At 34.7% G+C, this 126,751-nt stretch overlaps 6 protein-coding genes and 1 long non-coding RNA gene across 8 annotated transcripts; 2 read left to right on the forward strand and 5 right to left on the reverse strand.

The window, feature by feature from the left end:
* Nucleotides 1-14,564: 14,564 nt before the first annotated feature.
* LOC120775924 (exosome complex component RRP45) lies at nt 14,565-16,323 on the forward strand. The gene is made up of 5 exons (XM_040106329.1): nt 14,565-14,742; nt 14,827-15,199; nt 15,256-15,840; nt 15,916-16,143; nt 16,199-16,323. The coding sequence occupies exons 1-5, from the start codon at nt 14,677-14,679 to the stop codon at nt 16,240-16,242; spliced, it is 1,296 nt and encodes a 431-aa protein (XP_039962263.1). The 5' UTR covers nt 14,565-14,676; the 3' UTR covers nt 16,243-16,323.
* Nucleotides 16,324-16,429: 106 nt separating this feature from the next.
* LOC120775734 (histone deacetylase complex subunit SAP30 homolog) lies at nt 16,430-17,695 on the reverse strand. The gene is made up of 2 exons (XM_040106052.1): nt 16,937-17,695; nt 16,430-16,842 (listed from the first exon to the last, which is right to left on the reverse strand). Exons 1-2 carry the CDS (start codon nt 17,333-17,335, stop codon nt 16,714-16,716), a joined length of 528 nt encoding a protein of 175 aa, XP_039961986.1. The 5' UTR covers nt 17,336-17,695; the 3' UTR covers nt 16,430-16,713.
* Nucleotides 17,696-18,095: 400 nt separating this feature from the next.
* Nucleotides 18,096-53,499, forward strand: LOC120774373 (plastin-3). Of its 2 annotated transcripts, none has more exons than XM_040103969.1 (5): nt 18,096-18,708; nt 51,059-52,169; nt 52,273-52,551; nt 52,625-52,878; nt 52,944-53,499. In XM_040103969.1, the coding sequence occupies exons 1-5, from the start codon at nt 18,634-18,636 to the stop codon at nt 53,214-53,216; spliced, it is 1,992 nt and encodes a 663-aa protein (XP_039959903.1). In that variant the 5' UTR covers nt 18,096-18,633; the 3' UTR covers nt 53,217-53,499. The 2 variants fall into 2 exon arrangements, with proteins under 2 accessions (XP_039959903.1, XP_039959902.1); XM_040103968.1 differs by lacking the exon at nt 18,096-18,708 and adding an exon at nt 45,065-45,478.
* A 1,545-nt stretch (nt 53,500-55,044) lies between these two features.
* Nucleotides 55,045-56,350, reverse strand: LOC120773827. The gene has a single exon (XM_040102940.1). The coding sequence runs from the start codon at nt 56,348-56,350 to the stop codon at nt 55,145-55,147; it is 1,206 nt and encodes a 401-aa protein (XP_039958874.1). The 3' UTR covers nt 55,045-55,144.
* A 540-nt stretch (nt 56,351-56,890) lies between these two features.
* Nucleotides 56,891-58,338, reverse strand: LOC120773883. Its single transcript, XM_040103053.1, has 4 exons — nt 58,050-58,338; nt 57,850-57,978; nt 57,675-57,788; nt 56,891-57,607 (listed from the first exon to the last, which is right to left on the reverse strand). The coding sequence occupies exons 1-4, from the start codon at nt 58,251-58,253 to the stop codon at nt 57,419-57,421; spliced, it is 636 nt and encodes a 211-aa protein (XP_039958987.1). The 5' UTR covers nt 58,254-58,338; the 3' UTR covers nt 56,891-57,418.
* A 3,125-nt stretch (nt 58,339-61,463) lies between these two features.
* LOC120773882 lies at nt 61,464-110,631 on the reverse strand. Its single transcript, XM_040103052.1, has 4 exons — nt 110,355-110,631; nt 63,293-64,646; nt 61,904-62,095; nt 61,464-61,822 (listed from the first exon to the last, which is right to left on the reverse strand). Exons 1-4 carry the CDS (start codon nt 110,427-110,429, stop codon nt 61,647-61,649), a joined length of 1,797 nt encoding a protein of 598 aa, XP_039958986.1. The 5' UTR covers nt 110,430-110,631; the 3' UTR covers nt 61,464-61,646.
* A 41-nt stretch (nt 110,632-110,672) lies between these two features.
* Nucleotides 110,673-119,425, reverse strand: LOC120773884. The gene is made up of 2 exons (XR_005705197.1): nt 119,288-119,425; nt 110,673-111,220 (listed from the first exon to the last, which is right to left on the reverse strand). It is a non-coding gene; the product is annotated as an uncharacterized LOC120773884 (long non-coding RNA).
* Nucleotides 119,426-126,751: the final 7,326 nt, after the last annotated feature.

The raw sequence follows: 126,751 nt of genomic DNA on the forward strand, positions 1-126,751 counted from the left end.
TTTCATATGCCCACCAATAGGTGGCGCCACCAGAAACAGTTTTATTTAAAAAGTTCTGTTTCTTTTGCGACAGACCTTGTATATATATTATGCATGTATATGGTATATAGTTCACATATAAAATGGCAATTTTACAATTTCCCATTTATATTTATTTACACGAAAATTTTTAATGTCCGCCTTTCTTGTCTCTTCACTAAGTGGTTATTTTTACCCACTAAGCAAACCAACACACACACATAGTTCATTAATACGGTAGAAAAATATTTTTCGTATTATTTTCTGAACGAGAAATTCTTGCTTTCGCTGAATAATCGAGAATAAATTTCTTTTCAAATCACACTGCATAAAATAGTATTAAGTAATAAATATAATAATATATGGCGCTTACAGCTTTACTAAATGTTTGGCCGAGCTCTTCTTTAATTCAAATAAATATTAACCAAATTATTAAGAAAAAAACTCTATATACTCAAGTATTTACTAAATTGACAAATAAGTATATACCATTTAAATCTTACTACATACTTGTATATATACTAGAAAATAGAGACTTCATAATATTCATATACATAAAAAATTATATATACATTTTAAACAATATATATATACGCAAATTTTTGATATTTAAAATTAGATCTTTTTTTTGAAAAATACTTTTATGTACAGAACATGTGTTTCATATACTTGCTGAAGCCATTTCATTTTTAGAAATACTTTATTGTTTACGTTTCGATTTTTATACTATTTATAAATATTATAAGTAAATATTTTTTTCATTCAATAACAATTATGTCAAAATTTGGCAGGTGACTTCTTATCAATATACGATTTAGTTAAACTTAATGGCTCACTAAGTATAGTTGCACAGAGTAGCATAGCTAGTTAATAAGTAAACGGCATTGTAGGATAGGAATTATTTGCTTGATAAATAATAAAGGTTCTCTGTTCAGGTACCAATTGACATCTTCACTTCAGCATTTCATTGCACAGTTTTCTATTTTCTTTCCCAAAAACACAGTTCTTAGGATAATATTTTTCTAATTTTAAAATTTTCTCCTTCTGTATTTAGAGTCCACAAATGGCGAGCAATCAGATCTCTCGGTTAAATCTAAGTGATTTCCAGTTCAAACTATGAAAAATATAGTATGCCGGGCGTATACGTAATATTTTTTTACTCTGATTTCAAAAAAAAAAACCAAAAAAAGTTAACTTCAAATGAAAAAGTTTTGCATACAAGCACTTGATTCCGTTCATTCAGTATATATGGTAGTTATATATGCATATCACAAAAACTGAGAGACTTCTTCTTCTTTATTGGCGTAGAAATGGATTACGCCGCTTATAGCCGCCTTTTCACTATTTGGCGCCAATTAAAGATTCTAAGTCTAGCCGGGTCCTTCTCCACTTGATCTTTCCTACGGAATTTCCTCATCTTCTGCTTCCCCCGGCAGATACTGTGTCGAATACTCTCAGAGCTCCAGTATTTCCATCCATTCCGATGACATGACCTAGCTAGCGAAGCCACTATCTCTTAATTTGCTGAACTATGTCAATGGCGTCGTATAACTCAAACAGCTCATTGTTCCACCGAATGCGATATTCGCCGCGGACAATGCGCAAAGGACCGTAAGTCTTTCGGAGAACCTTTCTCTCAAAAACTTGTAACGTCGCCTTAGCAGTAGGTTGGGAGCCAAGTCGGTATCGAACGGATCGGAGAAGTTCTTACCGATCCTGACGAAGCTTTACACAGCCGTATTAGTTTTGCGGAGATACCAAATTCAGACATCACTGCATAAAGGCAGCACCTCTTCGTGCTGTCAATAGCAGCTTTGAAATCGACGAAGAGGTGGTGTGTGTCGATTCTCTTTTCACGGGTCTTTTTCAATATTTGGCGCATGGTGAATATCTGGTCAATTGTTGATTTTCCAGGTTTAAAGCCACGCTGAAAAGGTCCAATCAGTTGATCCATGTTGGGATTTAGTCTTTCAGTTAATACGCTGGGTAGTACCTTATACGCGCTCTTGAGGAGGCTTATCCCACGGTAGTTGGCGCAGATTGTGGTGTCTCCCGTTTTGTGGATTGGGCACTAGATTAGTTCGCGTATATACAGACGAACGAATGGACAGACAGACAAACATGGCTAAATCTTCTTAGCTCGTCACGCTGATCATTTATATACATATAAATCTACTTTAAAGCCTGTATTTTTCTATTATTTCTCAAGTTGGCCTCTTCAGTAAAGTAATTGGTTTTCAGGGCATGTCATTCCCAAACTTCATCTACTATCTATATTTCCTTCTCGAACATTAGGAATGAAATTGAAATTGTTTATTTGTTATGAAAATATACAAATCGGAATTTTATTTTTACAAATTACATCAACCTTATGTGATTGTCGATCATTTTGGCACTGTTGCAGCATGCAGCGGAAATTATCGTTGACGTCTGGACAGGTGTTTTGTGTAATATGCCATGCACTAAGAGGCACTGAATGCTGGTGAAAAATTTAGTTTTAATATTTCCTCAAAGGAAAAAAATATTAAGATTAGACCTGATTAGTCTTTGTCTAAAAATTTCGTTATGAATTGGAAATAATGTATCCTTAAAAAAAGAAGCCTTGATGGAAATTCTGTCAAGTTTTTTTCTGAATAATTTCGTATTAGACGCGACCACTGAAGGTCTAAAGAACTATCCTAATCATAAGAAAATGAACTTTTAAGGCTTGAAATCGACTTTGCAGAGTACCCCTTGAATGCTAATTCTTTTTTGTATTTCTTTAGGAATTACCTTAATCTAAGGTAAACAGAAATGTGAAGATTGTCAAAATATTTTTAGAAGTAAAGCGAAAGAAAATGTCAAACACCGTTTAGCTAACTATAAAACTATATCTCGATTTGTTGTTAAGAATTTCTAATATATCAAATATTATATGCCAAAACAGAATTTTAAGAAGAAGATTTAATGCAATAGAGGGTTCTAATATTTCTACACAAACATTCTCGTCTACTTACCCCTAAGATCCATCGATGTATTGGTGAATAAATACTAAAGGATCTGAAAAGGCCCTAAAAAAATCATATTTATACCCTGAACAGGGTATATTAAGTTTGTCACGTTGTTTGTAACACCAAGAAAGAAGCTTCGGAGACCCTATAAAGTATATATATAAATGATCAGTATGTCTGTCTGTCTGTATATATTCGAACTAGTCCCTCAGTTTTTAAGATATCCTTTTGAAATTTTCTCTTCAAGAAGCTACTCATTTGTCGGAACTATAACATATGGATGCCATATAAACTCAACGATCGGAATCAAGTTCTTGTATGGAACACTTTCACATTTGACAATGTATCTTCACCAAATTTGGTAAAGATTATTTTCTAAGGCAACAATGTAATCTCCGAAAAAATTGGTCAGATCGGTTAACTATAGCATATAGCTTCCATACAAACTGAACACATAGTTACTAAAATAAATGCACCTGTGAAGGGTATATTAGCTTCGGTGCAGCCAAAGTTAACGTTTTTTCTTGTTTTTGCCTTAAAACGCTAACCCCTCCCTTAAAAATGAAGCCGGCCACAATGTTACGATCAAGGGTAAAACACTGTAAAGCTATGATTGACGCCTTTTTCGTGTCTTTTGTTTTACCGCCAACATTTTGCCACTTTTAAATTTTTTTCTACCGTAGGACAATATCTCCTAGTAGAGATTTTGGGTTTCATCAAAGTTAAAGGTCGGAATCACTGCGGCAGAGGATAGCATTTTTTAGCATCATCGAAGTTCGAGTGTTAGGTTAGATCGCACGTGGACTATTATATGCAATCCTTTGTGAGGCCATAGAAAACAAGAACTCCTGTGTTCGAACGTATAAATTAGCAAGAAGCTTGGTAGGCAATAGAAATTTGCATTGGCGTTGAAGTTCCATTATGGAGCCAAAGTGAGTGAGGATTTCCGAGTGTTCAGAAACATGACTTTTTAGGCACACAGACTTTCGCCAACATTCGAAGCCATACACCTTCCGACAATGTCTACGGGCAATATGTGCACGATGACGTTAAGTGCCATGATTGGAGTGCACCTTAGTGCACAACAAATGCTGATGAGCGCCGCCCGCTGAACGGTCTCGAGTTTCTTTGCAAGTGTATACTTTTCTAGAGACCTCCACCACATAAACACTCCATGGGACATAATTTACTATGGTGTCGTAGAGCCAAAGAACAACTTTCGGTGAGAGATCCCAGCTTTTGCCAATGGCTCCTCTACAGCAGTACAAGGCAATCGATGCCCTTTTTTGCTCTCTCTTCGAGATTGGGCTTCCATGAGAGCTTCTTATCCAGATTGAGCCTTAGATATTTCACTGTATCCGATGGTTGCAGACGGATGTCTCCCATTGCAGCAGAATAAAACCATCTCGGTTTTATTTGGGTTGATGGCGAGACCGTTTACGATTGCCCAATTTGTTATGACGCTGAGATACCTCTCCGTCAATTCGTAAACGATTCGCGTGTTACTCGAAAATTTTTAATTTTTTGCTTCAAAATTGTTATTGCCTACACTAAAAGTATTCCGTTTTTACTAAAAAAAATCGAAATAATATATTTTTTTTTAATATTTTACTAAATAAAATATAACCTCCTTGTCAACTTTATTCATTTAAATCTTCCAAATTGCTATTATCGACATCGAAGACATTAAATCGATAATAATTTAATAAAATTTCCCATTTAATTCATGTCACCGCTTTGGTTTTTATGAAACCTCAGCAGGCAGGAAGACAAACAAAGGAAAGCTTGTTTTTGTGCGAAACTAATTTGATCAACTTTTCACCTTTCAACAAATGAAATCTCGACAAAATGACTAATAACGCACATACATAACGGTTAACACATATGACGTTATTTGCTTTACTCGCCTGTCTTTTAAATATTTTCACACTGCAAGGAAAGACACACACACATGCATATGAAATATATAAAATGAATAAATGTAGATTAAAGCTTGCTAGAATGTGTGCAAGCTTGCATGTGGCTGTGTGCTTTTGAAGACAGTTTCAGTGGAAAAAGTTTTTTCTAAAGCCACACATCAGTTTTGAAAATGATTTTGCCACAAAACAAGTCGGAGATGAAAGGTCAAAGCAGATGAATTTCTCTCAGATTCATTTAACATACATACATATAAATTCTTACATGATATGTTCGTGTGTGTGGCTTTGTGTGCATTTGTGGCACTGACTTCGACAGTAACTTCAAACAAAAGGGTTATGTGTGCAAACTGAGCCCGCCCTCAAGGCAAATGCACAAATTTTATTTACCTACAAAATTCGAGCGAACGCCTACACAAATAAAGCAGACAACAACAACAATAACACGCATACAAAATTTCCACAATAATATTCACATAATTTTCTTGTTCGGAATTCATTTCGAATTTTTCGAAAGCAACGCAAGTCGAAATTTAATGAAACAGCAAAAATAAAAAATTTAAAATAAATAAAAGGCGTTATACAAATGTATGTATGTATGTGTGTGTGTATGTGCGTTGCTTTGAAAAAATAGCCAAGCTGCCAAGCTGCCAAAATACAAAATGTTTAACATAGAAAAACTATTTTTGGAAATGTTGTATGTATGTGCATATGTATGTAGGCAAGTAGCTGTTTTTGTGAATATTTATTTTCAAAAATAAAATGAAATGCTCTCGTTTAGACTTTCGGTTGGTTGCCTTTACAGTTAGTTGGCCATTGCTTTTAGCCAGCGTCCGTCGTTGCTGCAGGCGGTGATTTTTCATGGCGCTTTACCGCTCCTTGCTTACAGTGGCATTCACTTAGCTGTGTGCGTGTGTGTACTTGCACATATTGCATGTATGTGTGGTTACGTAGGTGTTCTGTTTTGCATGTGTTGGTGTATGCGTGACTATGACCCGCAGGCGTTGTGTGAATTTTTAGTCATTTGCAAGTGTTCGTCAACACAAAGGAAAATCTACTCACACACATGCACTTACCATAAGCGTAAGTGTATTTAGTGCGGGCGTAGTTAGTAGCTGGAATTTGAATACATTTATCTATTTGTATAAATATGTAAATGCACAGCTATTCACACAAACATATATATGTATGTATGTATGTATATGTGCTCAGTGCCCTCATCTGGCATCTGTTCATTTTATATCAAGTCGGAAAATAGCCATACTTCGAGTGGAAAATGTATACAAAAATTCATAAACAATATAAGTCGAACATGCAGCACGTATGTATGTAATTATATGCATATGTATACACACATACATATATATATATATGTGTACTTATTTATGGTAATGTTAGAACATGCATTCGAGTCCATATACTACACATTAAATAGCCACTGCCAGCTACATAAATACATATAAAAAATATTACTTTCCAATAAAAACGTTTTTAAAAGTACATTTTTAGTTACATACATATATATATATATACAAATATGTGTACCATATACAGGGTTAAAACTAATGCATTAAACTATTAAATTAACATTAAAATTAATTTTTTTTTTTGAAATACTGAAAATCTGAATTTAATATATTTTACAAATTTCTAATCTCGAAAATTAGATTAAAACATGTAAGGAAGGGCTAAGTTCGGGTATAACCGAACATTTTATACTCTTGCAACACGCAAAAATCAAAGTCCGAGAAATTCCGCTTTTATCTACTTTTGCCTATACCACATGCTATTAACATTCCACATACAAAAAAAATCTTCTCTGAGTTTAATTAAGGGTTTCACATGGGTTTCCTCGTATAAAAACCAGCCTTTTTCAACAATTTTCTCATGAAAAAGCTGAAATATTTTATCAATATTTTTTATTGTTACAAACGTACATTATTAACAAAGAAATTCTGAAAATGTTGGAAAAAAATATTTTAAACTCGGGCAGTGCGACGCCATTTCCGTTGAACGCTCAAAAAAAGATGCGTCCGCGTTGGCAGGATAACTCCTTACAAGACAATATAAAGTGAAAAAATACGTGTTTTAGTTAAAACCTTAACTTAGAACTTGAACGAAGGAAAAACAAACTAAAAATTGGATTTTTGGCAAACATTTTTACAAAAAAAATTGAAATTTCGCGACATTTTTTTCAAATAGTTGTAATCGAAAAAACAATACTTTGTCCAAGTCTTTAAGCGTTATATTCTAAAGACCTGTATAAAATTTCATGAAGGTCGGTGGACTAGTTCTCGAGAAATCTAGCCAACCGACTTCAAAACACAGTTTCAAGTTTAAAGACGGCGCACTTAGCCTAACTAGTCTCGAGCGCACAAGTTCTCAAGGCTGTAACTCCGAAACTATTACTCGGATCAACTTGAAAATTTAGGACAATATTCAAGAGGTGTTGTAGAATTTAATAAGATAATTGCGAATTTTTGAAACCCTTAAACCCTTGTAATGACGGATGTCCGAAAATCTTGATATTAGTTATGTGGGGTTAGGTCAAGCTTTTGTCCAATTTTTTCCATTTTAAGGGGGTATTCTGGTCTAGAAGCATGCATTTCAGGTAATTTTTAAAGTGTCGTAAAAAAAAGACAATTAATATTTTTATCATCCATTTTTTTATTAGTTATTTGTTAATTTAAGAAGAGTACAGAAAAAATTAAAAACTAAAAACTAAAAAAGTAAAAAATTTCAAAAATTATGAGCTGACGAAGTGGGGGGTCTCTAAAAATTTCCACGTGACCATACACATGATTTCAACCCTCCTACTTATCTGAAACCAAAAAAAATGATTATTAATCTAGAATAATTTCGCAATGGCCGGAACTATGGAAAAGTGGGAAAAAATTATATTTCGAATTTTTTAAAAATAATAAAAATAAAAATTTGGGGATGGGGCTACTTCCAACCATAGACAAACCTATAAAGAAGACTCTATAAAAACTTCAAGTAAATCGGTCCAGTAGAACCTGAGAAGTCGTGGGTATCGTTCCGAAAAAGTCAGTTTTGAGAAAAACGCGTTTAAAGTTTAGGAGACAATTCTAGTGAACCACGTCACAAAATCGACTGTATCTCCGAAAATAAGTCGAATTTTGAAAAATCCTTCCAAGGTCATATTTTTGAAAGTTTAAACTTTCAAGATATGCCAAAAAAAATCGATTTTTTGAAAATCCTAGACAAGAATACCCCCTTAAGCATAAAGATACACTGTTATGAGGAAAACACGATCTCTCAGTTCAATTGAGGTAACTCACATGTTGGACGATATATGGGGTATAAAGTCACCCCGAAGTTCGAAGATCTTTATATTAAGTATATCGGAGCTCAGTGAAGTGTTGACCCAATTCAACTCATTTTCGACAATCAAATGGAATTTAAAATTGTGTTATATGGAAAACAGGCGTGGTTGTTGTCCAATTTCGCCCTCATTCCCACTGTAACATAAGAATATCAGAAGAATGTCTGACACCGAATTTGGTTTAAATTGGTCTAGCAGTTTCTGAGAAATGAGATTTACGTAAAAGTGGGCGGTGCCACGCGCATAGCCCGATCTTGATACCGGCTCGGCAATCTTCTTAAACCATCTCGGTGCCAAAATTTAATGTCTCTGGCGTGTTAAGTTAATGATTCATCGCACATTTAATAGTTTTTAGCAGTACCGTTATGTAGGAAGTGTGCGGGATTATTATCCAATTTCATCCATTTTCACACTGTCGGTAAGAGTTCACATAAGAAATGTCTTAAGCTAAATTGGCTATTGTAGCTTTAGTGGTGTAGGAGATATGTACATTAAACCTATTAGGGGTCGTGGACACGCCAACTTTTTAATATGTTATTTAAGTGCTTAGCTAAGCGTTTAATAGCGCTTTGTGGGCGTGGCAGTAGTATGATTACGCTCATCTACGAACTTTTTTGCCAAGGAAAATGTACATCAACTTTCATCAAGATATCTAAATTTTTACTCTTGCACAGACGGACGGACTGACAGACAAACCGTCACCTGGCACTTCATGTTCAGTTAATTTTGTGATCTTCACACACTTTGTCTTATTTGCATTAGATTATTTTAACTATAGTGGTTCAGTTAGAATTATGTAAATTCTTCCTTTTTAACAAGTCAATTGAAAGCTCTGCGGCCTACCTTAGTAGAACACATTATTTTGCAAAGTTCGTTTTTTTATTCAACATAGTTTTCTTAAAGCGTAATACATACACTGATTAAAGCGGTCCTCCAACATTTCTATACCATTTCTGTAGTGTCATTTGTAATTTTTCTTGAAAATAAGCCACAGTTTCGGCGATCACCTCTTCATTCGAGTAAAATTTCTTCTCAGCGAGCATTCTATTGACATCTGAGAACAGTAATAGTCGCTGGGGTTAAGATCTGGGTAAATCATGAGTCTTTTGCCATCGTTTTCACTGACTTGTGGCGCAGTGAATTGTCTTCGTGAAACAGCACTTTCTTTTTCTTCTATCCCGCCCCTTTTTTTTTGGTGATTTTGCCCTTCAGACGGTCCAATTACGCTCTGTATTAGTCACTGCTGATCGTCCTTCCTTTTTCAAGGTAGTCAATAGTAATTATTCCATGGAAATCCCAAAATACAGACGCCATAACTTTGCCAGCCAAATGTTTTGTGTCCACGCTTTGGACCGTGTTCATTGTGTGCAGTCCCCTCAGACGGCTGTCGATTGAATTTTGAAGTGAAATTATGGAGCTCGATGCAAAAACTCGGATTTATCATGCTTGAACATTTGCAAACACTGCTCCAAATCAACAACTGGGCGTTGTTTTTGGTCAAAAGTGAGCGCGCGCTTTCCACAGAACCTTCTCATACCCAAATATTCGTGAATGATATAATGTACACGTTCAGTTGATATCTTTAAAGTGTCTGCTATATCAAACAACTTCACTTTACGGTTTTTCACCAAAACTGCTTTTGGTGTTTTTGATGTTTTCGTCGGTAACAGCTTTTTTTGGGCGTCCGCTGCATTCACCGTCTTCGGTGATCATTTCACCACGTCCCAACTTAGCATACCAATTCTTGATGGTTAATTTTCCAGGAGCGATGTCCGGTAACTTGTTATCGATCCAAGTTTTTGCTTCAACTGTATTTTCTCCCTTCATAAAGCAATATTTTATCAACACGCGAAATTCCTTTTTATCCAGTTTTTTCACAATACAAAAGTTGCTTCACTCAAATTCATACACGTACCATTTGAAGGTTAGGGTAACTAAAAATCATATGCATTTAATTCTAGTGCCGCCATATACATAGGTTTCAGGCCGGAGACTTTTCAATTGACCTATTATTCCAGCTTATGCTTGTAAAAAAATTTCATATTTGTTAGTCCACTTTTTCAATTAAAAAATATTATATGAATATGTATATCTGTTATTAATTTTAATCCAAAATTTATTCATTAGAAAACCGCAACCCTGTATATACATATAATTATATTGTATATTGACATGTCGATATGTAAATATGTATGAGTTCAGTATCCTGAGATCCATGACATGCATTGCAATGTGAATGAAATGAAAGAAATTTTGAGAATAACCGCAAAAATATGTACTTCAATCTACCGTTAGACACACATAAGTACATATATATGTATGTCTATGCGTACGTACAAGCATATGCATATTCATTTATACAGACATACATATATACATACTTGTATATATAACTAGATGCACATAGCCACATAATACCACGAAACAAATACCTATTTATTTAAAAATTGACTTAAATTGTATAAAATGTTACGTATATACATACATATGATACTCTTTTGTGCATTCTTTCATATTTTCATTTCATTTAAATTTTTCTAAAATAATTTTTATTATTCTTGGCAACCACTTTTTGCCTCTGTGCGTCGGTATATTGTTAATAGCCCCACCTACACACTCGTTCTTAATTGCTAGAAATTTTAAAAATAAATAAATTGCATTTAAATTGTGAATCTACTGGGTGCAGACAGCCAAAGATGCCCAAGAGTGTTGCAATGACATACAAAGCTGGCTTTTATTTAGGGATTTCACAGCTCGTATTTCTAAAATCGTTATATTGTTAGGTTAGCTTAGGTTAGGTTAATCTGGTAGGCCAATAAGCCGCGCATAGACCAGTTTAGTCCTTTGCGATAACTGATGGAGTTCACTTGCTATGTCCAAGAGGATGCCTGCGCTTGACGCGAATTTCAGCAGACTCTGTGGTCTCACTAACGACACCTCCTCCAATGTATCATATTGTGGAGTCCCCAGATGCTTACAGCGTAGTCTTGTCAATGCGGGACAAGTTTACAAGAGATGCTCCATTGCTTCCCTGGTGCCCTGCTCTAAACATTTCCTGCAGTCCTCTCGATCCATCAGCCCTATACTGCGGGCATGTGTCACCACCAGACAGTGAACAGTTATTATTCCCATCATGTTTCTACGGTCTTTCTACCGAGTGCCAATAGAAATTTTGTATACTTCCGATCCACCGTTTTGCACATGACTTTTGCAATTTTGCACCCATTTGTGGCCTAACATCCAGTAGAAGTGAAGTTGCTTTTCCCTCTGGATTTGCCTGCAGGTGCATTAGAGGCCAGCTCCGCGGCTTTCGCAATAGCAAAGACCTTAGCTTGAAATATACTGCAGTGGTCCGGCAACTTGAAAGGTTGCCTTACGCCTAACTCGGGACAGTATATTCCCACCTCCATCACCCATTTTCGAGCCATCCGTATAGCTGCTTAGAGTGTTGCGCGTAGCTAACATATCTTTACGCCAGCCATCTTTTTCATGTTTACTTTGAACCTTCTTTCCCAGTTGAGCAGTAGGGTCATGTAGTCGTATATGTATATGTAAATTCTCGTGCTGCCAGTAGTTGTTATCCTGCGCAGTTTCAGCAAAGAGGTCTATAGGCGACAGCTTTAGTACCAATTCAACCGCCGCTTTAGTTGTTAACATACCCAAACATGACCTTATTCTTTAACCAACAGCGTAAAGTAGCTTGGAGTGTTTTTACTCCCGTCCTTCACACATCAACTTAGCGGAGCTAACCATTAAGGGCACAGTCCCTCCACAGTGCTTGGTTTGGTAAACACCTTGATAACTCAATACCTAAGCCAAATCGAACCTAAGTTAGAACTTTTTAGATCCATTTTTGGTCCTCTTGTCATGTGCAAAACCTTCTCTCCCCAGCTGGAGAATTGGATGACGATTTAACTGAGCGAGCGAGACAATGATCCGTTATACTTTGAGGTCGAACCTCCAAACTTCGGGCAGTAAAATTGAGAGCTATACAAACTTTTCTCTCCCTAATTTAATAATAATATAATTTTCATTATTTTCGAAATTCTCATATCCATAAAATATAAATTAAATCACCTCTCATGCAATGAACACTAATTTCTTCGCCTGCAAGAGCGTAACGCTATCTTCTGAGGTACTATCTTCACTCCTCACTTACTAGAAAGTACAGTTATATCCCTCATAACAGTTGATGACGTCAAATCTCCGACTACCAGCTGCTTAAAAAAGTTCGGAATAGCTTTTTGGTAGAACTCTACGTTCCGCACATGTGATCCAAATACAAAGCTTTCAAAGTCATTTGCAAGGCATCGATGAGATTCTACAGATCTTTCACAAATTCTACTACTGCATACAGAGAAAGTATGCATCTGGAGATGTCCTGAAAATTAATATTACAATACTTTAAATAGAAGTGTCTCCTACAATACATTGCGAACAACAGAAGAGGTGCCCCAACAACAGAACTTAATAACATTCACAGATAGGCCCGTGAATGATGTTCTGGTTGTCATATCATAACCAATAGCTAATAGAAACTCCTGCAATCCTTCCGTAATTACGGTCTGGATACGGTGGTAAACACATACCAAACAAACGTGTCTCATCTATATCTTCCCACGGCCAAACCTTAAAAAAAATCATTTCCCAGAAGTACCAAGAACAGATAATCTGGGACCTTATATTTTTATCCCTTGGGGAATGAGGATTTTTTAATATCGTCAAGTAGTAGAGTGCTCTATGACCGAGGCTACTAGTTAACTAGATGTTTATATCGCCAGGTGCTATTATGGTGTTGTGCATCTTCCAGAAGCCATGTTGAAAGTATGAGAAGTGTTAAGCGATATAACTCCGCAGGTTAGCCGGTTTCTCAATTTGCAGTAATGAGTGCACTCTTCCAATTTACCAATTACCGGGTATTTCAAGTGTAGACAACTTTGGATTGAGTACCTTTATTTCTTCCTGTCAATGCATTAATTACGCCAGGCGCGCTGAATTTGGAGGCTTCTACAGTCCGTAAGACTTCTTGAATCCCTTTGGTGCGAAAGTAAAACTTATTCTTGTTTAACAGAATACATATTACTTAGCCGTGTCCCCCGAAGTCGGCTAAAATAACTCGCGAGCCAATTCATTGTCTCGGATGGGGTTGGATAAGGTTATTCAGAGCTCCTCACAACCAATAAAAGCTTGTAAGCTTGGTAAGTGATGTATCTATCGTATTTCGAATTCAGATCAACCAAGCTTACATCGTTGTTGTTGTAGCGGTTATCTAGACTCTATTTGGGTGGTACGGCGAAAGTTAATTGTCATCGAAGTCACCTAACAGGAGGTCCAGGAAACGAGCTGTTTTGTTATCGATGTTGGAATATTAAGAGAATTGAGAGAGAGGAGAGTCATGCAAGAACTCATTACATGCAGTATATAGGTTTCGTATGTCGAGGTCGATTCTGGATAAGTAGGAATTCGCCCTGCTACAGTATCCCGAACAAAATTGGACGAGCCATTCTCTAGTTTCGGTAGCCAACTCGAACTCTTTTGTTTTTGTGGGTGGTCGAACTCCAATTAACTTGTGAAGGTATAGTTAGTGAAGGTATTAATAGCCAAAGTAGTCTAGGAATGTTCATTTGATGCTCCTGCAATGATTATTTCTACGAATGGGCTGTTATTTTACGAAATGCAGTTTTCTATTTATTATTATTTTTCCACTTGTTTCGAAGCCAGTACTATCAGCTGCTGCAGTCGTTTTGGGGGATAGACATCTGCCAACTGTATGGATTATTATAATGGGTAGTGCAGGGAAAATGTCTCTCAGTAAATGCTGTGAACCGGATTCAGTTAGCTTTCTTAAAATTAGCAAAGGTACGGTTGTCCACAGAAACAATGATGGGGGGTTTCTCAATTAGAATATATGTATATGGAAAGTTATAAAAACCATTAAAAAAGACTATTTATCAAACCATCAGTTGCAGTGTATGTACATATATGTATGTCAAGCTGCCATGAATATTTAAAAAAGAAAAGCTGATTGTCAACAATTAAACAAAAAAATCTCAAAGCTTAAATGTTTATAAGTCTTCGAGATAACAATTTATCCCCTGCGAATTCCCAATCATCGATAATGATATAATCTCTATCAAGTACAGCATTTCAAATTAATTTCCTACAAGTAATGTGTTTCGAGTCTCGAACATCGATTCTCGTTGATGTTTTCTTTCATTTTACTGTCATTCCGAATTGTTTTCGTTTGATTTTCTTTTCATTTCGTTCGTAAATACCACCAACCTTAACCTCACAGTTCGCACCATAAACAGAAAAGTGCAGAAAACGCAAGCACCGACAAAATATTGGTCGTTAAAATATAATTTTAATTTTCTATTAAATAAAATCGGAATTTTAAGAACGTAAAATGAGGGAGACGCCACTTTCTACCATTGAGCGTAATTTTATTACGCAGGCGGTCAAACAAAATTTGGTGAGTGGCCGAATGAAAGCGGCAAACACGCGGTACAATGAAATCTGTTTTCTCCTGTTTAATTTTCCTTATTATGCTTTGTAGCGCCTAGATGGTCGCAAAAATGATGAATTTCGTAAGGTAACAATCAATTTCGGTGCAGATTGGGGCAGTGCACTCGTTGCGCTCGGCGAAACCAAGGTGCTGGCGCAAGTATCTTGTGAGCTGGGTGTCCCAAAATCCACACGCCCCAACGAGGGCATAATTTATATAAATGTCGAATTGGGGCAGATGGCGGCGCCGCATTTCGAGTCCGGACGTAACTCCGAGTTAAATGTGCAAATTAGTCGCACTTTAGAGCGTACATTCAAAGATTCACGTTGTGTAGATTTAGAATCGCTTTGCGTTACCTCAGAGGAACGCGTGTGGCTGCTGCGTATAGACTTGAATGTTTTAAATCATGAAGGCAATTTAATTGGTATGTACATTTTTATCTCCAAATAGTACAAAATTTTAATAAATTATTTCTTTTAGATTGCTGTTCAATAGCAGCACTAAGCGCGCTATTACACTTCAAACGGCCGGACGTTAGCATTATTGATAATGATGTGCATATACACTCCGCAGCTGAAAAGGAACCAATACCTATGGTGTTGCATCACTACCCAGTTTGTGTCAGCTATTGTCTGTTCGATGATGGACATTTGGCTGTGGCCGATCCCAGCGCATCGGAGGAACGTACCGCAGATTCTGCGCTAGTGTTTGGTTTGAATTCATTCCGTGAATTGTGTTGTTTGAATTTAGGTGGCACAACTCTTACAAGTTCCACACTCTTGTTGCAATGTGCCACACGTGCAGCGCGACGTGCCAAGTTTGTAGTTGACTATGTGAAGGAAACGCTAGAGTTGGATAAAAATGCAAGAGAAGATAATAAAAACACCGGTTTCACAGAGTGTGTGCGTCTCAATCAGATTACAGCTTTGGCGGAAAATCGTTTGTCGTTGCGTCTACGTAACTTCAAAATGCAAGAAACAAGCGAGTTAAAGGAAGACAATGAAATGGAAACAAGTGGAAATGAAGATGAGAGTGAGGAAGAAGACTCAGATGGCCAAAAGAACGGTGACCAATAAACAACTTTTTGTGTGTTTAAATTTAATATGTAAAAATGCTAATGGTAAATTCAATATTCCACAGTCGTTGCCATTGATTCCAAATCGGCTCTGTTAGAATCCAATCAGGCTAACATCAAATGGGTACCGGATGATGATGACGCTGAGAGTAATGTTGAAAGCATGTGCTCGGAGAACGTCGCCGAGGAGGGCGATGAAAGCGAACGCAGCCTCTCACAACAAGTGGAAAAACAAATGCGTAAATTTTCCAAAAAGGAGTCAAAACGTCAATTAAGCAGGAAACATTTACAACGTAAGTTTTATATAAATTATATGATCAATTTTATATTACATTATTTCCACTGTAGATGATGCCAGCGATTCGGAGGAAGAAGCAAAAGTAATTTTGTGAAGAAATGGAATTTTTCATACATCTCTTTTTAGCATATTATGAACTGATTTTAATAAATATGCCTAGGCATGCAAAACAGAACACCAGCTTTATTAATTTCAGATGTTCAGTATGAAACCGACAAATTATCGCACCGCAACCTTCACCCCTCAACACATATGTACGTTTTCTACTATTTAAATATTGCAAAAATCGAACAATGACTTTATTCAACAGAGTTGTGTAGTTGGCTATTTTACATTTCTATAAACATACCTATACATAATATAACTGCACATTATTTTTTTCTTTTTCAATTAAAGTCAACATGAACACGATTACACCATATAAGCAATATTCACTTAGCTCTAAATACATATACATAAGGAAGCTTAAGAAGCTGGGGGCTTTTTGCTTCAGACATTAGCGCACTCAAAATGTTATAGAGTAATAGCAACCAACCAATAAGCTAAAGACTTATCAGCGCTTCAATCAGGTTGTATCATTGCCAATGCCATTCTTTTGATCCAGCTTATTTGAATTCGATTTAACCATGTACACGAAATATGTGATGGTTTCCTTCTCTTTGATCGGTATCGTTTTGAAATGCTTCATGATGGTCTGAAAATTAAAAAAATATATATATTTATAAAACTATAACTTTGAAATGCCGAAAACAAGTAAACTAACACATATACAACAGTTGTATACTTACGTCTGCTAACTGTTGTCGCTTCATACCAGGTCTCGTCTGCACTTTATAGTGACGTTTGTATCGTCGCAATGTATTCACTTGCAGTTGATAAAGGTCCGGCATAACAACATCTGGTGTTTCATTGTCGGTTTCATTGCTATCCTCCTCAGATTCCTTACGTCGGCGTTTACTGCGTGCAGATTGTATTTGCGATTTGTGATATTCACAGATGTAAATGCGTTCCGCGGTGGGATCATTACGCAGTTTTAGACGTTTTTGTTGCACAGTTTTTTGTATACGTTTACTATATCTGGCATTACCAGCGGGATTACGGCAACGTTCGTCATCATCGATAAGACAACATGTACTGTGGCCATCACGAGAGTCCTCGTCTGCCGAACTGAACCCACCGTTATTCATGTTAACAGCTACTTAACAATAATAAACTAATTGTCTTTAAAGTTGAAATTTTCTTTAAGAGTTTTGATATTTATTGATTGTTATTGAATTTTCAAGCTTTTACACAATGTAATTTTCATATAAATCAATTCCACAATTACGTAGTAGCAAAACTTTCACACTTCACTCCTCCGATACGCATCAAACGCGTTCAATGTTTTCTTCATGAAAGTCACGTAGGCTTTTTTATATATATTTATTTTTTTCTGAACTATTGTTAACTATTCGTTTTTGCTTAGCTCAGTTTGCTCACAGTTGAATCTGGACAAACAAACATTTTTTTTGTAGAATTAACTTTACACAGAGGCATCACGAATGTAAAAGAACGATAATTACAATTGGAAACAATAAACTAAAGAAAGAGGAGACAAAGCGTATATCAAAAATTTAGTGTTGAGAAACGCAAAATTTTTACAAACGTCAACATACAGTCGGTTTGTACGAAATGTTCACACCCTTTTAAGAAGCAAATTCCTAGTAAAAGATGCAGTGTTGATATATATACAAATTAAAACTTTTATAGAATTGTAAGATTATTTTTAGAATTTTACTAATTATATTATAATGTTAATCATTAAACCGTACATTTTGAAAAAAATACTACTATTTTTAAATAGACAAGTAAACACTGAATTGAAGCCTCGAATCAACCCTGTATACTCAAAGTCTTGCTCAAAACGAAACTGAAAACTAAACGCCGATTACACTTTGCATTCTTTCGCAAGTGTTGAAGCAGAGTAGTCAATTTCATTTTAGTTCGCAAAATCGAATTGGAAAGGAACGCTAGAGAATTATAAAATACTTGTCCCGCCCGCCCTATAGCATAATTAAGAAAAAAGAAATAACTACATTTACACGTTGCATATGTTTTATTTGTGTTCTTTGGGTGAATTTAAAGTGATTGGGAATGTGCATTGCTGCATTGTGTTTCAGCAGTAACTAAAAGTTGAGGAAAATCGCAACGAAAGCACAAATATAATATATTAAATCTGAAATAAGTGGAAGAAATCGCGAATTACAAAGCCAGAATCCGAAAGTCGCGAGTGTTGTCCGTGTAGTTGTAAAGTGGCTGAAGGAACACACACATACACCAAAAAGCGGAAGAAAACGCCGCTGTTGCTGTTATTGTCGCAGTTGTCGCTGTCGTCGGCGAAGAAGTAGGAAAAAGTAAAAAAGCAGTTTAGCTCGTTGGTGCAAAGAATTCCACATTAAAATTGGTTCGCGAAAAAATTCATAAACAAATAACAAAAACACCAAAAATGTCGGTTTTAAATAAATTCACAAAAACCTTGTCGGCGGATGAAAAGGCAGAAATTTTGGAGAAATTTACAGAAGTAAGTAAACAATACAAAAAACATTGCTGCACCCCCCACACAGAATAGAATAGTTGATTGGTTATGTGTTTGTGGAATGCTAGCAGAATGTGAGGCGGTCGACGCTGACGTTGTCTGTACAGCGAAGTCGACGCGTCAGTGGCAGTCGCTACATTATTAATTGCACAAGTGCTGTTTTTTTACTGATTGTATGAGCAGAATAAAGTTACAAAATTATGTTTTAAAAAAATTGACGCCAAATTGGCATATCTCAAGTTGACGCACTTGATGAGTCATACTGCAGTCGCGTTGTAGGTAGTGGTTAAAAAGACGACTGATGCGCAAACTGAGGGCGAGGTCACCTAATGAGTGATGGGACGTAACGCCGCTGAACTGTGGAGCGTAGGTACAACGTGTACACAGGACAGAATACAAAGTCCTTCTGCCGGCATTACAATCAGACTGATTTAAAGGAGTGTCTTTATAGAAATAAAGTAATGTAATTTTAGACAGAAAAGAATTATAGTATATTCAAAGCTCAAAAGTGGATTATTAATAGTGCAATTTTGCACCCCCATGATGGAACTAGATTCACAACAAGGGTGGCTTCGATAAATGAATTCTTGCTAGCTTCTAAGTGTCCGACGTACATACATATATAAGCTCTTTCGACCGAGCTTGGGGAAATATTATTTTTAAAGCAAATCAGACTAAACGTCGGATTGTCGAGCTTTTTGTTTTATATAAATATACTGGTATTATTTTGAAGTGCAAATTGTGTGTGCAACAATGGAACACAAACGCAAAATTGTGGCATTAAAACCTCCGGTGCTCTTCTGTTACACGTTGCCGGCAACGCCTTTTGCTGTATTCGAGAACCCCACATAGTGTGGCTCTTCCTCCGCAAATTGATGTTTCTTAAGCTGTGTTGACTATCGAATGCGATGGATAACGTTGCTATGCATAACATTCATGCAATGCATTAACATATGTAAGTGTGCATGTCATATTATATGCCTATGGAACTGCTGCAATCGGATCGCATGTGAGTTGTCAAGTTCAATGGCGTAGCTACATAGAAGATACATTTATATGTATACAGATGCTTTATGTATAAGGAACCTACTTATGCACATAACTACATAGGTATATGCTATCAATACCAAAACGAAATCAATTTAAAGTTATGTACTCGTAATATTTGAAACAATACACTTGAAATTGTTCAAATGTGATTTGTGGCAAGTTGTACAGTAATATTCAAATCAGCATATTCAATCAACTTCCATACAAAAAAAAACAAAAATTACACATTTGCAATGATTTCCATTACTGACTGCATTTTCCATATTTACTGTACAGCTGCAAATTTTATTGCATCGCCAACGACGAACCTATAAAGGCGCGGGAGCAGTGTTGAAGGCACCGATTGTCATTCATTTGTTTATATATGTACATATGTACATATAGTATGTATGACCGTATGTACAATATCAAACTCAATAATAGTGCACACTTGGCTTGCTCTTGGGTGCTACGAGGGGGTGCTTTAGCTGACAAAGTGCTTGAGAGCTCGCGTTGTTCGTTCTCGGCGTTGCGGAGCAGTGAAAGCAATGTATGCATCCAAGTGCACCACTTCAAAGTGTTTTTATCCGGCTGCGTCACATTCAAATGTATTGAATGTTATTAAAGAATATATCAATGCACTTTTCTTATGGCGGCGCTTATGCCTTGAATAATAAATTTGCTTCCAGCAGGCATTTTTTTGAAACTCAGCGTATTGTTACATACTTCTTTACTTAATGCCTGTATTCACTTGCATTCCAACAGCAAGCGTACTATAAATGCCTCATGATCCGATTAATTGACTTGAGTCGCCAAGTATTTGCCAGTGCCTCCTATCAAGTCGCCTGTTTGGACTCAATACTTGTTTCGTTCGTTTTTTTTCTTAATTCCTTTGTTCACTTTATTGTGTGTTTATGCCTGCCATTAAAACGCATACGCGCAAAGTAATAAACTGTTAAGCAACCAGTCAAGGTCTTTCCCAAGTAATTTACAACAATCGCATTTCTTTATGATAAATTCCACGGAGTGTGGATACTGTACAAAGTATTGTTAAACTTGTAAAAGACATGTTTATAAACATACATACATACATAAAAGTACACATGTACTTATGGTTAAATTTTCAAATTCGAACAGAATGCAAACAATGTGCCTACATTCATGCTCACATACAAAGTTACATGTACAAAAGTTGTTTGGGACAGGGGAACAATGTCAGCTGCACCCATCCAAGCAGCAATCACGTTTTATAAGTATGCACCATCTTAAGCACAAATGTTTGTTCATATACATATGTGTGCGTAACTGTTATCTAGCAGCTGTGTGCGATATCTGAATATCAGTTGCACTTTTATCGCCATTTGCAGCATGTGATATGTTATCCGCCCGTACGCCCTACCGGCAGCCTCGTGTCAATCAGATGGCCAACAGTCCATTTCACACCATACGCTAAACCTTTGCGCTTATATTTTCCTATCGCTGTTTTGTAAAACTAACTATTTTCACTGAGATCGCTGTCATTACTCAGCTAAAACACTTCAGCTGTCAGTTTTACGGCTTCAAACAATTGTTTTATGTGGATATGCAAATAACCGTCGAGAATCGCTTATCACCTTTTGACGTTTATCTGCCGCTACGCGAACAAAACTATTATTTAATGTATGCCCTGTAGGATCACTATTTCATTAGCGTTTCTGATACATTTGTTTGAACCTTAATTTAAATTATTTAAATATTTGTATGTATGTGTATCAAAAAAAGAATCATATTATATAAATTTTTTTTTAAACTAGTTATTGTTATCAAAAAAGTAAAAAGAATTTTTCGTAGTGTCTATTTGGCAACGTGTTGCTCCCTGGGTTTCTTTTTTACTTTGTGTATTTTGTGCATAAATAGAATAATGTCGTTAAAATCATGTGCTTGATATGGGTCAGCCCAAAACACCTGACTGACTGCTTTGATTAGCCGTAAGAAAAGTACGTCTGCACTTATAAGTAGATTAGATAAATACTATGCAATATGGGATTTATAATAGTCGAGTTCAAAGTTCAGAATTACAAATTTTAATTAGTTTTACCAACAATATTCAGATATTCCGAATGAGTATTAAAGGATTTTACTACATTTTAAATTAATTAACAGCAATATCACGACTTAACCGATTAATACTTGAGTTACTGCAGATCCTTAATCTATACCGTTATTGCGTTGGCTATTTACAGCTATTAGACCTTTTGATGTTTTATCTGTCTCGGCTCATTTTTGGAGCGTCATTCACTAGATTGTTGGGCAGTTTTCAACGTCATATTCATAAATCCAAGTCTCGTCATCAGTACGTGGAGCCGTTGTTGTAGCGACAGAATTATGCCGAGTTGACAGTCCTTGGCCGGATAAAAATCCAGGTCCGTAGACCAGATTGTCGTGGAAACAGTCAGTGAAATCCTCAGGTATGTTGTCAGACATCTCTTTTGCGGCCTCTATTCGACGTCGTTTTTGCAAAAGATTCAGATCTTTTGGTTCCCTTTTAGAATTGACACGCTCCATACCCAAAACATTAACCAAAATGTGCTGAGTCGATCCATAAGAGATGTTAAGATTTTATAGTAAGACTTACCGATATAAACCGGGTTAGAGCTTTTCAAGGAATGCTTCCAATGTTATCAATGAACCACTACAACAACAACGGCAGTCGGAATAACCCTCCTTATCTAAGTTTTATCTTTTATTATTTTATTTATAGATTTTACTGACTTTTTTCACTGAAATGATGATAATTTTTCTTTAGGTTTTGCGAAAAAAAACCCTTTTATGCTAAAGAAAGTTACTCAACGTACTATATTTACATATGAATATGTTTGTATATTTTGAGTCATGCAACTTCCATTGACGATTATTATATGCGTGCAGATTGAAGTTACTGCGGTGTTGGGCCGCTGAATAATCAATACTTCCATATATTTTTAGTGTAATTCTGCGAAAATATTCATTATTGCTCCAACTGCACAAACGTCCGACCGCAAGTAAATCGCATTTATAGACACCAAAATTGTTGACGTTGACTTTCGTGAAGAAATTATGATGTGACACCACAAAACGCGGAAGATTTTCCTGATATGCGCATATACATACATACATACACCAATGGCAAGCGATTTGCAAAGTCTGCTCAAAGTTAAAAACTAGTACTTCGTTCGGCACTACGACTTGTATTGCGTGAATGTGCTGAATTTTGCTGGCATTATTTGGCATAAATGACTTCATGCGTGCAGCGTTGCGATGAGTTTGATGAACTCCAGCAAGCGGACGCGACAGTTTTTCGAACGTCTACAAAATGCTAACTAACCAAATATTCATAAAAGTAAAAATAATAATAAATAATTATTATCGCTGTGCTGGCATAGCTAAGCTCAGGTTGCCTTAATAGTTTCCTTTAGTTTGGCGCTGGTGACATTTTGTCTATCTGCCGCGTCGCCGCTTTGCTACTCATATAGACGCTTGTCAATATGCCATTGTAAGTGTGGGTGTGTGTAAACAATTTTATTGTTGTGACGGTGACGGCTTTACTACATACGTGCTTACTTATGTATTTGAATATATAATAATTTTATATATTGTACTTATGTATATTTAAAAGTAGTTAGATTTATTGCATTTTTTCCTCTAAACCGCAGCTACTGTGTGTTGTTCGCGGTATCTTTTTATTATTATTTATTTTTTTTTTATTTTTGCGTGACACGCGGTTAACCGCAAAAGAGAGCAACACTCTTATGAGCGTCGGTGGGAGGTTGCTTCAATTGTGCAAATTGTTGGAAAATATCATTTTTATTTACTTGTATATGTATGTGTCCATGTTGCAAGCGAGCGTTTTAAGTGCGTAATGTTCGAATGTGTTGCTCGCGGAATTCAGGCCACTTAATGCGCGCTCGAGTAAAAGTGATTGGAGAAACTCGACAAGACAAAAAGTATTAGTTGACAACTATAAATCGTTGTTAATGTGTGCACTCACACACAGACACATGAGCAAGTTAAAATGGCTTTCCGGAAACTATGACTCACTAAAAGCCGAAATGTAACCACTCGCACTGTTTATACATATGTACATACATATAACGGAGTATATTTTTATAAATGGTAGAAAGTAAAATTGATTCATAAAATTATCTGTTTTATATAACCTCACATGAAATTTTGAGAAATAAAAAATGTGACCATGGTAAGCCCACTTCACTTCCAATAGCTTTAATGCCCATAACTCAGAAACTACTGAAGCTTTAACAACATAAGCTTCATGACTCAAAATATTTATATAAAAATAGTTCGTTGAGTAACTTTCGTAAGGAATGGAGTTTCCGCAATGCTTTCGGTTTTGGGAAAATAATATTACAGTAGAGGCCCGCTAATCCGGATCAATTAAAACCGGCCCCTATCCGGAATATAAGGAAATCCGGATTACCAAAGACATATTAGAACTATGTATTATGAAAAAATATTTATAAATTTCCGTTTGTTTATTATAATAAATAATACACATGTTCCAAAAAAAACAAAAAAACTTAAACCAATAAAGCATAAAAGCGAATGTAGTGAATAATAAACATGTGATCCGGATTAGAGAATACGGATAGAGAATGTCGGTCCGGATTACAAGGGACATAATAGAAATTTTGAGTTTTTTAACCCTCTCCGGATTACAGTGGAATCCGGATTAGGCCATGTCCGGATTAGCGGGCCTCTATCGTCATTATCATTTCTTTTCGACCTTGCTTTATATAGCGTGAAAATTAGTGAAATTGCTTAATAAAAAGTGCGATAAGTCTCGAACGGTAAAAGTGTAAAGATTGTGTGGAATCTTAACACTTGAATAGAGTAACAAATTGGTGTGTGGACCTAGCACCGCCACTTTTAGGTGCAATATCATACCTCAGCAATCACTCGACAACTTTGTTATAGTACTTAAGGGGGTATTCTGGTGTAGAAGCATGAATTTCAGGTAATTTTTAAAGTGTCTTAAAAATAAGGTAATTAATATTTTTACTATCCATTTTTTTTATTAGTTATTTGTTAATTTTGGAAGAGTACAGAAAAAATTAAAAACTAAAAAAAGTAAAAAATTTCAAAAATTATGAGCTGACGAAGTGGGGGGTCTCTAAAAATTTCCACGTGACCATACCCATGATTTCAACACTCCTAGTTATCTGAAACCAAAAAAAAAAGATTATTAATCTAGAATAATGTCGCAATGGCCGGAACTACGGAAAAGGGGTAAACAATTTTTTTCACAAAATGGCGACTGCCTGAAAAAAAGTTTTTTTGGATCACTTTTTCTAACTATTTCGAATTTTTTAAAAATAATAAAAATAAAAATTTAGAGATGGGGCTAGTTCCAACTATAGACAAGCCTAAAGAAGACTATAAAAATTTCAAGTAAATCGGTCCAGTAGAACCTGAGAAATCGTGGGTATCGTTCCGAAAAAGTCAGTTTTGAGAAAAACGCGTTTATAGTTTCGCGTAATGTCTTTTGTTCGATTAGTTCCGGCCGAACCAGTTTGGTTGCCGGGTCAGAAAAATGCCTATATCTCCGAAAATAATTTGAATTTTGAAAAATCCTCTTGTACACATATTCTTGAATAGTTAAGCTTTGAAAATAAAAAAAAAAATCCATTTTTTTTAATTTCTAGACCAGAATACCCCCTTAACATTCCTCTAACATTATTATTTGGCAATTCGAAAGTGATCGCAATCGGACTTCACCCACGCCTACTTTCTATATACATATAACACCACTTTAGATTAAATGAGATAACTTCGTTTTGAATTGATAATTGATCGAAATATGGCTCTGTTTTTTTTTATGTGCCAACTATACATTAAAATTATCGAAATCGGACTAGAGATTTTTAAATCCCCTTAAAAACGAGTTAAATTGGTTCAATGTTCTCCTAGTTTCCAAATATCTTTGATGTCCGAACCATTGTTTAAATATACAAAGTATACATATATCGGCGACTATCATAATTTGTATAATACTATCACTGCAAGTCCCATATTACTTAGTATAATAATTTTCGACTTTCCGCTTGATTTTATACCATCTGATCAAATTGGTCCCGCACAGATGATGATGGATTTTAAAAGTAATCTTTATTGTAGGCAATACATTTGCCTTCGTCCCGTCACCTGTAATAATGCGTTTGATGTGTAGTATATCCTCAGCTACGTTTTCAAGCATCTCTTTTCTGACATCTACTCCATATCATTCTTTTTAGTAAAATATTCAGATCTTTTGGTACGAGAGACTAGCATTGACACGCTTCATACCCAAAAAATTAATAAAAATGTGTTGAATCTATCGATAGGAGATGCTGAGGTCCTGTGTTATCTATCTGATGCCAACACGATAATTTTCAAGCTCTGTTTGTTTAACGTTTTTCATGTAATCGGCTTGAGCCTATATCGATAGTTTTCGATGACTTCACGACCTTTACGGAATGATTTATACCAGTCAAATACTTATGTTCGTTATAAAGTAGACTCCCTAAGCATTTCTGTGACTGATGATTGTTAAGGCTTAGTAAAAATGGCGCGTTATACGATAGAACAACGTGTTCTTCTCACTGTTTTGTATGGACTTTGTGCTGGAGGCATAATTGGACCTTACTTTTATGCAGAGTCTTCTCTTCGTTACTGGCGTAGACACCGCCTACGTGATTTTAGCCGAGTTAAGCCCTTAAATCGTTATGTTTAGTGGGTTTGCCATTTTTGTCATCAAAAGGGGCGTCTCTCATCCGAGGGGGTTTGTACTTTTTCATGGGGGGCGGTTTTTACATTTCGGGTCCCAAACCCAGCGCACAACCCTCTGGAGGCGGTGTTTCGCCTTTAAACGGATGTTCTTTGCCTACCCAGAGGATACTTGGTCTAGGACCGAAAGTCGTAAGCTACTTGAGCCATATTTAAAAGAATCGTTTCTGCCCACTCCCAACTGAATGGCAATCAAAGAACTTTCCTCACTTACGTGAATTTCTACACATGACTCCATCCTCTAGAAAATTTCGATAACCGAGTGCGCATGCGTATGGAAATCCGCGGAGGCCATTTGCCCGATGAGTTAGTCCAAAAATAACCCTATCATATCTGCTTTATGATTCAATAAAAAAGTTTCAATCGAAAGATTAAAAACTGAGAATGACCCTCATCGCTGAATAAAATTTGGCTCGAAAACGTCGTATCTTCTTGGAAGTTTTCAAGAGCCTATATAGAGGGAATGGGAAGGGATGTCGCTTAGGAAAGTCGAGCAACTTCAGTTCTTACACAAGCTGTATTTTATACGATTTCAAATTAAGTTCTCGACGTAAAATGCGCCAAGTCGTTCCATACGTTCGTTCGAGTTGCTGCGAACGGCGCCGAATCGACTCTCCACCCTCTCCGTGTATACTCTCAGCCACGATTGCTATATTTTCTTCACTGCGTTCTGGACGTGGTTTATTTGGTCAAATATTTTCCAATAATAAATGCTGGGTCTCAAGATGAGACATGAGTACGCTCGGCAGGCCGATTATGTTGACCATAAGTTGAGCGAAGCGCATGAAACACATTTTTTACGGAAAGTGAATTTTCGTAATAAAGTTAACCAATTTGTAAACGTTGTGCAGACGTAAGTAAGTCTTTCCATGATGGAATGCCAAACAATACTGAACAAAAACAACATGCAAGCTTGACACGACTCACGCGTGATCTGCCGAAAAAAAGCTATTAAAAAAGTACCTCTACTTAGATCACCCGTATTTGATAAATGTATGTTTTTTCATCTTTTTGATCTCCAACGATTTGTAGGCCCAACTGATTACGAAAGTTTAGCATTTGAAAGTTTCCGTGATTGACACAAATGACATGTTGAAAGACTTAAGCAAAACATATTGCAGATTATTTTTTCTTAGCGTGCAAAAATTGCCTTGCGAAGGATATGCAAATGCAAAACTATTTACTTCCTTCTTCAACTAATTTATGTCACTCGCTTTTTCCTGTCACGCCAACATAATTTTGCATTGTCGCTGTGTCATACTCCCTGGCTGCCATTGTGCCCATGTCGTCATGTTTGACCCCATTGTGTACTAGTCGTTGTTTAGCAAATTGCTCAACGCTGTAAACACAAAATACAAAACATTTTCGTTTAGTGCTCTTTTCACACTTTTTCCGCTGCCGCTATGCGCGCAGTCGCGTTTCGCTTGTCGCGTGCTGGATTCTTAACGTGCTTTGCCACCACACACATACATATGTACATGTGTACGGATGTGTTTACGTACATTTGTATGCCTAACAGTGCAGTTCTCTAGCTTTCGGTTGCTGCCTCATTCAAGCGCGACCATTTGGCTTTCAGCGCAATTACCGAACAACGCAACGCAACGCAACGCAACACAATATGCCACATTATTGGCCCGCAAACGGTCGCACGAAGAGGTGATAATGAGTACAAAAACAAAAACAAGTGAGTGAATAAAAACGGCAAACGCTTTATTCACGCCTAGTTCAACTTGTGGGAGCCCTTTGCTCGGGGACCTTCGCAACACGTGTAAATATGTACATATGCATGTATGTGTGTGTGTGTGTGTGTTTGCGCGATGGTGTGACCAGCGCTTGTTAACATTTCATCCCAGTTGTTATTTACTTGTTTTTTTGTTTTTGTTGCTTACTGCCACATTCAGTTGAAGAATTTGTTACCTACTGTCAATTGGATTTTTGTGTCACTGGAATTGGCACTAACATAAAGTTGTATGTTTGTTTTTGTTGTCTCTGTTGTCTCCGCTGAACTTGTGTAATCACCCGCCGCGCGTCAAATGCAAATTGTTTGTGACCGCACTGCTGTGTCGTTACGCCTGCGCGCTGGGAACGTGATGCGCCTGTCAACTGCGTGCGCGCAAGTTCAGCGAGGAGTGGCGTTTTAATTCGCTTGCCAGTAGATTTAATGTTTGTTAGTTTGTGTGCGTGTATGTGTGCGCTGGGAATTGCAAACGTCGCAATGCAAACTAGTTGGCTGCCAAAGCACGCCTGCTTCCCACCTACCTACCTAGTATTTCAGACTACTTTGTTGTTTGCATGTATGTATGTGTGTGTGTGTACGTGCCTTACTCAACAGCTTTGTAGCTGACTTATGTGATATTCACTTGCGGCGTCGCATTTTAAAATTTGCTCCATTTTCCCATTTGTCATTTGTCATTTCGACTTTCGGTTTCATTTCGAAGTTGTTTGTAAACATTCAAGTTTATTTCGAATTCACTTTTTTCTGTCAATTTGCCCTAGTTTTATGAGCTTTTTACATATTCCTGGTATTGTATTCGGCACATATCGCTCGAATTACGTTAGAAGTTCTCGCTCGGTGTTGTAAGCCATTGAGTAACCTGCCGTGTTTCAAGGTTAATTGTTTCACGCAACTTCTAACGTATTCAGAATCGTATTTAATTACGTTTGCTTATTCATGCATGTGTTTCAATTTGCCCCAGTAATTTCGATTGCCATAATTTCAATAAAAATTTATGATTCTTTTTTGTTGTTGTGTTTGTAATTAAATTTTGCTTTATCTTATCAGAAATGAGTTTTGGTTTCAAATCTTTCAATTATGCAGCACTACAACGCTGTGGTTTTGTGTGCTTTACACATCAACGGCTTTGGAGCTCCTATTGTATTGTACCCGCCGTTGCCAGTTGTTATTGTAACGGTCTAGATAGCCGCTAGGATGGTAAGGTTAAGATAAGTTGTCAACGAGGTCATCCAACGGTAGGCCCAGGAAACGTGCTGTTTCGAAGGGGTTGGACCATAGGTAGAGTGTGTCAAATGTGTAGAGTTAGCTGAGCATGCAAAGAGGTAGTTAATGTCATGCGGGAGCTCGTTACACGCTGGACATACATATGTATAATATGTCAGGGTCGATTCTGGAGAAGTAGGAGTTTAACCTGCTACAGTACCCAGAACGAACCTGCGCAAGGGGCACTCGCAATTCTCGCGGCAACCCGAACCATTCGTCTTCAATGGGTGGTGGTTTGACTCCGAGTACGCCATGCACTGAGAGGGAGTCGGTGAAGGCGTTTATGGCTCTACTGTGAATGGCGTTCAGTGTATGCCTAAAGTTTGTTGCGTCCGAAGTCTAGTCGGCGTTGAGAAACGACCTCTTGCTGCTCCTAGGAGACGATTCCGATGCAAGCACGTGACTGCAGGGATGATTTTTATGAAAGCACCCTACCAGAAACTGCTTGGAGAGGAGTTCATAATGTTCCTTAACGGGAGCAGGCGGACCTTACTGTGCAGTTGTTCAATGGGTGACATCAAGAGGCATCCCTTTGTAGTCCGGAGTGCAGTGTTTTGACATGTCTGCAGCTTCCACGTCTACGTTTCACTGCCTCCAGGCGATCATAGTATTGGTGCGGCGTAATTAAGGACTGTAGTCAAGGACCTTGTATGTTGCCAACAAAGTTTCTTTCTCTTTTCTCCATGTGCTGCCTGCTAGCGATTTGAGGATTCCGGCTGTAATTTGGTATTAAGCATTGTGTGGGATACCTTACGTAGTCATGTGAGGAGCACAGGCTGTCGAATGTTACACCTAAAGTCTTGGGGCTATTGATAGTCGAAATTTTAACGTCATCGACTGCAATATTAAGGTTAAGTCTGTACTCATTCGTTCAGTTAATGAATATGCGAGGAAGCGATAAAGGTATGAGAGATAACGAGTTAAAACGGTGCGGTTCCACCGAAGTTATAAGATTCTTCACATATACAAAAAATGCAAAGACGTTCCGATAAATAGTAAAAAACCGATAATTTGTCAGTACTTTCCTAGTATAGTTTTCAAGAACCTTTTAGCTCGGTACACTTGACCTAGCATGGAGGTCTGCAAAGTAGCGGCTACTACTTAAATTTTTCTCGGTCGAGTGCCTTTTTGAGTAAGTTGACTAATAATAATATAACTTTTTAAAATTGGCGTCAAATTGTGCCTTAAATAGATAGGGTCTTGTGAACTTTTGCCCCTTTTCAGGGAAGCCAATGTAGATCACACTTTGTGAGTCCCAAATGGCAGTCTCCGCTTTCCAAAGAGCATGTTTACCCGATGAAGTCCACAGTTTCGATTGTTCCTTGATTTCTTGTCTCTACCAGTTGGTCCATGTTTTGCCAACAGTTACGAAATCCGCTAACGGTTCACGCGGTTCAAACTTTTTCTTGTTATTAAAAACGATTTTTGATTCTTTTACCGAAACGAAGTCTTAAGTGAAAGTTAAACCGAAATCGTCAATAATCGTTGAGAAGCTTAAAGTTTTATTTTTCAAGAATCCTAAAGCTTGGCTTTATATAACAAGAAAGCGAAGACTACAAATATTCTCAATATGAACTTTATAGAAAATAATTATTTTAAAAATAAACTCTCAAAACGAGCAGCTAAATTTGAGGTTATGTATTTATACACCACTTTTTTAAATTAAAGTAAATTACTTTTGTCAGCGAATTCACCTTCCGCCGAAATCAAAACCAAACAAAAACAAATTGCATGACTTGGCGACAATCGAAAACGGTTTGACCTGATTTTTGTCTTCTTGTGCCAAAGCGCTTTCCAGCACTCACTCATTAATGTTATAGCAAAGGCTCTTAAGCCGTTCACATTTACGAACGCATTAACCAAAGAATTCCAGTCGTAATTCGGAATTCGTTCGACATGTAAAGTGGGCTGAATCATTAACAATAAACTCGAAAGGCACACAAAGCAAAAACAAAATCAAAAACACAAAAAAATATAAATTAAAAAAGCACCGAGGTGGCAAATATCTTCAACGTATTGTAAACAAATTAGTGTTTTTCTTGCGCGCACACACCCGAACGTACACGCGAGGTGATACGACAGCAAATATGGGCAAAGAAAAATGCGAAACTCGTTGGCAGCGCGGCAAAGACCGACCGAGTCGGACTCAAGACAAAAGCTTACACACAAAACAGAATAGCGGCAAATTCTTAACGAAAGAAGTTAGCATGCATATAGTTAACGCAGCGCCAAAGCAGTTAGAAGTGGAATGTATGAGTAGCTGGAGCATATGTACATGTGTATATGGGGAAAGTGATGTCACGCCTGTTGGCAAGCCCCGACTGGAGCAGCGCCGTTCTTTCTTGCTTTCTTTCTTATTTCTGTCACTGATTGCACAAATCAGCGAAACCTAAACAAAAACGTTGGGTTAATAAATCAAGGTAAACCGAGACACGACGCTGGTTACCAACAACAGTGCTAAGGTAAAACCGAGGTGATTGCATTGCAAGCCAAGCAAAAACGACAAAGACGAAGACAAAGGCGGCAGTAATGAAGTTGGTAAGTCATTGCGACGTGCGCGCAAGTCATGCAGCAACGTTGCGAAAAAGCATGAAGTTACAGAAAAATTAAACAAAAATTTATTATAAAAGAAAAAAATTAAAATCAAATTAAATAATGTATTAATTTAATTAAAAAGGCCTAAAGTAATGCAAAAACATAAATTGAAATTAGGAAAATGAAAAAACTTAAAGAAATAAAATATAAAAAAATAATATATACTATATGTATGTACATATATATGTATGTTTGTATATAATATATAAAAAAATCATATGTTTCATATTATTTAAATTATTATTATTTAATGGTAAGACTTTAAAGTATTACTATAAAAAAATTAAAATAAATTGAAAAATAATGGAAAACAAAATTAAATAAAATGAAAAAATTAAAATCAAAAAAGTAGGTAAAAACAAAAATGAAATTTAAAAAACATTAAATTACTATTAAAAAATTATATAAAATGCATTAAAAAGCATAAGTTTCTTATTATTTCAATTTAAAATAGTAATAAAAAAATTCAAATAAAATAAACAAATAAATTAAAATCGCAAAATAAATTTATTTTTATAAAAAGGCTTAAAGTAGTTATAAAAATAAATTGAAAACAAACGATAAAACTGAAATAAATATAAAAATTAAATAAATATTAAAAAGTATAAATGTGTACACATATAATATTATAAAAAATATATATTAAATAAAAAGGCTATAAGCAAATAAAAAACAATAAACTAAAATCAAATAATGAATTAATTTAAATAAGAAGGCCAACAAAAAAAACTGAAATAAAAAAATTACATTTAATTAAAATAATAAAAATATTGTAAATAATATGCAATAATAGTAAATAGTATTTAATAAATAAAAAAGTCATTAAAAAAAATTAATTAATTAATTTGAATAAAAAAGGATAAAGTAATATAAAAAACTAAATTGAAAGCAAAACGATAAAACTGAAATAAAAGAATATATAAAAAATTAAAAAAATAAAACTATATAAATAAAATGCAATAAAAAAGCAGAAAATATCTACAAAAAATTAATTAACAAAAAAAATTATAATAAAATAATACAAAAAAATTATAATAAATAATATTAAAATATTATTAAAATAAATAATATCAAATAAATCTATTAAATTAATTAAAAATTAATATTATATCAAATTAATTTAAAAACCAAAAAAATGTGTAATAAAAAATTATAATAAATGAAATAAAAGTTATTATCAGCCACACTTTTCGCAAACCCAGGAATTTTACATACAACAAGTTTAAAAATAAATGACGATAAAGGTTCATGAGTTTATCTTGTGAACGCTCAGGGGTTTACATACATACCTACATAAGTATGTTTATATATTGCTTTCTTTTATCTGTATTATAATATATTTTATGTTTTCCTTATTTTTTGTGCTTTTTCTCAATTCCCTGATAACAATGTATGACGCAGCATGAAAGCGCGATTTTTTTTCTTGCGCCTGCGCGACATTTATCACTTGCAATTAGTGAGTGTCAGCGTAATATTTCTTTTGCACATTTGCTGTGATTAGCAGTGAGTACCATATCGGCAAGAATATGCCTATATACACTAATACATACATACACAAATGCGGAACGGTAGTAAATGTTTAGTAGGAGCAAAGTGCACATAAATTATATAAAACACAAGTTTTCTCTGTTTATGAATAGCTCCGTCGTCTGACTATGCGGAATTGCTACTGCACAGTGGGTGAAACTTAAGATCTGGTATAACAAACGATTTGAAAAGCCTTAAAACAGTCATATTATTACCAAATTGAAAGCGGAAGGTTAAGAACTGACTTTAGAAGGAGCTCAAAAAGTAGGGTTCATTATTGACAGTAGAAGCAAATGAGAGTTTCCTTGTCCGTCAGTCTACTCTTGTATAGTTGGACACTTCACGTAAGCTTATTGCTAGATTTTCTGGTCCAATGGCTTCAGTAAGGCTTCTTTTAATCTGGGGTAAGTCTTTGTAGGCCCAGAATTCTCAGTAAATCATTTCCTACTATTTCTCTTTCTCGACTAGACGACACAAAAGCCTGACAACGTAGCAGAGGACATTCATCAAATACATCACCACAGGTGAAGAGACGTGGTTTGAGAATATAATGTCGAAATAAGCCAACAATACAGACAATAGCATTACAAAAATGAGGCGAAACGGAAAAAACCAAAATTCCCTAAAGCCCAACCCAGCCGAGGTCTATAACAACTGTTCGAGCAATCTGAAACCAAAATGAAAATTTTTTTAATCTAGAATAATGTCTGATTGTACGGTAAAGTTGGAAAATATTTATTCACGAAATAGTGTCTGAGCCTTGGGGTTATGGATGAGAAAACATGGGTACCGTTTTCAAAAAGACAGTTTCGAGAAAAACGCGTTGAAAGTTTCAGTCTCGAGCGATCTCCGAAAATAATTTTGAAAAATCTTATTTTTCAGACTTGAATACCCCCCCAACTCTACAGCTTTTGCGATATTTATGTACGTAAACATGATTGATTATCAGGTTGAATTAACTGGTTTTGATATTAGTCATCGTAGTAGATTTGTGATGAGATCACGACGTTTATTTGATATACATACATACATATGGTTACCTAAAATGCAAAATAATGTAACATCACTTTTCATAAGTTTACAGGCAAAGGAAAACGTTATAATGGAAACAACTCATATTGACAAAATTTGAGTTTTGGTTATGAAGTGGTTATATATTGGTTATTATACACACATATTGAAAAAAAATTGAGTTTTGGTTATGAAGTGGTTATATGTTGGTTATTATATCGGACAACGATTTTTGATTTTTTTTTTGATGATACATTGTTTTGCATTTTAGGTGACGATATGTAAGTATAATGGTTACTTTCGTATGGAGTTATGGAATAAATAATGTTTGAAATTGTTTAAGTTCGATTCCCAAAGTTGAGAATAGTCACCATGCTTATCTAACCTAACTATAATTGAAAGGAAATTTTAGAATTTTCTACTAGAAAATCTGTTTTATATTCAAACCTAAAAACAATATCAAAAATACCAAAAAAATACAACAAGAAAAACCTTTTAACCCGAAAAATTTATTAAAAATAATTAGCATTAAAACTTAATTATAGTTTAAAATTATAAACTCGGACGGGGTTGGAACTCACGAAAAAACTAATTACAGTAAAATTTTTTATAATTATAATTTTGAAAACACACTCAAATTTGAGAAATTAAGTAAAATATTTACAAATAAAAAGTTTAATTTTCATTAGTCCGGCAACACTGTACGATGACGGAAAACATCTTCTTCTCCATTAGCGACACATAAATTCTAATTAATTTTTTCTAGACTAACTGCGTTGTCGCACATGTCTGCTAGTAAACATTAGACTTGTATAAAGGTCTAATTCATATACTTGTATATAATAATAAACACAGGCTGAAAAATTCACATACATACAGACATATGTATTTGTATAGAAATGTACTATGGCAGCTAAGCAAACAAATTTCCATTTGTTGATATATAACTTTGCACGCTTATGCAAAATCACAATGACTCATATACCTCGCCACTATTTATATTGCATATAGTATGTATGTTTGTATGTAAGTAAGTGGTGCCAGTTGTGATAAGTCAGACTTGCGCCTTGCCGGAACACAATGAATCAGTCGCTGCGGCTGCTGGCAAACTCGAGCTCACTTTCTGCCGCTTCTAAGAACAAAAACAAAAAAATATATAAATAAAAATGCACGCAAAAATCTGCATAACTGCATTAAAGCATGCATTCACGCATTTCTGCGATAAATAACACAAAAAGGGTTACCATGCAAACGAAAAAACAAAGATCACGAAAAGAAACTGTCAGCTTGTGAAGCTGACAAGAAAGGGCGTGGTGGTGATTTTTATGTGCACAGTTAATGCTAAAAAATTAAGCCACTACATATGCGTAGTGAAAAATTCATTTATCATGCTCACTCCTCTCGCTGGAATTTAGAATGCGTGGCTATGCGTGGGATGGCCGATCTTTGCGCGTTTTTTTCTCTCAACACGCTTATTTTCGCGCAGATTTCTTTATTTATATTTTCTCTATAAAAAAATTGAATTTCTTTTGGCTTACTTATCTTGTTTCTGAAGATTCCATATTCAAGTACTTACGAGTGTGGTTCCAGCCAGCCAGCCACCCACGCAAGTTGCTTGGCTTTCTATGCGTTGGTAGTAGGTTGAAGTTCTGATTTATTCAGGTGTAGTAGTATGTTGATTGTGTGTTAGTTTGTATTTTTTTTGTTAAGTTATTTAATATTCTTAACTAAATAAAAAAAATGTTGGTTTCTTTGTTGAAAATAAACGTAATAGTCATAACTCATTTGACAGTTGACCATTGATTATTCCTTCATATCTTGAAGGTAAACAATTTAAAATTTCTTTATGTATTTGAGGCCTCTTGTAATAAAAAATTATGTTAATATATATTTTTTTTATTTCTTTTTTAGCGGTATCTTTACATTGGTTACCTTGTACTCATAACTTATTGAAAAAATATTTGCGAAAAAAATCGATTTTTGAAAATTCACAAGTGGATGTACCCTTTTTCTCGAAATTGTTTTCAAATCGGTCGAAGCTGGTACTGAGATACTACTACGAGTACTTAAACACTTGAATCATATTTTATTTTGTATTCTATAGCACAAGTTCCTAGAGTCTCCGACGTCGATCACAGCAAAGACTTTCTACTCCTAACTAATTTGGATTGAAAAGTCAAGACCTTTGCTGTAGTTCCTAAACTATACTGTTCAGAGTTATCTTTCTAACGCCAGCGAATTTTGCTCACCCGAATAACGCATAATGTTTTTACGTTTTTTTTATTCTCTCTAAGTAAACTTAATTATATTGTGAAGAGGAAATAGCAAATCGAAGGAATATGCAAACAGCTTCCCATGAGCAGAGCTTTTTCCCCCTGTATCTGTAGCTCGCAAAATTAGTCTCTCAAAGTTGTTGTGGAAATTTCTCCAAATCAGCTGGATCGATCAATCAAAGAAATTTTTAGACACTCTTCTTAGATATACATAGATATGTACATATTTGTCAGCTAATGATCGATTTTTTTCAAAGAAATTTGTGTTTTTTTTGTGTTTTGGAAGCCAAAATTTTGTCAAAAACTAAAATTTTCATAAAAAAAATGATAAGCAGAAAAATCTTCCCCATGCCATACATCTTTTCGGGAGATCTGCTACGAGATCAAGAAAATCCAATAGTTTTCAAAACCATTCGCCGAGTATTGAAGCACACACATTAAATTCTGTGAATGTACATTAATTATATTTATTTCTTTAATAAAATTCCTCTTCAAAAAAATTCACAAAACAAAACTAGTTTTCTGACTTGAAAGCGGATATAACCCCTTAAACAAGAATTATTTGACTGAAAGATGACCGTCGATAACAATAAAACGTTAGCCAAATGACATTATCGATGTCGATTGACAACTTTCACATTGAAAAATTGGACTAATGGCTAGCAATTGATCTATTGTTCTTAAAAAGTTTTTTTCTTTTTGACAGTTGCAAAAAAGCATTGAATTATTTTACGTAAATAAATATATAAAAGTAAAAATTAATTAATAAACTTATCGTATAAACATTATATGAACCATAAACTGAGAAGATACAGTGACATTAGGGTGTGTCTATATGTATACGAGTATATAAAATCGTTAAATGATAAGGCAAATGATTAAAACTCTTTTCGTAAAAGCATATCGATGCATGATAACGTTCTCATTTTTTATGACATAATTCAATTGCAGTCGACATCATAAATTTTTTTATTATTATTGTACAATACGTGCTCACATGCTCATATAAACACATATGTACATATGTACATGCATATGTAGGAATCGGTTAGTCAAATACAAATTGTTAAGCAATGTTGTGTGGTTAATGACCACGTAGCCGTTATCCCTAAACCAGCGCGTCAAGCGTCAATGAACTGTCAACAATTTTGATACCGTTACAATTTATGGTATAAGAAAAAACTCATTTTAATTTTGACAAAACATTTAGGGTTTGAAGCTCAGGATTTAAAGTGGGAATGTTAGGGAATTCAAAGCTTTGTTTCAGCACTTTTCTGATTAAAAATTCTGTGGAGCTGTCAAAAAATGCAAAACTGTTTAGAGCACGACTTTTTCGGGTACTCCTGTCAAACGAACGATTTAATTACATAATTTGGTTTAAATAGTTGGGCATTTGAAAAGCTAAGCAATTCTGAAAGTTAACAAATTGTCTTCAATTCGGGCGAAGCTGGTACTCAGATACTAATCCGACTACTTAAACACTTGAATCTTGAACTGGAGCTTCATATTTGATTTTGTATCCGATGGCATGAGTTCCCAGCGGCTCCGTCGTCCATCGAGACTATCTTCAAAATGGTGATTCATAAGATTGATTTAATATCCGACTTTTTGTATCGAAATTTGAATATACGAAGTTTTTTGTAAAGTATGAACGAGAGCAATTCGACTTCTTTCTCCTTACGCCCACAATAAAGTGTTCAAGTCACAAATAAAACATGCGTTACCAGATTTTTCTTAAAATTTTATAACTGATTTTCGTCTTTAAAAAGTCTGTTTGGTAACACTATATATGATTAATTGTAAGAATTAGCTAGATTTAGTATGATCTTTCGATGAAACTTCATACAGAAACATATGTATGTATGTGCCACCCAGCTGTTTTTCACAGCTGTTGTGCAAATTTTGCAATCTTCTAATTTTTGCTATCCAGCTTATTTTTATTTTATATATTTTTTTTCTTAAAATTTCGCCAAATCACTTTCTCCAAACACATGTGCACCTGCTCGAAGACCAGAAATGTTCGCAGAAAATTGTGTTGCGTTTAAAACACATTTTTTCCCCATTTAATTTTTTTCAAAAAGAAAACAATTAGTAATAATGTACAAGATACCATATTGAGCAGACAATTTGCAAGTGAAATTGCTTTGAAACGCGGCGCCACAAGCGAACCGAGGCAAAGCGGAAACCAGTGTAGACCATGGAGCATCGGCAATTATTTGCAGAAGAAACGATCGTACATTATGACTGACGCTGACAAATAGATCAAAGTAACAGCACAACAACAACTGGTAGCAGGAAAAATGCTACATTAATTGACCACTTTCGATTTAAGACCAACTGTTTGCTGTCGACAAACCAGCAATAACAAAGCGAACGGTCAGTTAACCACGCAACCGGTTGGTGGAAGCAACGCAGCCTCAACCTCAGCTGGTCCAGACAGGTAAAAAACGATTTGCGTACATTTTCATACATATATAAGTAAATATATACATACATACTTATGTAGTATATGTGTATGGGTATGTGCGTTTTTGTTGCGAGTGAAAATATTGCATTCGTCAGCGTCACTTGCCAACCACCTCACTTGTCGTTGCTGCCACTGCCGTAGATGCACTTTGTCACTTTTGAGTTGGCCTGACGCCGATAATGATGTTGCTGGCATTGGCGTTGACAAACAGCATGCCGTCCCGACCGTAATTGTCGTTGTTGCGTCGCAATTATGTCACTTTTGAAGCAGCAAAATGCGCGCATCGCGAAGACACCTCACCAACGACAGCACAAGAAAGGAAAATTTAACTGTTGCCCGCTGCGTTGGCGGTGGCGGATTACATCAGCGCGCGAAAACGCCGACATCGAGTGGCTTCGAGTGCAATGCGAGAAAATGTGCGCTGCGCGTTTCCCTGCTTGGTGAAACTGGTTCAACAATTACGCGTATTTATTTTACCTGTTTCACCGACGCATTGTAAAATAATTTGCCAATTTTATGCGCTAGCGAAATGCCATTTGGTAAATGATCCGCTATATTTGTTTAGCGTTAATCGATAAAAGTTGTTGAACTTTTTTATACCCTTAACAGCGTATACTTAGTGCGCACTTGTAACTCAGTTGTTGAGATACCCACCTGAAATTTTGCCCACCTCCGTTTCTCCCCAAGTAGCTACTCATTTCCCGAAACCGCCGATATCGGACCGCTATAGCATATAGCCCTCATACAAACTGACTGATCGAAATCAAGCTTTTCTGTGAAAAACTTTTTTATTTGATGAGGCATCTTCACGAAATTTGGCATAAATTGGTAGCCAAGGCAACGCAACAAACTCCAAAGAAATTGTTCGGATCGGACCACAATAGATTAGATTTAGCTGCCATCCAAATTGACCGAACAAAATCAGAATAAATATCTTTTTATACCTGTTTATTGCTAAAGGTTAATCCATTTCGAGGCTCCCTACTTTTTTTTAAAGAAAAACCACTGAAACTTCAAATTTAATGAGGAATATTTATTATCATTCGAATGAACATCCTTTGGTATTTATTTTTTGAAGATTACCTCTTTCAAATGTTGGTCTGGTCGCAGCTACGTCTCAGATGATCACGTGATCTTTTGCTCCAAGGCCTGAATCGAGGCGAGATTGTCCGCATAGACTTTAAACTTTATATATCCACATAGGAAAAAGTCTAACGATGTGATATCACACGATCTTGGTGGCCAATCGATCGGCCCAAAATTTGAAATTATCTGCCCACCAAAGTGTTCTCTCTATATATCGCTTGATTGATGCAATGTGTGGGAAGTGGCGCCGTCTTGTTCAAATCAAATGTCGCCGAGATCACGAGTTTCAATTTCAGGCATCAAATAGTCGGTTATCATGGCGCGAAAACGGTCTCCATTGACGGCATCATTTAGACGAAATATCGACCGATGATTGCACCGGCCCATAAACCACATCTAACCGTTCTTTTTTCTGGATGAAATAGCAGCTCCTTCAGGTTGCTCTCCGGCCCAAATATGGCAATTTTGCTTGCTTACATACCCAATGAGCCAGAAATGAGCCTCATCGCTGAACGAATTTTGGCTCGAAAATGTCGAATTTTCTTGGAACTTTTAAGAACCTATAGGTCAAAGCGATGCCTTTTGTGAAGCTGTATTTTGTACGCTTTTCATTTATGATCCCCACCTAAATGCGCCAAGTTGTTCCATACGTCAGTTCGAGTTGCTGCTAATGATACCGAATCGACGCTCCACGGTCTTCGTGTCTTGTCTCCGCTACGGCTGCTATATTTTCTTTACTGCGTACTGGACGTGGTCTATTCGGTCGAATATTATCCAATAATGAATGCTGGGTCCCAAGATGGGTGATGGTGTTGCGATTAGTACGCTCAGTAGGCTGATTATGTTGACCATAAGTTGAGCGAAGCGCGCGAAACACGTCCTTTACCGAACCTGAATTTTCGTAATAAAGTTGAACAATTTTTAAACTAAGCTGACAAACTATTCTGAACAAAAATAACATGACAGCTTGACACGACTCACGCTTGATCTGCCAAAAAAAGGATATTGAAAAAAGTACCTCTACTTGGATCACCCTTTAACAGTATCGATATGAAAAATGCTGCCAAAATTATTTACTGGGCTCATTATTCACCTTAGAGTTATAAATAGATTTTGAATAGTCAGTTAATTGTCTTCAAATATTTAGTCCACGGACATTTCTTCGCCATTACGCTCATAGTTTTAGTCACTATTTAAATATTTCAAAATTTACTCATGCCAAACGTTGACTTTTGTTTTATACTCTAAAAGAGCTCGAAATAATGTTTTCATGAACGTCATTGTGCACAGTGTTGACAATTAATGTCAATACTTCCAACCGCTTTTTGTTTTCTCTTTTGTTTAAAAGCTGAGGTGAGAGTATCGACGTTTGGATTTGTGTTTTTTTTTTGTGTTTAATGTGTTGTATTCTTTGTTCTCAAAACCTATTAAGAAGTAGTATTTTTTATAATTAAAGCTTGAAAGTAATGAAATTAATATTTTATCGATAATTGCTTTTATTAATAATACCCTATTATAGACGATTTTAATTATTTTTACTTAGTATGAAAGTGGTGTTTTTAACAGAACGGACCAGATTTGTATGCGAGTGGGATCTTTACAAGAGTGAAATAAAAAAAACTTCATATATCGATAAATTATTTCTTTAAAGATATATTACATTTTTTAAATTTTTTTTGATTTTTTTTTAAAATATTATTTTTTTTTATTTTTTTTTTAATTTTTTTTAATTTTTTTTTTTTTTTTAATTTTTTTTTTTTTTTTAATTTTTTTTTTAATTTTTTTAAATTTTTTTTTTACTTTCTTTCTTTTTGTTTTTTTTTTAGTCGTTTTTAGTTTTTTTTTAATTTTTTCAAGTTAATTTAATTTTTACAGTTTTTACGTTCGCTCGTATTATTCAAAAGCACATCCACTCATTATTTAATGCATGTTCTGTACATGCATATGTAGTCACCCATAAAAATATTTATCAGTATTTTCACAACTTCAAAAATCGATTGAATATTCAGTATAAATTTCTATTTATAAAATTTCACTTAAACATTCGCAGAAATTTGCATTGTTTATCTTTTATATCTATTTGTTTATGTATTTCGAATGAGTCATGCCAAATTTTGGAAATTCCGAGGTAAATCATCGTGGTGTAAACACTCATGTGAACACCTCGAAGGCCGATAGTTATGTTGGTTATCAGCAAACATTTTTGATGACTGTTTGCTTACCAGCCAAAATGTCGCTGAGATAGCAGTTTAGCCCAACATTTAACAAGATAGTTAGCCCAATTACTAACAACTCTAACAAGATGATACAATGCTTATTTAAAATCAATTACATCGCATACTTGAAACTAGCAAAGTGGCCAAAGAGTGAAGCAGGCACTTAAACAATGGAAAATCAATCGAAACAGGCATTAAATAATCTAAACACACTCAGTGATATGAAGAATAAATACAAATTAGAACATACCGTTACGGCTGCATACAGCGGTTACTGCATGTAGTGGTACAAGCCTCTCAACTTTTCATGTTTTTGCGTTAAAAAATAGTTTTAAATTCTGAGGGACAGAAAGAGAATTAATTGTGTGAAACGTATCAAAACTTTCTTTCAAGAAAATGTGGGACAGTAAAATTTATAATATTATTAAGTTTTATAATTTATTATGCCCTGAATATGGTATATTAAGTTTGCCACGAAGTTTGTATCACTCAGAAATATACGTCGAGGACTATATACTATATACATATTGTATATATCTTTTGGAAATTCCAAGTTTAGCCAGGTCCTTTCAGGGCCAGGGCCAGGGCTTAGGGAGTGAAGGTCTTTTAAGATTTGGTGCATGGTGAATATCTCGTCGGATTTCTCAGGCCTGAAGCCACACTGATAAGGTCCAATCAGTTTGGTGACGGTGGGCTTTAACCTTTCACACAGTATGCTTGATAGAACCTTATATGCGATGTTCAGGAGGCTTATCCCACGGTAGTTGGCGCAGTTTTTGTGGATTGGGCAAGGCACACTTAAATTCCAATCGTTGGACATGCTTTCGTCCGACCATATTCTACTAAGAAGCTGATGCATGCTCCTTATCAGTTTTTCGCCACCGTGTTTGAATAGCGCCGCCGGTAATCCATCGGCCCTCGCCGCTTTGTTGTTCTACAGACGGGTAATTGCTATTCGAACTTCTTCATGGTCGGGTAATGGAACGTCTGCTCCATCGTCATCGATTGGGGAATCGGGTTCAACGTCTCCAGGTGTTATGCTTTCACTACTATTTATCAGGCTGGAGAAGTATTATCCTCCATTATTTTAGTGTGCTACGGGCATCAGTCACTAGATCACCTCTGAGGGTTCTACAAGAGGATGGTCCGGTTTTGAAACCTTCTGTTAGTCGCCGTTTCTTTTCGTAGAATTTTCGTACATTACCCTGTTCGGCTCTCTGTTATGTTTGCAGCTTCTCGTCGTCGAACCTTACTTGTGTTTGTTGATGTGGGGTTTTTGCTACACGGAGGCGGGTGCCTATCTTTGCTACAACAAGATAGTGGTCCGAGTCAATTCTAGGCCCTCGGAGCATACGCACGTCTAAAACACTGGAGACGTGTCTTCCGTGTATCACAACATGATCGATCTGGATGGTGGCTTTTCGAATCGGAGACAACTCCTGATGAATTTTCCTTGCGGTATTTTTTGTACAGACTCTGATAAAAAATATTCTCAGTAAATTAATTAATATGTAATTCCTTATCGGCTGATTTACTTCCAGTATTGCCAAGTCAAATATAGATCCCTGTTTGCACGATTACTATCTTCATAGTCCCCAAAAGTATTGTACAAATTAGATTTGTTGTTTAATTAAAAATTAGCAGAAAGTAGTGTAATGACGTAAGCATAATCTTCTCTTTATCGGCATATGCAATACATACAAATATATACTGTAGTCGTATCGAACTCCACAAAACATTGATAAATTATGATTTTCCCCTACATACTATCTCTGTATATACATATGTGTATATTCCTGAATGTGCTTTTAATTTTACCAAAACACCACATTTTCATATATTTACCTCGTGAGCAATGCAAATTCCATAAACCAAATACAACTCACTTAAGGTAAGCATGATGACGAACACAGCGCGTAAACACTTACTAAGTTAAAACACTTGAGTATGCGTTCAAGAACAGAAAACTACTATAAATTAATTGAAATATTAAGAAAAAAGAAATTGAAATTTTTGTGAGGTGCCATTTTACCTGGTCTGCCGCCGCACACTTAACACCTCCCCACCCACCGCTCTTTCTCTTGGTGCCATTAAAGCAAGTGTACACCTGCGGTTGTTAAATTCATGCATATGTATGTGTGTGCACTTTTAGTTCCCCACTCTGCTGCTGCTCGAATACTTTATCATATCGATTCATAAAAACACATTTGTTCTGTGTTAGTTATCAGCAGCAGCGCGCTTAAAGACTCGTACTTCGGTTTTCGTATCGAACACTTTTCATGCACTTCAACACCCTAGTTGCTAAAATCAATCAGTTAGTCTGCTTCAGTATTTGGTCTGCCGTTGAATTCGCAAAAGCATTTTCTACTTTTCGACCCGTGACCACCAATAATCGACGGTAATAGCGTTTGCAATAATTCCTTTCAGTTAGTACAGGCGGTCGGTCAAGCAATCCTCACAGGCAATTTATCCAACTACTATTTGTGTTGGTGTATTTGTTGTTGTTGCGTTTTATGTTAATTTGCCGGTGATTGTGTGCTTTTTGTGCCTAACAACCATTTTGGTGTATTAAACTGGTGCATACGTATTGGTGGCAGTGTGGTGACGTCAGCAAAATTTGAATTTATTATCGCAGTAAAAATCGATAACTTGTGAAAAGTGAAAATATAATATAGTAATGGCGGATATTTTGGACGTGGAACATCATCAAGTGCTGGAGGAATATCAGCAGACATTGGAGGAATTGTTGCCCAATGTAAGTTTCAGGAAGATTTGCAGGGCAATACTACTAGTTCTAGGATTATGTGTGATACTAAGTGGTGTATGTGGCTTAAAGCAGAAAATTAAAAAAAGTCGAAATATCGATAAATTCGAAATTTTTTTTGTATTTAGTTTTTGTTGTTGTTGTAGAAAAACTGCAGAAAACGTGCCTGAAATATTTTTGAAGAATGCTGTTGAGTCGAATAAAAATCCGAGTCCGTTCCGTTTGCATAGACCCAACTTCTAGAAAAGTGTGTCACCAAGTATCATAAGTGCCTTCAAACAGAAAATTAGAGAAGTCGAAATATCGGTAAATTCGAAATTTTTTTGTATTTAATTTTTGTTGTTGTTTTTGTTGTAGTGGCAGAAAACGTTCCTAGCATAAAAGCATAAAAATCCGGGTCCGTTCCGATTGCGTCGACCCGTGGAAACGCTTGATAGTGTCTGACTTTGATCTACTGACTGCTTACTAACTAAAACTTATTTTAGAAAAGAAAATTTTGAACTAAAGTTCGGTTCAATTAAGGGGTCATATACAGTTAAAAGGCCGAAAAAAGTGATTTTTACAGAATTTTTTCAGAGAAAACTTTTAAATTTATTGATCCAAAAATGTTTCCACATATTATGGTATCTTTTAACTGTATTTGAAGACTTAGTATTAGTAAAAATATTTATTTAGAAAGGAACTAAAGCATATCTCCGGGAGCTCCTCTCAAAAAAGACGTTTGGTGGTGACGGTATCTCTGAACTGGATCCTCTTCGAAAATATTAACCTGAGCGATATGAAATTTTCTTAAACGTACATATGTACATTAAGAAAATAAAATAAAAAATATTTTTTTTTTAATTTTAACTGTATATAATCCTTTAAGTTTTATGTTGGGTTACTTCTTTTAAAAGAAGATTTATGAATATCGCAATAAATATTTTATTGCTAATACCGCTATTTTATATTCCTCGTACAAAGCGCTATAAAACAGTTCACTTTTGATAATACCTTTTCATAGAAATTATAAAATATTATGAAGGCTTTATTTCTGTAATTTTCTACATGAAAAAGTTTTACGAGAATTTTAACTTTTCCATAAATATAATGGCAGTTATAATGGCTGGAAAATATATAATACTCATTATTTATGTTCTATGAGTAATTTTTAGCCCACGATTTCCTCATTGCGCTTGCTCACCTGTCATATATTAGAAGTTATAAATAACGACGGTATTTTTATTACCCTTTTGGGTAATTTGGTAATGTCATTAATGTCAAAAATTACAGCGTTGTGCTGAGAAATGGCAATATTTAGTTATTTTACTCATATTTTTGATAGAAACCACGAAATTACAATTTTGAAAAATTTGTAGACACCTCTAAATTATTATATTATAGTTCGAATCTACGCCAGTCAAGAGTAAAAAAGTTCGAATTTTATTTAGTATCAATCGTAAAAATCGAAAAATATTATTTATCACCAAAAAAAATTTTATAGTTCGTTTCTAATATTGCGCACACAACTGTACGTTTGCTACCGCACGTAAATTATCGCTGATAGCGTTTGTTATCATGTTAGTCAATATTATATATGACAATGTGTTTGTGTGTGTAGTGCATGATTTGGTAATATACATATTATATATGTATGTATGTATATAGAGGCCGGTTATTGATTAGAAGTCATATTGCATCGATAAATCGGAAATTCTGTGCCATTTTCTGTATACTTCTGCATATATTGTACATCAATGACTCACTATTTTTACCGCTAAACTTTTGTATTCCCCTGAGCTGTCAACTACTATTTCAAATGAGTCTTTTCTAAAACTTGCACATAATCAAAAATATGTTTACCTGTTGGATTTCTACTATTTCTTCACCTTCATTTGTAGACACATACACACATTCGCTTAGAAGCTATTTCTCGAACTATTTTCAATTTCATTTAAATTTCTTTATCTTATCGTTCCATATGAAATATTCATAATTATCATGAATGCCAATGTGAGAACTGGTACGTAAATTCCCTGCTTTGCAAAATATTCTATAAATACCCATGACAGTGTTGAGAGGTTCGATTATGCCGTGCAAAGAGGTGATCAATATTATTGTATATATTCTTTTTTCCCCTCATTAATTAGCAATTATGTAGCCCTAAAGCATTCTAAAAGTACAAAACATGTTCTCGTTACTTTAGCTAATATACATTCGATAAGTTTTGCCAGTTATCGATAACCACATTTTAGTGCTTTCTTATTTCTTTAAAATTTTATTTTATTTTTTAATTTTTAACTATCAGTTTATAAATTTTTCTAACGATATCATCTTTACTAGCAGATACTCAGCATTTTTTCTTTTAATCACTAAATAAATGAATCCCCAATTTCGAGAAATCAATTTTTTTCCTACATTTTTGTGTTTTAGTTTCCAGTAACCTTATTGTATATTGTTCTTCCAATTTCTTATTTTGGAAATTACCTCGCATATTCTGTGTTATATTTTTCTAAGATTTCGATCATATCTCCCCCAAATGAAATTTATTGTATATATACTTTATATCTATGTATGTATATAATATAACGCAAACTGTTTTTTTTGCTGATATTCGGATAATCAGTAGTACATTCAAAGGTGTGCCTGCCCCCAAACAACAAAGAAGAGCAATTTTTTAATGAAATGGCAAATACGTATGAAGACTAATATTTTTTTTTCTCAAATTAGTTTTTTTTTTTACTTAATTTATTTATTTGCACTGGATTGCCCAAGCGCCTTCGTACTTACATATCTATGTTGGTATAAATAGATAATAAGTGATAATTCTATGGCGGTTAGATGGCTGAACTAGAGAGATCGCACGTTTACTGATATACTATGTAGTCCGTTGTGAAGCCGTAGAAAAGAAGAATTCCTGTGTTCGGACTTATAAATTACCAAGACGATATAGTAGCTAATAAAAATTTGCACAGGCGTTTAATTTCCATTCACGCCAGAACTTTAATCCGATAAACCTAACCTACTCCCAACTCAAGTCTCTCCCATGGAACCACCGGAGTTTTCGTTTCCATATCAATGGTTCAAGTGCTAAAAGTTTACCATCCGCAAAGTCAATCAAACCTTAACTTTATAAAGACAAATTTTTGATGTACGAATCATATCTAGATATGGTCCGGTAAATTGATCGGCTATTTCATGTGATTTCCGCTGTATGTGCACCTATGACATGTTGGAACCAATATTCGGCGTAATGTTGGCGAGTAACAGGCTCTTTTGGAAATAATTATTAATTAAAGCAACATATTGGTCTGCATAAGATGCGCTGTGTTCGGTCATCTGGCTGATATGTTGTTCTGGTATCAAAAATAACAAAAAAGGTGATGTTCGTACATGCCTTTCCAGCCTCGCCTTTAACCAACGGGTTCGTTTTAATTATAATAAATATTTACTCATTTCAAAAGTACGTACATTTGATCAGATTTGACCCGGACTGGAAAAAATCACTTATTTTAAGGGGTTACATGGGTTTCCTCGGGTAGAAAACAGCATTTTTTCAAAAAAATTGTTTCTCATATAAAAAATTAAATATTTTATTAGAATTTTATAGCGTTACAAACATACACTATTAACAAAAAAATTCTGAAATTTTTGGAAAAGAATATTTCAAACTCGGCCATTGCGACGCCATTTTCGGGGACACCATTTTCGGGGGTTGACAGGATAACTTTTTGCAGGATCATCTGAAGTGAAAAAATACATGTTTTAGTTAAATAAAACCTTAACTAAGAACTTGGACAAAGGACAAAGAAAATTGCATTTTTGGGAGACATTTTTACAAAAAAAATGGAATTTCAGTGAACATTTTGCGACATTTTTTTTTGAAATAGTTGTAATAAAAAAATCCTTCGTGCAAGTGTTTTTGAATTTTAAAAAGATCTGTGTAAAATTTCATGAAGATCGGTTCGAGAAAAACGCGTTTAAAGACAGCGCACTTAGCCAGCTAGCCTCTAGCGCCCCACAAGATCTCAAGGCTGTATCTCCGGAACTATTACTCGGATCAACTTGAAAATTTAGGACAATATTTTAGAGGTGTTGTAGAATTTATTAAGCCAATAAAAAATAGATTTTTTGAAACTCGTAAACTCATGTTACTCCTTAAAACATTGTGTTCCTACTGAAATCCTCAAAATCTTTATGCTCTACGAGTTATCGAATATAATCATATTTTTACGGTATTAGAACCTTGGTTACTCAAATATATATGACACATGAAAAAATTTCAGATTTCATTCAAAACCATCGCGAAATTATTCAATTATTTTGAATTCGCCCAAATTGCTGCTTCTCGCACGCTTATTTACTTTAGTCGTCACACATGATACATATGTATTTACATACATACATGCAATGTGTACATTTGCAAATAAAATATACGTAAACCCCCTGTCTTTGGATGTGGTGAATATTGTGATTCATTTGATTATGATAATTATTAGCAGCAACATTCGATGTGTGAGCAACGGCAAATGGCGAATAAAATCAATGGCCACCTTTGTTTACAGTTGCGAACTGTGAATTCCAGTTGGAATTCCGTCCAGGTCGTCAATCACAAATTCACTGGGAGTGTAGAACCACCACATTCCTGTCATTGCCCTTATTTAGTGTTGGCAGGCTTCCTTAAAAAAAAGTAAACAAATCATATAACTTAAGTGAATAAGTGAGTAAATGGTGGCGTGGTGGCGTGGTGGCGCACTGGTCTGGTATGCCGGGAAAGCAATTAAACACGCAAATTGCGGACGTACATTTGCATGTGTGAATGTGTGCATGTTAACGCATAAGCAGCTAGCGTTATTGCGCATCAGCGCAGTAAGCTTCACCGCCACAGTCGCGCTGAACGTCAGCGCAGTTGTAAATGCTGTTGACGCTGACGTCAGCGCCAACGCTACTGCTGGGTGATTGTCATTATCAGCCATGCCGGCTAGCGACGGTGCCTTGCGTGTGGGTTGTAGTTGTTTGTTGCCGACTAGCTCAAAGGCCAGCAAACAGGTTTTACGCGCCTCAAATACATGTCATAGCCGAGGTAAAGTCGGTGTCAACTGCCACTGCCGCAGCCACAGCTGCGTCGAATTTGGTGTTTATTGTATTTAAATTTTATTATATTTGCTTGGCTTGTTGTTGCAGTTTATGTAAATGCCGAATGGGTGATTTACGTGCTGCCGAAGCTGACCTATGCGCATAAATACATAAAGACATATACATACATACTATGTATACGAATGCTTAAAATCGATTGCGCGCTGAAATCACCCGCAACCGGAGGTGATCGCACGGCAGCGCTGACGTTGGCCGCGACGCTGATTCGTCACGAGCATGTAAATTGAATATTTCGACGGCTAAACTGTATGACTCATGTCATTTAATGCTTTGATTCATTTTTTGGATAGCCCATTCCGCTGAACGCGTTTCCTTGCTGTCAAATTATTACTTAAGTATTCACTTATGCATATTTTATGTACTATACATATGTACATATATTGTTTGTATGTATTCATGAAATTAATTTAATTTATTTTTACTTCTCATAAATAGATCGATGCCAACAAAGATGGCTTCATCGATTTGAGCGAGTTGAAGGACGCCTTGGACCAGGTCGGTTTCAAATTGCCTGGCTACCAGGTGCGCGAGATGATCGATGAATTTCAGAATAAGCAACGCACATCACATCAGGGCAAACTGAATATCGAGGAATTCGAAAATCTCTGTCTCGATCTCAAATCCAAAGATGTGGCAAGCACCTTCAAGACCGTCGTGTCGAAAAAAGAGAACCTCGAAACGTTGGGTGGCATGTCGAGCATATCGTCCGAAGGCACCACACACTCAGTGCGTCTTGAGGAGCAACTTGCCTTCTCCGATTGGATCAATTCGAATTTAGGTTATGATCAAGATCTGAAGCATTTGCTACCCATCGATGCCGAGGGCAAACATCTGTACCAAGCAATTAAGGATGGTATCCTACTGTGCAAGATTATCAATCATTCCTGCCCGGATACAATTGATGAGCGTGCCATCAACAAGAAGAATTTAACAGTTTATCGCGAATTTGAAAACTTGACGCTGGCGCTAGTTTCATCGCAAGCGATTGGTTGCAACATTGTCAATATCGACGCACACGATTTGGCCAAAGGCAAGCCACATTTGGTTTTGGGCTTGTTGTGGCAAATTATTCGTATTGGTCTCTTCAGTCACATCACGCTCGACAGCTGTCCCGGCTTGGCTGGTCTGCTCTTTGACAACGAACGCTTGGAAGATTTGATGAAGCTATCACCGGAAGCCATACTATTGCGTTGGGTCAACCATCATTTGGAGCGCGCTGGCATTTCACGCCGCTGCACCAATTTCCAATCCGACATTGTAGACTCAGAAATCTATTCACATTTGCTGAAACAGATTGCCGGTAACGATGTCGATGTCAATTTGGAGGCGTTGCGCGAGTCGGATCTGACATCACGCGCGGAGATTATGTTGCAGCAGGCGGCCAAATTAAACTGTCGCAGCTTCTTGACACCGCAGGACGTTGTCAATGGGGTCTACAAGTTGAATTTGGCCTTCGTTGCGAACCTGTTCAACAATCATCCAGGACTCGATAGGCCGGAACAAATCGATGGTTTAGAGTCAATCGAGGAGACACGCGAAGAGAAAAGTAAGTGTTGCTGGAATTGGAGTTGTTGTCGAGATTAAAATTTCTAATCTTTAGAATAAATTTTGTAAAATGTTTAGCAACTAATCTTACTATTATTAAATAGCTTACAGAAACTGGATGAATTCAATGGGCGTTGCACCACATGTCAACTGGTTGTATTCCGATCTTGCTGACGGCTTGGTCATCTTTCAGCTGTTCGATATCATCAAGCCAGGCATTGTGCATTGGCAGCGTGTGCACAAACGCTTCACGCCCCTACGCAAATTCATGGAAAAATTGGAAAATTGCAATTATGCTGTGGATTTGGGCAAACAGCTGAAATTTTCGCTTGTCGGTATTGCTGGCCAAGATTTGAACGACGGAAATGCTACACTAACTTTGGGTATGTAAAACTTGAGCCAAAAAAAATTACTAATTATTTTAATTAAATTATTTACTCTTCTCTCAATATAAAGCGCTGATTTGGCAACTGATGCGCGCCTACACTTTGTCCATTCTATCGCGTTTGGCCAACACCGGCAGTCCCATAATCGAGAAGGAGATCGTGCAGTGGGTCAATAGCAAACTGTCTGCCGCCGGCAAAACATCTAGCTTGAAGAACTTCAACGATTCAGCCATTGCCGATGGTAAAATTGTAATCGATTTGATTGATTCCATTAAGGAGGGTAGCATAAACTACGACTTGGTGCGAACTGGCGGTACCGAAGAGGTTTGAGCGAGTGCAAATCAGAACTTATTTCTTATTATAATAAATATTTATTCTTTTTGTTTTAGGACAACTTGGCCAATGCTAAATATGCTATTTCTATGGCGCGTAAAATTGGTGCACGCGTATACGCTCTGCCCGAAGATATAACGGAAGTTAAACCCAAAATGGTGATGACTGTCTTCGCCTGCATGATGGCGTTGGACTACATACCCAATATGGATAGTGTGCCAAATCAGAATCAAGAACCAATCGCCATTGTGAATGATGTTACCATCAACAACACAAACAGCCACAACAACACCAACAGTAACAACATTAATAATACAAACAGTAACTAATGATCAATTAATGGCGGCCACAATTTCTATATACAAACATATATTATATAAGCAGCAAAATTGTAAACAAAATATATATATATATATATATGTATTTATATATATATAAATAATTTTATATAAAGTAAGCATCGATAAGCACTAACCAATAATGCTGAAACGAAAAGATGCATTAAGAGAATTATTAAGTAAATGCAACTATCATTCAGTTCAGCAATAATAACAATAATCGAGAACGGCTGGAATTATAAATACATGAAAAAATGTATGGCATTAAGCAATATACATTCTTACCTAAATACAAAACTACAATGATTAATTTTGTCTTGTAACACAAAACTTAAATAACTTACATACTATATACGATATGTATTGTAATTTATTAATTTATTTAACTTTGACAAAAATGCAAACATATTTTTTTTTAGAAAGTGCAAAATGGGCATAGTTTGCAACATGTCGCTATCAGCCAATTTGCCCTATGCAGAGTATGATTATGAAGAGGAAAGACATTATTATTGTATTATGATATAATGATAACCTTATTTTATAAATAAAGGTTTATTTTTACATATTTCGAAGTTTTACATTAAAAGGCCTTGGTAACAAACGTAAGTGGAAAATTATTTTAGAACACAAAGAAAAGCTTAAATAATTTTTAATTGCTATCAGAATTTCAATGAAATTTACATATGTACAAACATAAACTCTAATTAGATTAAGAAAAACTTTGGAAACATATTGAAAGGTTCCATTAAGGTTATCACCAAGTAATTGCTGTAGATCCGCGATTCTCCTTTTTATAACCTCAACAGGGAATATTAAGTTTGCCACGAAGAACACCCAGAAGGAAACATCTAAGAAATATAAAAATAATTTCTCAGCATGACCTGCTGAGTTGATTTAGCCATGTTCTTCCGTCTGTCCCTCCGTTTGTCCGTCTGTCTGTATATATGTTCGTTCCTACCTCAGAAAGTACATAGGTATTGCCTCCAGCTTCCTCAATAGCATAGCATATACATATGTAGCTGCTAAAACCAACTGACCAATCAAAATCAAGTTCATGTTTCGTAAATTGATTTAAAACCATTATACGTTAGCAATTTGAACTTCTCTCAGACTTTCTTGAACAGCGTTTTTATGTCGTTAACCAGAGATGTTAAATATTAGTCGTCCATAAGCACATATGTACGTAAAGCTTAAGAATAATGATGTGCAAAAAACTTGGAATGATTTACAAGTTATGGATATTTATACATACATATGTATGTTAAAAAAACTTCCGAAGGTAACAACAAAGAATTAAGAAAATACAAACTATATTAAGCAAAATTATTATAGTCCTATTTCCATAAAAATTTAAAAAATGGCATGTATGCACATACAAACAGTTGCATTCACGCACTTACTACATATATGCAGTTTCAAATGTTCACACTTGTAAGGATATTTTTCATGTATGTGTGTTCTGTATTCACATTATTTTGTTGTTGTCTATCAACCCTGTCAACGGGTTTCATTTACCCACCATTTGCATTTGACATTTAGTGAACAGTTAGTTTTCGCGGCGTCAGTTTTATTCGCTAAATTTATGAATAATAATTTTCGCACAATAAATAAATTAAAATTTATCGTTAGTGAATAAAAAATGTGTTAAAGTGTTCCTGTGATATGTGTTTATAGTGGAAATAGTGATATGTGCTTATAGTGTATAAAGTGTTGTGTTATACCGTTCTGCAAGTAATTAGCTTTGCACTGCAGTGAAGAAGTTATTTCGCCAATAAGCAAAAGAAGTGCGGTGTCCTTTTACAGAAAAAATGTATGTAATATTACAAAATAAAATATATGCATAATAGTTTGCATAAGCACACCTACATACTATATATACGCCGCGAATATACATTGAATACAGAAAGAGGATTGGAAAATTACTCCGCTATGGTTTCATTTTGCTTTATCACCTTGATGAATATCTTCTCTTTCAAATGTGGTGTACTAATTGTGGCAGTTGTGTTTTCCACCTCCGATGCCTCAATTGGCGTTACATTTTCCATGGTGCCATTGGTACCCTTCTCAAAGGAATATGAAATTGTTCGTTTGTAAATACGTTGCTGTGCTTTCTGCACTTTGTGTTCGTTACCCTTGGCTGGACGCTGCCTATTATTGCTGCCGTTGCTCATTTTCGCGGGCACATAACATTTGGTGGATGTGCCGTCACCATCCACGCACTGATAGCAGATCTTCCCCCGTTTCACCAATTGTATGCAAGTGCTACTATCTTTTGGCGGCTTTTTGCTGTCTCGTTTGCCCACAAAATCTCTATTGTCAATTTTTTCGTTAATTGTATCTGCTTCCGCTACTTCTGCTTCTTCGGCAGATGTTTGTTCTTCGCTTTGCGAGGACGGCTCTTCAGCATCGCGTTGTTTTTTGTAGCTTGTTTCTTTTTGGAAAGCATATCGCTGCGGTTCACTTGCACGCGAAAAAGAGCATGTTTCAGATTTTTCGCCAGTGCGCGCATTTTCGCAAACCATACAATTTTGCTTGTGCTTTTTGACGTGCCGGCATTTTTCTTTAGTCCTACGTTGTGTGCGTTTTTTCGTTTCCCCTGTCAAAAGTTCCGTTTCCGCTGAAGAATTGTGTTCCGTTTCCAATTGTTCCACTTCTTCACTTTCCTCCCCATCAAGTGCTTCTTCTTCATTCTTTTCATTTGAATCACTGTCTTCTGCTAGTTTGTCGCCAAAATATTCGCGTACAAAATCTTCATAAGCCTGGTCATAATTGAACTCGGCGCTTGATGGTGCATTTAATTGATCTTCCGCAGTGTATGTATTATCGGTTGATGTTGCTGGCGATGTATTGGAACGCTTGTGTATTTCCCTCGGTGTTGAATAAATAGTATTCTCCGGTGTTGCAGCATTTTCGTCTGACCGGCGTTGTGCTATTGCGTTATATTTAAACGGTATTGTGTAAGTGGAGTGTTCTAAAAGACGTAAAAGTTCGCCAGGTGCAAATGATTCCCATATATTTTGTTGTGTATGTGGCTGCAATGCTTGACCGGCACATAAAGGTAGCGCTAACGTGGAAAACCGTAGAATCATCAACAAAGGTAAGTGCAACTGTAATGTTTGAACCATATATTATTTTGCCACCGGGTATCTGTAAATTCCACCTACCATTGCTATCTGTTATCCAAAAGTGAATGCAGAAATTTTATCAACACTTTCTGCTTTTATAAAGGCAGTATACTGTCGAAATTTGCAAAGGTTTCGTAGACCGAGTCTGTAGTTGCACTACCGGCTATTTTTTATTGCGTTCAAACCGCAGGCCGCCACACTTCAGTTCACACCAATCTCAGGAAATCGTTTTGAGACAGGCAGTTGTACATGCAAACAGCCAAGACAAATGTATGGGTGACAACATTTCGCATTTCCGAAATCAGTTGTACAAAACGAAAAAAAATTATTTGTATATATAGTAGATACGTACATATACCACACCTGCCACAAACATGCCTTCCCCTTCCATTTCATAGGATTTCGGAGTCAGCTTAAAAAAGTTATTAGTGTGTATGTACATACATAGCCATTCAGATCTTCTCGGCAACATCATCCAAACCAAAGCCGCTACTACAACAGAAACAAAAATGTCCCACTTTTAACTCAAAATACTTTTATTCGCTTAAATATATTAAAATTTTTATTTAGCCTAAATTTTAAGTTATAAACATTTACAACACATGGTACTAGTTTTGGAAAATTAGTTTGTACAACAAACTATAATAACATTTAACACTTTAGAATTATGCTTATCTATGACATATTCATATAAATTGATAAACACCTTCACGTTCAATGTTTAGAATATTCGCATGTCTTCCAATCTCTATCTTTAGTGCAATTATTTTTCAAAATTAAACCAAAATCGCACTTTATTTAGGAATGTAATTGAATTAATTTTCAATTCTTTACATTTCAATTCCTTATGCATAAATTTACTAAAACAAAGCAGTCATAAAATCATAATCAAACATGCACTTTGAAATTGTTTTTAGTACTACGTGTCTTTGTGTCTGCCAATAGCGTATTTACAACGGCATATTTACCAAACCAATTACAGAATAAAACATTCACTCAAAATTGCACTCAAATTCCTTAAGTCAGCATATGCATCGTATCGTAGTGATCCCGTGATGACCACCTATACTATGTACGACTATGTTGGGCGCCACGTCCCATTTGTGATGTTTCAATTCCGGCAGTTTTTGAATTTTTCTGTTGACGTTGTTGACGCATTTGTCGGCGATTTTCACGTATTAGTTGCTTAGTTTGCTCCGTGTCTAGTTCATCCCAACCGCCATCAACTGAATCGTCCACCCAGTCTTCAAGATCAGCCTGAAAATTATAAGAATGCCATTTAAACAGATTTCTAACATGTGTAGTTGTTGCTTGTAATTTTTACATTCATTGTTATTGGCACGTCGGTTTTAGCTTCTAATCTTGAAAAATTTGCTTTATCAGTGTTATCGTCACCGAGGTAGTACTTTGGTTGAGGTTTTATGACGGGTGCTAATTCCTGCAAGTCAATTAAAATATTAATGTAGAAATTTTATTTTAAGTCTATATGCATTAATTACTGTGAAGAAATCGGGTTCTTGCTCTGCTGGCGGTGGCGTTGGCGGTTTAGCTAGCCTCTGTCGATACTGTTCAATATGCTCTGTGACCGTACGCGGACTGTCATCCCAAGTATTCCAGTCTCTTTCCACCTGCACGTAAAATTGTGTGTTTTTTACCGTCAACTCAAATTGTATAGATATGTGTATATGTATATATTTACGTGTTGTGTTTGCGATAGCCGTGTAGAACTCGGCGACTGCGCTCCCACCGGTAATGTCGCTTGTCCCCCATCAACAACAATTTTTATTTCCATTGGCTCCGAAAAACTGGGTTTACGTCGCCGCCCAAATGAGAAACAGCACATCATTCGTCTTAATAACTTTATAATGCTTAATAGCACTGCTTTTACTTGTTGTATCACCATTTTAACAATTCCTTTGTGTAAAAACTAGTAAAATTCTTGTAATTATTCCAAAAATGTATAACTTTAGCAGCTGTGCTGGCGACTGACCCAGTTGACAGCTCAATGAAAACATTGTGCAGGGTTGCTTGGCAAGCAGTATTCACTACGAAAACAAGTGAACCCAGTAAGCGAAAAAAAACGTTAAGAGATATCGTATTGCAGCGGTAATATTTACGTGGTAGGCAAAAATGCAATTTTGAAATTTGGTATAAGCAATTTTGTGAACATGAAGCGATGATTTCATTGCGTTAATGAGTCATATAATTTATGTTAGTTGAATGCGTTAAGGGGTTAAATCCATTTATGAATTACTAAAAATGGAACTAGATTTTTGCAAATACATATATCGAATGTACGAAAACTTGAGAACATTCTCCGAAAATTTGGAATTTATCCGGTAAATAGTTTCAGAGATATAAGCATATTTGTAGGAATTTTTAACTTTCAGAGTTCAGAGTTTTTAGAGTCGGTGAGAAAATTCCTTCGAAACGGTTGGGCGGAAGAACTTGAAGTTTTCTCAAGACCTTCTTAGATATATTTTTCAGATAATGATGGAAGGAATGAGATTTTTGATAATAATTTCGTTTTTTTAAGCTATTCTGAAGTGTAAAATTTTTCGTTTGTTTTCTTTGGACCTGTATTTAGCTATTGCAATATGATATTATTTGTTGTTGTTTTGACCTTAGAGATAATTTTAAACAGGGAAATATTCCCCACCGCAAGACTTTTTGGAGGTGAATCTCAAAATAAAGCACTCTCTATTAAAGTACTTACATTAACATCTAAAAATGTGCATTATTTCTATTTATGGCTCTTCTATAAAAATTCCCAAAAAACGGGTTAATCGACTGCATATAACTTCTTAAATTAGTACCCCTGTTGGATTTTTTTCTAAAGCTTTTAGTTCTACGCAAATACATAGTATTTAACGATTAGGAATTTGGAATTACCGTCACAATCACAAAATCTTGTGTGCACAAATATTTTTCGAATTTTCGCTAACTCAAAACTGATATTATTGATTTTGTTCTCGTTGTTGACGGTTTTCTAGTCCCCGTTATGTCATCAGCCTTCAGGAAACATGCGGTTTCGAGGGCTGTACTTTCAGAGATCTAACCTCGTTTGGATCAATAAATTTTAGGTTGTCAGATTTGTAGGGTTAGCTGGGCATGCAAGGAGGTGGTTAAGATCATGCGCGGACTCGTTGAATGCTGGACATATATTTGGTCGGGGTAGATTCTGGATAAGATAATCCAGAACGAAGCTGCGCAAGGAGTTTTTCGGCGATCTAACCCACTTGGATCTGTGAGTTTCAGATTTTGTTCTCGTAGTAATGGTCGGTTTTTTCAAGTCGTTCAACGTCAAAATTTCGAGGGTTATTTTTGGATGGAAAAAAATTCTCAAATAATCCACTTGCCGTTCGAAATCGTTTTCAAAATTTTTAGGACCTGTTTTTGTCGGATTATATTATATTAAGGGTGTATTCTACTCTAGAATTTTGAAAAATTCGATTTTTTTTTTATATATTTAAAGTTTAGACCCTTAAAAACGTATCCTCCAAAGGATTTTTAAAAATTAAATTTATTTTAAGAGTTACAGTTACTTTAGGGACGCAATACCAAGCCCGGTTCGGCCGTATCGAATTTTTTAAACGCGTTTTTCTCGAAACTACTTTTTTTCCACACGGTACCGGCATTATCTCAAGTTCTATACAACCGATTTACTTGAAATTTTGTGTGAACCTTCTTTATATAATCCTTTATCGTTCCTACCAGCATCGTGTCAAAATTTTTGTTTTTAATATTTTAAAAAAATTCAGGAATTTCAAAAAAAGCGTAAAAAATGATTTTTATTTTCAGGCAGTCGCCATTTTTCAAAAAAAAATTTTATTAGTAGACTCAGATAATACTTACCTAAAAAAATGTCATAAATAATGAACTCTAAATATTTTAATCTTATTATATAAATATAATATATATATATATTTTATTGTTTTTTTTTTAATTTGGTTGTTAATATTTACAGTGTACATATTTATTTACAATATATCATTCGGAATTTTTAAATTAGAATTTACAGAATTAATATTTCTTTTTATATATATGTAAGTACTGGCAAATATTAAAAATATATATAATTTGAAAATGAAAATATGTTATTCCGTTATTAAGTCTGTTCTACTTGAGTTATGCCAACAGTTTGTTCTAAGTTGCAAGGGTTTAAGTACCGTTACACATTTTTTGACTTAATTAAAAAGTATGAAAGTACAAATGTGCAATTTTGTACTATAAAAATATTTAACTAGTAGCTAATTTGAAAAAAGCAAAATAGTTCAGTAAAAATAAACAAAGTAGAAAAATTAATTAAGCAAAGGAAGAATTATTTAAACAAGGAATAGCAAAATTTATACATTTTAATGCAAGTACATATTGTAAGCAGAAAATATATACTCTTAAAGCAAAAAAAGGAAAATTATTATTTTTTTTTTAACAACAGAAAGCTTAATTAATTATACTAATTGCTAATAATGCCTATTTACATAATCCACTAGATTTCATAATTAACTAAGTATATCGAAAGTTGCCTAAGAAGTCATACATAAACGTATAACCACGAAAATAATTAGTAAAATGAAATTAGTTTTGCTTAGTTATTAATTTTGCACACACATAAGTAATACTTCCGAGTTTTGTTATTCCTTCATCCTTCCTGCTTGTTTCTTTAAACTCTTTTGCCGTTTCAAATTCAATTCAATACGATAATGTTTTACGGTATTTTTTTTGTTGTTTTAACTTTGACCTCTTTTTTATGTGTCATTCGGCTCTATGGGTTCATGTGTTCGCTAGAAAATTGTATAAAATAGAGTACAGTTACAGTGTAACACCGTTAAACGCACGCGTCGTATCTCTAGCCTTACGATCTATAAGCATAATTTGAACTATCACATTGGAAATCGCACATTTCTCGTATGCACACGGGTCTGTCTATACATACTTCGTTTATCATTTATTTACGAGCTGTATGCTGTGTTTTTGTTTTTGTTATAATTTATAATTAAACACTAACTCACATACAAACAGTTATGCAAGTATTTAACTAATGTACATATATACTTATATACATTACTTAATAAAGTATATATATTATAGTATATGTATAAAGAAATTTCTCTCACTGCATAAGTACATATATTTCAACAATATATATACATACATACATATATATGTATGTAAATAATATTATATATAGCTAACTACTTAAATGTATAAGTATGCGTGTGTGTGTATATCATAGTGTAAGTTTCACGAAAATTTTCTTATAAAAATATCCCTTTCTCACGAAATTAAGCACGTGTTAGTGTTTGATGTTGGTCTCGGGTCCGATTGTGGCATTGATGCCCCCCTTTGATTTTTTCTCTTTCAAATATGTGATCAAATACTCGATCGTCCAGGCGATTACACAAAGAAATATGCAAACTGTTTGTGCGTGTATGCAGATGGGATAACTGGTGGTGACGTCACGAATCAGACCTGCCGAAAGCATGAAAAATAAAATTTAGTAAATAAACCTGTTCTTACAAGAAACCAATTATGAATGCAAAGTATACTCACCGATCAGCGGCCCCAGACAGATGACAAATACGGCTTTGCCAACCAAATGCCAACCGAAGGCAGAGGGTAATTTCTCCAGCGAACAATATTCAGAAACGGTGAGTGTGAAGTTCGCCAATGCAGAGCCACGGAAGAAACCGCAAATCGATAGCCAAACCATTAGAGAGGTCCATTCGGTTTGCTCAGCCATTACTGAAACGAAGAGGAAATTAAGAGGATTAAAATTTTAATTAAAGCAGATGGAAATCAGGTCGGTTGATTAGAGTTCATTAACTGTAAATCATGAGCAAAAGATAATTGATTTCCACTACGAGGACCCTGGAAATCGCACACAGCTATGAATGCTCTTCACAAGGATGTTCAGGATGCCGTCATGGAAACCATTGAGGCTCAACGGAGACACTCCTGGGAGTAATTTTGGACAACAAACTGACTTGTAGTAAATGAGAGGGTGAAAAAAGCCAGTGGTGCTCTCTACGGAATTAAGGCGATGCTAGGGTTAACATGGACCACATACCCTCACGCTTTATCTGGGCTAGGATAGAAGGTTTCAAGTCACGCTAGGAAGTGGAATTCTTAACATATACACCGACGCATCAAAAATGGCTGATGGAGTGGGCACCGGTTTTATTGTTCGGAGCTAGATCACAGGTGACCCTGTAAGCTGTCAAATACTGCAGTATCTTCTAGGCAGAAGTAATAAAGAAGTAAAAGTAGGCAGAAGTGACAGAAGTAATAGAAAAAATAATAAACTCACATCGCATTGCCTCAGATAATGTTTTTAGAAGCAGGGAGGTAGTAGATATAGTGACTGTCGGAAAGTGGCTGCATATATATTGGATTTCAGGTCACAAGGACGTTCCGGAAAACTAAACAGTTGATGAGATCGCTAAAGGTGCCATCCACTTAACGTCCTAACCAGTTCAGCAAATACGCAAATCGTTTAAAACAATACTCAACGAAAGGGCTGTCGGACGGATCAGGGTGAGATGGAATGCCTTAGGAGCAAGTAAGATCGCCAAAATAATGTGCAAAGAACGGAAGAAAAACATGCAAGTTTTCTACTAACACGGTCTCGAAAAGGCTGCGGAACGGTTGTTGGCCTTGTCACAGGTCCCAACTTACTGGCGATGGCATCACATGCGAGCCGTATGGGCATTACTAACGATGACACATGTAGAAAGTGCAAGGAAGAGGCTAAGAAAGATCCTGGAACACCTGGTCCGTTTGATTCTGCCCTTATCTCAAGTATCTATTAAGTCTTACAAAATCTTCATAGTTTACCTACGGAAAAGATCATTCTTTCAACAACCCGAATATATAACCTTCATCTAGCATAGTTTTCTCTAAACAGCACTTTCAGGCTTCTAAGAAAAAATGTATACTTACTCGAACGCGTTATGCCTACAAAGATGATGGATACTAGAAACACCGTGCGCTTCTTGATGGTTGTACGATCGAAGATAGGCGGGAGTATTATACGGGCTGCAATATCTGTGATCGCTGTTATCGACAAACAGAAAGCTACATCTGTCTTATTGTAGCCTAGATTGGCGAAAAAGAACGGCGTGACCATTTTGAAATTCATCTCGCCCACATAGAAGATCGACAGACCGAAAAGTATATTTAAAAATTTCTTATCACGTAATAAGTCCACATCCATGAGATCTGCGAAACGACGCCAGAAACCTGGTTTCTTCTCCGCCTCCTTCGCTGCTAATTCTTCATTCTTTTCAGTCTCTGTTGGCCGCATTTTTATGAAAGAATCACGATGCGCATTCGCCATGCCACTCGCCGCTGTGTTGACACGTTTTAGCTCACGATCATTACGTTCGAACTCTTCATCGCCCACATTCATATGCACTTGCAATATGGAACCGGTGAAGTCCATATAGGAAAGATTTGACGTGACTGAATGTTTGCGATTACGCAATGTCGCATTCACATCGCCATGTGACTGGCTGTTATTAACCGCCGATTGTACACCAGCTAGTGACATGATGCGCGGGAAGGTGGGACGCTTAGGCATACCCACACGAGTACCATTCATCGTATTCATCGCCATTTCTGAGTAATTCTTACGCATATATTGCTGTTTGGGAAAGAGTAGAGTATTCAATTCGGGTAGCGAATCTTCTTCCGCGGCATCCTCACGTATGACCTTCACATCCGGCGTAGGCGGTGACACTGGCACCGTCATCAGTTCCTCATCAATCACCTCATCGATCATATGCCATTTGGCGGGTTGTAAGAGCACTGCACCAACTGTCGAATTCAATGCGATGCCGGCCAACATCAGCACAGCGCCACGAAAGCCAAAAGCTTCGAGCAACATGCGTACCAACTGTGGCATGATCAGCATGCCTAACGCAGTGCCGGCCATTGAGAGACCCACAGCTTGACCACGTTTATACTTGAAGTAGTGATTGAGCGCGACAAAAGCGGCTGACGTGGATAGACCGACACCAATACCGTTAATCACACTGTACGTACTGAGTATGTGCGCCATGCTGGCTGCGGGTGAGGTGGCTGCCAAACCAATGCCACACAGCAGTGAGCCAGCGATAGCCACTTTGCGGTAGGAGAACTCCTTCAAGAGTGGACCGACGAAGAGACCTGAGAAATTCATGCACACATCGAGTGTGCTCATTATAATGGCAGCGCCGGTGGTGCCGACATCGAGATCGCGTAGTAAATCGCCGAAGAGCAGACCGAAAGAGGGCTCGATCGAGCGGGTGGCCAACTGCAAAGAGACAAATAAATGGAAATAATTAGAGTTTATGCAGTTTACGGTTTTTTTCTTTAAGAAAATTAGATGTATGTACGTGTGCACGTGGAGTTGAATGGTAATGGTATGAACACTCGTTACTTGCCTGCGCATGTATTGTATAAATACCAATATTTGCTTCATATGCTTAAGCAAATTATTTTTTTTAATACACAAGTAAATTGTTAACTTAAATTAATAACTATATGGCATTGGTATTAGAGTGTGGCAAACTCTCGATCAATCATTGCAATTGCACTTCGAAATTATGTCACACAGATTTGTAAATATACTTCTCAAAGTGTTGAATTACTTTAATTTATAATTCATTAGCCCCCTAAATTGATCGATGTAGTTTTGAAAATCTGACTCTCATTCAGTAATGGTTAATTGCCATTTATGATTGATATACATATAATTAAAAATATTGGTGTAGGAACATCAACATTTTCTTTAGATCCGTAGAAAACAGATAAAATGTATAGAAAAGTTGCGGTGGAAGCATTCAAGCGCTTTCTCTTTCATTGGCCAGTCCTTGCAAGAGTGGGGTTGAAAGTCTCGGTGGTGTAGGAAACAATCGAAACTGGCATAAGCCGTCTCAACAAATTTGTAATTAACCTAGTCGGTTACTGAGATCCAACGAAAAAACTTTCCACAAAATAATATTCTCTATGAGAGGTATTTCTGAAAACCTTATCGACGACATCTGTCATATATTTTAAAATAATATAATACCGATTGGTCCGTAAAATACATAATTACTTTGAAAACCTTCTTCATGATCCGGAACAGATTTAGAAATGACGTTATCTTGAAGATATTTACAAAATATAGTTGCATAAAAAACAATAAAGTTCCTTGAATTCACATATTGTTGGTCTATCTTAAATTGATATTTGGAGAAAGATATATCTTCTTCTTCTTTATTGGCGTAGACACCGCTTACGCGCTTTCAGCAGAGCTTACAACAGCGCGCCAGTCGTTGTTTGGCGCCAATTAGAGATTCCAGTTCTTCTCCACCTGGTCTTTCCAATGGAAAACCTTCACTCCTCTGCCTCCCCGTCGGGTACTGCGTCGAATAATCTCAGATCTAAAGAGTTTTCATCCATTCGGATGACTTGACCTAGGAACCGTCGCCGCTATCTCTCTATTCGCTTAACTATGTCACTTTTGTCGTATAATTCGTACATCGACTGCAGTATTCGTCGTGGCCAATGCGAAAAGTACCATAAATCTTCGACAAAAACTTTGCCTTGAAAACTTGTAACGCGACACATCGGATGTTGTCCTCATCCATGCCTCTGATACATATAGCAGGACGGGCATGATGAGGGACTTGTAAAGTTTGGTCTTTGTTCGTCGAGAGAGGACTTTACTTTTTAATTGCGTATTCAGTTCGAAGTAGCATATGTTGGCAAGAGTTTTACTGCGTTGGATTTCGTGGCTGACATTATTGCTTCTTTTATACTGGTTTCAGGATAGACGAAATTATCCACGACTTCAACAGTGTCAGCCTGGCGAAAGCAGAACTAACGAAGCAAATGTTGGTCAATGATATAAAGAGTAACGGCGTATGCCAGTCGAATTAGTCTTACTAGCAGTAGATTGAAGAAGTCGCACGATAGGGAGTCGCATTGTATGAATCGTCGTTTGGTATCGAACGGCTCGGAGAGGTCCTTCCGGATCCTGACGGAGCTTTTAGTATTACTTAACGACAGTTTACACAGCCGTATTCGTTTTGTGGCGATACCAAATTCAGACATAGCGGCTAAAGGCAACTTATTTTCCTTGGATAAAAAATAGAAAGCTTCTTGGATTCACATATTGTTTGTCTACCTAAAATTAATAAATCTAATCATTTCTAGGAATAGCATGCAAAAAAGTCTTTAACTACTTCCCCATTAAAGATATGCATAAAATACTTATATAATATATATATTCAAAGTGTAGTTAAGATGAAAGTCTCATCTGTAGTTTTCCCATGTTATATAATTATATAAAGTTTGTTCAAAACTCATGTAAGATTTTTTGTTAAGGTCTTTTCGCGAAATTTTGTACTTTGTGATAATAAAAGACCAAGGTCTTCAGCGGATGTCAGAATGAAAAATTTTTGATTTTTCCAGAATGGTTTTTTTAATATTAATATACATATGTTTACAGAACTGAATGTATGTACTGTCATTTTCAGTGAAAATTTTTTGTTCCCCTTGTTACCGTAGCCTATTGGAGGAGGACCTTGAAAAAAGCTTGGCGGTCATGAAGATTTTTCTGTTAATACTTAACTCCAAAACTCGAAAAAATTTGTTATGATTTTATATGAAAACAGATAATGATCAAAAAGAGAAAATTTAAATTTTTGTCAAAAGTGTTTCCATAAAATGAAAACAATTACACTTAAAAGCAGCTTGAATAAAATAAATTATTATCAAAAATTGTTTTCATTCGATTAACTCCAAACATATTTAAGAAGGTCGTGTGAAAATATCAAATCGATCGGTTCAGTCGTTTCGGAGAAAATTTTCTCACCGACTCTGACGTTTCGAGAACAACGTGTTTACAGTTTGTTAAAACATCCTTACAAATGTCTCCGAAACTATTTGGCGGATCAACATACAATTTCTGGAGAATATTTTCAAATATATGTATGTACATTCGATATGCATATGTACATACATATTTATATATAAAAAACGATTTTTGGAAATTCACAAGTGAATATATGAATTATTGTTCCCAGCCGGTTAAACGGCATAGATCATTGACTTCACATATTGGTTGTAGTCGAAGTGCTCAGAATACGAGTTCAAAAAAATATTATTTTTAATTTTTTTTTTGTGGTGTAAGCCTGATTTAAATTTAGTAGAGTATACTGGAAAGAAATGTGAAATCTAAGTAGTTCATTGCCAACTAGGAAATTGTATGCCTTTTACCAAAACTGCCCTTAAACATTTTTTCCTTTTCTCGTCAGTTTGCTATATGTACTTGACGTATGCATGACTATTGTGCCAATAATATAAACGCAGATACTATTTTATAGCTATTTATATTGATGACTTGGGTATAAAAGTCCCATTTCAAATCTTAAATCTTATTGCTTACTATTATTTGCAAAACCCAAAAGTATTATCTAGTACCATGCAAGAGAGTCATAAAAACTGTGTACACCTAAGGGCATTGTAAAGATTTCAATTATCAATATTGATTTGAATTTAATTGCTGCTACAAAATTTATAGTAAAACAGGCGCAAGCAGTCAATCAATTCACTTACAGTGGTGGTCAGCGTAAAAGTACACCAAAAAATTCAAAAATTGAATATATGAAATTCATTTGTAAGGAAATGAGAGAAAGGTATTTAATTGAATTCATTCAGCCAATTTAAAAGAATTATTATTTTTTACTTGTATATGTCAAAAATTAAAATTTTTACTATACCTTCGAGCATATTACTATATTTTTTGGGGTGGGGGTTTGAATTGGAGATAATTTTAAGCTCAAAAATCTTTCTCTCCTCCAGAAACATTGTTTAGAAGGTATTCCTGTAGATCAGCTCATGATCAAGGTAACACAAAATTTTTCAAAATAAATTCGCCGATTATTAAAATACATTAAATTCTGTAATAGTACCCCCCCGAAAAAAAATATAGTAATATGCTCAAAGGTATAGTGAAAATTTTAATTTTTGACATAAATATACAATCATTTAATTATTAAATAAAATGCTTCTCGAAAAAAAACAAAAAATAACGGAAACGTTTTTTTCTGACTCATAAGTGAAGTTTTTATATTTATATTTATTTTAAGTATTTTAATTTTTCTTTTTTTTCCGATAGTATAAAACAGTAAAAAACATTGTTAAAACAAAACCCAATTAAACTGGATTTTTAAACTAACCTCAAAGTGGGTTTATTGTAAATTTTTTGTAAATTTTTTATTAGTAGGTACTATTTGTTTAGCCGCTACTGTACAACTCTCTAGCCATTAATTTATATGATAGATAATTGACTTTTGGAAAGTATTCCATTGTATGCTACAAATTTACAAGCTCGTATGACTGCGATCAGCACATATTTACGAAGAAATAGTAAACCCCTTGGGGGTCATAAACGTCACGTCAATAAATTGTTATTGGTTAAATCATGACCGCAGGTGCTAAAATGTGTGAAGCTATAAATTCGCAATTAAACACTTAAAATACTTTTATTTATTATTATTTTTTTGGAAACGAGTTTTAAATTTTTAGAGTTTGACCTATATTTGCATTTCTTTTTCATTTGGATTTTAACTTGCATAGGTCATGATCTAAATACCTTTAACTACCTTTCTCTGTCAATTTAAGGCATGTATAAGGTAGAAAGGGTTCAAATACTGATATAAATTGCCGGCTCTTGCCATTGACATTTCATTAATGCATTAAAGAATTTAACCTGACGCAAATTAATGACATTTAATGAGATGGCGGCGTTCTGTCTGCAATTAAATAAGGCGTTAACAAACACACTTCGCTGTCGTATTGTTAATTTCATTAATTTTTCATTGACTTTCGGCGAAGTTTACGCTTGAAAAAAGTATTGCTTCTTTTTTGACGGATTAAATATTTGCAAATTCATTTCCTGAGTATTCGCATACATTTCCATTAACTTTTATTATTATATATTTCCGGTGAAATTTATTTATGACGCTGTTAAAATTTTCAGTGCTCGTGCGCTCTGTATATTTAAGCCATTTATTTTGAACTAAATTACTTAAGCGGTGTTAAATCACCTATTCTATCACACAGATGTTGTGGGCAACCGCAACTAATTGTAGCCGCTTTGAATGGCTATTAGCGGCGATTGTTACTGCTTATTGTGTGCTAGCAAGCGAACGTAAGCTAATATATTTACATTTCAAGTGACATAATGTTGATATAATAAATTACTTAATTGGATATTTTTATAAAAAAAAGCAGAAAGTTGTTTATTTTTATTTTTTTCGATTGCAAAAAAATTAAATTTTTTGTAAAAAAAGGAATTAAATTATTATTATTAAATTATTAGTAAAAAAAAAATAACAAAAAAATTAATAAAAAATTATTTTTATTTTTTTATTAATTTTTATTATTAATTTTTAGTAAAAAAATGAAACTATATTTTTTGTATTAAAAAATTAAAAAATGGAAAAAATAAAAAAAATTAAAATTAAAAAAAACTTAAAATAAATGTGTTCTAAAAAAAATTAAAGCGTTTTTAAGTGTTTTTTATTTCACCTATTTTTTTTAATAATTTTTTGCCCAGTCTTCTACGTTTTTGCCAAATTTTTTGAATGTTTTTGTATATAAATTTGAATTCAGAAACTGTGGCGGCTGCAGAATTTCTTTTTGGCGGGTTTATTCTTCCAACATATTTTGCTGTCAAAATCCTCCCTCCACGTGGATCTAATAGTGAACTTGAAACAATGTTTGTGGCTCTTGATAATAAATGTGTTGTCTAAAAATCAGCTATTTCTGACAAATCTTCTTTAAGGGCTAAATGATCCATGAGCCCAGCAGTTAAATAGTTTTTAAGTACAGCAATATGTTTGTAAATCCCAAAAGGTATGCATAACTAACGTTTCTCAACTATCGGGTGATTTTTTAAGAGCTTGATAACTTTTTTTAAAAAAACGCATAAAATTTGCAAAATCTCATCGGTTCTTTATTTGAAACGTTAGATTGGTTCATGACATTTACTTTTTGAAGATAATTTCATTTAAATGTTGACCGCGGCTGCGTCTTAGGTGGTCCATTCGGAAAGTCCAATTTTGGGCAACTTTTTCGAGCATTTCGGCTGGAATCGAGCCCGAATTTCTTCGGAAATGTTGTCTTCCAAAGCTGGAATAGTTGCTGGCTTATTTCTGTAGACTTTAGACTTGACGTAGCCCCACAAAAAATAGTCTAAAGGCGTTAAATCGCATGATCTTGGTGGCCAACTTACGGGTCCATTTCTTGAGATGAATTGTTCTCCGAAGTTTTCCCTCAAAATGGCCATAGAATCGCGAGCTGTGTGGCATGTAGCATCTTGTTGAAACCACATGTCAACCAAGTTCAGTTCTTCCATTTTTGGCAACAAAAGTTTGTTAGCATCGAACGATAGCGATTGTTCACCGTAACGTTGACGTCCAATCCCCACGTGATCTGTCAAATACTAATGCATGAAAATCCTAACCTCTAAAAATCACCTGATATAATATCTCAATACAAACCTACATTTATGAATTCCTATATCGAATAAGGCAATTTCGATCCCTACTTGTCACGTAAAATCACTTTCAATACCAAATTACTTGCTTCTATAAAGTATAACCGTTGAAGTCAATAAAACTATAGATTTTAGTATTCAACTATAGTCGTTCACCAATCTTTTCGTTGCTTTTTAGAGAGCTTAGTATGCAAGTTATCGAAAACTGAGCGACACAACAAAAATGTTTCAAAATTTGGCATCAAAACTTTGCACCAGAATTAAAACATTAAGCACTAACTTCATTATTTTGTAAAATCGATTTAGCTTGTTTTACTTTTTCGGCTTAGATTTGTTTATGTGTATGTATATACATACTTATTTCTGCCATAAGCATTTTATGACTTTCACGCTCATTTATATTTTATTCTAGAAAAGTTCTGTGGAAAATTCCTATTTACATTGTTCATCACATTTATTCCACTAACTACACAAGTTATGTCACGAAAATTATACGATTAAATGAATGCCATGTCATAGTAGATCAGAAAAAAAATAGTAGTGGAATGAAGTGCATTGGAAAATGAAGTTAAAATAACAAAAAATGGAAGCAAAAATAATTTACGGCTATTCTGAGGTCAGCAAGAGGAAGGAAAGAAGTGTAGTTGTATTGCTAAGGACTAGAAACGGTTTATACCAATTTAATGTACTAAGAATATCTAATACTTTCGTGTAAGACTGTTTTCACATAACCTTAAAATTTATGTGAAAAATTCAAACAACCAAGTTTTAGTTTTTATTTTTACATTTACAAAAAAAAAAAATTACTTGATTTTCACTGCTGCGATTACGAAATGACAAGTAGATGAAAAAGAATCAATATCCTAGAAATAATTAAGCAAATACGATTCGTTCAAGTTGTATATTGTATAATGGCATACAGTGCGTATGAGTAATATTTTTTGATTGGTGAAGGGGAGGGTGATGCAGGTGCATATATGTGAATCTCTACATTCAATGGTTAAATTCATATTTTTGTGCACTTTTGTAATTCAGATTAGTAAAATAAAGCCTTAACGCAACAAACTTGCCGTCTAGAAAGCTTGTGGACTGCGGGTTTGGCACGAAGAATAGAATAAATAATTGTAAGGCTTGAAAATTCCTTTTTACTAACTAGAAATAGACACTGCTTCTATTTTAATTTGAATTTCGGTTTCCTTTCGCTGTCTCCTTGTCTCCTTACTCGAATATATGCGTATACTTTGCCTAAATATCATGCCTTCGTGATTCAAATCAATGTTTTGCACTGGCTCGCTATTTGCTGACGAGCTAGAAAGCAAAATTGGACTTTTAATTTGTGAGTTAAGAAGGTCAACAAATGCCAAAATATATGTGTTCAAACATTAACTGGCAAAAAATATGTGAATTAATAAAAGCAATTATTAAAAGTTTGGTAAATTTTTCTATTTTGTTTTTGTGCTTTTCAAATAAAAGTTTTCTGTCTCCAAAAAGCACGCTTTATTTATGTACTAAACGAAAAACTGCAGAAAATATTTAATAATATACAAAACATTATTTTTAACTGTTTTATTGTACATTATTCTCAATCAAATATATTTAATTATTGCTCTAAAGCCAACCTTCAGCAAAATATTTTAATAAAAACATTTCAAGTTCTTCCTAATAAGTGTTTCCCATTTAGCTTTTATAAATGTATGCTCTTATGTACTGCTCGTATAGATATCTTCTTGTCTTTTGACAGCTGCAAGATAAGTGTTAACGTTTCTTTTACGTCACCATACTTAAGTCTTTTCCCTCTTAGATATTACCCTCTATATTGACAGTTATTTGTTGAGTACGGCATTGTAAAGTGAAGATAATGCCTTCTAGATATATATTTTCAATCAAAATTTCAAGGACAGACACGTATATGCCCGCTCAAGTGAACTGAACATGTGCGATTGCTCCCATCCATCCAGCCAAATATCGCATTTCACTCAAAATATTTGCAGATTGATTTGACAGTTTATGCCTCAGCGCTTGTGTGTATTTATAGTTCATATCAATGCCACGCTTCCATTGACTCTTTCTTCCTTCAAACGGCTTTCGCATCGATAAATGCTGTCAATATAAGTGCATACGTACATACATGTGTATGTCGATATATTTAATATCAATAGTAAATATTCGTAAAGAGTATTAAGTTTGATATCAAAATTCTAGACACAAATGTATATAATATGTATGCTCGTACATACATACATATATCTATCGCACACTTTATCGATTGTGATAATTTATGGCTATTAGGCGTACACATTGACCCACAAAATGACATTTAAAGCGAGGTGACTAGCCATACGTGTGAATTGATTTAGTAAACGATTCAGCAAATGTCTGGCATTTAAGTTAAGAATCCGTTAACATATTTCTAAAAACGAAATTTAGTATATTTGAATATTCTCAGCTGTAGACAGAGTATTTATGTAATTGCGATTTTATTATTAACTTTTAGTGGAGTTGCTCGAGGGATTTCTTTTAACAAATACCTTAAGTGCGTTCCAAAGCCATTAAGGTTAACAAGTTTAAAAAATTGCTTCGAAAGTGTAGAAAAAAGTTTTAGTCACCAAAAATTTTATTATGGTAAATGTTTCTGAAGACGTGAAGACGTTTTTCAATTAAAATTAAAGAAAAAAATTCTGAAAGTTGTCATACATTCCTGCTGACAGTTGAAGCTCCACTTCATTTTGAGTTGTTTTCGAAATTTCGAATTTTTTCACGTTTCTCTATGACACTTGAAGCCGCTAAAATTTTAATCAACTCCTCTGAGCTTTGAAAAATAACCAACCGATTACTAATTTTTTACACGACATGTTCAACAAAGTACGCTCTACGGAACCGGAACGGATATGTATTTACTTTATGTATGCTGTCAATAGCTGATTGTTCGGCTTCATTCGCCAAATAATTTCGGAAAGTTTTCTGCTATAAGAACTATAATAAAACGCTTTATATCGTCACCTAAAATGCAAAATAATGTAACATCATGTTTCATAAGTTGACAGGCTGGCAAAAACGATATAATAGACACCACTCATATTGACAAAATTTGAGTTTTGGTTATGAAGTGGTTATACATTGCTTACATATTGGTTATATTTGACAGCGGAAGCTGAAAATTCTGAAAATTTAATGCCATAAATATATTATATGACGTAGTGAATAGTAAACAATAAAAAATCAATTTCGATTTTTTTGTTGTTATGTTGTTTTGCATTTTATGTGACTATACAAGGAGTTTGGAATGTAAACAGAACTTAAAAAAACAGAGCAAATGGTTTTTTTCAGCAAAATCAATGTATTTTATTCAAAATAGTCTCCTTCTGCTTCAATACAGCTTTTTGCGCGGTCCAAAAGCATGTCGAACGAGTGTTTTAGCTCGTTGGCCGGTATGGCCGCCGGTATGGCCGCCAGTATGCCGGTGCAAGCCTTTTGAATGGCCTCTACGTCTGCATAACGCTTTCCTTTTATAGGCAAATGCATTTTTCCGAAAAGGAAGAAGTCGCACGGTGCCATATCAGGTGAATACGGGGAGTGATTAATGGTTAAAATGAGATTTTTGGTTTAATAATCATCCTTCGATTGTTCGATTCTGAGCAATTTTTGATCGTCAGTCAATTTGTGCGGAACACACCGCGTACACACCTTTCGTAAGCCCAAATTTTCGGTCAAAATGCGATAAATCGATGTTTTGGAAATGTTCAATTCCATTTCCATGAATTTGAATGATTTCGGCTGATTTTTGATGAATGCACGCACAGTTTCGATGGAATTTCCGGTGATCACGGATTTTGATTGGCCCACATGTTGATCGTTATTTATGTACCCACGGCCACTTTGAAAACGTTGAAACCACACGGGCACTCTGCTACGGAGTAGGCAATCATCGCCATAAACTTGTTTCATCAAGTGAAACGTATCGGTAAAAGTTTTACCAGTTTTAAAACAAAATTTAATGTTGGCTCTTTGTTCGAAGCTCATTTTCGCACCGATAACACAAACATATTGACACTTAAAACGCAATAACTTCACTTCCGATCTATGACATGTCATGAAATTCTCACTGGACAATCGACAGATAGATAGGCAGATTCTAACGCACCAGTTGACATGGCGCCACCAGGAGGTGCTAGATTCAAAAAGTCCTGTTTACTTTGGAACCCACTTTGTAGATATGCTCGCTTACATGAGATACTATTGTGAATATACTTTTCTTCATTTAGATACATATTTGGAGGTACTCTGTTATTGATTTAGACGATTTTATTATGTATATTAGTATGATTCGTTTTCTTACAGTTCCATCTACTTTAAGCGAGCCGGATTCGAGTACATCCGATGCAGCTTTTTCAAAAGTTGCTCCGGGATAGGCAAATTTAACTTTACCTAATAAATTCTTACAGTTAGAAATTCAAAATGCGTAGATTTCGAAAAATCAGCCATCGAACTTAACAACATCTGGGGCTTTTTAAACACACTTGGCATTTTTAATATTTTTAGATTTAAATAGTAGATCTCCTTATATTTCTCTTATAGACCCTCTTAATATCCATAATCTTCGCTTAGGAAATGCTGAAACAATTAATTAGGTCGAGTTGAGAAACTCGGTTTTGCTTTCAGTAGTCCGATTCTTGAAACCACATTATTGACTTTCAATCTTAATATTTATGATAAAAAAACATTTAGGTAAAACTTTGCTTTATAATTGTGTTCCAAATATACTCTGGAATACAAGTCAAACCATTAGATACATTTTTGCTTTAATATACACTGAACAACATTCTAGCGCAGTTATTATCATCCGAAAATATCTAAAAATAAAAATTCTGTCAAAATTACAAATTATTCATACAAAATATATTGCTTACACAATTTAAAATGAGCTGAGAACAGCTGTGCAAGTAAGCACTCAATACATTTGGTCAAAATTCTTTCCCTCTCTATTCACTTTGTGGACATGTTCTGCTCAAAGCTCAAACGTTTTGCTGCCTTAATTTTAATGTTCCACGTCAATAACATGTTTTTGTGCGATTAATGAATTTTGATTGGTTCGTACAAAAACAAACAATAAACAGCAATGAAAAAAAGAACACACAAATAATAATAAATAAATGCATAAAACAGGGAGCTGAGGGCAAATGTTGAGAAATGCAATTTAAATAATTAAAACAATTACAGGCTTTCAGCTGTTTGGTGACAAGCATTTCAATTGACTGCAGTCGCCTCGTTGAACAGCCGCCCGCGTTATGCCAAACCATACCGAATTGCCGATCCAAATGGAGAGCATAGCAGTATGTTCGGCGCCTGACGGCGGCATGATCGTCATGTGATTTATCCGCCAACGCCGCATGACACTTGGAGAAATAAACGCATACATTCACTCAAACTAGATTATATACCAGTTAAGTACATATATAGTATGTATTTATGTGTGTGCGTGTGTCTGCAAACATCAATTGAGTATTTCTTTTTCTTACAACTTATCAGTGCGATGCGTTCGTTTACTAACAACATGCCGAATTAGTTTTGCTGTTAAGCAAATTTGTCTTGATTAATTGTCTACAAATCACTGACTTGTGTATGTCACCTGACATTTGTACAAACATATGTGTGTATATATTTTTGTAATGAAAAATTAAAAATGTTTTCTGCAACTAAAATGCATTGTTTTAAAACAAATATATGATGTTATATATTATAAGTTGCAGGAAAATGTAAATATAATGTAATACGGGGTGATCCACTTAGAGGCACTTTCTTCAACGCTATTTTTCTTCAGTATTGTTTGACATTTCATCGTGGAAAGACTTACGGCTGAACAACGTTTACAAATCGTACAACTTTATGGATCACCCTTTAGTATACCAGGTATTCTGGTATGAAATGAGCATTTTTTGTAAAAATTTTGATTGAGGAAAAAATATTCTAGATATTGACCTTTTTTTTACACATTTTGACCACCTTTCTGGCCGTTTTTCGTCTTTTGAAGCAAACTATTCAGACACCCACTTTTCGACTTCTGATCGCACGAAACATAGAGCATTGTCTTCTTACCGAATCGATCTGTTTTTAAAGTCGATATTGATGGTCGTCTTGGATTAACCCATCATTTGCTCTATTCAAGATTCTAAAAATTAATCCATTTTCATTCAATGAAAAAATATGATGTTGCTTGAGCAATGCCTTTAAGTCATGTCATGTCAACCAAACAGGAAAAAAAATTAAGGCTCGTTCACAACAAATGTTCCCTACCAACACATTCGAAAATATATAAGTAAATATACTATACTTTGGATGACCAGTGTCATTTTATTCGGAAGCTCATTTGCATTAAATAAACAGACTATCGAATTCGTTGTGAAACGTGCCGTGAAATCTAAACAAATGCTCTTCTGCGAATTTTTGTTGTATATTGTATTCAAAAATAACATACATTTTGTACACACATGATATACATGGGATCAATATATGTGACCTGGTCTACGGAAAGGGGGCTTAGATGTTAAAAAAATCAATTTTCACTTTTTAGTTGATTCGGATGTTGTTTATTTTTATTTTTTTTTTAACAGCTGTTTCCCAAAAAACTAGTTTTCGCACGGTAGCTCCCTTCTCGTAGACCTGGTCACATATATTGGTCTATAAGTGCACCAAACTAGGCAAGTAACAATTCTACTTAAAAGAAGTTTTGTAAATCCATAACAAGACTTTCTGTAAAGAAGTCTAAAATGACCTTCGTAGATATTTTCAAGGAAACCACGTTTTCTGAGAAAAAATTATTTTCTGTCGGTACTCAAATTTCATCTAGAAACTGATCTCTCACCGCCCGAGACTTACTCCAAACCATTCCCACTTAAATTATAAAAGAGCGCAATGCATGTGAGACAATAGATAGTTTTGACTATTCAGATAACCAATTCGCTAACTATTTTCAGCGGAAAATATAACTTTCTGTTTAATCTTATAAATTTTAGATACACTGCAGTTCAGAAATTAATTTAGGCTAGATGGCAGCTTGACATTTTTTTACTTCTTTAAACCATTAAGTTTTTAGTTTTTTCTATCAGAATAAAGTTCTATTATCTAAAGTCTGTACTTAAAAGTTAAAGATCTTTTCGTTACCTACAACATTGTCACACATCTTATCTTTTTTTAATAAATTTCCTAGTTTTGCCAGAAATCGAGAAAAACTGTTTTTAATCACCTCTTCTGTTCCTTTTCCTGGCTTCAAATCGCCGCAGTTATTTTTCCCTTAACCTCTGTTATTTTTTCTTTCGTTTCCATTGTGTTTCATACTGCTATGATATTTTTTGTTTTCAACTATTATATTATTTACCCTCGTCTATATTATGTAACAGCGATATGAACTTAGAGCGCCTTGGAAAATATAAAAATGCTCTAAGTAATTTCAAAATTATTTATAACTCAAAATATTGTTCGAGTATTATTAATCTGAAAGCTAAGTTTTGAACAGCAATTAACATTTTTGACCGATAGAGGCTCGAACAAGTCACTGGAACTCATTTAGTGAACTAGGCGCTAGCGTTCACCCTTGTGTAGATCGTGTTAGAGCGAGTTTTGCTTTCAATTTTGGATATAAGCATAAGCTTGCAGATAGGAAACTCAACATTATTTATCTCGGCATCAACTGCCTGATGACTTAAAAGCTTTTTCAAGTCAAAATACTTTTACTAACTGCCTTTGAAGAGCGCTCCCGATTAGAACTAAATACTCCGCTCCCACGACAGTCAGGCTTACGTAACCCGAAGGGAGCCGTATTTCTATCCGGTCAAGGACTGTCAAGTCGATTTTCTGCCGCTACAATAACAACAACAACAGCAGAACTAAATGTTTTGTATTGATCGGAAGTTGTTTTGTATTCATCGGAAGTTGCCTTAGAACCCAGGGATTTCGGAACGATAGTGTTTAATACTAATTTCTGCATTTAGATGAGACCGCCTTATAGTCCAGTCATTATAGTAAGTTCACCTCGGAATTCAAGGTAGGTATACCCTACCATATGTAGGTTTTGAGACAACTTTAGGGTGTCAATATACAAGTATTTACAGACATATAAATGGGTATATCGAATTCCGAGATTCTTACCTAATTTAAGCTTAAATGACTGGACTATTATGTAGATAGGTATATGTAACTATCTGATAAAATTTACCTCGGACTGACAAAATACTACATTTTAACATAATTTTAATACAACTCTTAATATCGCCTTCGAAGTATGCTCTTGATCAAGGGAAATAGTTCAACACTTAATCCAAGCTTATAAGTCAATATCTTCTTCTTCTTTTTTATTGTAAGCCAAGATACATAGGTATCTTGGTTAGTAGCGGATCTAAGCCCCCACAAGTTTATTAAATAGCCTACATACTGTTATTAAGCGACCCCTTGCGAGTACTAAGTAATTAACTTGTCCGATGGTGCGTATGAGCGATTCTTTTACACACCCATTTATTTATAGTTGATATATGTATACCTTATAAATAAACAGATAAATTCCATTTTAATCACATATTTGTGTATGCAATTTTAAATAGCACTCCCTATTTGGCTTAACTGTATTTATTTGTTTAATTCAAGCAGCCACCAATTATTGTGCCGCTACTGTATTAAGTGTTATCACCACAAATAATCAATTAATTTTAAAAATGAAATACAAAAAGAAGCGTTATCTTAAGTAAACAACTTAAACTAAAAACGAAAACATGATTATACACACATATCTATCTATATATATAAATATGTATGTATATACTCATAAAAACATATGTATGTATGTATGTATATTTTTGGCAACTGTCAACTGAAGTGCGATCTGCGTTTCGCTGGCGAAAAGGTGGGGCAGCAACAGGTTGACGTTCTAGTTGAATTTATACACACGTACATATGTATTTAAGTATCTATATGTTTACACGCATTTTCGTTTGTTTTTATTTCGTATTCTTGGCAAAGGTATATGACCTGTTTATATACACACATCTATATACATATGTATATAACATACAAATGTGCGCTTGCGACTAGCACAGCCTGTTTGCCAATTTTTACCGCTTCTTTACTATATACATACGTACATATGTATGTATACAAGTGGCTTTATTGCCGAAAATGTATTTATTTGGCCATAAATTTCGCAAATTTGGCGAAATCAGTAAAAACATTGAAAGTTACAATGAAATGGCGAAACAATAACAAATATTATAGTGATTACGTTGGCCACAGTTGAAGTGCGTATCTGGCGCGACGCGCCAGCATTCAACAAGTTGCTGCTTGTTGTGTAGCTGTGTGCGAGGCGACAATGTGCTGCTTTCCCACCATGCACAGTGGGTGATTTTGGGCGGCAATTGGTGGGGTATTTTGAAATTTTGCTTGGAGATAACGTTGTGTGTAGTATAGGAGAATTGTTTGTATAAGCTGTGCGTGTTTGAAAAAATAAACATAGTTGCCGGCTTTACGAAAATTTAGAAAAATATTCTAACACTAACGAAATATTATTTGAAAGAGATTATCTTTGTATTTTATAGAAGTTCGAAAATGTTAAGGGTAGTACTGGCCCTACTTCTTCTTCTTAATTGGCGTAGACACCGCTTACGCGATTATAGCCGAGTTAACAACAGCGCGCCAGTCGTTTCTCCTTTCGCCATGTGGCGCCAATTGATATTCCAAGCGTAGCCAGGTCCTTCTCCACTTGGTCCTTCCAACGGAGTGGAGGTCTTCCTCTTCCTCTGCTTCCCCCGGCGGGTACAGCGTCGAATACTTTCAGAGCTGGAGTGTTTTCGTCCATTCGGACAACATGACCTAGCCAGCGTAGCCGCTGTCTTTTAATTCGCTGAACTATGTCAATGTCGTCGTATATCTCGTACAGCTCATCGTTCCATCGAATGCGATATTCGCCGTGGCCAACGCGCAAAGGACCATAAATCTTTCGCAGAACTTTTCTCTCGAAAACTCGCAACGTCGACTCATCAGTTGTTGACATCGTCCAAGCCTCTGCACCATATAGCAGGACGGGAATTATGAGCGACTTATAGAGTTTGGCTTTTGTTCGTCGAGAGAGGACTTTACTTTTCAATTGCCTACTCAGTCCGAAGTAGCACCTGTTGGCAAGAGCAATCCTGCGTTGGATTTCCAGGCTGACATTGTTGGTGGTGTTAATACTGGTTCCTAAATAGACGAAATTATCTACAACTTCAAAGTTATGACTGTCAACAGTGACGTGAGTGCCAAGTCGCGAGTGCGACGACTGTTTGTTTGATGACAGGAGATATTTCGTCTTGCCCTCGTTCACTGCCAGACCCACTTGTTTTGCTTCCTTGTCTAGTCTGGAGAAAGCAGAACTAACGGCGCGGGTGTTAAGGCCGATGATATCAATATCATCAGCATACGCCAGCAGCTGTACACTCTTATAAAAGATGGTACCTTCTCTACTAAGTTCTGCAGCTCGAACTATTTTCTCCAGAAGCAGGTTGAAAAAGTCGCACGATAGGGAATCGCCTTGTCTGACCGGAAACCTCGTTTGGTATCGAACGGCTCGGAGAGGTCCTTCCCGATTCTGACGGAGCTCTTCGTGTTGCTCAGCGTCAGTTTACACAGCCGTATTAGTTTTGCGGGGATACCAAATTCAGACATCGCGGCATAGAGGCAGCTCCTTTTCGTGCTGTCGAAAGCAGCTTTGAAATCGACGAAGAGGTGGTGTGTGTCGATTCTCCTTTCACGGGTCTTTTCCAAGATTTGGCGCATGGTGAATATCTGGTCGGTTGTTGATTTTCCAGGTCTAAAGCCACACTGATAAGGTCCAATCAGTTTGTTGACGGTGGGCTTTAATCTTTCACTCAATACGCTCGATAGAACCTTATATGCGATGTTGAGGAGGCTAATCCCACGGTAGTTGGCGCAGATTGTGGGGTCTCCTTTTTTATGGATTGGGCATAGCACACTTAAATTCCAATCGTTGGGCATGCTTTCGTCCGACCATATTTTACAAAGAAGCTGATGCATGCTCCTTATCAGTTCTTCGCCGCCGTGTTTGAATAGCTCGGCCGGTAATCCATCGGCCCCCGCCGCTTTGTTGTTCTTCAGGCGGGTAATTGCTAGCTGTACGTGAAAATCGTTCGGCAGTCTGTTGTGATTGCAGCTTTTCGACGTGGAACCTTCCTTGTGTTTGTTGGCGTGCGCTTTTTTCTGCACAGAGGCGGGTGCGAATCTTGGCTGCAACAAGATAGTGGTCCGAGTCGATGTTAGGACCTCGGAGCGCACGCACATCTAAAACACTGGAGACGTGTCTTCCGTCTATCACAACATGATCGATCTGGTTTGGCCCTATTTCCCTCATTTCTGGGACACGGGCATACTGTCGCAACAAAAATATTTTTCCCGCATTTCAATACTAGACCAGAAGCCACAGATTGACTGATGCATTAGGTAAAAATCAGCCAAATGTACTCTGCTTCTTTATTGGTATAGACAACGCTTACGCGGTTATAGCCGACTTTACAACAGCGCGCCAGTCGTTCTTCCTTTTTGCTGTTTGGCGGCAATTGGAGATTCCAAGTGTAGCCAGGTCCTTCTCCACCTGGTCACGGAGTAGAGGTTTTCCTCTTCCTTTGCTTCGCCCAGGCGGTACTGCGTCGAATACTTTCAGTGCTGGAGCGTTTTCATCCATTCGGACGAAATGACCTAGCCAGCGAAGCCGCTGTCTCTTAATTCACTGAACTATGTCTATGGCGTCGTATAACTCATACAGCTCATAATCGTTCCATCGACTACCGTATTCGCCGTTGCCAATAAGCAAAGGACCATAAATCTTCCGCAGAACCTTTCTCTCGAAAACTCGTAACGCCTCTGCACCATATAGCAGAACGGCTATAATGAGTGACTTATAAAATTTGGTCTTTATTAGTCGAGACAGGACTTTACTTCTCAATTGTCTACCCAGGCCAAAGTAGCACCTTTGGCTAGAGTTATTCTGCATCGGATTTCGAGGCTTAATACTGGTTTCAGGGTAGACAAAATTTTCTGCGATTTCGAAGCTATGAGTGTCAACAGTGACGTGGAAGATAAGTTTCGAGTGCGAAGATTGTTTGATTGAGAACTGGATATATTTTGTCTTGCCCTCATTCAGCACCAGACCCATTTGCTTCGCTGCCTTATCTATTCTGGAGAAAGCAGAACTAACGGCGCGGATGTTAAGGCTAATGATATTAATATCATCAGCGTACGACAGCAACTGAACACTTTTATAGAAGATTGTAACTTCTTTTTTTAGCTCTACAGCTCAAATTATTTTCTCCAGCAGTAGATTGAAGAAGTCGCACAATAGGGAGTCGCCTTGTCTGAAACCTCGTTTGGTATCGAACGGCTGGGAGAGGTCTTTCCCGATCTTGACGAAGCTTTTGGTATTGCTGCACGTCAGCCATATGCACTGGTTTCCAGATATTTGGTGCTTGGGTCCTTGAAAATATAGAGTCTGACTTCGACAATTTGTGGGCGTAAGATGAAATACCTTGAGGGCACTATTTGTGCAAAGTTTGATAGTTTCATTGATGATTTCAGCTACTTTCATAGCGTATAAAGAAGTGATAAAGGGACTTGTTTTCAGCAAGTAAGATTGTTGTTGTTGTAGTTATTGCAGCGGCAGAGTTCTGTAGTGTGGATGGTCTTTTTCTAGATAAAATCAGAGTGCGTTTCGGTTACGCAGACCCGACTGTCGTGGGAACGAGGTTTCGTTGAGTTATCTTCAGTGGTTTGCAAGAAATGTACTTTAAGTCATTTAGGGGGCGGTGATACACCCACTTTGAAAAGAATTAGCCAACAGGTGTTGCCAACGTTTTATAATTTAAGAATATTGAATATTTGGAAAACAAAAAAAAACTGAAAAATTTTTCCGTTAGAGTTGTCAATTTTATTAATTTAGCATAAAGTTAAATTTTTTTTTACATTTTTTAATTTTTTCTTATTTTTTTTATTTTTTCTTTTTTTAATTTTTTTAATTTTTTTAATTTTTAATTTTTTTTTAATTTTTAAAAATTTTCTATTTTGAAAATTAATTATTTTTAAATGTTTTTTTTTAGTTTTTAGTCATTGCACCAATTTTATTGAAACCATAAAATTTATATATTTTCGAATTCATTATTGCCACCAATTAACCATAAAACTCACCCACTGTGCAATTGTGCCCACAAACAATCGTGCTATATTTTCTATAATTATTTTGTGGCATTTGTTTTTGTAACGCCAACTGCTTTGCATCCACATTAAATTTATTATACATACATACATATGTAAGTGAGAATGTAAAAAGCAAATTGTCGCGCTGGTTTGAATAAGTGACGCGCTTAATGGATATGAAATGAAAGCGATAGCTAAAAAGCGGTGTCGGCTGCCGACTGCCGGCGACAAGGCCCTATACTTGTACAAATGGTAATTCATTTACATATTTATGCATGTAAAAACGTGTGCAAATGCAACGAACCAGATAGGCCATGCTTATAAATATTTATATTTACGAGATTGTGTCATTCATATTAAGTAATTTTCTGCACTCGTAATGCTTTCAGAATTGCACCCTTTTCTATATGCTTACACAACGCTCGCAACTGTCGTTTATGGTGATTTCTTTTAGTCAACCGCTAGACGCCTAAGATACCGATAAATGCCCACTGACAGCGGCCCTAACTCCAGAATGGTGTGTACCAAAGTCCAACAAGTTGGCGTCGCTTGCTGTGCACGCTTCAGTCGCATGTACCAGCGAAGCGCGTCCGTCTAGGCACTCACACAAGCACATATGCATATGTGTGTGTGATTATCTGTGTGTCCATAAATATGCATATGTATGCTTTTTTGATTATTATTATTTAAGTTTCGTTTCTTTATGGTTTTATACGCCCGATTCTTTCCCATTGACGGCGGGTCGCATGCGGCGGCTATTGGCGCCCCAACTTGGAGACTATTCCAGGCGCTGGCTTTCAAAGCACCATAAACATATAAACATAACAGAAGTGACGCATGTTGACGAAAGGGAGTTGAGGGAGTGGCAAGCAAACTTATATGCTATATATGTATATGTACATACATACATATCATATAATGTATGTGTGTGTTAAATTTGCTTGTTAGAACGTTAAATGACATCATAGACTCAACAGAGTGTGTACTTTGGCTCTCAAGGCATGACGCGTAATTGAAAAAAATGTAAAATGTAGACTTAAATATGTCTATATATGTATGTATATACTTATGTATATACACATTTAATATGTACTATACTTATATAGACATTCATAGAGAGTTATCTACACAAACGTACCTAATTAGTATAGACAAGCAACAGTCTAATGTGTAGCTATTTAAATGCGTACAAAAGCAACCAAATATACACACATATATACAAATGTACATATGTACATATATTTAAACGTTGTTTTAATGCTTTTTGATTTTCTATTAATTTATAATTGCTTGATAGCTCCAATGAACCTATTTTGTCGCGATTTAAGCGCTTACATACATACATATGTATGAAGACTTCTACTATTGCGTATAAGGAATTTTGAAAATTTAATTTCAAACATAATTGACGAAATAGAAGTCACGCTTTGCTCACGAGCACGCCATTTGTGACGCTGTTATGTACGAGCGATGAGCACAAGCTGTGGTGTGATAAGCGCGTGCATGGAATTCAGGCATAAGTAGGTATGTGCATACCAAAAAAGATACATATTTACAAAAATACAATATACACAAATATGTACTTACATACATACATATGTATAAAATTGGTTAACTTCGGCTACAACAAAGCGGAAATATCCTTCACAAATAAAAAAAATCTCCATACAAGACTTTAATTTTGTTCAGTTTGTATGGAAGCTATTTGCTCTAGTAATCTGATCTGAACAATTTCTTCAAAGATTGTAGCGTTGTCTTTAGTGATAACTCTCGTCAAAGTTCGTGAAGATATCACGCCAAATAAAAGAGGTTTTTATACAAGGCTCTTCGCGTAGAAAGGAAAGTGTGAAAAATGAACTTCGTGGCAAACAAAGTATATTTGAAAACAATGATACTGTTTTTAAAATAGAATAGAACAATAGTAAGTGTTGCATAGCGGGCTTGGACCATATATGTCTATATAATGGGTTGTCAAAAAAGTCTTGCGGTATTTTTATTGATTTTTTTTTTCTATATTGAAATTGAAATGAGTTTTTGATGACTCATGCCCAGCTCTTGAGTGATGCTACGGCTGCTAATATGCCGGTCTCTTTCGACCAATTCAGCGATTTTATCGCAATTTTCGACGACAGGCCTTCCGGAGCGTGGCGCATCTTCGACCACCTCTACACCAGAACGAAAACGTTGAAACCATCGTTGTGCGGAGGAAATGGAAACTGTATCGGGTCCATAAACTGCACAAATTTTATTGGCGGCTTGAGATGCATTTTTGCCTTTATCGTAGTAGTACTGTAAAATATGCCGTATTTTCTCTTTATTTTGCTCCATATTTGCGACGCTATAATTCACTAACGACTTAAAAGAAACGACAATCAATCAAACATGTGTTAGCGCGTGAAATGAGCTTTCCAAAAAGGTATAGCATGACCCGATGCGAGAAATAGAACTAGAACTACGCGCATTCAGCGCCAACTAGCGAAAATACCGCAAGACTTTTTTGGCAACCTAATATCTATATACATATATTTATATTTAGCATTGTTGATTCTTCGCTACTACACCCATGAAGAAAATTAGTATACGCATCTCTAATAACTATTAGCTTATACATTTTGGGTTGTATTATGTCACGTGATCTTGCCTGATTGCGTTTACTCTTTTTTGGATAGAGAATTCAATATATGCATATTTATATAATAATACGATTACACATAACATTAGGGTGTTTCATTTTTAACTTTTTCTTATTTCTTTGCGAATACATGAAACATTTGTTTTAATGTTGAAAAAAAAAATCCATGAAGATTTGAGCTTTGTTTCAGTTATACTACTATGAGCAAACAATAGTAAAGCGCTGTTCAGAATTTGAAAATTCTCAGTTTATTCTTCAAAATCTATGTTGTCCCCCTAAAAGTAATCCTTTATCTCAATGCACTTGTGTCAAAGTTTCTTCCTATCCCCGAAACAGTTGTTCATAAAGTCAATTTCCGAAATAGCCTTCAATGCACGTAGCGATGCACGTTTAATGTCTTCGCTGGACTCAAAACGGTTTACGGAGCAATTTTTTGAGTTTGCTGATAAGCCAAAAGCCAAACGACATTTGTTGAAAATTTTGCGTAAAACTCACGAAGAATCAATGCAGTATGCGACGATGGATTATGGTGGAACAAAAACCAAGAGTTGTCGACCCATAATTCCGGTCTCTTTTTATACTCTCGCAACAATGTTGCTAACGAGAGTATTATAGTTTTGTTCACATAACGGTTGTTTGTAAGTCTTAAAACTAAAAGAGTCAGATATAGGGTTATATATACCAAAGTGATCAGGGCGACGAGTAGAATCGAAATCCGGATGTCTGTCTGTCCGTCCGTCTGTCCGTCCGTCCGTGCAAGCTGTAACTTGAGTAAAAATTGAGATATCATGATGAAACTTGGTACACGTATTCCTTGGCTCTATAAGAAGGTTAAGTTCGAAGATGGGCAAAATCGGCCAACTGCCACGCCCACAAAATGGCGGAAACCGAAAACCTATAAAGTGTCATAACTAACCCATAAATAAAGATATTAAAGTGAAATTTGGCACAAAGGATCGCATTAGGGAGGGACATATTTGGAAGTAATTTTTTTGGAAAAGTGGGCGTGGCCCCGCCCCCTACTAAGTTTTTTGTACATATCTCGGAAACTATTATAGCTATGTCAACCAAACTCTACAGAGTCGTTTTTTCAGGTATTTCCATATACAGTTCAAAAATGGAAGAAATCGGATAATAACCACGCTCACCTCCCATACAAAGGTTATGTTCAAAATCACTAAAAGTGCGTTAACCGACTAACAAAAAACGTCAGAAACACTAAATTTTACGGAAGAAGTGGCAGAAGGAAGCTGCCCCCAGGCTTTTTAAAATTGAAAATGAGCGGCGCCGCCCACTTATGGACCAAGAAGCATATCTCAGGAGCTACTAGACCGATTTCAATGAAATTCGGTATATAATGTTTTCTTAACACCCTGATGACATGTACGAAATATGGCTGAAATCGGTTCACAACCACGCCTTCTTCCAATATAAAGCTATTTTGAATTCCATCTGATGCCTTCTTTGTATAATACGAGTATAAACATTAGGAACCAATGATGATAGCGGAATAAAACTTTACACAAATACGGTATTTGAAAAATATGTAAATGACGGATAATGAAATCTCGATTATCACTTTACCATGCGAGAGTATAAAATGTTCGGTGACACCCGAACTTAGCCCTTCCTTACTTGTTACGAATAGCTTCACCCAAACGACGCATAACACTGAAATAGTTGACAGTTTGGACGGTCAGAGGGAATTCGGAGTGCACCCCCCCTCGATAATCGAAGAAAATTGTTAACATAACCTTGATTTTTGACATGCTTTGACGCCGTTTTTTTCGGCTTGGCTCACCTTTGCGACGATATACGGCCGATTGATTTTTTGTTTGCGGTTCGTAAGCATAGACATCCTGGAAGTCGAAAAGCTGATGTTAACGCGACGTAGTTTTTCGAACTAATTGAATAATTTTGGAGCCATTCGTACTTTTACTTTTCTTTGGCCCAAATGATATTTTAAAATTTTATTCACTTATTCTTCCGATATTCCAACGATGCCAGTAACACATCTGGCTGTTAATCATTGATTTCTTTATTGGTTTGGTTAAAAACTTTAATTACGTTTTTATTTATCAATATTTTTTCATGATTCTAGTAGGGACGATAACCATTTACGTACTTTTTAAGAATAAATTGGGTTTTTGTGTTTCAGATGATCCAAACATGAGAAATCGTGTCCGCCAGTGAAAAAACGCATATCATTCACCCAGCCATTTCTCCGACATATGTAGATGATGAAGAAAAAATTAATTTATACACTCCACGATATACCTCACGATGTTGAAACAAGTTCTATTGTAGAATAAAAATTTCTATGAGGAAAGAATGTCAAAAAAAACAGACCAGACTACCCTACTGACCCCTTAATGTAACAAACTATGTGAGAAGCATTCGGATGCCAGAAATATGTATATTCAATGTGTTGAATTTTCATACTGAAGATTATTGATTTGACAAGAGATTGTATTAAATGACTTATGACTAAGTACTTTTTCTTAGAAAATATCTTGGAGGTTATATTTGCTTTCGAAGCAAGGAGTCGCTAGAGATAAGTACGAGCTGAATCGATTTAGCCACAGCCGTCTATCTGTCCGACTGTTTGTATATACGCAAACTGATTCTTCCGTTTTTGAGATATCAAACAGAAATTTTGCGCACATTCTTTATTTCTCTCTCTCTTTAAGAAACTGATTAAATCAAATTATTGTATGGAAACTTTTCTATTTGTAGGGTATTATAGCTACGGTGCAACCGAGATTATTATTATTTTTTTTTTGAACTAAAAGAATTATTAATTGTGTTTAATTCTTTCCAGCTAATTTTAATATGCTTAAAAAAGCTTTAAATGTGGTCTGCAAAAAGGGTAATTGATAATGATAAATGAAGTGATTAAATGAAATTTATTATACACATGTCCTTTAATCGAATCCTTTAAAACCCAAAACCGTGACAATTTTTTTTTTTTTTTTTAAAAAATACCCTTATACATACATTTTCATAACATTGTTCGTTTACTATCTATATATGTATGTACATATACTTATACGCAAGAATTGTTATGATAACTCATTTGAGAACCTTTTTTTATTATCAGAGGAAATGAAATCCACGCGCTTCCCAGTTAACTGCCCTGAGCTGTTAGTGCATTGACTAGCAACGGTGTTTTTAAGTTAACGGCAGTTTAATTGCCTTCCATTATTTACGTCGCAAAATATTTAACTGATATCGTATTTGTATGTATATTGTCTTTAGTAAATATGTAAATCTGTATGCATTTTGTGCTTTGCATGAAAAACCAATGAATTCGCAAATAAACAGTCCGCACTCGCACTCCCCCAACGAAAAGTTCAGACGGCAACTCAAAGGTCGCAATTTGCTTAAGCAAAATCGTTTGATAAAATGAAAATATGCAAATAAAATAAAGTGTTAGTGTGCACACACGCACACTCTTGCATAAAAATATAATAAATATATACATATGTATTAAAATATTTGCAATGCAAAAAGTTCGATGACCACTTGCACACGCAATGCTAAGTCATAAGAAGAAGAATACGAAGCAGTCAAAAATAATGCATACAAAAGAAGTATGCTTTGAATGAATGATAAGAAATGATTATAAGAAGAGATGAAAAAATAAATGAAAAACAAAAAAAAAGAAATGCAAAAAGCAGCAATAAAACTAAAACTAACTAAAAGCAAAAACAAGAAAATAGTCAGCTGTTTCGAAGTTTTAATACCGTTCAAAAGCGCATTTATTATCAATTAAAGAATATTTTAAGATCTTTATATAGATTTTTATCGGTCAGTTTGTATGACAGCTTTTTTATATGTATAGCAGTCCGATCTGAATAGTTTGTTCAGAGATTAAAGCCTTGTCTTGAACAATAATCTGTGCCAAGTTTCGCGCAGAAAATTTGTCATTTGAAAAAGTTTTCCATACAAGAACTTGATTTTGATCGTTCAATGTGTAAGGCAGCTATATGCTATAGAAAAGCACTTACAGACCGATGTCTCTAAGAATGAGTAACTAGTTCGCGTATATACAGTCGGACATCACTTAATCGACGTAGCTCGTCGCACTGATCATTTATATACATATGTTTAGACTTTAGTCCTTAAGGGGTTACATGGGCTTACGGGTTTAAAAAATTTTTCGTTTATTAAATTCTACAACATCTCATGGCGTTGCAATAACCGAAAATAAAATATTTTTGTCCAAAAATTTCAGATTTTTTTTGTTAATAGTGTATGTGTATGCAACAATAAAAAATCTAATAAAATATTTAGTTTCTTATATGAGAAAAAAAAATGTTTAAATATGTAGGCTGTTTTTTATCCCGAGGAAACCTATGTAACCCCTTAATTTTCCTTCAAAGAGTTACAAACTTTCCGGCAAACTAATATAATCTGTTCAGGCTATAAAATAACCCAAAAGCAGAAGTTAGAAAAATATTAAAACCTAACCAAACAAAAAATATTGTACAAAAAAAATAATTGAATTATATTTATTTGTATTATCATTTTCTACAAGAATGCATCCAATTTACCGCGCTTGCACGACAAAAGTAAAAAAAAAATATAAAAAAAATTAAAGAGCATGAAATGTCATTGTAGAATTTTGCCACTTTTCCCCCATACAAAACGTTCTGTATTTCTTTGCTTTCGCTGCCTCTGTCTCCGTAGGAATTGTTGGGTAACAACTGCAAAAATACGAAAATTCACGAAAAGCAATAAAAGCAATAAAAGCACCGCAATTGCTGGCGCAACAAGTCGTTGCCGCAAAGCGAACACTTAACGCTGCCAAATGACCGCCACCCAAGCGCACCGCAGCGAGAAGTGTTTTGGCGCTCGCAATTGTGCAGCGTCGTTTTATTTTTAAATTGCTTGCAATATTTTTGCAAGTGCTCGTAAGCGTGTGTACACCATTTTTATATTTAGCTGGAGACAAGACCAAAGTCACGCATGCATTTTATTGCACAAATGCGCTCCAAGACACACACCCATTTACGCGCATGTGCGTTAACTGCCAGCGGCTGTTTTGAATATGTATGTATGTATGTACTTGTATATAAATACTGTGCTATTTTTATGCTCCGCTCTTGCACGCCTATTTGTAGGCCAACGAAATCGTCATGGTTTCGCTTTCAATAGTTCTTGTTGTTTAAAAAAATTATTAAATTTTTCTTTTTCAAGTATAATCTGTAATTCCTATTTTTATTTAAATTATTGCTATTAATGAAATTTTATGTTTTTCACTTTTGATCGGTTGTGTGATCGAAAATACCTTCAATGGGACTCAAATAAAATTCATTCAAAAGCTTTCTTAATTTATCACGAATTTTAAGGTACTTTTTGGCTGAAAGCTAATGTAATCCACATTTTGAATATGAGAACCCAAAGGAGTGCATACCCTTTAATAACTTTTACCATAAAATTGAGTTTCCTTCTAACTAAAAGCAAAATTTTTTTTTACCTATCCGTCATCGAAAAGATCTCAAAGTAGTTGTATTGTAAATAGAGGTAGTTATTCTCTTAACCCACCGGTTAAAAGCAGACACCATAATCTTGATCTGAAAGGCTGAGCTTTAGTCTTTGAGTCAGTTAGTTGAGGGTCACCATAGATCCTGCGGTTTTGTGATCTATCTGTCCATATATGAATTGCATCGTCGTTGTTATTGATGTCTGCCCTTTTCGCTCATTCTTTTGTGCTAAAGAGAGAGAGAGAGAGGAATTTTTTTTCAACTGTTAGAAAGTTGCACTTTTGGCTTACATAAATAATCTAGAGTAGGTTCTGTAGCAATATCCAGTTCTTGCTGACAAGTTGATAATCGCTCTGTGACTGCTCCATACTTCAATTGAATAACTATTGGCCAGAGCCTTATGTCAACATGGAGTGTTCGCCTATAAGCTGGTTTCTGGTTCGAAACACTGCTATCGTATTTTTAACAAGATTTTTTATTCCGATCTTTCGATTTGTTTGGCACTATATGCTATAGTGAACCGATCTGCCTTAGATCTTAGACAATAACTCATGCCAAATTTCGTAAAGAAATATCATCAAATGAAAAAGTTTCCCTTACTTCAAAGAAACTTTATTCCGATCGTTCAGTTTGTATGGCAGCTATATGCTGTAGTGGTTTGGTATCGATGGTTCTGACAAATGTGCAGCTTGTTGTGAAAAAAATGTCTGCAAAATTTCAGATATGTAATTCAAAAACTGAGGGATATATGTATGTATATAGACAAACAGAAAGACGGCCATAGCTAAGTTGGCTCAGCTCTTCATGATGGTCATTTATATACATATATATTTTATAGTTTAAGAGTTTTACAATAATTTGCTTACATACTTAAAGTGTGCAAAAGTTTAAGTATATACTTACGTCTGACTAAACTGAGTGAAAAATGGCCCAATCCCGTTAATGAGGCACCATATTCACACTTCGTAGCCAACAGGTACATACTGACGGATTTAGGCTTTCTATGCTTTTACTCTATATATAGATACACAGAAAAGCACACATAGGCGGATATACACATCGGTAAATCTTCAACCATATATCAAATAACTATACATCACACACATATATACTATATATGTATACGTGAAGAGTACATGGTTTTTCTCATCAAACTTTTCTCGTAAATACTTTTACATCGTCAGCGTCAACAGCATTAAAGTCTCAACATCGGCAACAACAAAAATGACAATCGACTGCCAGTAAAAGGCGCACGAGCATTCACTCGTAGAATTGCGTCCATTGTGTGCACACGCTTAATCTAGATAGCAGCTGGCATATTGTGCAACATTCTTGTTCTTACTTTTCTTTACATATTTGCCGGTTGCGTTGACCTTGGCCGTTTTTTTTTGACTTTTTTGTTTTTGTGTATATTTGGTTTAATATAATATTATTTGTTATTGCATCTATTAAACTCGGTTATATAGGCAGGCTCGCACATAAGCTGCCGTTGCACCAAAATCGATGACACACTTTGGAGCACATAGCTGAGTAGTACATACATATATACTTTCCCTCTACCTCATATATAAATATACAAACTCACATGTTTTAACATAGTTTTTGTGCGCCATTTGTTACCTTAAATATTGGAAAGTGGCAGCTTTATCGCACACAATGCCCGACATTTGTTGTTGATAACAACAACAAAATAAATAAAATAAAATAGCAACTCACTTGACATTGTATATTTTCTGGGCCTAACTTTAGTGTGAATCTATATGTAACATACATACTTAGATACAAACGTATATGTGCCTATAGTTACTTATTTGATTTACATTTTTTTTTAAGTGTTTACTACCGAAGAACTCAGAAGATACCAGTTTTCTGAGTGCCTTTTTAATCTTCTTAAAGTATTTGGTAGAGCGTTTTCACTTATTTATGATAGTTTTTAGTTGTTGGCAGGTGTTCGAAATTTTAATCAGCTTCCGAATGGCTTATAGGTTTTAAGACTAAAGTTTATATACTATATAAATATATATATGTATATACTTATTTATGTATATGTATATTTTATGGGTTTGAATCAATCGACAAACAGTCACGCAACAAAATTCCCAATTTTTAATACTTAAGAAGCTTCAATTTGCATTACGAAGAAAAATCGACGTCCCATAAATAAACTACGAGTCCTCAAAACCTTAAATTTTAAACTAAATTTATACTTCATATTGTCTCATAAAATGAGCACTGAGTTAATTTAGACGTGAATCAATAATTTTTTTGGAGCAATTTAATAATTAACTTACATATGAAACAACCGAGTCGGTAGCTCGGGCAACCTGTTTACTCCAGTGGTCATACCGAATCATTTGGATCATGGAGTCGCCAATCCGAGCTTTGTCGACCCCTTCTCGGCCCATATACCGACGAAGGAGTTCTGGGTGGGAAGAAGCCGTTGGAGGAAAGGGGCATTGAGCTACGATACAGATGGGTTTTCACCCCCTTCCCTTGGGGAGAGGTTTACTGTCAGGAGCTTTCTATCAACTCCAGCTTCAGACTTCCTGACCATTGCAGTGTTTCCCAAGCTGAGGTTGCAGCCTTTAAGGTGACAGTAGTTTTACTGCTCCGGAGTCCAGCCTCTTTCAGAGGGCTTATTAACAGTGCATTCAGGGTTGGTCAAGGAGTGCCTCTTTCAATAGCAGCGAGTCTCTTTCTGATAAGACTGGTATGGGTGACAGGCCATAGCGGAATCACAAGAAATTGCAAAGCTGATGAGCTGACAAGGAAGGGCACCCTAGAAGCGCTATCGGTTGAATGGGAGCAGGTCGGTGCTCCCATATCCTCTTGTTTTTCACTTCGTGGAAGCTTGGTCACCGCTGGGCTAACATCGCTACATTGGCTGTCGCAAAAGCCTTTTGGCCCAAGATCGAACGCAAGAGATCTAGTGATTTTTTTGACCTCAGCAAGATTAGCCTCTTCCTAGTTGTGGAGCTTGTAACAGTCCATTGCCCTATTTCCGTCCATGCTGTAAGGCTGCTAATTTATAAGAATGAACACAGGAGTTCTTCTTTTCCATGACTTCACATAGGACTTACATATAGCAGTTCACGTGCGATCTTTGAACAGCTATCTATCCTAACCTACTTCAGTTGATAATAATAAAAGTTTGTTCGTAAGTATCCTGGTTTGTGGACTTACAAAATTCTACTCGTGAAATAATTGAGCCCAAACGAACAGCAAGCGGTTCGCATGTTCGTACAAGAAAATTTCGTTCCGCGATTAAGCTCAGTTTTGGTATCATGGGTATATTAATAAACGGTATGCTCAAATTTGGAGTCATGATAATCCACAAGGCATTGTTGAGACTCCATTATATGCTGAAAAGGTCACTGTTTAGTGTGCTGTATGGTGCAGAGGGAATCATTGGTCTTCATTTCTTGAAAACTTAAGCCGGTCATAGTGTTACTGGCAGTAGGAATAGAATTATGGTTAATGAATTTTTTGTGCCTGAATTAGAGTTGATGTGCCTCAATTAGAGGCAGTTTATGTAGACGACTTTTGGTCCCAACAAGATGGCGCTACATAATGTATGGCTAACGATATAATCAATTTATTGAAAAAACTTTTCGGAGAGCGCATTTTCTCGTGTCGTGGGCCAGCAGTAGCGATCACTGGTCCGAAATCATATTTAACCCTGCTTTGTAAGTCGATTCGACTAACAGTCATCGTGGTTTTCAAATAACAGCAATATAACGATGCCCGTCCATTGTTAAAACACACTTGGCTTTATAATAAAGCTAAATTCTTGGACAAAAGACTAAATTATATGTGTTTTATTTCTTCTTGAAAACCTTAAGTCTAAAAAACACCTTCCATATCTCAATTCAAGTGTTCATTACACATTCGACCATAAAATTAGAACTTTTATTAACTAATCAATTAACTGTTTTGCACAAATAAATTCCGTTTGGTACTTCACAAAAGTGAGCTCTAATTTTTCACTGATGCAAGTAAGTGCGAATTAATTTATTTTTATTTATTTTGAGGCCTTTTTGCCGCTATTTATTAAGTGTTTGAGCAAATGTTTTCAAGTGCTCCAGATTTTTGATTTAAAAATAATATTTATTATACATTTTTTTTTTATTTTAAGGGAACTTGCGAAAAGTTCTGGATAAAGAAAAGCGCTAAGGGATAATGCAAATACAACAATGTTATGCTTCATATATTTAGTGCTTAGAAAAATAATGAAGAGAAGTAAACAAGTTGGTCGTGTGCCTTGTTATAATATAAATATATAATTTATGTAAGGGTTTATTTTATAATACGGCAATATTTTCATTCGCACATCATAAAACACCAATCAGTTGTTTATTGCGGAGAGTAATAAAACAATTGTATCAATTTTGCAATCTCTTTCAATATGTGTGCTAAAAGTCATATCGTGTATTGCCATCTGTTTCTAAAATTATTGAAGAAATATACATAATATAAAGAATTTATCAGCAAAGTCAATTGGGTTCATAAAATGATTAAAACGACGCAGAAAAAAAAAACTGTTGAAAATGTACTTAAAAGCTGTTTAAACTCGCCACCTACATGAAGTGTAAACAAGTAAAAGCATTAACTTCGGCTGTACCGAAGCTTCATAGCTATGTTTTCGTACCCTGCCAAGGGTTTGCATCCAACAAAAAATGTGTTAAAAGCTCTTTCTAGACTACATAGACACGTTGTTTAATAAAAAAAATATAAAATTCCAGTAATTAGTAGACTTAAGGAGGTAAAAAAACATTTTCTGGAGTTGTTTGTCTTGATTTGATTGTTCAGTTTGTGCCGCAGCTAGGCGCTAAAGTAGTTAGTCCGATTTCAACGGTTCCAACAAATGCGCAGCTTCTTTGAGAGAACAAGACGTGTGCAAAATCTCAGATTGATTTATCGAAACCTGAAAGAACAATTCGCGTATACGTATACAAACGGATATGGAGAAGTTGACACAGCTCGCCATGCTCATCATTTATACATGCTCATATTTATATACATAAATTTATATACATACATAAATTAAAGATAAGATTGAAATTCGCGAAAACTCATGCAAATTGGTCCGGTCCAGATGGTGAAAAAAAGTGGCGCAGTATCTTGTGGAGCAACGAAACAAAAATTAATTTGTTCGAAAATGATGCCAGAGGGAATGTTCGCCGTCCGAAAGCCAAATAATTGCATTCACGTTTTACAAAAAAGACCGCTAAACATGGTGGCGGCAACATAGTGCTCTGAGGCTGCTTTTTGTGGTATGATGTAGGACCAATACATCGTGTTTCAGACACCATGAATAGGTTCCAATACACGATGCTGCCACATGCTGAGGAAAATATGCTACTAATATGGAAATTTCAGCAGAATAATGATCCTAAGCATACTACGAGCTTTGTAAAAGATTGGTTCCAGCACAATGGTGTGAGTTCTCTTAAATGGCCAAGTCAATCCCCCGACTTGAATCCAATTGAAAACCTTTCGGAGAAGTTATGTAAATCGATGGATTGTGAAGCAACCGTTCCAAAATAAGGATCAGTTATGGCATTTTGTTGAAAAATCCTGTTATGAGTTTCCAATTGATACGTGCCGCAAACTTCGTTATGCCAAAACGAATCCTAAAGGTAATTGAAAATAATAGCGAATATGCTGCATACTGATGAAAGAAGTAACTAAAAATCATATAGGAGACAGAAAACTCAAACTAATACATTTTATCATTCTTAGATAGTTGATGTACTTATTATTTTGATCAGCCATTTTTTCAGTCTATTAATTATTTGCTGGAGATTTAAGTCCCTTTTTCAACTATTATTACTAATATCTTTTTTTTTTGTGTTATTGAAGTCATATATGAAATGAAATGTGCTATGCTTTCTCTTTAATCATGAATAAAAGCGAATTTATTAGCCTTTGAATGCTGCACCGGCGTATTTACTTAATATTTTTACCATGTGTGTATATGTACATATGTATTTTAAAGTGTGTCCGACGTTTACGACGACGATGATAGGGCAAAGAAATATGAAGCGAAGACAATTTTTTGGGAGTATAACCAATAGGAATAGGTAAAAAATATCTAACTAGATATATGTCAAGCTCTCTATTAGATGCTTTCGAAATACCCTAGTATTATTTAGCAATTCTTGTTAGCATAAACTTCATTTATGGTTTTACATAAGCCATAAGAAAATGTAGGAGTAATAGTCATTTCAGCATATCCTAGTACGCAATATATACTGAAAGTATGTATATTATTTTTATCAGCCACAATGAAATGTTTTTATCTGTCAACAAAACAAAAATATTTTTTTCGCACATATTTTAAACCTAATAAAAAAAACTACAGGTATAATTACCTATTTCTATGCCAAAACAACTGTAGAAATATTTACCAAACATTCACGCAACATATAGCTAGTAAACAAATAAACATACTTATGCGTGACGGGTTTTAATTCTACATAATAGTAATCGGCACATATGTACATATATGCTTTTTTGACACTCAAAACACATAAAAGTTGAATTTGCGAAAAAAACCTTTTGAGGGTCAAAAAGATGTTATTGGGTTGCCAAAAAAGCAGTAGAATCCGACTAGAAGTTTGTGCAAACCCAAAACTAAGTTTTGTTTTTTAATTTAACTCATGTGTTTTGTACTGTCCAGGTGAGATGTTCATCACGGATATAAATAATTGAAAAAAATTCCATTACAAGCAATTATTTCAATCACTTTACTTTTCATTACACTTCACATTCGATTTATCAGTGTGACATAAATCAGTTGATTCCAGTTATGAGTAAGCATACGAATTATATTGACCGTGATATTACTGCGGTGCTTTGCATAGAATAGTATAAGATCGTTTGTCAATCATTATCATGTTGACATATCTATCACTGATCAGCTGACTGTTATTAGAACATATGTTGTTGCTAGCAGAAAACTATACTCAAGTGGCCACGCGTAAGAGCTAAAGACAAAATTTCAACGAAATCTAAGATTAGTTGATATTTTGATGAAAATATGATCCACTCGTGGTAATCTGCCAGATCTCTCGCTGATCAGCTGACTCTCATGACGTAATGTGCCACTTATAGGAAGTGCAAGCAAAGCCGTAGTCACCACGCGTGTAAAAAATAATTACTTATTTAAATAAGGGAATGAAAGATACCATTGATTAGATAAATTAGTTGCACAACAAATATATGAAACACGTGTAGTCAAGCGTGTTTTTGGAATAACCAAATTAGATTGGATATGATGAAATAGTTGTTATACATATGTATAAATGGAACATCCGCTTATATATTTATTTAGGGACTAATAATAAGAACATTTTTAAAATTTGTTTGACAACATTATATCGTTTATCCAGGTTAAAATAGGTACATAAAATTGCTTATAGAGCTGCTTATTTATTTAAACTTGAAACGGAAGAAGAAACGTCGAAGACTCTATAAAGTACGCTCGCATACACAATATATGTAAATGCTCAGTTTGGCGAGCTCTGTGGATTTGGCCTTGTCTGTCATGTCTGGCTGTGTATACGCGAACCAGATCCTCAGTTTTGGAGATATCGATCCGAAACTTTTCACACTTCCTTCTTTCTCGAATTAGTTGCTCATTTCTCAGAACCGCCGTTATCGTAACACTATAAAATAAACCTATCATACAAATTGACCGATCAAAATCAAGTTCTTATATTTGTGAAGAGTATTCTAGATTCAGTGTCGCCCAAGTTAACGTTAAGTTAAGTTTTTCTTGTTTTAATATTCAACAGCGAAAATAAAATAATTTTTTATTAGTTTTACCCTATTAAAACTATATGATTATGGTACTTAAATGTTAACATTGCCACACGATATCAGTTTACTCATAAAAATTACTTCCTTCTTTCAACATCAAATAGAAAAAATATGCAATTGTTTTGAAAAAAAAACAAGAAAAAACGTTAACTTCGGCGGCACCGAAGTTAATATACCCTTCACAGGTGCATTTCTGTTAGTAACTATGTGTTCAGTTTGTATGGAAGCTATGTGCTATAGTAATCCGATCTGAACAATTTTTTCGGAGATTACAATGTTGCCTTAGAAAATAATCTATACCAAATTTGGTGAAGATACATTGTTTAATGTGAAAGTTTTCCATACAAGAACTTGATTCCGATCGTTCAGTTTATATGGCAGCTATATGTTATAGTGGTCCGATATCGGCCGTTCCGACAAATGAACAGCTTCTTGAAGAGAAAATGACGTTTGCAAAATTTCAAAAGGATATCTTAAAAACTGAGGAACTAGTTCGTATATATACAGACGGTCGGACGGACGGACAGGCAGACAGACGGACATGGTTAAATCGACTCAGCTCAACATACTGATCATTTATATGTATACTTTATAGGATCTCCGACCCTTCTTTCTGGGTGTTACAAACATAGTGACAAACTTAATATACCCTGTTCAGGGTATAAAAATATATTATATAACAAACAGTAGTGTTTTCAGCAGACATACTACATTTATCCTACATATATACAAGTATGTATGTATATGGTCATTTTAATTTAAATTTTTTTCTTTCATTTGTCCGGCCACATGATCTAACACAAGATCGCTCAAACGCTTCGATCCATATCTGGATAGGAATTTACTGTTACCGAGTGCGTCTGCTGCTGACAGTGACACTATTTTCAGTTATTGCTGTCGTCATAACTGCTCTAATGCCATTTTTGTCACAATAATGAAACACTTTTGTATAGAGGCACAAGTTGTGTGATTTTATTTGCGATATTTGCACTGTTCATGCGGCGATTTCAAGTATGCCGTTATATATTCGGTTTGTTTTTATAATTATCATTGCGCTTGTATTGGTAGAATTTTATAAATGTTGTTGTATTTTTATTATTAAATGCCTTCATTGATACTTTTGAGTGCTCACTCGATAATGCGCGTAGCAATGGGTCTGAGGGGCGTATGAGTGCTCAAGTTTGTTTTTGTTATTATTTTTTATTTCATTTATTCTATATTATTTTTGGGCCCTTTGTAGCTTTGAGCGGGTAAGCAGGCGTGTTAAAGTTGGTTTAGCTGTCTGTCATGCGAAAAGGTTTATCAAGTGGACAGTGTAAGGCGGCAAGAAATGGCTTGATAAGCACAGTCGCAGGACGGTAAATGGGTTAACGGTTGAAATATTGATAAGAACGTGCAGCATCGGAGTGCTTCGTTTTGTGCATAATGGGTGGCTATTTATATATACATATAATTGAGAGAAAATATTTGTTTTTACGATATATAAATTTTTTTTTTTAATAATACTTTTCCATTTCTATGCAAGATTGAAGGTTTTGTGGTAAAATTTTAGTAATTTTTGGGTGTGTTTTTGTATGCAAAGAATTCTTAAGAGGTTATATGGGTTTGCGGGTTTAAACAAATCGAATTTTTTTTACTCTCTTATTAATTATTCTCTAGAATATTGTCCTAAATTTTCAAGATGATTTGAGTAATATTTTCGGTGATACAGCCTTGAGAACTTGTGCACTCGAGGCTAACTAAGCTAAATGCGCTGTCTTTAAAGGCGTTCTTCTCGAAACTGTGTTTTTGAAATCAGTTGGCAAGATTTCTCTAGAGCTACTCAACCAATCTCTTGAAGTTTTACACTGATCTTTGAGCTAAATTTTTTAAAGATTTGGACGAAGGCTTTTTTACGATTACAATTATTTGAAAAAAAAATGTCGGAAAATTTTCACTGAAACTTTAATTTTTTTATAAAAATGTCTGCCAAAAATTCAATTTTCGGTTTTTGTTTCTGCGTCCAAGTTCTAAGTTAAGGTTTCAACTAAAACACGTATTTTTTAACTTAAGCTGATCCTGCAAGGAGTAATCCTGCCAACGCGGGCGCATCTTTTTCCGAGGGGTCACCGAAAATGGCCGAGTTTAATATTTATTTTTGTTCAAAAACTTCAAAATTTTTTTGTTAATAGTGTATTTTTGTAACAATAGAAAGTTCTAATAAAATATTTCTTTTTTATATTCGAATTTTTTTTAAATCTGTATTTTATCGAGGAAACCCATGTAACCCCTTAATATTTATCCGTTAATAAAATAAAGTCAAACTGGGACTCCACATTCTAAAAAAAATTGAAATACAAATTTTCGGAGCTTTCGAAAAGCGTGAAGGGCTCTCAAAAGCCACTAAAAATTTTGATTAGAAATTTTAAAATTTTAAATTACTTGACTTAGAAAAACAGGATATTTTTAAAATGTCACTTCATAAAAATTACTTCACTATTAAAATAAATAAATAAAAATAAATTTACAAAATTATTTTAAGGACATTTTTTTATATTCTTACTTAATCCTTTTTGTTCACCTTGTAAAAGCTAAGGAGCCAAGCATATACTCCAGCAAGACATTTCATATATTTACGACTGCTATCAACATCTGCGCTTTATTTACTTTACATTTGTTTCTGAAACCTTCTATCACTGCGCTTACAAGCAATGCTTGATAAGCTGGTGACTAAGTAATATTCAAAAGAACGGTGAGCTCATCGCCCGACACAGCTGAACGGCTATTTAACATGTGCACCCATTCGATTAAGCAGATAATTAGTTCTTGATGCGCTCCAATGTGCATTGCGCATTTGTTGTTGCACTTTCTTATCAATCAGCTCACTTATAGACGACTATGAGTCGACAAAGGTTGTGTCCGTTGCAGGAAATAGTAAACGGGTTGTCGGCTTAATGACACCATTTTCGTTTATCATTTATTAATATGGATGCACGTGCTCCTCGAATCAATTGCATTTCAATTTGTTGCCTATAAGTCAAATAACTTTATTGTGATTACACATATATACTTGTACTTTGGGGAGACATACTTAATACAATGTGTACTTAGTTGGATCTTGCCACCGTATTTATTTTACATATTGCACATTCACATTTATCAATTATCAAAAGCTTCACTGAGCTCACGGATTGATGCCTGACAATCAGTTATTGATAAGAATATTCTAATATTGATGTTTACAAAAACCCAAGTTTGTTTTTCAGACGGAAGTTGCAATCATCCGATTTATTTGTGTGTTTTTTTTAAAGCTCATGAGCGTCAACTTATAAGATTGCGAGTCTTTCATTTGTCACAATCGTTATCTCTAGTACTTTTATCACATTGTAGCTGCTGACTTTTTTGTGAACCTAAATTGTGCTACCATCGGTTCAACAACGAGTAGCGAATCGAACAAGCAACTGGTATATACTAAATAGCCACTAATAATTCCTTTAAGGTATGCCACCTTATAATCAAAAATTGCCCAAATCCAACTAAAACTGTTCCAAGCTCCTAGGTACCGAATATGTGGACCCCAGTATCTATACTTGACAATGGAAATTCAGACAGAATCCTTTCCTGTTAATACTAACTTCTATATATGAAAAATGAGTTGAATCGGGTCAATACTTCCCTGAGCCGCCATTTACCTAATATAAATATTTTCGAACTTCCGCGTGAATTTCTACTGCATATATCGGTCAATATTTGAGTTATCTCAATGAAAATTACGGAGCGTGTTTTATTCATAACAGTGTATCTTTGTGCCTAAAACAGATAAAATTGGGTGAAAACTTGACCTCATCCCATATAACTAATATCAGAATTTTCAAACGTACGGCTGATTATACCCCGTATGATTGGTGCTTGTATGGGATGTACCTTAAGGGGTTTCATAATAGGTTTCAAAAAATCGAATTTTTTCGAGTAATAGTTTCGGAGATACAGCCTTGAGAACTTGTTCGCGCGAAGCTAGCTTGGCAAAGTGCGCCGTTTTTTCTCGAAACTGTATTTTTGAAGTCGGTTGGGAAGTTTTCTCGAGAACCACTCAACCCATTTTCATAAAATTTTACACAGGCCTTTCAAATAAAATTCTTAAAGACTTGGACGAAGAATTTTTTTTTCGATTACAACTATTTGAGACAAAAAAATGTATATAGTATATCTAAAATTGCTTGGATTCCAATCCTCTGGTTGACGTTTTACAACTTAAGGTATTTTCTGGCTTTGATTCCTGCAAGTTGCAAGAGTATAAAATATTCTGTTGCACCCGAACTCAGTCCTTCCTTACTTTCTTATTTTCTTAAAAATGCTTTTGAAACACCCTGTATCTTCTTTGTAATTTTTACAAACATGTTTCCATATATACGCAAGCAAGGCTGATTGCAATACATAACTACTTACAAGCTCATGCCGCTTATCACGGACACGTGAGTAAAACGTTATTATTTTTATATGCATACATAGGTCAAATATATATACATACATATGTATACATACATATATACATGCATTTGTGTATTCTTACACTGTACACATGTACTCGTATGTACATATTATGCAATCGATTTATCAACGGAAAATTACTAATCTAAAATAAATATCAGCGCTATGCATTTTCAAGTATGAATTTATTACAAACTTGCACTTTTCCAATACACACGCATTCAATATTATTTATTTATTCTGCTCGGCCAAACAAATATTTCCTATCCCTCTATATTTACTATTTCGAAGTGGATTTCTACATTCTTCGAGCATTGCTCTGGCATTGATAAGCTTTCGAAATGAATATATTGCGTTGTGATGGGTGAAACGCTATTTGAAGGTAGAAACTTACTGAGGGTCAATTCGGAAAAGTTACCTAATAAATAAGTTAATATTTCCGTTTTAGAAAGAAATCGATTTGTAGGGAAAATGAGATGTGATTTAATTGACGTTTTCAACAATTTCTTAAATTTCAGTCAATGAGCTGTTTTTGGTTGCACCGAAGCTAAAATACACTTCACAAATAAAAGAGCTTACCATACAGGTGGTTTTGAACGTTCAGTTTTGGTAGCTATATGCTTTAGTGCACCCATGTCGGCGGTTACGGTTCAATATAGAACATTATAGGATCTCCGACGTTTTCTGGGTATTACAAACTCTTTGGCAAAATGAATACACCCTGTTCAGGGTATAAAAAAAACGCAAAAACCGCGGATAGTATAGTATAGCTTGAATGCAAATATACTGTTTCTAATCGAAAATCGATTGAAATCGGTAACCGTTTAAAGAAATTTGTATATAGTGTAAAAGTCAATTAAAAATCCATCAATTTGCTAATCAGTTAAAGGTGTCAGCAATGAAAAGCAAATATAATTTTATTATCGTTATTGCTATAATAAATCAATTATTGGTTTATAAAGATAAATTTTGTCAAATTTAACGGTAGATTGAAAGAAGTGTGGCATTACAGATTATAAGAGCATAATTTTTGCTTCATAACCAAGCAATTTCATAATTTTTAACTGTAATTTAATTAGCATTTTTTTTATTTGTTAATAATTTTTTTTTTATAATTTTATTCAATAATTTTTTTGTTTTTTTTTTAAATTAAATTTTTATTTATAAAAAACTATAATTTTTAAAATTTTAATCCATTTTATTTTAACTATTATTTTATTTATAAAAGTGTTTTAAGTTAAAATTTTTGAATATATATTTTTTTAATTTTTAAATTTTTTTAATTAATTTTATTTTAATTATATACATATTTTATTTATAAAAACACGTAATTTTTAAATTTAAAGTCTGTTAGATAATTTATTTTCTTTAATTGTTTTTTAATTATAAAAGTGTTTTAAATTAAAATTTTTTGAATATTTTTTTAATTATTAAAATTTTTTTAATTTTATTTTAGTTATACATATATTTTATTTATAAAAATACGTAATTTTTTAAATTTAAAATCTTTAAAATAATTTATTTTCTTTAATTTGGTTTTATTTTTTCAATTTTATTTTAATTGTATTTTAAATTTATAAAAAGTGTTTTTTTAATTAAACAATTTTGAAATTATTTTTTTTTGTTTTTATTATTTATTCATTTTACTTAATTTTAGTTGTTTTTATTTACAAAAAAGGGCAATTTATTTAAATTTAAAATCTTTTAAATATTTTTTTTTAATATTTTATTTAATTTTATTTTTCATTACAAAAGTGTAATTTTTCGAAATTTAAAATCTTGTAAATATTTTTTTTTTAATATTTAATTTAATTTTTTATTACAAAAAAGTGTAATTTTTCCAAATTTAAAATCTTGTAAATATTTTTTTGTATTTTTCAAATTTTTTATTTATGTATTTTAAGTATATTTTTTTTGCAAAAAAAATTTTATTTTTTTTAATTTAAAATCTTTTCAGTATTTTTTGTAAATTTTTTTAATTGAATATTATGTATTTTATTTATATTTTTTATTTATTAAAAGTGTAAGTTTGGTAAATTAAATATTTTTAAATTTATTTAATTTTCTTCAATTTCATTATTTATTTCGATTAATATTATTTTTTTCTATTTTTTTGTTTTTGTTTATTATATTTTTAAGAAGAAATCTTAGTTTCGTGAAAATACGCCGTCGGATACATTGTAAAAATATGCTTATTAATTTTATAATCAGCACCCAAGTAGCCATTTACATACGCTAATTTACACAAAGTGTTAGCAGACATGTAAGTTCATTAGTATTTCCATAAGTACTCAACAACAAAAGTTTAAGACCATAAAAATGTAAAACGAACAACAAAGAAATAAAATCACAAATACACATACATATATGAAAATGTTGGTAGAATGTTACCAGCTCCTAACGCAATTATGCCTCGTAAAATATTAATCACGAAACACTGTGCACAAAAAGTAAACGATCAGCTGAGAGTTTTTCAGTAATCACGTGTTGAGCGCATGGCACACGTTTGTTGCTTGTTTGTTCATTTTATTGCCATTGGAAAAATACAATGCAAACGGCTTGTATGACGCTCACACACATACACAGCTGAATTTATTAATGCGTTTGCTTAACCATACAAAATTAGAGGTGCAGGATGGCCTCAGCTGTGCGGTTGACTGTTCCATTGTCTGGACGGACGGATGGATGCACATCAGCGACGAAAGCTAAACAAATCGATGTGATAGTAGAAGCAAAAGAAAAGACATTAAAAAGTAATAATAGCCTGAGTTTTGTGTCTCTTATGGATATGCTTGAGGGACGATCAAACAACTAAGCCAAAATGCAACGAAAAACTGGATGTTTGTTGCGGCTTGCACACCTGCCTTGATTTGTGCATTGTTGGACAGGTAACAAAGGAGGATTTTTTTCTTTACAAATATGCTGCTTCGGATATATGAAGCTATATCAATTTTATTTTTAAAAGTAAATAGTTTTATGCGGACATTTGGAGGATTATACATGTTTTAAGCTGCTTCCAAACAAATGGGTAGATAAAGTAGATAGGCATACATTATGGAAAGAAACAAGAAGCAAGAAGAGAAACACATTTTGTCACACAACTGCTGGCGCTCTTGAACTAAGCCAATTGCCATGCATAATATCAGTTTTGATATAATGGCTACCTAGCGTCTTACTCTTGATGCTGTAATATAATATACAACGGGGGGTTTTAATGAACCTGAAAGGCTTATAGCAGAATCAGCGAATTCCGCCTCCTCACTTCTTCAGTTTCCGGCCGTAGCGAGTAAAATGTGTCAAAAGTTGAGCCCGTAGAAATCAGTCAACTTTTTTTGTTTTCATTTGAACAATGTTGCCATTGCTCAATACGCATATATAGTTTTGTACACAGCTAAGTGGCAATCCTGCGTTGTGAGCGAGCAATCAGCTGACACGTTTCTGCGGGAAAAATCCAAATACCGTGGAAATCTACGGTATCCTACGGCAGAGCTGATCATTTACATTGCGCACTCATAAGACAGGTTGTATCAGCTGATTCGGGCTGCGGTTTTGCGGAATTCGCTGATTCTGCTATTACGGAATATCTAGCGATGAAAATACCATCTGTCCACAGAAGAACTAGGGTATTCGATTTTTTTTTTTAAATTTTAAAACAGTTTTTTTAATATAATTGATTAAAAACTAGAATGTAGAGAAATTTATATTTCTTATCCTCTTATCAATAATGTTAAGAAAGCTAAGACAACTTGGTCAGAATTTTTAAGAACTTTTAGAAGTATTTTACGATTATGTGCTTAGCTATTTCGATAGCTAAAAATTAAGTAGAGAAGTATATTAATAATTTGTGTTCCTCGAGATCAAAAATTCGACTATGTGATTGTCCAGATGAAGATCCTTTTAGTTGAAAAGGTTAATCCATTAAGAGGTTCAGAAACTTCAAACTTAGTGGATAATGTGTAAAATTATTCGAAAAAGCATTATTTGGCATTTAGTTTTTGAGGATTATCTTTTTCAAATGCTGATCGCTGCTACGTCTCTGACTCCAATTTTCAATGACTTGTTCGCACATTTCGACTGGTAACTGGCGAATGACATGCGTGATGTTATGCTCCAAGGGCTGAATCGAAACGGGATTGTCCACATAGACTTTAAATGGAATGGGCCACAACGCTAAAAAAAATTTGACTCGGAAATCCAAAGAGCAGAGTCGGTAATTCAAGCAACCATGGCTCGGTTTCGCACCACGTTACTCTAGTGGATAACGAGCATCCCCAGACACAGTGCGGACCGAAGACGCCAATGTTGCTGTGGAGAAGAGTATCGAGGGAGATCCCGCTCATCCGCTATCGCGTGCAACAATTGGAGATGTGTCAATCCACAAGGTTTGGGGGTTACAAAACGCAACTTGTGCAAAAATTGTAGCGAAAGACCATAAATGCATCTGAAAAGAGATGGCCAACGATCCCGATTTTCACAAACAAAATTTTACAGTGATGAAGTTTACTTTTGGTTGCATGGGTACTTTAATAAGCAATATTGTCGCTTTGGGAGAGATGATAATCCATTCTTGAGACGCCGCTACATTCTCAAAAATTCACTGTTTTCTATCCTATATGGACAAAAGGAGTCATTGGTCCATATTTCTACACAAATGAAGTCGAACATAATGTTACAGTTAATGGGGAACGCCACAGAGCCATATGAATTGGAAGATATTGATGACGATTGATTCAACACGACGGCGCTACATGCCATACAGTCAAAGAAACTATAAATTTTTTGAAGGAAACTTTTGGTAAGCGCATTTTCTCGCATGGTAGGCCAGTGGTTTCGTCTGCAAGGTCGTGCAATTTAACACGGCTGTGCTCTTTTTTGTAGTGCGGATAAGCTCCACACAGTTAACGACTTGAAAGAGAATATTTGGCGCTTTATTGCTGACATACGACCTCTATGTTGTTTGTTGAAAAATTAGTAAAAAATTTGGTCTCTCGCCTGTAATTAATTCGAGCCAGCCGCAGTGGCCACTTGACCGTAAACATGTTTAAAACATAATGCCAAACACTTATTTTTAGAAGAAAGCTAACTGCTGGACCATAACATTAAATTATATGCATTTTAATTCTGCTTGAAAACCGCTTGTCAAAAAAGGAACCCCTTTAGTATAATAGAAAAATATAAGAAAAGTGAGGTTAAATAAATTTAAAATTACACAAAATGGAAGTTATCAGTATTAATTAAAAAAAATTTCACTCGAAATAAGAAATTATATAACTTCTATTCTATAAGGCAGGTAAATAGTTAATTGGTTTCAATATATCCATCGTTATTGATACCAGAGTAACAACACAATTGTGAAATAGGTTTCTAGAAAACAGGCGAATTTTACATTAATTAATGCTGAGTCATAAAATATATCGAAAATCGATTTGTAATAATCATAATCATATTAAATCTATTTTAGTAAAGCCATTACGTCTCGCCAAATGACGCACGCAGCGAACCGTTGTCCTTTTATACCTTAACTACAAGCCAGATCTTACATATGAAGATACATTCATGTATGTATACCTATATTAACCTAATGTATAAACAATAATTTGTACATATACATATGTATATAGCCACTTGAGTATCCTTTTAATGACTAATATTAAATATGCATAAAAAATTGATTGAAAAGCGAAATGAATGAATTTAGTCACGCCCACATTTAACCAAGTGGAACTGTATATAGTATGTATGTATGCTTAAGTATATGCACTTGTACATATAGGATACCTAAATAAATATGGTCATAAAGAGATAAATATCGAAAGTAAAAGCGTGTCTACTCACATTAACTAAGCTGACGCCGAAGCAGGCCACCCAGCCCCAACCGCCATCGGGAGCAACCTTACGTGTTTGCTTCATATTTTACGCTGGAACTGTGTTGTGTTGTTATTGTTTGGCTTGAAATATTGTATATATGTATTTCTTTTCTTTTTTTATCACTTTTTTTTTGGTATTGTATTGTTTGGTTGTTTGTTCGATTGGGGGGTGGATATGTTGCTGTTGCTGCTTTGTTCCTGCTGCTGCTGCTGCTGTTGAACTTTTGATATTTTCAATTGTTGTTGTTTTCTGTTTTGTTTTATTTTAAATGCGCTTTTTATCTGCTTTTTGTTGTATTTTTTTTTTCTGTTTTGTTGGCACTGTTTGACTGCTTTGCTTTATCGGTGGGTTACTCTTTTTCACACTGCTTGTTTTGCTTCCTGCTTTCGCTTTTATCCGCGCATATTATTCTCGTGTCGTTGTGACTTTTGTTCAGCGCGCTGTTCTTTTGAAACTCAATATTCTGCTGATACTATTCTGCTGTTGCTGATATTTCTTGTTGACGCAGCAAATCGTTTGGCGATTGGAATTTTTTTGCGTTGTCGGGATTTTTGTTTTGGGCACTTTTGTTCTTGGTGGGTTAACTTAAGTTAGGTTAGGTTGTTGTTGTTGGCGGCACTAGGTGGCATAGTCTTATGATTAACATATTTGTCGGTGTATGTAAATGCCTACATACGCGTCTATATGCGTCAGAGTGGATATTCTCGTTGTATTTTTCTTATTGTTGACATTTTCTCTTTTTGGACTTCGGGCAAATATGTTGTACGTACGTTTGTTTGTATGTTTTGTTGTTAAACTAAGTGCTTGGTATAGGCGCTTATCTCATTAATTAACTGCAAAATAAACGAAAAATAAAATTATAATAAGTAAATTTCTTCAAAACAAAAAAAAAAAATGTTAATAATGATTTGTTTATGCATTCTTTGATTTTTATTAGTTGTACACTTTATTGTCGGTAATTTTCCATTCATAAGTTAGTGCTAACTCACTGTATTGCTGTAATTACTAAAAGTTCTGTTCTGACGTTTTCACGTGTTCGACAGGCGTGAATGGATTTTGCTTTTCAACTTTGTTGCCAATATTCATTTCCGGTGCGGCAAACACAGATTCACGCTGACTTTTTCAAATGTTTACTTTTTACATATGTACATATGTAAATGTGTTTATTACAGTTCGGCAGATCGAGTGTATTAATCATCATATTGTTGTTTTTTATTTATATTTTTTTCGTTTTTAAGTGTTTTTGTTTTAAATTTACATCCGATCGCATTTTAATGAGCAAACTCATGAATGTTGCAAGTATTGCTGTTTACATACATACATATTAGGGTGTTTTGTTTTTTTTAAACTATTAATTTTTTTCAATCCCGTCACAAAATTTCCTTGGAAATACCCTAAAAAAATTCTCTGAAGATTTTAGCTCTTAATATTAATATTTCTAAAATCATTAATACTTCTCGAGATATTCAGCTTTTTAAGTAAGGCTGTATGGAATTTTCATAGATTTTTTATTACATACATACATACTATGAAAATTCCATACAGCCTTCCTTAAAAAGCCGAATATCTCGAGAAGTATTAATGATAGCGATTTTGCGTTCAGATCTTTTTTGTAGCAAATAAAATTTCCTACAAGTTTGTCATGAACATTTTTTATGTAGCTCTTGTCATTTACGAGGTATATACAAAAAAATGCGAATTTCTTGGAAAAATCAGGTTAAGAGCCCCGTACTACCACGCCGGTGTGAGTTACAACTTTGTTGCACTGGGCACTTTTGTAGCGTGAACAATTCTGAGAAATATGCGTCTAAAGTCGAAGCGATGCCATAAAACACCTCTGATCTGTAGGAATTTAAAGATATAAAATCACGATTGTAGTGTATTTTCTATGGAATTTTTACAGGCCTTGGTCCAGTTCTTAATGTTAATATTAAGGGCTACAATTTTCAGGGAATTTTTTTAGGGTATTTTTAAGGAAATTTCATGACGGGTTTGAAAAAAATTAATAGTTAAAAAAACAAAAAAAATCCCATATACATACATATGTATCTATGTGCTTAAGTGGATATATTATATGTATGTTCATATAGTATACTAATAAATAGAGAGAGATTTTGATTTTGAGTAGTGGTTAGTTTGCATTTCTATTATAGTAAATATATTTGAAGAACTTCAGTCAATCTTATCAGCATAATTTTTTATTTTATTTTTTTAAATATATACAGACATATGTATGTATGTATGTATTTAAAATTTAATTAATACAAACATTTTATAAACTGACAATCTAAAGTGGTATACGGAATCTTTATATACATATGTATATTTTAATTAGGAGTAGGAAGCATTCATTACCCTTGGGCAAAAAATGTCTACCATTAGAAAGAGATTATTTCTGAATTTCATTAAGATTTCTTCTTATTGACCGATATATGCGATTTAAAGCCAACCGGAAGTTCGAAAATAGTTATGCCAGGTATATGGGGACTAATTGGATCAATATTTCCCATCCGATTTTACCCATTTTTGGCACAAGGGCATGTTGTCATCAAAAAATATTCTCACAACCTTTTAATACTAGACCTCACGGATTGACCGTTATATTGAGTAAAAACAGGGAATATGCACTAGAGTCCACATAATTGGGGCTTGGACCACCTGAAAAGTATTAGTCCGATTTCGAAAATGTTTGGGTGTAAGATGAAATATATTGAGGGACACTAGTTGTGCAATGTTTTATTCTGATAATTTTATTGATGTTTTTGTATACTGTACTATATGTGACCTGGTCTACGAAAAGGGGGCTAACGTGCGAAAACTAGTTTTCTGGGTAAAGCTGTTAAAAATAATCGTCAGTTTCTCGTTATCTCATTAATTGTTCTCCTTTTTTTGACACCTAAGCCCCCTTTTCGTAGACCAGGTCACATATATTGAAAGAATCAGATGGAATTTAAAAGTTATATGGGTTTATATGGGAAATCGGCGTGGCTGCCATTCAATTGCGCCCATTTTTACATTGTATGGTAGCAATGTGTGGATAGCCTAACCAACCTTTGGTTGTAGTAGGTAAAGTATGGTAGATCTTGAGGATCTATGTCTATGTCTCATGGTGGGCGTATGCCACGCCCATTAACCAATTTAGACATTTGTTCCTATTAAGCTCTTTCCCACCAACTCGGTGCAGAAATTGAATGCTTGTGGCTCATTTAATTAGTGAATTATCGCACTTTTAGTTGTTTTTAACAAAACCGTTATATGGGAGTGGGCGTGGTTTTTATCTGATTTTATCGATTTTTATGTACATTCGATATTCATGAAAAAAGAACCGTTTTTTTAAATTCATGAGTTTATTTTTGAATTATTTGTATTGATTTTCGCTTGATAATTTCTTAGTTTGTTGAGTTTTTCTAAAGAGCTAAGGAAGATATTTGACACAAAATTGTTGTGTTATAATTTTTTTAATTACGTTTTTGGTATTTTATTTAATTTATATTTTGTATCTATTAATTTTTTACGTTTGTCTTATTTTTTAATTTTAGTTGTTTTTTTAATTAAATTAATTTTATGATAATTGATTTTGTAACATTTAATTTAATATATTTTATTTTTTTTATTTCATTCACTTTAATTTTTTTTTTAATTTTTTTAATTTTATTTTATTTGTTTTTATTTTTATTTTTTTTTTTATTTTAATGAAATTATATTTATGACAATTTATTTTACATAATTTAATTTTATTTATTTTTATTTTATTTTTTTATTTAACTTTTTTATTCTGTTCTGTCTCCTATTTATTTATTTGTATTTCTGATTTTTTAAATTCCTAGTATTGTATTTTCCCCCTTCAAAAATAGAATAAATCATTTCACTTTGTGCTACTTTAATTTTATTTAAAGACCTAATCAGCAATTCATTTATGACGTCAGCAGCCCACATTAGCACCTACACTCACATGCATGTCCACACACAATTACATGCCCGCACTTACACCTACAAGACGGCAATATTTTTTATGCATTTTTGCTTTTGCACTTTTAGCTGGTTTTGCCGGGTGAATTTCCATTCAGCACACTGCGTGAATAAAGAAAAAATGTAATAAGAACCAAGAAAAGAAGAAGAGTAGGTAGATAGGTAGCCAAGCAACAGCAGAAACGCCGTGGATAAAATAAATGTGCAACGCAAAGCAAAAATTTTGTAAAATACTGGAAACACCAAGAATTGAAAAACAAAGGCTCTTACACTCGGGTTTCAACTCAGCGTTGTTGGTTGTTGGGCATTTGTAAATTACAATTTTGAATATTCAATGAGCTCGCGACTCAAATTACAATAAACATTCAGAGTGGATTGGAAATGTTTGTTGGCCTTGATTTTATGGTTTTGAAGTGTTGATGTCAATATTTTTTGACGTTTATGTAAAGCGAGAACTCGTATTTATGTATGTAAATACATATGTATGTACATATGTAGCTATACATTTTTGTAAATATGTACATATGTATATAAATATGTTTTCATGTTTATACCCTCAACAATGTATGCATATTTATACTCTGTACGTTGAAACATCGAACTGCTTAAAATTATTTGCGTATATAACTGATCAACGAGACGAGATGAGTCTATTAAGCCATGTCCGTCTGTGTGTTTGTTTGCAGATATAGATCTGAAATTTTTCACACTTATTTTTCTTGACAAGAAGCTATTTATTTGCCAGATCTGCCGATATCGGAACACTTTAGCTTATAGCTGCCATACAAATTCTTCCATCAAAATCAAGTCTTTGTATGGAAAATTTTTTTATTTGACAAGATATCTTCATGCAATTTGGCACGAATTATTGTGCAAGGCAACACTACAAGCTCCGAAGAAATTGTTCGGATCGGTTCACTCTAGCGTATATGTAGCTGTCATACAAACTCAACGATCAAAGTCAAGATAAATAACTTTTTTTTTTATTATTTTATGTTCTAAGAAAAGCATCGGCGTAGCCGAAATCAACACTTTTTCTTGTTTATTATACACTTTTTTTTTGCTGAGCTGTCTGTTGGAGGTGCTTGTCTCACTTTACAAAATTTCTTTGTGTCTGCCGTTGATTGAATCTTCTGCTCGCTTGCTCAACTTCTTGCTACAAATACCTGTATATGTATATTTTTTATGTAATCATAAATACATAGTAAATGAGTATGTGTTAGTTGAGATTATTGTTGCAGCATTTGGTTTTCTTTATATTTTTCAATTTATACGCTTGACTTTCAAAAGCTATTAAGAGCTATAACACAATTGTTTTACTCTCGCAGTCGCATTTTATTATTTGTAGAGTTAGAATTATATGTTTCTTTTATCTATTAATTAGATTTTGCCTTTCGCAAATAGTAAATAAAAACATCAACTAATCGCACAAAGCACATTTTTTACCGCACCATTTCAGCGTTCCAACCGATTGCCTGCTTTTCGCTGCACACATAGTATGAATTTGTATGAGTACGGGTGTGTGTATGTGTGTTTGCTTGCTCAGCTGACTGTAAGCCCAGTTCTGTGTATTGCTCCACATATGTACATATAGTTATGTATAGATATGTATGTGTGTATATAATGCACTGCACAGGCGTTCTTGCATTCACTTAACACTCTTGTTGTTGCTTTGTGTACCTTAGCGTTTGATTTGCCAAACAAGACTAAAACCATGCACTAACGCTGCAGCTGCTGTTACTATCGCTGCTAAACTGCTGTACACGCACACGCAGGCATACATATATGTACGTGTATGGACATGTCCGTATGTGTGCCTGCAGTAGTGGGGCTAATATTGTTGGTACATAGATATTGATAGTTGTGGTAATGGTGATCTTTGGATCGTCAATGTGCGCGGCAAGAGTTGAAGATGGGCTAACGGGAACCACACGCTTGACTTAATAGCCGGCAACAAAGCAAGCACACAAAACTTGTATTGAAATAAACAAAACTGTCCCAGAGAGCGCTCAAGTGATGGAGAGTGAGCGTGCAGGTGCACTGCTGGCACATTCTCCACATGCGTAGAGTAAGCGCAACACACACATACACACATATAATGCACTGCTGCACTGTATCACACATATGTATATGTATGTATGTATGTCTATTTATGCTTGGCCTTTGTTGCCATCGTCAAGGTGGCCGCAGTTAGGGGGGCGGGCGTGAGTGCGCTTGTCAGCAGCTTGTAGTTGGAGAGCGCTTATGTTGCAGCGCTCATGGCTCACAGCTGATGCGCCGCCGTCATCACCAATCGTTCACGTTTACGGCACGTTTGTTTTTGCTTTTGCTTCTGTTGTGGTATGTTTTTTTTGTTGTCTATTACTTTATGCGGCGGCGTTCAAAGTGCGCCGTCATGGTTGCATGCTTTGTTGTTATTTATGCTTTTTCCGGTATTACTGCCGCGCTGCGCTGCCACAATGAATTTCTCGATAAAAAATTGAGGAAAAATGCTACTGCAACTACTAATTGGTGCTAGACAAAGTCACGTGCTGCTGGTTAAGCGCCGAAAGACATGTGTACGAGCATAGCTATACATTATTACTTACATACATATGTATGTATGTACATATGTATATATAAATTTTCTTCTAAGAAATACCAAACATAGTCGCTAGTGGGCATGCGCTCTTGCAGTCGCTGACTTTTGCTTTGATTTTGTTTTTTTTTATTGTTTGGTACATGAAAATAAGGAAATGTCTATTAAATAAAAAGTAAACAAGCCGAAATTACGACAATTTCGCATGCTCAAAAATATACAGCCATACACACTTGCATATACATATATTTGTGTGTGTGTTCAGGTTGGAAAAGTAAACAAGTACAAAAACTTGGAATCACCGCGTAGCGAGGCTAGCCGCTTGCCTGTTTCGCAATTTTCCTTTCACATTGCGCTGATTTCGTAGCCCATTTTTGAATACGCTCGTCGCTAGTTGGTTTTTCATTTTCACACGACTTTTCGTTGGCATTGTGAAATTTTGCATTGTATTCTTGATATTACTTAGACATTTGCGTACTTGCAGAGATTTTGTTTTTATTTTTTTTTAGTTTTTTGTGTTTTGTTTTTCTGAAAATATTTTTTTGTTGTTTTTTCTTTGTTTTGTTTTATATAATTTGGTTACAAATTGTTTTGAAATTCTGCTGTATTTTTATTTTAAATATTTATGAGCAAACTATATTGTAGTTAAATTTTTATTTTACTGTTTTTGTATATATTACATTATTATTAAAATTTTATATATATTTTTTAAAGTAATTGTAAATTAATTGAAAGCGAAGATCGTAAAAACGCTTGGCGGTACAAATGTCATCCGAAAGCTAGTTATGATCTATAAAATTGGCATTCACAGCAATTTTCATAAAAATATTTCTCTTCTTCAAAAATGTCCGGAAAGAAATTGAAAATTTGCATTAGTATTTTTTATTTATTTACTATTTTTATTTGTTATCTTTTTATTTTTAAATTTGTTTTAATGAATTGTTGATACATTTTATTTTTTGTGTTCTAAAAATTGTTTATGAATATTTTTTTATTAATTTTTTGGTTATTAAATTTTTGTATACATTTTATTTTTTGTTTTTTACATAAATTTTTAATAAAAAACAATTTTTTCAGAAGTGCCCGAATAGGAAATTTTTTATATATTCTCTCTAATTAATTAATTATTTGTTATATTATTTTTTATACAGCTCTTAAATTTTTCATAAAAATATATTTTTTAAGAAAAAATGAAATAGGAAATTAGTATTTTTATAGTTTTTTTAATTAATGAATTTCTCTTAATTTGTTTTTTATAAATTTTTTTATCGAATTTTTCATAAAAAATAATTTTTTCAGAAGTGTTGCAAATAGAAAATTAAAAATTTTATAATTTTTTAATAATTAATTATAGTTATTTAATTTTTATAAATTTTTCTATATAAATTTTTCAAAAAAATATTTGTTTTCAGCAGTGTTTAAACAAGAAATGAAAACTTTTATGAATATTTTTTATTAATCTATTATTTTTATTTTAATTGTTTTTTTTATGTTTCTTTTTATTGTTTTTATAGTTATGTTTTTTTTTTTAATTTATGTAATGTAATTTATTTTTGGTAAAATATTAAGTAGATTTCAAAATTGTGCTTTATTTTTATTTACACAAAATTTTCGAATTATTTTTTCTTTGCGCTAAATTAAGAAAAAAATTCTCACATACAGTTAGTGAGCCTCTCGGAAAATTTAAGACTGTTTTTATATGCACTTAACATTGCATAAGTCAAACATTTTTTTTTATATTTAATTATTGTGTATATATTTTTAAAACTAATTTCGGCTGGAGAAAATAATTTTTTTTATCAAATAGAATTTTAAATTATTTTTTATTAATTTGATTTAAAATATTATTTATTTATTTTTGCTACTTTTGCGTGTTAACTAAAATATATTAGATTTTTTTACAGCATTTTTTTTTTAAGTTTTAGTAAAGTTTCCTTTGGTTTTAAATTTTTAATCGATTTTAGTTTTTTTCCTGACAAATAGTTGGCGTTTAGTAAATTATAATGGGCACTCACACTCAAATAAGTGTTTTTGCTATATTCTTTATCCAATAACCAATTATTGAATATTAAACCAATTTATTTTTTTATCTGTAAATTTTTTTTTTATTAATTATTAAGAACTTTCATTTTCATCAAATTTCAAAATTTTATAATTAAAAAATAATGGCCAATAATTTTTAATATTCCTCAACCTTCCTAAAATTTTGTCGCTGCCTTTTCTTTGTCTGCGAATTTTCGTAATTAAATACTTTTAGTTAAAGTAAATCACCTTCAAATGGACACCTTCTTAATTCTTTCAAAACTTTCTCGGCACTTTACATTTATCAGCACTAATATTGAGTAATTTTTACCTATTTAATAGTGATTATTTTTCCCCAAGTTTTTGCTTTTCCTTTTTAAGAATTTTAATTTTGTTGGTCGCGTTTTTGCGTTGGAGCCACGAGAACGACGCGAAGTTACGGCGACGTTTAAAGTCGAACTGAACTGAACTCAAGCGAACTAAAATGGAAATTAACATTGAAACTCACGAAATTCACTCGCTGTTACCTCCGATTGTTAACTGCGCTGCGCTGAGCAATACTGAGCTCCGCTGACATTTTCATTGTCGTTGGCGTCATGCTCAGCTGTCTGCTCTGATATGCGTGTGTGTGTGTCTGTATATCTGTGAGAGTGTTTGTATGCCTGTGTTACTGCAGCTCTACCAAATATGTAACAGAAGTGAGTTCTTAACCCTAACATGACGTTTTTATATTTATGGGATCCATTTGGTGTAAGAGAGACAGAAATAATGTGGAAAATTTAATATTTTATTGAAGTGAAGTTTTAAAATATATTTATTTTTGAAATTGTATGGGTATTATTCTAAAATACAAGTATAAACAATTTATCAGCTTTCAATTATTTATTTACAAGTGCATTCTTGCACTTTTTGCTTTAGAAAGTTGTCTTTTCGTAGTTTTCGACAATTTATATGCTGCAAAAAATTTTAATTTTATTTTGATTAAACTTGTTCACATCAGATAAATTTTTAAAATTCAAATTAAATTCTTTTAGCGACTGCTCCTGTGTTAATTTTTTTTGGGCGAACATTTTAAACTGTTCTTTTTTTAAATTTCTTCTTCTAAAAATTATTTCTGTATTTTTGTTTATTATAATATAGAGCGTCATTTTAAAGCGCATTTTCTAGTGGTACTGTCAAACCTATCAAAGTGAACTCTTTTCTTAAAAGAATAATGCTTAGCATATTTCATCAAAATATTTCGAAGAGATTTACAGCAGAAAAATGCTAAAAAATTGAAAAAAAAATTATTTCCAAAACTCGCATTCTGTACGAAAAATTTCACTTTTCTGACTAAACCGTCATTTAAATAAGCAATATTGCCTTAATTCGTTTGGATCAAGGATACGTCGCTTCCAGAAAAAGTTACTACCTTGTCTAGTTTCCAAGACGGTGGGATTATTAGTCTAGACTTTTTAAAATTGAGTATTGTGCTAATGTTACCAATTGTTAGACAGTTCTACCAGTAAGTTTTTCGGGTTTCCAAATCAATTTCAATAAACAACAAGCACGGAGGAACTTTGAAAAACCGAAAATTTGTAATTAACCGATTATATTTGCTAATAAGTTAGCTGAAAAACGAAATTTGGAATGTTTTTGACAATTTAAGGATAATTGTTATATACCAGTTATACATATGTACATATATTAGTTATGTATATACCTTTAAAAACCACACACTTTATTTACAGCCAAAAGCCATCTACAAGATTTTTCTAGTATTAAAAAATATTAGGAATTTAGTAACTACAAAATCAAATATTATCAAATCAATTCCATTATAAATTTTTTACAAAAAGTCGATTACTTACCGGTGCCATCACCCAAACAAGACCGCAAGCATTTAGCCAGACAACAAAGAGCGCAACACACAAGTGTGGCTGAGAGCGCGTCGTTCTTTGTATACCATATGTCTGTGCACCGAATGCACATAAACAGATCAAAATTTGATTTATGACATTGAAAATAGCAAATAGACGTCGGCAGCGATAACACAAGTAGCGGAGGAGGCGCAGAGTTAACGCAATTACAGTTTGCAGGTAGCGGAAAATATTCACTTGTACTTTCTTTCTGCAAAAGCAACAAATTCCACCGCCGCACAGCAAATACCACACACACATCCACAAATATATTTACCTGTTTAATACACAGGCAAACATGCGTTGTGTACTTTGACTTAGTCGGCGCTCACCTAACAGCACATGGCGTCTGGCAGAGCACAGCTGGTGGTGAAACCAGTTTTTAATCCCATGAAACCAGTGCAAACAAACATTGCAGAGAGTGCGTGTTGAGAGCGCGATTGAGTGGCTGAGAGAGAGAACAACGCAACGAACTTGTCGAAAATATTTGCATTTATTTGCCTTTTGTTTTTGTATTTGCTGCGCTGTTAACAAACGTTGGTGTCTTATCAATATTATATTACTTACGGCTGGTCAAGCCTGTTGTCCGCTGTTCCGACAGCTGATTGGCTGCTGCTGGCTGTTTGATATCGATTTTTATCCTCCCACCATATGAGTATACTTGTACCTGTGAGTCAGCACAACCGGTGTGTGGCTGATTAACTGTAACATTTTTTGCACACCTATATTACTTATGCGTTCACGACAGCTGTTGCTGCTTTTATGTACACATTTGCAGTTAACATGACTCTGTTAAGTGCATAAAACTGTTAACAGTGCATTTTTGATAGACAAATGTCAGAGGAAAAAGCATTGGGTTTGTTATGCTGTAAGCGGCGGTTTTTACTTTTCTTATGTTTGTAGTGGTAGTACACATACAAGTATATGTGTGTATGCGAGCATATTTCCGCTGCAACAGTTATTGTTCAAATGCATGTGAAATTCTTTACCGCCGAAAAGCATGCAATGAATTTCTGTCCTTTTATAGTAAAATACATATTTGGAGCTGTGCTGTGGCAACTTCGTTATTCTCACACAAATAAATAAATACATACATATGTATGTATGTATTACTGAGCGAAAAATAGTAAAACTTTTTCATTTAAATTGCGCGCGGAAACCCCATTCCTCACATCAAAGTAATCATTGCTTTTTAGTACAACAAAAACGTTTCATAAAATTTTGTTTGTGGAATCAAATTTCTGGTGCCAAAATTTTCTTCAGTTTTATCTATTATTTAGGCACAAAGATACACTGTTATGAGTAAACCACGCTCTTTTATTTCATTTGAGATAACTCACCTGATGGCCAATATATGTATGTATGTATGTATGTGGTATACAATCATCCGGAAGTACGAATATCAACCGATTTTTAATACAAAAACTTTGGCGATAATTATTGGTAAAAATTATTCAAAGATAACGAGCACGAGTTGACGACGAACCACTTCCAGGACGACAATTAACATCAACTGATCAACACATTAATAAAATAAAGGACTTGAGAATCGACGATTGACAGTCAGAGATCTTACGGGCATCGTTGAAATATCGGATCAGTTAAAACCATTTTGAAATATCATTTATGTCTAAGAAAAGTGAATGCTCGATTGGTTTCAAAATCACTCCATTTGAGAGGGTCGACATAGCAACATGAACAAAGTCCTGCCATTTTTTGCTCATATTAGTATGCATGTCTGCTGCTGCGTTTCGAGAAGTAAAAGTATTTATGAGTCACGAATAAATTGCGCTGCGTTTAGAAAAAGTCTTTCTCTACCAAATGAATAATGTTTTAAGAACCAAAATTGTGTAGTTTAAATCAAACATTTTTCATTTTTGAAAATTCTACACTGAACTAACCTCTTAATATTGGTAGTCGAAAAAGTATTTTCGTATTTTGTCAATAGATATCGTTGCAGTCGTATATCTCCAGAGCTACCAATCACCTTGTGTCATACCATATAGTGTTGGAAAGGTGAGATTTTAAGCTTCATTTAATTAAAAAAAATTAAATTAGCGAAAATTGAAAAAAAGTTACAGCTGTTCAAAAATGATTGGAAATAATGAAGAAATTCGCTATATTTTGAAATGTCTGTATTAAAAAGGGAAGAATACCACGCAAGCCGCCGATGAAATATGTGAAGTTTTCGGAGATGCTGTATCAGTTCTTGTAGCACAACCATGGTTCGCTCGCTTCCGTTCTGGAAATTACGAAATTTCGATTTACAGCGATGGAATAATGTCTCTAGCGGTAAAATGGCAAAAAGTGGTTGACCAAAATGGTACATACATACATATTTGCTTATTTATTTATTATTATAAATATAAAAAAATATGTTGAAGTTTGATTAAAAATACGAAAAGACTTTTTCGACTACCTAATATTTTCCTAAGTTGAAGAGGCGAAGCATATATACATATGAACATATCTTCAACGATCTCTCGACCTTCTTTAAAGGCTCTGTAACATTCGTAGGCTTATGTTTTTGAATCACACAACGATTTCGCATACGATATTTGGTTAGAAATACAAAATTTGAGAAAATTCTTTGTTCGATGTTTTTATCCATTGTAAAAATCGCAACGCACTGCTGAGGTATACCGACTTAAGCAGCTGTTGTAAACAAACTGGTTGACAGATTCCGCTTTTATTTGGCATAGTAATTAAGGGGGTACTCTCATGTGAACGCATACATTTTACGACTTTTTAGGAATTTTTTTTTTATGCGACAACAAAATTCAATCATTTTAATTTTCTAATATATTTTTATTTATATTTTGAAATGTACAAAAAAAAAAAAAATTCGTTTTTTACATTTTTAATATATTTTTTTTTTAAATCAAATTAGTTCCCAACAAAAAAAAGTAGTTCACTGGTCATGGTGATAGCGGCTGTTCATGTTGTCTATTCAGTAGTTCGGCGGCTATCGTCCCTACCAGATATAATCAATTTCATAAAAAAAAAAAATGTCGAACTTCAAAAAAAAGTCACGAAAATCTTGTTTTTTTTTCGTTAAAAATCGTTTAAAAAAATAAGAAAATATTTTCGAAAATAAACAATTCTGGTAGGGACGATAACTATAAATGAGTAGAAGAATATATGTATGTAAATTTTAAAGCAATTGGTTGAATACTTTGTTTTTAGGACCATGACAGTTTCAGAAAATGATGATTCGAGAACAATGCGTTTAAAGTTTCAAGGGAAGAGTCATGGCGCCTGATAGACAGTCGCTTACGACACGTCGGCGACTATGAGCCGTAACTTATCAAATACTATGAATTTCGGTCTGAATTTTTCACAGCATGTTTTCAATAGGTTTTACTGTCAAAATATAAAAAAAAATCGATTTTTCGAAGTGATTACATGAGAATACCGCCTTAAGGACAGTCTTACCAACTTAGCAAAATATTATTTATCCGAGAAATTTAATTACAATTTTCGGGTGCCTTTTTGTTTTAATATAGTATTGAAATTTAGAGAGAATCATTTTTGACAATGGTATATCAGTATGTGAAAAATATATTAAATCGGATCAATGTAAAAAGGTTATGTTTTTTTTATATTTTTTAAATATCCGTTAGCCTGAAATTTCGAGTATGACTTGAATGTAAAACCCTACACCAACAAATTTTCAAAGTATATCGAACATAAATGTCAAACACATGTGCTTGCTTTGGCAGCGGGTCTGACCGCTATTTCCCTCTAAAATTCTTCCTAGGAATACATTGTATGGTTTCATAGAACTCATCTAACTACTTGTGTATAAAAATTTATTACAAATCTTTCAAGGAAATAAATTTAAATTTAATTTTAAATTTCTTACAGATCAAATTCCACCGGAAAGGATCACACAATGTGTGGGCATGGTTGGTAAGTCACGCACATATATGTATTTAACTAGCTACTCAGTTTTGTTAGCCGTGCTGTTTATTGTGTAAGAAAATTATTAATATTGTCTATAAAATATATGTTTACCTGACTTTGCAAAATATATATTTCTTATATAAATTGTGTTATGTTATTGTAGTCTTTAATCAATATCGAAAGTGGAAAATCAGAAATGTTTCAATTATGACGAAAGTCCTCATACTTCTATGTATGTATGTGCATTAGAGCGGGTCGATTTACAGGGAGCCAAAAAACGAAAAATCGCGTAAAGCAAAAATGTTCTACGGATTACTCTGAACAACTTTGCTTAAGGGACTATCAGTTTAAAACCGCTTTCGAGTCAGCGATTTTTAAGGCGAAGTTAAGGGATTATACAATTTTTTCGTCATCCCAATGAAATTTAATACGTAGGTGCGTTTTGATATTCTATTGATCATTTGTTGACCAAAACTTTACCTTACATCCCCCATACAACCGGTTATTGAGATTTTGTAAACTTTGCCTTATTACTTCTCGAATTACTTGTTCGAAAGCGGTTTTAGACATTTATCTCTTGGACAAAGTTGTTTAGAATGATCCGTAGAACATTTCAAATATACGCGCTTTAAAGTAAAAAATCGACCCGCTCTAATGTGCATAGGAATGTATATATTTGCAATTAAAAAGCCTCTTCGTTGTTGTCCATGACAACTAAATTGATACTTAACCTAATCTATAAGTGGCAATAAAAGAAATTAATTGTCAGAATTGAAATTAAATAAATAATTATAATCACATCACATTTAAACACATGTGCACATTTGCTCATATCTACATCGCATAAGTATGTATGCATGTGGATTTAATTTTAATATGAATACGACCACTTCATCGTTTGCCAGTTTTCAGCAATTATTTTGGCTATTCTTAGGCGGTATTTGTTGTTATTCTGTTTTTTTTCTTTTAATATTTCTTATGCTTTTTTTATCGTCGAATTTCTGTTTTACTCTTTAAACAAGTGGTTCAAAATACGACACACCCACTTTGGACTTTGCTGAGTGGCTATGTTGACACAAATATACCAAAATATGTATATTCCTATAGTACACATATATTTCTATACAGTTGTGTTTAGAAAAGTAGCAGTAAACACAAAAATAAAAAAAAAACAAGTAAGGAATCTCTAAGTTCGATTAATATTATACTCTTGCTACTTGCAAGAATCAAAGCCGGAGAAATACTTTCATATGCAGTACATTGGAAGAGTAGTGTCGACCCAATTTTATCTATTTTCCCAATACCATTCTAAAAGACCAATCATATGGAGTAAAGTTAGTCGGATGTTATAAAATCATGATATTAGTTATTTAGTGGCCAGGTCAAGTTTTCGCTCAAATTTATATATTTTATCTGGTACACTGCTATGAGTAAAACACGCTCCCTAATTCCATCAAGATGACTCACATAGTGGCCGATAAATGCGGTAAAAAGTCACCCGAAAGTTCGAAAATCTTTATATTAGGTATATGGGGGCTAAGGCCCCAATTCAACCCATTTTTGACTTACAGACATACCATTTTCAGAGTAGGATATATTTAAATTAATATATAATCATTTATATCTAGTATATGTATATCTCACATATTGACCGATATTTTCGATCAAAAGTCAACTATAGACACTCGGGTCTTCACATTCGGTACCAAGGGCCTTCAAGAGTTTTGGTTTGGTTCTGGGATACAGGGTTTGTCCGGAAAGTAATAAGACTGATTTTCTTCCGCCGCGACTGTGCTTCGGTGCGTTCGCGCATCGACTGGATTCGGTAGAGGGCGTTCCTAGCTAACGAACAAGCAGCTGGTCAGTTGCCTTCGAGCACGTGTTTCTGTGACTAGTGCAAGCCGAAAATACAGCGTTCGTTAGAGCAAAGATACGCGTTTAAATTCTAAGTGAAACTCGGGTAAATCTGCGACAGAGACGTTTGATATGAT

The sequence above is a fragment of the Bactrocera tryoni genome, chromosome 4 (genome assembly GCF_016617805.1).
Source record: "Bactrocera tryoni isolate S06 chromosome 4, CSIRO_BtryS06_freeze2, whole genome shotgun sequence".
In the NCBI taxonomy this organism is placed as follows: Eukaryota; Metazoa; Arthropoda; class Insecta; order Diptera; family Tephritidae; genus Bactrocera; species Bactrocera tryoni.

Bases quoted from the DNA above. Each gene is read 5' to 3' on its own strand.
- LOC120775734 (XM_040106052.1), bottom strand. From the start codon at position 17,335: ATGAATAACGGTGGGTTCAGTTCGGCAGACGAGGACTCTCGTGATGGC. The intron at 16,843-16,936 runs GTAAGTATACAA...TTTAATTTTCAG, and splicing joins AGCGACAACAGTTAGCAGAC to ACCATCATGAAGCATTTCAA.
- LOC120773882 (XM_040103052.1), bottom strand. From the start codon at position 110,429: ATGAAGCAAACACGTAAGGTTGCTCCCGATGGCGGTTGGGGCTGGGTG. The intron at 62,096-63,292 runs GTAAGTATACAT...TCTTCGTTTCAG, and splicing joins TGTAGGCATAACGCGTTCGA to TAATGGCTGAGCAAACCGAA. The intron at 61,823-61,903 runs GTGAGTATACTT...TGCTTTCGGCAG, and splicing joins CTGTCTGGGGCCGCTGATCG to GTCTGATTCGTGACGTCACC.
- LOC120775924 (XM_040106329.1), top strand. From the start codon at position 14,677: ATGAGGGAGACGCCACTTTCTACCATTGAGCGTAATTTTATTACGCAG. The intron at 14,743-14,826 runs GTGAGTGGCCGA...TATGCTTTGTAG, and splicing joins AGGCGGTCAAACAAAATTTG to CGCCTAGATGGTCGCAAAAA. The intron at 15,200-15,255 runs GTATGTACATTT...TATTTCTTTTAG, and splicing joins TCATGAAGGCAATTTAATTG to ATTGCTGTTCAATAGCAGCA.
- LOC120773883 (XM_040103053.1), bottom strand. From the start codon at position 58,253: ATGGTGATACAACAAGTAAAAGCAGTGCTATTAAGCATTATAAAGTTA. The intron at 57,789-57,849 runs GTAATTAATGCA...ATTGACTTGCAG, and splicing joins AAGAACCCGATTTCTTCACA to GAATTAGCACCCGTCATAAA. The intron at 57,608-57,674 runs GTAAAAATTACA...TATAATTTTCAG, and splicing joins ACGTGCCAATAACAATGAAT to GCTGATCTTGAAGACTGGGT.
- LOC120774373 (XM_040103968.1), top strand. From the start codon at position 45,401: ATGGCGGATATTTTGGACGTGGAACATCATCAAGTGCTGGAGGAATAT. The intron at 52,170-52,272 runs GTAAGTGTTGCT...ATTATTAAATAG, and splicing joins GGAGACACGCGAAGAGAAAA to CTTACAGAAACTGGATGAAT. The intron at 52,879-52,943 runs GTTTGAGCGAGT...TTTTTGTTTTAG, and splicing joins GAACTGGCGGTACCGAAGAG to GACAACTTGGCCAATGCTAA.
- LOC120773827 (XM_040102940.1), bottom strand. From the start codon at position 56,350: ATGGTTCAAACATTACAGTTGCACTTACCTTTGTTGATGATTCTACGG.